The 144,179-nt window shown below is 34.2% G+C and overlaps 1 long non-coding RNA gene across 1 annotated transcript; it reads right to left on the reverse strand.

Annotated features, from left to right (window-relative positions):
• Window positions 1-38,313: 38,313 nt before the first annotated feature.
• On the reverse strand, window positions 38,314-108,595 carry LOC146998074 (uncharacterized). The gene is made up of 2 exons (XR_015040250.1): window positions 108,371-108,595; window positions 38,314-38,788 (listed from the first exon to the last, which is right to left on the reverse strand). It is a non-coding gene; the product is annotated as an uncharacterized LOC146998074 (long non-coding RNA).
• Window positions 108,596-144,179: the final 35,584 nt, after the last annotated feature.

The raw sequence follows: 144,179 nt of genomic DNA on the forward strand, positions 1-144,179 counted from the left end.
TAAATATATTTTAAAATGCGGGGCGCCCCTAAAAGTTATATCGGATAATGGTCCTCAATTTGTAAGTAATGTATTTGAAGACATGTGCCAAAAACTGGGCATACGTCATTTAAAAATGGTCCCGTATCGGCCGCAATCAAATATAGCGGAACGGGTCAATAGAAATATAGTGAAAATTATCCGTAGTTATGTTAAAAATTTTCATAAAAGCTGGGATAACTATGTCAATGAATTTGCTTTCGCCCTTAGGACCGCAAAACATGATACAACGGGCAAAACTCCTGCTGAGTTATTTTTAGGCAGAAAGATTATAACGCCGTTAGATAAATTATTTTATGTGCAACAAAGAGCATCAGAATTTAAAATGGGTGATATAGAAAAACTAATTAAAGAAGCAAAAAAGAATACTGAAGTAGCACAGAGAAAACAAAAACTATATTATGACTTGAAACGACGGGGAGTAACTTATAATTAGGGGATGAAGTATTAAAAATTAAGCATTCACTTTCTTCACCACCAGAAGATAAAACTGCCAAATTTTTTCCACGATTTGAAGGACCATATGTCATAGAAAAAATAACTCACGCTGTAGTAGTGTTAAAAGATAGAAATGGTGAACCTGCTCCGCAAACATTGATCAAATCAAACCCTACTATAATCGTAATAAAATGCAAATATTTACAGATCTTTTGCAGGATCCGGCACGGCAGACACCGCAGGCACAAGCTCCAGAGGTGGAACAACGACAAATACAAGGGCAAGCCATTAAGAGGCAGGAGCAAGCGAAAAGAAAGTTTCCCCGCGGGAAAATTGAAGGTAGCAAGAAAAAGAAGCCGTTCCACCGTCCAGAAAAGAGAGCTTACGAACACCCCCAGAATGAAGAAGGGAGAAGGACGACGTATGCAAAGAGAGCCAGGAGAAATGACGGCAACTATAACCCGGCTCTAAAACGGAAGATCTACTCATCCGACAGGACTCTCCGCAGCAAATATCGCCGAACTGCGGAAAGGCCACCAGCGGCGGAGGAAAGGTTACAAGGAAAATTTCAACGGCCAGCAACGAGGTCCAAGCAGGAACACGAAAGAAGTTTCCCGGTTCCGCCAAGACCAGCTGCTATCAAACAGCCAAGACCACAGGCAGAGGCGACCGGACTGGAAAAAAAAGAAAGCTTCTAGAGGAAGGGCGAGCCCGCACACGAAGGAGGATAAATCAAACAAGAATCAACGCTACTTTCCAGGACTGGGCTCAGAAAAGAATGTCCGAATATCACAAAGATAAGTAAAATTTTATGTTACTTTGCAAACTTAAGTTAATCTTTCATTTTTACTGCAAGTGGCAGATTTCAAGAAGTTTTACCTCATGCGAGGTCTACCTTTATCGCCAAAAGGGCGAGAAATGAGTTGTTACCGATTTTGGTATTATGTTTTTCAATTACTCGCGTGTAAAACTAAAGTTGATGTATAATAGCGATGTGTAAAGACTAAAATATTGTAAAAGTTATTGTATAAATTTTATTGAAAACTTTCTGGCAAGAAAGAAGTTTTAGTCTGAAAGCCTTTTTGAAATGTAGTATTTCAATGTAGAAAGAATTGGCACTTGCTTTGAAAAGAATAGAAGTTAACAATGTACTACTAATGTATGTTGTCAAATGCGTAAAATTAACGGCATGTTAATATGTTCTTATATACAATGTGAACTGTTATTTCAAATGTTAAGAAATACCGTGATATGGTAAAAGTGAAAGTAATGTTAAAAATTTGTTATTCGTGTGACTGTAAAAAGACCAAATCATGGTGAATATGTGTTAAAGGTTGAATGAATGTAGTTAGGCTCTCTGACGCTACACTTCAGAGTTAGCCACTTTCACAATAGTACCTCAGGGTTTAGAGTTGAAGTTAGGGTGTGTTACGAGGTCTTGGTATGTTGAATTTTTAACACGTTAGTGCTTTGATTGTAGGAGGAAGTGTTGAACACGTATACATAAACACATTCGTGTTTGGTGTTCTTTTACAACACATGTCAGAGAGCACGGGGAGAGATAATTAAAATAATCATGAATGAAATAAGAATGTTAAGAGAAATATAATTATACATGTTACTTGCCATTTCATTGTGTAACATTTCATTAAACTAGTTTTCCTTCCAGATCTCTGGAAGGAACCAGATTTGAATAAAAGCTCCTGTTTAGATGCAGTACAGATGAAAAAATTGCGTGTCCTGGGAGCTGCTATTGTAAAAACAAATTTCTTTTTTTTAATTTTTAGTTTCTAGTAAGGAATGTTTGTAAAAGATTGGCCTCGCGTTAGATTCTAGAGCTAAAAGTTTTCAACAAGGTCGTTTTAGACCTCAGTTTCAAACTAATTAACTCTGGCTGGAAGTATGTAAGGATCTTAAGTTTTACTAACGTTTATTTTATTTTAAATCTTTACTATCACTTCTTATTTTCTACTTCCGGCCAGAATTATAAGCGTTAACGTATTTATGCAAAGTTTGTCTGGCGAACGCCAAGTACTTAAGTTGTGGCTTTTTGCCAAGCGAGAGAGAGAGGAAGCAGTTAGTCGAAGCAGGCCGCTTACCTTAGGAGTTTTACTTAGTTGCTGGTTGCCTTCCAGGCCAGAGGTTTAATCCTCTTGATAACTTTAAACGTATTGTAGTGTTCACAGTTCTCTGTACTACATACGGCTTCCTGTTAATATAAGGCCAATCTTCCACGTTTATTATTTTAAAGTTAAATTAGAGTTTAGTTTTATTTTTATATTTTTACGTTTAGACCACATGTAGTGGGTCTTTGTATTCCGAAGTACGGAAGTTATTGTAAATAGAGAAAAATAAAGGGTTTTGTATAACCTTCTTGTGTATCCTGTCTACTTCCCACAGTTATTGAACATAGCTTTAGTAAGCTCTCTGTTCCGAGTCAGGTCCTTGCATGTTCCCGAAGAAAGTAAGACGGAACATTGAACCTGATAAGCATACGCACAAGATATTTTTTCATTTGCGGAATTAAGGCATTAAATTTATTTAAATTAATTTATACTTTTAATACACCCAACGATCTTTATATATATGAATATTTTGTTATATAAATAAGTAATTTCAAGGTTTTTCAGATTATTTCACACATAAAATTTGCTTTCTACAAAATAATTTTTTTCCGAGACAGGATAAGCTATCAAAAATGAAAGCATCAGTAAATTATAAGGAATTTTAAAAAGTACATTGTAAGTAAATTTTTGACATTCTAAGAAGAAAGCTGTAAATGTATTGCATATTAATGTTGAAAATGTTTGCAAAGGGGTTTAAAATGTTCCCAAAGAGAATAACTGAATCTGTAAGCTTACGATTATTTACACTGCTGGCCACCGTAAATGCAACACCCTGAAGGAAGCATGCAAATAACATGAAATTTACAACATGCATTAGCGGAGGTGAGATATGCAAATGATTAGAATTTCAGCGCAGACGCACATCACGAGCGCCTGTGGCCATACTTCAAAGCGCTATTTAAGGCTTGAAGTTTTCGACGATTTCAAGTTCGGCAATTGTGTTTTTCTTGTTTTTTCAAACAAAACAAAACAAAACAAAAAAAAAACGATCAATTATGCCTCGTAGTAAACAGCGATCATCGTTTGATCAAGTATCCGAGTTCGACAAAGGAAGGATAGTGGCCTACCGAGAATGTGAATTATCTTTCAAGGCAATCGGTAGTTGTGTTGGACGAAACCAAACAACTGTAATGCGGATATGTGACCGCTGGGTGCAGGAGGGTACGACGGGCCGACGTGTTCGATCGCATCCACCTCAGTGCACTACTTCACGTGATGACAGCAACATTGTGCGCATGGCAGTAATGGATCTCTCAGTCACATCACGAACCATAGCACAGCACATTCAGTCTGTAACGCATCATCCATGGTCTGCGCGTAACATTCGACGCCGTTTACAGCAGAGTGGTCTGTCCGCAAGACGTCCATTGCTTACCCTTGGCACAGAACCACAGACGTCTCCGCCGCCAATGGTGCGGTGAAAGAAAGATGTGGATGGCAGAATGGAATGAAATTGTCTTTACTGACGAGTCACGCTTCTGTCTACAACACCACGATGGTTGGATTCGAGTCTGGAGACACCGTGGAGAGAGGATGCTGAACAGCTGCGTTATGCACCGCCACACTGGTCCTGCACAGGGTATTATAGTACGGGGCGGTACTAGATATCACTCTAGCACTATTCTAGTATGCATTGCCGGTATTTAAACAAGCAGCACTACATCTACGAGGTGTTGGAGCCAGTTGTCCTTCTTTACCTTCAGGACTTGCCCACAGCCATATTTCAACAGGATAATGGACGACCACACGTGGCACGCATTGTCCAAGGGTTCCTTGTCAATCGCCAGATTGAATTGCTTCCCTGGCCGGCTCGCTCTCCGGATCTTTCGCCAATAGAAAACATGTGGTCCATGGTTACTGAACGGTTGACCCAGATTACATCCCAAGCTGCCAGACCAGATCAACTTCGGCAACGTGTGGAAGCTGCTTGGTCTGCTGTTGTACCCCAAGAACACATCCAAAGTCTCGTTGAATCAATGCCGAGGCGTGTGGCAGCAATGATCTCCAACAATGGCGGCTTCTCTGGCTACTGATTCTGGAAGGAACCACACTTCACAGAAGTCTATAAATTTAATCATTTGATACTTGGTCAACATGTTATCTACTAAATAAGTTTTGTTGTGATATCTCTTGTCTTTTTTGGTGTTGTAATTTGGGTGGCCAGCAGTGTACCTTTTGTTATGAAATTTCAGAATTATTTTCGAAAACTCATCTGTTCGAGTTCTTTTGTTATTAATTTTTATGATGCGTGTCTCAACTTTATCAATTTAATGGTTAAAAACTTTTTAAATGTAAATTATGTAAATGATAAAAAATTACGTTTATTATTATTTTTGTTAATAGTAGCATTTAAAATGCATATTTTTAAAACTTATTACTTGTTCTGCCCTTAGACACTATACGGAAAAGGAGGGATGCCCTGAGAAGGTTATTTTTAAGGAAAACTTGTTCGTATCCACGTTACATTTGGGGAAAACTACGAAAACGCCCATGAAACCAACCCGTTCGCCGGGAACCTCGGGCTGAACTACCAGTATTCAGCGGCTTCTACCGCTCGGCCGCTAGTGGGCTTAAAGTGCATATTACGTGAGTTATTAGGTACAGAAAAATTTTAAAAGGAACTTTTTATTTTTTGCAAACCGCGTTAAAAATATGAATAATGTTGATAATGATGAATAAAAATATTTCAGTCATTTATCTTTTTTTTTTCAACCAATTTTTTTAAACGGATCTGATCAGATATTTTCTAGGCATTCTGGATCAGGTACTTTTCTCATGTTATCCTAAACGGATTTCCCCAAGTTTATTTTGGTAAATAAGGCTTTATGTCATTTATAAATTATACCAACTATATTTGTATAATAACAAAGAACGCGAAAGGCTTATACCTGCGTACTACGCGATCAGTTTTAAAGCATCGTAGTAGGAAAAGAGAACTGTTATGAAATTCCACGGTTTCAAAAAAAAAAATAAATAAATAAAAAAAAAAAAAAATAAAATAAAATAAAATAAAATAAAATAAAATAAATAAATAAATAAATAAAATAAATGCCGTAATATATATAATATTTAAAGCAGTTAAGTCGAGTGATAAAAACATCGAAGATATGTACATACACAAATTATATGGCAAATAACATGAATAAAAGCGAATTTGATACCTTTTCATAGTCTGTAAAGTACAGACCTGTTGCAGATTTACTCAAATAGTTGAGAAATGCATTTAACATATATGTTCAACATGTTATCCTCCTCATTACTGGTGAAATTGCACTTTTTCTTTAAAGAAAAAAAGTCAGTAGTTAGTATGCTATTTTTCTATAAATGCAGCCAATTAAAATTGTAATTTTAGAAATTTAAAATAAAAACTGCGAAATTTTTATCGCAGCAATCAGCACTTCCGCAAATTAATCTCCTCGTAAGAAGATTTCTAAAACATTAAGTAATTAACTCGCCTCAATTGGGAAAATAATGAAGTGTGCATTAATCCCAATGAAAGATTTAAAAAAGACATTTTGGTCTATAGAAAATTTTTTCTTTTGGTAGTAAAATATATGACTGATAATTTATTGCCATTCCAAATATTAAAGTATTAATTCAGATTTGTTACTATGTTTATACTTTATTGTTGAATTTGTGTCGGATAAATTTTCTTACATTTCTTTTTTAAGTGTTTGATGGCTCGCGTTGAAAATTTATGTAAGAGGTTTAAATAGGATTGTCCATAATTGTTCATAATCGAAAAATAACATACCAAAGAATTAAATGCTAAAGTAATGATAAAAAACATAAATAATCATAATGCAAATTAATTTACTGTACTATAGTTTCAGAGTTATATATATCCTGCTTTTCGTGTTGCGGAAGTAAAAATGATGAAAATGAAATATGCTCTACATCTGAACAACAAAGACAAAATGTGAGTGCTCAAACTAAAATCTGTTATTTTAGAGTAGGCACTTCAAGGCCATTTTCTCGCTTCTAGCTTATAACGTTGCGCGCCTCCAACTTGCACGCAACCAAGAGGTGACTGTGAAAACTTGTATAAAAGATAGAGCCTTGTGAAGGGTTTAAGTCCCTTTTTATTCAACGTAATAAAATTACAATTGCGTGCTCTTGACGCTCACAGACTGTGCCAACTTGGCAGTCAAAATAAAAATAATAACCTGAAAAGAAAGTAAAGACAAGATTCTAACTACGAGGTTCTCTAAAATAACTAACTCACCGCGTTTTACAATACCGCTGCTAATTCAGCAGACTTGAAGCTCACTGGAACGATTACCACTACTTCCCGCCAAGCACATAGGCCGCAACGCGGGGTTCTTCAATTCTCGCTAACTACCTCCGCGCTCGCTAAGTAAGAATATCACACACCGAACTTGTTTCCTCTCTATTTAAATCATACTACTTCCGCTGATAATTTGAATCCTTGCGCGTTCTACTAAAATTTACATATTCTGGCATTGGCAGTTCCAGGGGAAAGTAAGGCTTGACAGGAAAGATAGTTTAAACTTAAAATAAATGTTAGTTAAAATAAATATAAACCCTACATTTGCCGCTGCCAGAATTTGGAAAACTTGGAAGCAGGTCCTACAAACGACCTGTTGTAAGTTTCTCTAATTCTGAACTAACTGGCGAAAACCTCGTTTACACACACACACAAAAAAAAAAAAAAAAAAAAAAAAAAAAAAAATCTTATGTAACAATTATATACTAAAATTCTGTTGCTCGTTATAACTTTCTTCTTACAGCAACTTTTCCTGGACTTCATCAATCAATCTTGGTCTTTCCTTCCAGCATCTGGAAGGAAAAAGGTATCAGTATCTTTCTAAATACATTATAATTTACACTTTCTTGACACAATAAATTTTTGTTTTTAAACGATTCGTTTTTCTTAGTTATTGCTTACTTCACATTCATTCAATTTTTCAAGCATTAATTTAACTTTACCCTGGCTCTCCACCGTGTGTGGTGTCAAACGGGAATATTCGTGTTTTAGTCTTACAACACTTCCCCTAACCACCATGATTTGTTAGAATTCAAGGACCAAATAGACACACCTTACTCGACATTCTACAACTCAATGAGCTACTTTAATATTCTTAAAAATTTAAATGTAGGTGGAGAATCCTACAAAACACATTCATTCTAACTTCCCCCTCATTCATCTTTAAACATGCAGGCTTTCGCTCTAAAGCATGACTTTATCTACAATTTAATACTTAAATTTTGGCTTCATTGCTTTTAAGCATTCACTTTTAGCATCTACAATTTTATGCTTCTAGACTAAATTCTACTTTTACATAACCTTCAAGGATTTACGTACATTTACAAAATTTTAATACATATACTTTTTACAATTTGCCATAAAATGAATAAGAGAAAATAAATTTTTACTTTACTCACTCTTCGCCAAGCTGGTGGCACTGAAACTAAAATTCTTATTGATACAAGAATACGAAGTTATTTTTATCTTCGGCCAAATTTTGGCTTTAACATAACAGAATTAGTCTTTCGACCAACAGAAAATGCTTGTTTTCAGCTTTTACACTTAAAGAAAATAATACTTTTGCCTTAGCTAAATAAAGTAAAACAAAACTAAGTCTCAACCGAGACATATTGACTTTCGTCAAAACATAGAACTTCGTACTTATGCATAACATTTCGGAACAAAAGAGAGAAAAAAAAATTATAGAAGGTTTTAACTTATCTTTGAGTTTTCGATGCTTGAATCTCCGTCATCCGTTTTTGGCAAAATTGATCCCAAGTTAGAGGTTTCATGGATGTCAATCTTCTCCTTATTGATCTCCGAGTGTCGTCCACGTTGCTTTTTCTTTTGCGTCCTCTACATGCTGGCCTCTTGACGGAGTAATCGTCTGGTTGTTGGCCTTTCCGTTTCTGCCTGGGACGGCTGGTCTTGACGTCCTCCGGTCTGGAGTCCTTCTTGAATTTCTTCTGTTCCTCGTATTTTTGTGCCTCCTGCTGGCGTTTCAGTTTCCGGAACGGCGGCCTTGCTGGCACCTGACTCTGTGGCCGTCTCCGCGTTCTCCTTGATGTGTAATTTCTCCTGCTATCCTTTGTAGGTGGTGTTTTTCTCTTTACCACGGTTTCTTTACCCTGTGCATCTGTATTTTTGTTTTTCTTAAACGCTGGAGTTTGAAAATTATTTTTTCTTTTTGATACCAACGTCCGGGTTGTAGAAGTGCTAGGTCTCTCTTCAGATCTCTGTTTCTTGGGTGGTGGAATAGTTGTTGTAGTCTCTGATTCTTCTACTTCGTTTAGACTTGAGTCCTGCAAGAAACTTTTAAGGATTTCAAAATCATTTGGATTATAGTATTTTTTCACCTGGTCGGGACTTGCTTTACAGATTTCCCCTCTCTCGTTCTTTAAGATATAAGACTACTCCTTTGATTTCCTGAATTACATAGGGGCCTTCAAACTTTGGAGCTAGCTTTGCCATAAAATTGTCTGGGGCACTTAATAAAGAGAATTTCCGCTTCAATACTTTATCCCCAACTTTAAAATCTGCTTCACGGTGTTTTCTATCGTAATATAGTTTCTGCCTATTTCTTGCCGTCTCCGAGGTTTTAAGCGCCTGATCAATCAACTTTTGCACATCTTTTTGTTTAAACTCCTGCTCTCTTTGTTGCACAAAGAATAATTTATCTAAAGGCGTAATTAACTTTCTGCCTAAAAATAATTCTCCTGGAGTTTTTCCCGTAGTATCATGATGTGCCGTTCTTAAAGCATAAGCTAATTCATTTATGTAGCCATCCCAGCGCTTGTGATGTGTGCTTACGTAACTGCGAATTATTTTTACTATGTTTTTATTAACTCTTTCTGCTATGTTAGCCTGTGGTCTATACGGAACCATTTTGATATGGCGTATGCCAAGTCCATTGCATATGTTTTCAAATATTTGACTAATGAATTGTTTTCCGTTATCGCTAATAACTTTTATCGGTGCACCGTATTTTAAAATGTATCTGTGTAAGAATGCATCTGCGACTGTTTTGGCTGACGCGCGTTTAAGTGGAACAATTTCTATCCATTTTGAAAAATGATCTACTATTACTAAAAGAAAACGATTTTTATTTAACTCGCTCTGGGGGAAGGGACCAAGGAGATCTATGCCTAAAATTTCATTCGGAAAGGTAGCGCGAATGCTATTTAAGTACCCGTCCGGGCTGTAATTAATATCATTTATTAACTGACATTGATTGCAGGACCTGACATACGCCGTTACTATTTTGTATAATTGCGGGAAATATACCGCCTCGCGTAAAAGTCTTTCTGACCCCTAGATGGCCCGCTGTTTTTGCTTCGTGTAATTCCTTCAAAATACTTAATTGAAGCGAGGCTGGGATGACTGGTTTATACTCAAGATTTTCGTTTGTTGTTTTCGTATAAAATAATAAATTATCTATTATTTCATAGTTTTTTGCTCTATTTCTTATCGCATCGATATCTGTGTGCTCGAAGCTTTCGGGGTCTTTCAAATAAGCATAGATATTTCCAAATTCAGGATCAGCTTTCAGTTCAGTAATAACCGTATCTCTAGAATCTAAAATTTTTGAAGTCAACACAGCGCATTTAAGTTCATTTCCTTCATCGTCCAGCTTTATACGAGAAAGTGCGTCAGCTACATTGTTTTCCTTACCCGGTTTATATTTTATTGTGATATTATATTCTTGGAGTTTTAAAGCCCATCTTATTAACCTGGGCGTTAGGTTTTTTCCCGAGTAAAGTCTACCAACAGCCGCATGATCCGAAAAGACTGTTACTGGCGATTTGCCGAAATAAACTCGAAATTTGTGTACAGCCATTAATACGGCTAATGTTTCTCTTTCTGTAGCTGTATAATTCCTTTGTGTCTGATTCAATGTTTTACTAAAAAATGCCAGCGGATGGTTATTTTGCATAAGAACCGAACCCACCGCATGGTCTGACGCATCTGCTGCAATTTCCAGGTTTTCGTCCCCCTCAGGGAATTTTAAAACAGGGGCATTAATAAGCGCTTTTTTTAATCTTTCAAAAGCTGTGTTAGCTTCCGCTGTCCACGTAAACTTACTCTTTTTTTTTTTTTTTTTTTTGATTACTAAGAGTGGTTCAGCAATATTAGCGAAATCTTTTATGAAAGATCGATAGTAAGAACATAATCCAAGGAAAGAAGAAAGTTTCTTGGCGGTGTTGGGCGGTGGGAAATTCTTAATAGCTTTTATTTTTGAATCTTGCGTTTCTATACCCTTTTGCGAAATTTTATTACCGAGATATTTCAGTTCTTTAGTTGCGAACTTGCATTTTGAGGCGTTAATTGTAAGACCGGCCTCTTTTAATAATTTAAAAACTTGTTCGAGGTCATTAATGTGTTGTTCCAACGTACTACTCGTTATAATTATATCATCTAGATAAATTAAAGTTGACTTTCCTAGGACAGGCTTTAGAACAATGTCCATAGCTCTCTGGAATGTTGATGGGGCCCCACACAACCCAAAGGGCATGCGTAAAAATGCATAAGTGCCCGATTTTGTTATAAACGCGGTTTTATGTATATCTTCGGGTCTCATAGCTATTTGATAGTAGCCAGACGTTAAGTCCAAAGTAGACTTATATCTTGTCGATTTGATCTGTCTAATGATCTCGTCTATAACCGGCAAAGGGTAAACTGGAAATTTAGTAATACTATTTAGTTTTCTGTAATCGATAGCAAACCTCCAAGCCCTTTTATCCGAAGGAGGAAACTCGTTCTTTTTCCTACATAGTACGACTGGACTCGCGTACTCACTATTTATGGGCGTTATTATTTTATTCTTTAACATCTCCTGAATATGTTCTTCGATGATTGCCGTCTTCGATGATTAGGTCTTTTTGTTTATCATAACGATACGGTTTAGTCCTACAAGGTTTTTTGGCATTTAATTGAATCTTGTGAGTTACTATCTGGCAGTTTCCTGGTTTTTCTGAAAACAAATGAGAAAAATTACTTACCACTTGCTGTATTGCTTTACTTTCATGGTCATTCAGATGGCTAAGGTCCACTTCAGGTGTCTCCACAGGTTCCACCACCCTCTGGTCCATCTCCAACACCACGGAACTATCTTGAAAATTTAATTTGGCCCTCGCGGCCCTTAAAAAGTCCATACCTAAAATAAGAGAGTGTTGTAGGTCTTTCCCCACAAAAATTAATACTTTGAGATTTTCCTCTTTTACCTGTAAGTTTAATGATAGTTTCCCGATGCAGTGACATGTTTTTCCTTGCGCCGCTATAATTTCCGTATTTTTGGTTTTAAATAGTCGTATCCTATAAAAATTCTTTTTGAAGAACTTTTCACTCATAAAATTTCCTTCTGCTCCTGTATCGATGAGGGCTTCTACTGGTACATCGCCAACCAGGACATGTATAATTGGTAGCTGTGAGTTTTTTACGATGACCGTGTTTAAATGTCTATTTGAGGGTTTTTTTAAAACTTCCGGGGTCTGGACCCTCCCTTTCACAGGCCCCTCTAGTCGTTTAAAGCTTTCCTTTCAATCTGTGTCTTCTGGGTACGCGGATGCTTATTTTCAAATTTTCTTTTTGGGCCTTGACCTTCGAGTTTCGATGCGTTAGCTTGATAGTTCTTTCCCCCATATGAGCGATTTCCATTTTTGGTTTCCTCATTTGAAGATTTCCTTCGGGTACTTTGAGAATATGTTTCCCCTCTCGCTTTTTCCGCTATTCTGCGATTTTGAAACTTCACCGCCAATTCGAAAAGTTTCTGCAATGTGCTTGGGTTTCTAATTTCAAAGTAGTCTTGGACAGCGGGTAACAATCTTGGTAATATTATTTCAATTATCTCCGCATCGGGTTTTTTTCCATACAGCATATCCGTTATCTTGATTTTTCGTAAAATAAAGCCCGTCAGTTGTGCTGTATCCCGTTGATAGAAACTATATAGTTCGGCTTCCAGCCGTGCGCGATCTTTCACTATGGGGAAGGCCTTTACTAACGATTTTTTTAAATTTTCAAATGTATACGTCGGGCTTCCAAATTCACCTAGAAGAAATTTGCCTATATTTTCCACCATAGCGCGGCCTGTCCTCTTAGTGCTGATGTGGCGATGGCAACTTTTTGTCTTTCAGGCACAGGGTAGAGCTGAAAGTGGTTTTCTAGACCTTCTAAAAATACCGACACCGAATTTTTTCCGTCGAAATAGACGTTTGGCTTGATTGACGCTCTCAAAGTCTGGACCAGGTATCCAAATCCTTCTAACTGACTTGTCATTTCTTGGTGTTGTCCAGCGGCTTCCATCCAGTTTTCGGCCATTTCAGTTCGATAATTGTTCGGGCGCCAATATAACGTTGCGCGCCTCCAACTTGCACGCAACCAAGAGGTGACTGTGAAAACTTGTATAAAAGATAGAGCCTTGTGAAGGGTTTAAGTCCCTTTTTATTCAACGTAATAAAATTACAATTGCGTGCTCTTGACGCTCACAGACTGTGCCAACTTGGCAGTCAAAATAAAAATAATAACCTGAAAAGAAAGTAGACAAGATTCTAACTACGAGGTTCTCTAAAATAACTAACTCACCGCGTTTTACAATACCGCTGCTAATTCAGCAGACTTGAAGCTCACTGGAACGATTACCACTACTTCCCGCCAAGCACATAGGCCGCAACGCGGGGTTCTTCAATTCTCGCTAACTACCTCCGCGCTCGCTAAGTAAGAATATCACACACCGAACTTGTTTCCTCTCTATTTAAATCATACTACTTCCGCTGATAATTTGAATCCTTGCGCGTTCTACTAAAATTTACATATTCTGGCATTGGCAGTTCCAGGGGAAAGTAAGGCTTGACAGGAAAGATAGTTTAAACTTAAAATAAATGTTAGTTAAAATAAATATAAACCCTACAAGCTTGCCTCTTAACGATGGAAACGATGGATGCGGATGGAAATTATGTCCTGTAATTTGTTAACATTCCTTAACCTTACTTGTGCGGTGATGACGACGCATGTTAGAATCCACATGCGAAGAGAGATTGTTGAGACTTGAACTGCTTATTTTTAAGTAACAAACTATAAATACAGAAAATTAATTGAGCCCTTTTAGTGACTATTGCACTGAATTCTTTTCAGAAGTCTGTCCATTGTGTCTTTATATAATATAAATTTTAGCGATTATATTTCAGTAACAAATTACTTATGAATTACGTTTTTCTTATTAAAAGGTCACCAATATGATCTTTATTCGAGATCTCTGAAACTGAAGTTTTGTATTCATGTGAACTTTTTCAAATCCAAGCAGATGATTACCGTTTTGCTTCAGGATCATAAGCAAAGCGCTAAATTTCACCTTCAATCATGATTTGTTCGAAACAAAATCAGAAATTATATCTACTACTTAAATTCCATCACTACTGGGATAAGATCGATTTGCTTTCTGTTCTGCAGCCAATGCGTGAGGACAAAATGAGGAGAAATATTCTTTCAAGATCTTCCACAGCAGTTTTGTGAGCACTGATCTTACTGCCATTAAGCTCGTCAGATCTCATTCGAAGAAACAGGTGACGTCTTTTCAGCAATGATTGAATGAATACTTTCAATATTTTCCTCCATTCGAACTATGAAAAGCGACTATTCCTCACTTTGCCATCAACATCTTCTTGTACATCACAAAATTGTTCGCACAAATAAAAGGTATTGGATTGGGTTAATGCCTCATTTCTGTATGATTTACAAAACACATCAAATGCTTCTGTTCTTCCTTTTCCCGTTTAACAGCAAAACTCTGTTGCTATTCTTTGCTGAGCTTTCGAATCCTTAGCAGCAGACGTTTCCGGTATAAACCAAACAATTAATTACATAGAAAATTCTGTCAGTACGCAGACGATATTTTACGGAATACAACTGAGCTGCAGTAGCAATATAATCAAATCCCACTATAACGAACTTCAGGAAATCGTAAATTTGTCTCTATATATCCGATTTCATAAAAAGAGCAGATTATTTTACAAAAATATAAAAAGAGTGTTTTTAAACAGTATACAGAAGACTAAAAGCTGTTATGGCTCCATAACGTAATTAGGTTTCTCTAGTTAACATTCCTTGATATCCCTAGTTCCTTTACAAATAACAAACAAATGCTATACAATTATTATTTTTAATAAGTTAAAGCTGTTTATACTTGTGTTTCTTTCTGATGGTTTTGTCTTTTCTAACCAGACAACACATAGTCAATCTATAGATGCCAAATTATGTTGAATACTTGTCTAAGCTTCTAATCTTGCTATGGCAATATAACTCTTTAAATCTTGACGTTACCGAACCTTATCTGGGATCCTATACAAAATCTTACTGAATGCTCTGGCAGAAAGTATGTCATTCACTGTATACAGAATACTTCCGCTTAATTATAGAACATATTTTCTATAGTTCTATTGTAGTGCATAAAGTAGTCCATCCATGATCCGTGAACGACCTACCAACGCTAAGTTGGATTATTTTTTTTGTTTTTTATTATTTCAGGCCATATTTATTTCTTCGAATCCATTTTATCATCACATCGATTGTCACATTAAATGTGTATGATTAAATATGTTTTGATTTAATATGATGGCAAATAAGACATCTTTCTGCGATAAGAGGATTTTGAGTGTTTTCTGAACCCTGACTGCATTTGTAAGGATAAACCTTGCTTTATTTGTATTTAGCCTTTTACTAACGCATTAAATTAGCAAATATTGATACAATACGTACTCTGATTCAACGTTTTAAAGTATGAGCATATATTGATACAAAATAAGTATTCTGAAATCCATAGCAATACGCATCTTGAATAAAATTCATAACGAATAGATAAATGGAAATTAAGACTGTGTTTACATGTTAATTTATCATTTAACATTTTATTTCCGAGATTCTGTTAATTGCAGGTCCAATAAGAAGTATTTTAGAATTTTGGAAAAAAGCAAGATAGCATTTCGTTGCCAAATATAACTTACATTTCATACTTTTAACTCCTGTCTACAACGGTTCAACATCTAACTGTTTTGTCATCACGGCTTCTCGACAAGAAAAATGGTTCTTTAATAAATTTTCAAAAATATTGAATGTTTAAGGTGTAAAGACCTTCCTGTGAGCGCCCACCAGTGGCGGAGCGGTAAAGTCGCTGAATACTGGTAGTTCGGTCCGAGGTTCAAATCCCGCGAACGGGCTGGCTGCATGGACGTTTTCGTGGTTTTTCCCATGTGTAACGTGTATACGAGCCAGTTTCTCTTAGAAAGTCCTCCACGAAGGCATCCCTCCCTTTAGGCAGATAGCCCTAGTGTGCTTTGCCATAATTAAATACACCACTCCACCTTTCTGTGAGCTGTTTGAACTTTCAAAATCGTAAAAACAACCTTGTATTTAGCGTAAGTATAATGAAACACTCAATCGATTTCGAGGGCAGCTAAAGGTCCCTCCTCATCAGGAGAAAGAAATACCTAGAAAGAAGAAAATAAAGGAGAAGGAGTCTCAGAAACACGTGGTCCTTATCAGCACTGTACGTGGGTATAACTGTATTTTTAATCAGATAGTGATAGTGATAGTGACGGAGGACGTGGCCACCACCCCTTTACTATTAAGTTAATTAGCATATAGGGCGACGTCCGCCCTTATACAGAGTAAAGCCAGAGAGGCCACATGGGAGGCTTGCATAAGGCGCCCAAACCCAACGCCTGGACCATCCGGTTGGCAGTTTCGCGAACCAAATGCCACCGGGTAGACACCCGTCCAAAGTGCCAGGGTCCAGTGATTATTGAATCTTCAAGAATAGCATTGTACATGACTAAACAAGGGCAGATATACATTAGTAGTTATTTACATGCTTCTGTGAATACATATTTGCTGACATGCAATCCAGCAATGTTACATACATATACTTTCTAAATACCTACATGACATTACCTTAATTTGCTTTGGAATAATAAGACAGAGCTAGTATATACACTTAGCACAATAAAAATAATAATAATAATAATAATAATAACATACATTAGGACACGCTTGCCCACACTATATACACACATCGCAGACATATCTAGATTACTTATGCTTCATGGCATAAGTCTGGACCCATGTCCATTAGCTTATCAACTATATGAGTAATTTTGTTCGTCTGGTGTCGCTGCTTGACCATAAATCTGTTGAATGCCTCCCTGTTCGTCTGCGGGAACGGAATGTGCATTCCTTCCGTGAGAGGACATTCATGAAAGTAGTGTTCTGTTGTGCCCAGATCGCCGCAGCAGCACTGATCCGAATTGGAGATTCCAAATCTCTCAAAATATACTGGAAAGGGCACATGCCCTGTGATGTAGTACACCATTTGTGGCCGTCCAACCAGTACTTCCCTATCTACTTTAGGCAGAAATGTATGCGCTCGGCGGCCTGTGTCTTCGTTGTCCCACGCAGCTTGCCAGAGTGCTAGAGCTGTGGCGCGCAGGTTCCGTTTTAAATGGGAAACCGGCCATGGGATTTGTACTGGGACTGCTTCGACGTTATGGGCTGCTTCTTTTGCAAGCCGATCTGCAGTCTCATTACCATGATTCCCGATATGGGCTTTCGTCCATTCTAGATTAATTTTAAATTCTTTATGAGCACGGAGGTATTCCTGAATAGCTGCTATTATTGGAGAACTGTGGGTGGGGTTAAGGATGGCGTATAACGTAGACAGGCTGTCTGTTATTATGTAACTATTGTATAGCCTCTCTTGAATTATCGCTTGCAGTGCATAGCTTATAGCTGTGGCCTCGCTTTGGAAGACACTATTGTGCGCTTCCAAATGCCCCTTCCATTGGCTTACTATTCTACCCTCTTTAAGTGCTGCATATGCACAGCCCACACTGTCGTCTATTTTAGATCCATCCGTATAATAGGTAACATCTATGTTCGTGGATCTTGTGGTCTGCTTTAGGTTGACATTAACACCCCGTCCTTGCAAAGACGGGTGCCTGTCAAGGCTGATAACTGCTCTTTCGAGGTTATCTGCAGTAAACACCTCTTCCCCAAATTGCGTTGTTTGGCCGAGTTGCTTGACTATCTGGTACGTAGCTTCCTTCTCGACACTAATGGACAAGGGTAGTATGCCAGCCAGGACTGCCAGAGCATTGGTCGGGGAAGTTCTAAATGCTCTCGTGATATTTAATAAAAACGGTCGTTGGATGCTTTGAAAATGCTTTACTTTTCTGCCCTGCATCGGTAAGGCCCAGACAGCTGCTCCATATGTCACGATCTTCTCAGTGACGGTGTTATAGAGGATCTTGAGGATATGGGGGTTGAGACCCCAGCGATATCCTTTCATCATCTTGAGCTGCTGAGCGATGCTTGCTGTGCGCTGTTTTAGGGAGAGCACATGGGCTATCCAATTCAGTTTATCATCAAATATTATTCCCAAGTATTTGAGTTCTCGCTTGATTTCCCATTGAGCGTGATGCGTTGTTGTCGTGTTAGGGAGCCTCCCTTCTTTGGAATCAATAAAACTTGGGATTTTTCTTCGGCAATCTTCAACTTCAGCGTTGCACATCGCTCCTGAAAGAGGTCGCAGGATTCTTGGCAGTTTCTCTGCAATTGCTCTCTAGTGGCGCCTTGTACTATTAGTGCCGTGTCATCGGCATATGCAACTATTTTCGTGTGACTTGGCCACGACTGTGTAAGTATACTATTGTACGTTAAGTTCCATAGGAAGGGTCCCGCGCAGGAACCCTGCGGACATCCCCTTGTTTGATTATTTTGTAGTATGCCACTATTATGCTGCAGAATTAGTTTTCGTTCTGAGAGATACTTCTCCAGTGTCCGATAGATATTCCGTGGACAGTGTGAGTTCCTTAGTAACCGTAGGATTGCCGGCCACCACAACGTGTCAAAGGCACTTTTGAGATCGACTGAGATGAACGCTGTGTGATGACCGGACAATCTGTTTTGTAGGAGACATTCTTTAACCTTCATGAGAGCATGGACGGTGGATCTGCCTGTGCGGAACCCATATTGATCCTCGCTCAGGTAATTACTAGAGTGCAAGTGATGTCGGAGCCTGTTCACTAGCAACTTTTCAAATGTCTTACCAAGCGCTGATAGTAAGCATATTGGTCTGTAGGCATCCGCTCTTCTCGGATCTTTGTTCTTTTTAAGGAATAGAATTACTTGGCCGATCTTGAAGCACCTGGGGAACGTGCCGGTACTTAGTAGCTTGTTGAATAGCTGTCGAAATAGATTGATATTCGAACGCACGATGAGTTTAATTATACGATAGTCTACTCCGTCCGGCCCAGGTGCTTTCTTTTGCGGTAGGCACTTTAAGACGTGCAATATTTCTTGTTTTGTGAAACAAGCATCTTCTGCAGTATCAATGTCAGAGGTATCATATCGGATTATTCTATGTGCTTGCGTGTCTTCGGAGGGGTCGTCTGTGGCGAAGACCGCCTTCCCGATTTCTGCAAGCATGGTCTTTGTGAGTTTATTGGAGATCTCTGGGACATGTAGCAGATGGAAGGAGGCGGGTTTGAAAAGCTTACACGTGGCAATCTTGTGGTGTATGCCATATATTTCGGTATTTTCCGTGCAAAATTTTCTCCAGCTTTCCAGTTTGGCCTGTAGGATCATTTTCTTATATTTTGCTCTTTCCTGTTGAAAGGTTATGAGCGTGTTAGAAGAAATATTGTGACGCCGCTCCTGCTTAAGACGGCGTCTAAGGGCGCGAAATTTCTGCTGTTGTTCTCTGAGATGACTGCTCCACCAGTTTAGATTAGAGATCTTTTTGGTTGTTCTGGTTGACAACAATTTATTACAAACTGTTCTTATGGTGGACATTATGTCACTCGTGATAACTTGTAAGGCTTCGGTGGTAGTTGCTTGTTCGATCAACTCTGCGAAGTGGGCAAGTTGGGATTTAATGGCTGCAGCAAATGTGCTTACTTTATTACCTGGCAAGTTATACCTCTTGATTATCGTGGTGGCTGTCTCACTGGCGATAGAAAATCTAATATAATTGTGGTCTGAAAGGCTTAAGCCTTCCACGACCGTCCAATCCTGAATCTTTTGCGCAATTTGCAATGTTGCTACTGTAAGGTCGGGCCATTCCTGTGAGTGGACGCAATCGAAGGTGGGTGCAGCATCATGATGATTAAGTACGCTCATATTTTGACTAGAAAAGAAATCTTCTAGCATCCGGCCTTTAGGATCAGTGCTGGCATATCCCCATGTGGAACTGTGGGCGTTGAAATCCCCAGCACATAAGATGTTATGGGACCTGTACCGCTGAAGTAGTTGCTGCATTCGCTGGATAGTTGTATCTATATTAGCTGTCGGAGGGGAGTATAGTGAGACCAAGAGAACCTTATGTTGTGCATCTCAAGAAGAATAGCCACGAAGTCTCTTTCTGTGGTGATGATAACCGGTGTCCACGCTGGGTTGCAAATGATCAGTATTTCACGGGGTGAATCGTTAACATCTTCTTTTTGGTACACTGTCCATTGTAGAGGATAGCCTACCGCTTTTCCCTTCAAGCAGTATGGTTCTTGGGCAAATATTAGATCAACTCCTTCGGTTGCGGCATATGCGGCAGCTTGTGCCGTGGCTGCTTTGGCATGTTGCAGATTGATCTGAAGGCACCTTATTGGTGTTTGAACTGGGATCGTGTCCATATTGATGTCCGTTGTCAGTGCTGTGTCCAGTTGCTGAGGTGGCTGGGTTAGACTATTACTGGTATGAGGTGCAGAAGTAACTGAAGGCTGTGACGTACTTGCTTCTGTATGGGTGTTCACAAACACTTTCTCTTCAGTATTCCGTTGCGCAACGGACGTTGTCAACTGCCCGTTGATAAATTGCGCATTCTGCTGCGTAGGCAGGGTGGTGGAAATTGTATCTGGTACCCAACCTGTAATTTGCGTCTCCGTAATTAATGCATGATGGTTGGTCTCCAGTGCAGTCTCTGGTTGCGTGAGCGCCGGAGCAGAAACCGCAGAAGATCTTGGAGGACCTGCACATGTCCTGGCTGTGTCTAAACTGTTGGCAGCGATAGCATCTTCGTACTCCAAGGAACTCGGAGATGTCATGCGCCTGCCATGCCGTGAATATGCGCTTTTTCTTGATTGCTGCAGCAAATCCTTCTGTGGAGCACTCGATGATCCATTTGACCCTCTGTGGACGTCGCTCACGCAGACGGAAGAGAATCTTGAAATGCAGGGCGGAGATTCCTGCTGTCGTGCTGAGCTCAGAGATGAGCCCTCTGGATTGGTATGCTCTCCGACATTATGTACTGCTATTCTTGGTCGACGTCGCTGTTTCCTCTGTATATCTATATCGATGTCTGCTTTTTGAAGATGGTCCTTTAACTTGTCAACTTCTTCGGAGGTATCACAATAGACTTCCAGACCTCCTTGCGAAGCGGGCTGTATTCTCCGTACTGCTACGGGGACTTTGTCCAAAGGGACCTTGTCTTGTAGAGCTCTCCTCAAATCGTCTGTTGGCCTTTTGGTCTTTGATTTAATCACGAGACTGGGCTTACTGTTCTTCCGCACGGCCTCTGCAAAGCTTTGCGTTGTACTGTTTACTGTTTGCCTGCTTACAGGCGGGCTGTTGCGCAGATGGAGAGGGAGTATGCACCGTACCACAGCAAACAAAAGTAGAGGTATTGGTACCTGCCTCGATTGCTGGCGGTTTGGGGCGATACTCTGGACCCTCTAAGGCAAGGCCTTGGAGCACAGATAATGCGTCCTTCAGACTATTCCTTAAATCTTGAGGGAGAAGGTATCTACCTCCTCGGCTTGTATCGGTGTTATTCCGGATCTCGTTGGCTAGTGCAGCGATCTTTTCTGGTGTTGTCCGATCGGACTCTAGCAATTCTGCTGAATTAAGCTGTGTTGAATTACTGGCTTCCTCTGGGAGCTTGGACTGGCGTGTCATGTCACAAGTAGAAGCGTGATCCTTTAAATTGACACTATGGAGGCGCTGGGTAACACGTATAATGCACTATTGAAATCACTCTTGACACTGATTTGTACACTAAAATACGCTTATTTCAGCGTTGTATGCACTTAAAAATATTGTGCGATACTATTCACACTAGCTATGACACTAGTGTCGCACTTTAAATCACTGAAGAGGAAACTAACTTCACTGAAACAAAGCCTAGCGTTGCTTGGTCACTGCAACAAACACTATATTTCTAGCTGAGCGCTTTAACTAGTGGCCATGCACTATTCATTCACTTAAAGACACTGAAATTGATATTGGAACAGTTTACACGTATTTACACTTGTTATGCACTGTATCGCACTGAAATGTATAATAACTTTCACTGAGATGCACTAACGTTGCTTGAACACTGAACTAAATCACGCACTGTACTTTACCGACGCTTTGACTAGGGGCTGGGCACGATTAATTCACTTATTAGCACTGTTGTTGACACAATTTGCACATATAAGCACTAACGAAGCTTGTATCTTTGAGCTATAGCACACACTTATCGTGAACTGAAGACTGGTGGTTATGCACTATCAGCTCACGTTGTAACACTGGATGTGACTCTAAATAACGCTTGTAAATTGACGTTTAATCACTGAATTAGTACACACAGTACATTAAACACTTTCACTGTAAAGAACACTGTTTCACTCAGCACTGTAATAACTTTGTAAAAAGAATGGCACTTAAATACCTTGTGTAATTACACGTATTATCTTATTTATGCCAACGTGGAGACTCTAATTGTACACTATGTGATAGTTTGTCTGGTTCACAGGAAATTACAATCTGGTATACTTAAATATTTACTCATAACACAAAGTAAACATGTAAATAGCACTAAGAGTTAGAAAATTACTACAGTTTAACTGAGGATTGCTAATTGAATAGGACCAATTAATACTAATTAAATTAAAGTACCGAATATCTGGTAAACAGTCACTTAAATACTGTAAAATCTGAGTGAATACAAGATGCAAAAATCAGAGTTATATAGGTGTGAAGTACAATAATCAAAATCAGCACTGTTAATTAGCTTAATTAGAGGCGGTTAATCAACGGTGAAACACTTTTAAATCTGTAGCCTTAAAACACATAAATACATGGTAACAGATACTTGATAAATTCGGCCAGAGTACCAGAACTGTTATAATGATACTGTTATTTGGTCAGTTAATTAACAGTAATTAATTAGAATAGAGAACTGAACGACAAAAATTAAGAGTCTAAAAGTACCTATGTCAAACTTGGGTCTGTAACAGTATTATTAAAGTACTAGTTAAGAATTATTACCAGAAGTTAAGATTAGGTAGGTTGTAATTAAAATTAATTAGTTACTTAATCAGCGCTTAAAGCCTACCTTGGCCGATATCGCTTCTCTATTGTCTTGGTCTGCTTCTATATACACGTAATCCAAACAAATAGCACACGCACATAATATTCACCACACCTTTGCATATAAACAATAACGCGCAATTATCAATTTCAAAGTCCGGAATTAGCACAAAATTGTTATCTCGGGTTATATACGTCCGATAATTAAGAAAGATATGTCTCTGTGATCCTTGACACTTCAGAAATCCGAATCCGTTAGTTCCAATTAGCTGCTTTAATTAGTTGATTAATTAGCAAAATTAGGCAAGGAGTCCCAGTCCTTTCTCCTTCCTTTGTTAGATGAAGAATGAAAGACTTCGAGGGGGGTCAATGGAATGCGGATGACCGTTGTAGGGTGTTGAAACGTTGGAAAGGTCAGGGGTCATGGGAACCCCGTGGCTATAAATTCGCATAATTTAAGAATTAATTACTCCCGTTCTAATTGTCCATCGGGCTTGTAATTAACATCAAAATTCTCCTTGGGAAATCCTCTTTCCAATGATATCCAATTTAATAAGCGTCGGCTTCCAATGGCTGCTCGGCGATCGCTTGAAGACTGCTAGCTGGAATCACCACGCTGAACGTATTGCTAAAAATATTTACTTCGTAATTAATTAACTGTTTGACGTATATCCAAAAATTCGGTATCCGCGTATTCATCGAGCTGTTATCTATCCGATGCAGTTTGTTTCAGAACCTGAAAATAAAAATTTCCGCTACTACGGAGAAAAAACACGCAACTGCAGAAACACGACCTGCTCATGAGGGTTAAACTCACGCTCTTCAACCTAAAGTATAACAGGACTTGATTTTTAATCAGAGTTGCACTGGCCGCCTACTTTTACTGAGCCAGGCTATCTGATCAAGCATAAAGGACAAGAAAAATTAGCGAAGTTAAATAGCCTGGCTCAGTAAAAGTAGGCGGCCAGTGCAACTCTGATTAAAAATCCAGTTATACCCAAGTACAGTGCTGATAATGACTACGTGTTTCTGAGACTCCTTCTCTTTTATTTTCTTCTTTCTAGGTATTTCTTTCTCCTGATGAGGAGGGACTTTTAGCTGCCCTCGAAATCGATTGAGTGTTTCATTATACTTACGCTAAATACAAAATTGTTTTTACGATTTTGATTGTCACATTAGCGTGTTTCTCTTCGAGCCTGTTTGAACTTTATTAGTTGATTGGAGATAGCAGGATGACTGTGATCATAGCCTTATTGGATATGACAGAGAAATACATGGGATCATGTACAAACATTTCATTATTGTTTTAATGTTAATATCATTAAAAATTGAAACTTTTATTTCTGCCTGCCCCCCCCCCCCAATGTCAAAATCTGCTAAAGATTGGGAAAAAGAGCTTAAATCAAAATATAGCTGTCTGCTAACCTTACCTATTTTTCTGTCATATGTTCCTCAGGCACTGAGTCTAACTTGGAAGTACATCCTAAAGATATATGTATACTTTCAAAGCGCAACTTCCCTGCCATTGTTGAGCAAAATAATTGCCGAATATGATTCCTCAACTTTCTTTATAATGGAAAAATCTTCGTTAAATTTCTATCGAGTTGTAAAAATAGATACTAATGTAGTTAATACTTTCATAGTTAACTGAGGTAAAATGGACTTTAATAAAGGGAATTATCTGCTGAATTATAATTTATGAAACTAGATGCAAGTTGTTTTTCATAAATTCAGCAAATTTAGGACATTCTGCAATGGTACGGCCATCGATGCTTACTCTGCAGATTTTGGATGGGAAACAACAGGTTTATGAAAAATTAAAAATGCCCTAAGACCAGCCTTTTAAGCCCAAGATAGAATAAGGCTCTGGATATGACCACTTCCATACCGCAAAAGTAATGAAAGAGAAGAATTGACTTCCTTATGTACAGTTAAAAATATGCATTTTTAGCCTGCACTCAGCTTTTTTACTACTATGCAATCAAAATAATTTCAGTTGGAAATGATATTTTTATTAATAGTTCATATATTTGAAGTTATGATAATAATAGCATTTTGTTTGATTAGTTGCATACTTCTTAATTCAAAGCTCTAAACTTTAATTAAAAAATAATTGCTAATTGACAAATACTATTTCAGTATTTTTATTATAGTATTCCTTCGCTGTTTCTATTTTAAGAAATCTAAAATCAATTATTTCATATATACTATATTATTAATATTAACGATGTTCAATTAATTTTATTTAGGCAATAAGTGTCTTTAAATAATTATAGTTGCATAATGAACAACTTTCTAAACTTTTTATGAGTAATATTATGCGTAATGGCATGTATTGCATAGTCTAGTATTAAATATATGATGTAACAATTCTTAAAACCAAACCTGAACTTAATTTCAATTTAATAAATTTTAACCAAATGTTTTGGTAGAATAAAACATTTTATAAGATTATTTTCTCCCTCCTTACTACGTGCCGTTAAGTTGGAAGCACGTCCTAAATAGGTGTCGTGAGTTCTAGAGTTCGTATGCCAGTGAGTTTGTTGCATATTTTTCCTATTTTCTGCTTCGATAAATGTAATGACTTTACCACTCCAAATTTTCTTTCTATTCGAATTATAGTCCATCTTTCTGAAAAAAATACTCTAAATGAGAAATAATTCTTAAGAAATGAAACAATATATTTCATCTATAGATGAAAGCACATTCATTTGTGAATGAAGCAATTTTAATTTTAATTTGAGTTTAATTTTAATTTGAGTTTACACAAGAAAGCTTCTAAATATACCATTCTGCAAGTTAACGGAGAGAAATTTGTCAGAGAACTAATGATCTAGATTAAAACTCTTATTATTTGTTTCCCTCAGTGGATTTGAAAGCTTAAATACCGAAGATCAGTTAGGAGAATTTCTTCCCGGGAGAATCAAACCTAACACATCAGTGAAGAAATACAAATCAGTTTGCCTGAGTGTTAAACAAAATGGAATAAAATAATCTTAAATGGTGATTATTTTATTGTCTTTCTGAGAGCCTTTCAGAAGCACTGAAGGAAGAAAAGTCATTTTCTATGTTTGGATCCTGTCTTCTCGTCATACGTTTTGAATGAGATGATACTATGAATACCGAACAAAAATTTAGATAGATAAGTATGTTGATCATCTGCGGTTATAACTGGAATTTAATTAAAATACTTATGTATTAGGTAAATATATGTATTCTTTCATTCTTTGAAGCTTAAAACTTTGAAGTTGAAATTTGGGGAAATACTTCAAAGGTTACACGTGAATTATTGGCAACAATGTATCGAGCTTTTAACTTATCAGTCAGGTGAAGCGTTAAAGAAGTGCGGAACTTAAGGATTATTTGAAAGCACAGTTCTACGTACGTATGAAGATTTGCTTTTAGATCACTTATAAATAAATAGATTTCCAATTTACGCGTATGCAATACAATGAGTAAAATTAGCATTAAAAAAATTTAGAATTTAATGAAAAACAAAATGAGAAAGAAGAGGAAAACTCATACTTTTAAAATCAAGAGACACTAAAAATTATGAATGCGTTGAGACAATGGTTCAAAATTCGCATCCATATTTCTAAAGATTAATTTTACAAATATATATATATTAAGCATATACATGTAAAATATGTAAATCAAAATTATAACTTAAATTTGCAATAACTTTTTAACTCTTCATTTTAATATAGGTATACCTTATTTATAAGTAAAAACAGTAATTTCTTATAACAAAATTTCTCTGTAATGTGTCATTTCTAGATAAATTCATCTATGACTCTTACATAATGCTTTGACGAAAATAACTTACATAAGCCAATAACTTCAACCAATAATAATTTTAGAGCTTTAGTAATTACATAATAAAAGTGCACTGAGAGCAAAACTTAACCACTTTAAATTAAGATTTCGTCTTGCACTCAACACACGTTTCTTCAGCTCCTCTGTCAAGCTAGATTACTGCTTTTTGTCTGTCTTCTGACTTCAAAGTTATCAAAAAAGTAAAGTTATATTCTGAGACAGACTCGGTGAGTGTGTCAAGTTGTTTTTCACTGCAAAGGTTTAACTAAAGTAAAAGGAATATGATTTAAATCTATGTAAACTTCAACACATATCTGAGTAGTAACTGCACGTACTCAGACGACGGAAGTGACGTCACAAAAAAGGGGCATGGCCAGTATACAGAGGGGCCTGGAACCGGAAGTGACGACACCATCGCCATTTTGTATCACATGATGGAATGACATCATCAAACTTTCGTTTTTATTCTGTGGCAACGATTTTATATTTTCAAAGTTTTTATTTTTTGTGGCAACGAGCTCTGGAGCCACGTGTTTGGCATGACATCACTTTTAATTTATTTATTTTTAATTATTTAACACGTGATTAATTATTTAATACGTCATTAATTTTTAATTATTTACTCCTTTTTATTAAGTATTTTGATTATTTAGTACGTCATTATTTTAATTATTACCTTTAATTAATTTTTATGGAATTTAATATTATTTTCCCTGAATTTTAAAAATAACTCCACGAGCGGGATTCGAAACCGCCATCTCTGAGATGAACGACTTGAACGTTACCACATGGCTACCGGCTCGTCTTATCAGACTTGTTATTGGAAACCCTCTTTGTACCTTTGAATTTTTTGCACCATTGATGTCATAAGGCTGAAAGTCTGCGCATGCGCTTTGACATGAAAACCGCGTCACACATTTGTTTTTACACGGCGGCTAGGATTTCTTTTGGCTTCTTAACCATTACTTTATTCATTGTAAGATTTTCCCACAGTTTCATTTTTTATTATTAAGATATTTTTAATTGTTTTCATTTTTCATCTCATTCTTACTATTTTTTAAGTTATTAGTTAATTTATTAATTTTTATTTCATTTTTTTCCCTTTCCCAAACATAAATTTTAGTTTTAACTTTCGCAAATTGACGTTTACTTCCACAAAAGTGAATTTAAATTTTCTTTTTATCTTGGAAAGTTTTTTTTAATTTATTCCTTTTTGTATTTTTACTTTAAATTTTTTTATATTTAACTTTCTTTTTTTTGGTTTTACAAAAGTAATATTTTATTTTTACGAATTTATTTCTTTCCTTTTCACTTTTTTATTTTGCAATTTTTTTTTCCAAATTTATTCCTTTTTTGTATTTTTATTTTATTTTTTTATTTACATTTAACTTTTTTACTTTAAAAAGGTTTTTTTTTTTTTTGTTCAAACTTTTTTTTAACAAAAGAAATATTTATTTTAAAAAAAGGTGTTACTACATTTTTAACTTTATTTTTTTACAAAAGTAATATTTAGTTTCATAAGTTTAATTTTTTTGAGTTTTTTGTTTACACAAATGCAGTTTTTTGTTTTTCCCTTATGCATTTTACTTCCAAAAGTAAATTTTATTTTTCCCCCTTTCCTTTAAATTTTTTTGTTACGTTTTTATTTTACCCTTAACTTTTTCGCCTTGTTTTAAATACAACATCCTGTTACACTTTCATTTCTCCAAAAGTAAACTTACCTACATTTCTCCGTCTTTGAAATTTTAAGCTAGAATTTACATGCATATAACTTCACTAGATAATATTTTCTGTAACTTTAAACCAATATACACAATGTTCATTCTATATAGTTTAACTATATATAGTTTAACTGGAATACTACATTTCTTACTTTTTTACTTCTAAGTTGGAGATACTCAGAACTTTTCCTTCGAATGTATTGTACTAACTATTAATGACTGTATTAACTTTGTGGCCAACTATACAAAACTTCGCTGATTTTCTTTTACACGTCTTGCTTTTATTCAAAGGATTCACCAAACTATGTCTGACAAATGTAATTTTTACACTTTCTATTTACACATTTACCCTTATATTTAACTTCTAAAACAAATCATGCTGTATTTCTGATTCCTTTTCGCCAAAAAAATTAAATGTAGTCTTATACAAATTTCGTTATTTCAAGACGTACTGACTTTATACAAATCTTATAAGGAGCAATAAATTTTCATGGTATGAAGTCCACACAAACCAATGCATAGGGCATTTTTACACAGTTAAGTTTAGATACATACCAATAGTACTTCATTTCTTCTTATTTTACTCTACAGACATTTATACATATATATATATATATATATTTATACATACGTATATTTACATACATATATGTATATATGTATATATATATATATATATATATATATATATATATATGTATATATGTATATATATATATATATATATATATATATATATTCAGAACACTCCCTTTTATTCAGTAAGATTCATTTATACTACTGACACAAATTTTGCTAACTCTTTGAAATATTTTACAAAAATATCTTGTATTTTCTTGCACACATCCTACTTAAATCACCAAACATACACTGAACCTTGATTTTTCCTTCACATGAAAACGTCACTCGGATTCGTAATATGATTCCACCATTTACCGCAGAACTTTATAAACACTACTATATTTGAACTTATCACAGCCTTACTCTCTTAACAACGTACAGAAGATTGAATTATATTTTAACTACAGAGAAGAATATCCGCATTGTAACGTATTATTTTAAATTTGAATTATAGTCACATTTGTGAAGGCGAACTTAAAGTATAATACACAGATGAATTAATATTCAGCCATGGAAATGAAACTTTATCGCCTTTTTCCCAACTTGGAATATAAAAATTTGTTAACTCGGAATATTTTTAACGTATTCATTGTAACTTAACTGAACGATACCCATATTTTACATTGTCATAAATTTATTCAGCAAACTTACTGAACTCTTACAGCCTTTTGAGAACGAAATTTAATTTATCATACCTGACAAATAACGCCTACATAGTTATGATACATTACACGAAATATTGAGTAGAGTTGCAAACAATGATCCAACATAGTAATATACGTAAAAGATCTAACACAGTCATTTTAAGATAGACATTTCATATTGACATTACTTAACTCTTACAGCTTTATTTGTCATTTAACTTCTCATAGATAGTAAATAAAACTACACACAAATAATTATACATAATAGGTAATAATGACAGAAACTCTATAGTCACCAACTTTAAAAATTTTAAAGCATTTTAATATGTCATAAGAAAGACCACACTTTCAAAAAAGCATTATTTTAATTATACATTGGAGCCATACAATCCTGCGCACATGTTTTTATTTATCATGAGCATGACACAAAATAAGTAAAAATTTTCACAAAGTATGAAACGCATTTCTCTTTAACGGGCTGTATTCTTAAGAAAAGATGCAGTATGGAATGCTTAGAACCACTCGATGCCACAGTTCCTCATTTCCCCACGCATTGATCAAAATACACATGTACTTTAAAATCAGTTAAACAAATTCAAATGTTAGTATCAAACAGGAATACTTCACAAATTAGATAAAAGAGAGGTACACAATGAACTTGAGTGATAAATACAGAAAAGCATGTAAGGACCGAGAAAAAGATGTATTCGTGGAGAACTTTTTAAGATAAACTTGCTCTATTTTTGCACATGGGTTACATTTTGCATTTCAGATTAAGGAAATATTTAATATAATTTCTGTATAATTAGGGATTTTATTTACACTTGTTAGTAATGTAATTTATTAGAACAGTCGCAGACATATAGGACAACTATGCCATTTCCACGGAAAACAATTTTCCCAAGCCGGACGTTAACAAGGAAATATAAAATGGAATAAGAAAATGCCATAGTTCCAACAAAATTAGTATTTGATTATGCAGAATGAGATTAATAGTATGAACAAGGAACGAAAATGTTTTCTGAAAATGTTCCGAATGGAATAAGTCAGGACTAGTTTCATGAACAGAGCATGAAAAACATGCCAGCAATCTCCTGAAACTCTAAGTGGGCATTTGATCTTCGCTCTTACGTAGAATTTACAATTCTACTTAGCTTTTGTAAGAGCAAAGATCAGGTGCTCACTTAAAGTTTTAGGAGACTGCTGGTGTGTTTCCTCCGCTGAAACCACTTTTTATGAAAAACTTACTTATAACTAATTTTGTATAACTACCGTCCTGATTTTGCAAAGTACTTAATCCTCATTATATCTCTTTTTTATTAAAATTTACATTTTATATGCTATATAATTCCAAATATATGCTTCGAATAGGATGAATATTTGCACATTCTACTGAATTGTCTAGATCTGAAGAATTTTTACTTTCAGATTTTTTCCTTATGTCTGCATAACCTGCATTTATTCCATTCGTCTTCCTATTACTGACAGAAAAAATTACGTTCACATGAGAGATTTGGAATATTGAAGTTCATATGAATGTTGAATAAAGAGAACAAATCCTGCATTGTGTCATAATTGATTAATACTCTGAATAATAAAATTTTAAGAAAACATCAGCTTCATTCACGTGAATAAAATAAATACATTTTCCAAAAACGTCCAAAAAAATCTATCACAAGTGTCAACATAAAAGATCTACAAATATATTTTTAAGTATTTAAATAACTCATAAGCTGAAGATAAACCAAGAGAAAAAAGTATTGAGAACTCATTGGCATATACCAACAGCAAAGATTAAATAGTTTCCAATAGCAAAGAGAAAATAGTTTCGAAATGTCTAAACGACTACTCTCAAAACTTTTGCGAAAAGACAATGTCATCACCAAGACATACATTTTATGGAATATGACATTATTTAAAAAATTTTGTTCGAAATTTTAGTTCTGATATAGGAAAATACACATTAAGTAATTAAATGTGGGTATTCGTGTACATGTTTGTAAAAAGCAAATATATAAAATTTTAGGAAAATTTTGAATATTTTTCTATTTTGGTAATAATACTTTTAAGTTAGGAAAACATTCTATACTGAACATATGTGTCTACGAAATTCTTTGGAAAAAGCGGAAAGTAAATAATCATTTCGATACTTCGCTAGAAATCAAGTGTTGAAAAACGATTTAAAAATTAACCAAGAGCACAACGAAGTACATGTATAAATTATTTTGCTAATCGGTTATGAACTTTTAAATAGGATATATCCAGAATCTTCAAAATTTGTAATGAAACGTTCAATTTAACCCTTGAAATTTTACTAAAGAAGTCTCTGTAATAGTAAAAATGCTGGTTAAAATTGTGCTAACAGGAGAAAAAAATATGCCTTTTTAAAATATTCGCTTGATATGTAATAAAAATGAAAGCATGGCCCCGGTTCAGCAATGCAATACAAGGTGTTAAGTAAAAAAGTTTCTAAACTGAGTTTTTGTGACGTACGAAATGTATTGAAAGAGCGAAAATTAGTAACATATTAGCAGTGGACTAGGAAACAAATTTTCAAAGATAATACTGTGGTATGAAAATTAATCAAAAAGTATAATATGTAAATTTTTCTTCGCAATAAGTTATGAATGTTTTCGTTTCAGTAGTATGAAGTTAGAAAGTACAAGTTTTGTAATTAAACACTCATTTAAGCCTTTAAGATTTTATTAAAAGATGCAATAAAACACATTCACTTGAAATGTAGTAAGTTAAAATATAACTCTGGTTCATCAATACAATATATTAGTTATGTACAGTTAATTGTTCATTTCGAATAGGATAAAGAAGAAACTTTTGAGTCAAAGAGAAATATATTTACAAAACAATGATTCTTATTTTATTATTAATTTAAATCAAAGCGATGATGTTTCTTATGAAGATAAGGTTATTTTCTTAGACATGTTTCTAATGAAATTAGTATATAAACTTTTAAGAAAGAAATAGATTTCACAAGAAAAAGGTCTATGACAATGCAAGTCAGTGATCTTGGTGACTTAGAGAAAATATTCCAAGTCTGTATGAGCTGGGTTAAAAGTCTACATACGAATACGTCAATGTCAGAGAAAATTAATCTATCCCCATATAATACTAAGATAAAAATTACATTTCTTTTCTTAACTTCTGGTTTAGCGTGATAGTGTTGTTGAAGTTAAATCTTCCAAACGTGTAACACAATGATTAAATCAAATAATATAACTATTTAGTAAAAATTTGTTCTCAAGACTTTACGAGGCATTGTTAACGATAAAAGAAAAATATTTGAAAATTCTATGATTTGCAATGGCAGTAATATAAAAAATGGTAATATTCAAAGTGTTCTAAAGGTTACCAATAAGGTGCTTCTCAAAAACGGTTTATGAAAACACGAACACATCACAGCCACCCACAAATAACCTCCGTGAAAACTGAAAATTCTATACTCAAAATTTACTTTGAATGCAGGAAAAGAAACATTAGGGGTTTCGAAATGAAGGTACTCATGTAAACTTTCCAGAATGAAATGTACAGTATTTCAGGAAATATTCATTTAACTTCTAACCTGTTTGTAATTTTGTTAAATCATATGTAATATGTAATGAGCGTATGTGAGACACGAATACATTCGTATGCAAAAAATAACAAAAATTTAACTATCTGACAATGAATCAAATTTCATTGGAAATGTAATGGCATGACAAGTAGTACAATATATCTGTATGGAAAATCTTGATGATAATTTCTGAGTGTGTTTTTTTCGAATAAAATAAAGTTAAAGGCTCCTAGGTTAGTAACGAACTACTCAATTCGGTCAATTTTCATCAAAAACGCCGTAAGAAGTTCTCCGTACTGGTAAAATATTACTTAAATTCTCTAGCTTTGTGACTTCTCTCAGACATTGGCAAGACCAACGGCTGTCTGGTCAATACGAGATAACTATGTGTTTAATAGGTTACTTCAAAGCTATGAAAGAAATAACAGTTGGGTAAAAATATGGACATTTTCATGAAACAAATGTTCTCTTATATTCTTTTGGTATTTTAATTATAAACAAAATGAAAAATTTAGTAAATACGTAGATAAATCTCAGGAAAAATGGTAAATTAACATGAAATGTTTACTTAAAGTCTATGTAAAGTTGGAAAACAGTGATCGTAATACATTTGAAAAATAGTTCATACACAGTGCATTAAAATTTTGCACCCGATCTATGAATTCATGAAAATCAGCCCAAAAAAAGTCATTTATCACGTTCGCTTACTTGCAATATATTCTCTTGTCGTTTTAATCTTTTTGCTTTTGAGTTGTATTATTTCTGAAGTTGTAATATTTCTGAATCTGAAGCTTTAAAACACAAAATCACTCTTATTTACCAACTTTCGTCTAAATGTAAATTACAATCAACCAAATGAAAGATTTTTAGCATAAGTAAATGTACTACAGACAAAATAAAATTAAAAATTCATCATTATTTTTCATGCTCTGTTCATGAAACTAGTCCTGACTTATTCCATTCGGAACATTTTCAGAAAACATTTTCGTTCCTTGTTCATACTATTAATCTCATTCTGCATAATCAAATACTAATTTTGTTGGAACTATGGCATTTTCTTATTTCATTTTATATTTCCTTGTTAACGTCCGGCTTGGGAAAATTGTTTTCCGTGGAAATGGCATAGTTGTCCTATATGTCTGCGACTGTCCTAATAAATTACATTACTAACAAGTGTGAATAAAATCCCTAGTTATATACAGGAATTATATTGAATGTTTCCTTAATCTGAAATGCAAAATGTAACCCATGTGCAAAAATAGAGCAAGTTTATCTTAAAAAGTTCTCCACGAATACATCTTTTTCTCGGTCCTTACATGCTTTTCTGTATTTATCACTCAAGTTCATTGTGTACCTCTCTTTTATCTGATTTGTGAAGTATTCCTGTTTGAATACTAACATTTGTATTTGTTTAACTGATTTTAAAGAATATGTATATTTTGATCAATGAGTGGGGAAATGAGGAACTGTGGTATCGAGTGGTTCTAAGCATTCCATACTGCATCTTTTCTTAAGAATACAGCCCGCTAAAGAGAAATGCGTTTCGTACTTTGTGAAAATGTTTACTTATTATGTGTCATGCTCACGATAAATAAAAACATGTGCGCAGGATTATATGGCTCCAATTAAAATATGCTTTTTTGAAAGTGTGGTCTTTCTTATGACATATTAAAATGCGTTAAAAAATTTAAAGTTGGTGACTATAGTAGATTATATGGAGTTTCTGTCATTATTACCTATTATGTATAATTATTTGTGTGTAGTTTTATTTACTATCTATGAGAAGTTAAATGTCAAATAAAGCTGTAAGAGTTAAGCAATGTCAGTTTGAAATGTCTATCTTAAAATGACATTTCAAACTGTCCCTAGGGTAAATGTGTAAATGGAAAGTGTAAAAATTACATTTGTCAGACATAGTTTGGTGAATCCTTTGAATAAAAGTAAGACGTGTAAAAGAAAATAAGCGAAGTTTTGTATAGTTGGTCAAAAAGTTAATGCAGAGATTAATAGTTAGTACAATACATTCGAAGGAAAAGTTCTGAGTATCTCCAACTTAGAAGTAAAAAAGTAAGAAATGTAATATTCCAGTTAAACTACATATAGTTAAACTATATAGAATGAACATTGTGTATATTGGTTTAAAGTTACAGAAAATATTATCTACTGAAGTTATATGCATGTAAATTCCAGCTTAAAATTTCAAAGACGGAGAAATATAGGTAAGTTTACTTTGGGAGAAATGGAAGTGTAACAGGATGTTGTATTTAAAACAAGGGGAAAAAGTTAAGGGTAAAATAAAAATGTAACAAAAAAAAGTTTAAAGGAAATGGGAAAAAATAAAATTGACTTTTGGAAGTAAAATGCATAAGGGAAAAAACAAAAAACTCAAAAAAAAATTAAACTTATGAAACTAAATATTACGTTTGTAAAAAAATAAAGTTAAAAATGTAGTAACAAATTTTAAAAATAAAAAGCGGAAAGGAAAAATTAAATTTGTCAAAATAGATATTACATTTGTTAAAAAAAGTTTAAAAAAAAAAAAAAAAAAAAAAAAAAAAAAACCTTTTTAAAGTAAAAAAGTTAAATGTAAATAAAACAATAAAATAAAAATACAAAAAAGGAATAAATTTGGAAAAAAAAATTGCAAAATAAAAAAGTGAAAAGGAAAAAATAAATTCGTAAAAATAAAATATTACTTTTGTAAAACCAAAAAAAGAAAGTTAAATATAAAAGAAATTAAAGTAAAAATACAAAAAGGAATAAATTAAAAAAAAAAAACTTTCCAAGATAAAAAGTAAAAAGAAAATTTAAATTCACTTTTGTGGAAGTAAACGTCAATTTGCGAAAGTTAAAAATTAAATTTATGTTTGGGAAAGGGAAAAAAATGAAATAAAAATTAATAAATTAACTAATAACTTAAAAAATAGTAAGAATGAGATGAAAAATGAAAACAATTAAAAATATCTTAATAATAAAAAATGAAACTGTGGGAAAATCTTACATTTAAAACAGCAATGAATAAAGTAATGGTTAAGAAGCCAAAAGAAATCCTAGCCGCCGTGTAAAAACAAATGTGTGACGCGGTTTTCATGTCAAAGCGCATGCGCAGACTTTCAGCCTTATGACATCAATGGTGCAAAAAATTCAAAGGAACAAAGAGGGTTTCCAATAACAAGTCTGATAAGACGAGCCGGTAGCCATGTGGTAACGTTCAGGTCTTTCATCTCGGAGATGGCGGGTTTGAATCCCGCTCGTGGAGTTGTTTTTAAAATTCAGGGAAAATAATATTAAATTCCATAAAAATTAGTTAAAGGTAATAATTAAAATAATGACGTACTAAATAATTAAAGTGCTTATTAAAAAAGAGTAAATAATTAAAAATTAATGACGTATTAAATAATTATTCACGTGTTAAATCATTAATAATAAATTAAAAGTGATGTCATGTCAAACACGTGGCTCAAGAGCTCGTTGCCACAAAAATAAAAACTTTGAAAACATAAAATCGTTGCCACAGAATAAAAACGAAAGTTTGATGATGCCATTCCATCATGTAATATAAGATGGCACTGGTGTCGTCACTTCCGGTTCCAGGCCCCTCTGGATACTGGCCACGCCCCTTTTCTGTGACGTCACTTCCGTCGGCTGAGTACCTGCCGTTACTACTTATCTGCGTCATTTTCTTCATGTGATTGACTCTCATATACATATATATATAATATTAAAAAACTCACATAATCATTCAGACACTCAAATTTTTTGTTAAAATATTTTGGGAGACGTTGCTTTTATAGATTTTTGTTTTTAGTGGCAATACATTACAAGAATTATCGTCTGCATTTAGAAATCAGAATTTATTTAGCAAAAGAAGTTAACATTTCCATATGTAAAGTGAACATTACAAGACGCTACGAATTAATAACAAGTTCTATTGGAAATTTAACTTTTTACCAATTTAAAGACGGTAAAAATATTCTAAATATTCAAGCAATCTGTGACGTAAAGTATTCCATTAACCTTGGGGCTATCAAACTATGGAAACTGCTTGGATCTGCTGAATCTGCACTGAAGTCTAAACCACATTCCATGCTATCGTCAAGGAGTCGGAGATTAATCATGAGAAAAATAAACAAAACCAAAAATTCTTTGTTCTAAGACATGCAGTGGATTTAGCAGAACGGTTTGCAATAAAAGTTAATTTTGAAACTTTTTAGAAGATTAATTAAGGAACATGGATACATTGGCCCATTAGAAGGAATTTCTTCGTCAACGAGAAAACAAGGGAATTGCACCTAGCTTTCGAAATGGTAAGCAAGGATTTATAATATCGAAATAATGTTATATATTTGCACACAAAATCAAACTTTAATATATTTGGATACTATGGAAGAATTATTGTGCAGTGGAAGAGGAAAGAAGAATTAAATCCGTAAACCCTGTATCCTATTGTTAAGCAAAGGGTAGAAGGCATAAGGGTTTGAGAACGTTTTGCTGATTCTGGGATGGGAAATGCAGTTTTTATAAAAAAATAGTATGGGTTAGTATAAATAATATTTAAATATTCATAGTGAAAACATAAAATCATCTGCAAGAAAACTTGAAATGCAAAATAGGTTTAACTTCTGTTAGGATAACGATCATAAACATACGGTTCTAAATATTTTATTGTGGCTATTATACAACTGTACTAAAGTTATCAAAACTCCTCACTTTCTACGGTCTTAAATCATATCGAATATGCATAGAGATAGGAATAAGGAATCCATGGCAAATGTATAAAAAAAGTAATTTTATCTAAAGGATATCCAAGGAAATATTGCATGTTCCATTTTTTTCATGTTTTTATTAAATATAAACTGTTTATTCGAAGTGTCTGAATACTTATAAGAGTTCATTTTCGCAGCTTTTGGAATAAATTACTTTATCTACTAAGGTTTTGAATATCTTTTTTCAAAATAAACAGACAACACTATGATCGATAATATATGTAGGGTTCTCTTTTAAAACTGAGACAGAGCACGAGCATGGCATTGTACATGCTTTTATTTTACTAATAAGAAATAAAAAGTAATAAAGATAAAACTTAAGTAATTAAATGTTGCCGGATTCAATTAACAGTCCACCGGATTCATATAATGATGCACAGACAGTCCTTTCACACAAACATTCATGGGTAGCTTTAAATAATATAATCAGCTAAAGGCATAACAGCTAAAGGCGAAACATCAAAAGAAGAATCAAAACTCCAAGGAAGACCAAGAAGACCGTCTGTTTTCTTCAACTCTTAAAGAGGAGCGAGCCGTCTGCTCACATGCCCACTCTCGACCACGTCTGGACGCTATCTAACGCTGTCTGGAATGATTCGCACTGAGCTAGGCTGCGATGACGTCATGATGCTGGTATTCTAATTCAGCATTGGTCGTGGATTTCCACAGCTTCGGCCAGCCTGAAGAGCCATCGTCCTCGATGCCTGTTGAGTGGACATCACCATCATTTACCTGCAAAGAGAATAAAAAAAACATTAAAAAAAAAAAAAAAATGAAAAAAGAAAAAAGAGTATCAGGTCCTTAGGTTTTGAGCTGATACAAACATCAAATCATTTTGACCATAGCTTCATATGGTCAGCCGCAGTAGATGTCAAATTCGGTCCTTCATGGCATCCTACGTTTTCGACTTCATATCTGTCATTTGATCTTACAGCTATGATTTTATATGGTCCATGAAACTTAGGTCGTAGTTTCAAACCAGTCCCATATTGAGTTCTCTGAATGGCTACCAAGTCGCCAATCTTGTACAGTTTCGGTTTCTTTCGTCTTTTGTTAAATTGCTTTCGATTTTCTTCTTGTATCTTCAAAATGTTGTTTTTCGCATCTTCTCTCATTTCATCACGTTCTTGCATCAACTGCTTTAGATATTCTTCATTCAATATCTCACTAATTTTCAGATCTTCTTTGTTCTTCATTTTTGTCCCTATAAGAAGCTCAAACGGTGAATATTTCGTACTCCTCGTAGTTGTACTGTTGATTATCCTCTGTACATCTGAAACATACTTAAACCATTTCGTTGAATTTTCATGTGATAATTTTGACAAAACAGGAATCAAAATTCTATGAATTCGCTCATTCTGTCCGTTACCTCTTGGAATACCGGTAGTAATTTTGACATGTTCTATGCCTTCTTCTGTACAATACGCTGAAAATTCTTTCGATGTAAAGGCACTACCTCGATCTGAAATGATTCTGGCTGGATTTCCAAATACAGTCTGTTGTTGCTTCAATTTTGAAATAACTTCTTGCGTAGTTGGTCATTTCACTGGATAGAACCAAGTAAATTTCGTAAAAGCATCGACCACAGTTAGAATGTGTTGGTATCTCTTGTTCGTCGATGGAAGAGTTCCAATAAAGTCGATATGGTACGTACTCAAGGGAACGTTTTCTTTCGGTACAGGATGAAGAAATCCTTCTGCTTTTCCTTGCTTCTTGTTGTACAGTATACATTCTATACAGTTAGCAATTACTTTTTCAACTTTGCATTTCAGTCTGGGAATATAGAATTCTTGCTCTACAGCATTCACAGTTTTATCTACAGCAAAGTGACCTTTTATATGTAAACTTCTGTATGATTTCATTCTGTAAGGATTCTGGCACTACTAGAAGATCTTTACCATTTTCAAATTTGTACAAAATATCATTTCTCACGAAGAATCCATTTTCTTCTCCCTTTTCAACTAAATTCTTTATCAGTTTCTTATGTTCATCTTCATTCTGTTGTTGTGCTAACCGAATCTTCTCAGTTACATCGGATGTGTATGATGTTAAAATTAGAGCATTTCTACTTAGAGCATCAGCGTGTTTCATTTGGCTTCCTGAACGATGTACAATTTCGTAATCGAATTCTTCAATAAACATTGCCCACCTCGCAATTTTGGGAGTTAAATCTTTCTTATCTAAAGTTTCCTGAAAAGCACTACAATCAGTTACAATTTTGAATTTAGACCCTAACAAATAGTTTCGAAATTTCTTCAGAGCTTCTACAACTGCAAGGGCTTCTAATTCGTAACTACAGAGTTTCTCTTGCTGCGGTGAAGTCTTCTTACTCATGCACTGGATTTGGGTGATAATTACCATCGTCAGATAATTGGAGTAGTATCGCACCAAAGCCTTGACTACTAGCATCAGTATGAAGTTCTAATGGATATCCTTGCCTAAATATGTGTAGAACAGGTGCTTGAGAGAGAATTTCTTTTAATCTGCAAAACGCTTCCTGTTGTTCGGAATCGAACTTAAAACCAATACCTTTTCTAAGCAAGTCACTAAGAGGCTTAGCTATTTTAGCATACTGAGGAATGAATTTACGAAAATAACCCGTTAGTCCTAAAAAGCTTTGTAGTTGTTTACAGTTACGCGGTTGTGGAAAGTTTTGAACAGCAACAGTTTTGGAAGGTGATGGTCGAATAGTTCCGTCTTCAATTACATGTCCCAAAAATTCAATTTTGCGTTTTAAGAATTAGCACTTTTTGAAATTTATTTGCAATCCATATTTCGAAGCAGTTTTGAATACTCTTTCTAATTTGCCTAAACATTCAACTTCATCATTAGCCGATATGACTATATCATCCATATAAATAATTAGTACACCTTCATTTAGCAACTCACGAAATACTGAATAAATATACCTTTGAAAAACATTTGGACTAATACATAAAGCAAAAGGAGCTTTAAGAAATTCATAAACACCATTATGCGTTACAAACGCGGTATATTTAGTGCAATTTCCATCTATGTCTACATGGAAAAAGCCATTTTTTAAATCTAGTGTCGTGAAGTCTTTTGACTGTTCTAAACGATCAATATTTCCGGAATTAAAGGCAGTGGAAATTTGTCTTTAATAATCTTCTTATTTAATTTCCGATAGTCAATGCATGATCTTTTAGAATTATCCCGCTTGTTACACAAAACAATAGGTGCCGCATAGCTAGAGTTTCTAGGCTTTATTATTTTTTCTTTTAGCCATTCCTTAATTTGATCGTCAGCAATCTTTTGTTCCGCGAAAGACATGTATCTTCTATTTTGACAGACACGAATTTCATCGCATAAATTTATTTGCATCTTGAAGTCGGATTGTCTATTTCTCCGAGGCTGGTACGAATTAATTAAATTACACGGTCTTTCTTTATGTTCCGCACTCGAAATATGCGTTAAATCAATCTCGTTGACAGAAATAGCATTCACCAGACGTGAAAGGTAATTAAACGTCAAGCCACTTCCGCTTTCGGGGTTTTTGTTTACATTAACGGAGACGCCAGACGATTGAGAAAGATCATAAACATTCTTCAGTGACACAGCAATATTCAAATTTCCCATAAGGCAACGAACGTTAGCGGTTCGATATGACTCGGCAGTTATCAAGTTTACATTGCTTTTATTTCGATGAGAAATTATTTGAAGGCCATTCTCGGTAAAAGAGAAGTTAAACTGATTCATTACATCCAAACCTAATACAATTTGATTACATAACGACTTAACAACATAAATTTTCGTACGAAGTGAAAAACTATCAATTGAAATATCAGACATGAAAAAGCCGATGGCGTACGTTTGCTTTGATTCAATTCCGTTTAATGTGATATCGCTACAATTTAAATTAGGAGAACCAATCTGCTTGTGTAACTCCACGTTGCTTATCTTCACATCCGAACCAGTGTCAACAAGACTATCAATTAAATGATTATTTATTTCTACAGTCTTCATAATTCTATCCTCATCAGAAATTCGTTGTATTAAAGCTTGTTTCTCGGGGGTCTGCTCTGGACAGTCAGTTGATTTATGCCCAAAAATTTTACATTTAAAACATTTTATACCCTTCGATTTGTTTGCACAGTGCTTTGACTGATGCCCAAATTCCTGGTAATTAAAACATTTGACCTTATCAACGTTAGATTGATTTCGGTTTGATGACGCAAGCTTACTCCTATCTTTAACTTGAGTGTCTACTTTCGGTTTCGGATTTTTAAACTTATCATTGTCCGATCTCATTTTATCATAAATTTTAAGCCTTTGTTTAAATTCAGATATCGTTTCGCAACCATATAGTATAGTTTTCCTAACCACCGAATCGGGAATACCATCAATAACATATTTAATTAATGAAGCATCTTGAATGTTACCTCGCGAACACATTTCTTTCATTTTCAAAAAATACTCATCTAAAGATTCATTAGGCATTAATTTACGCTTACATAACATTTCATGCAATTCAGCAGAATTAAAAGCTTTACCATATTCAGATTTCAAAAGCTTTTTTAACTTACACCAGTCATTAACTTTAGGTTCACTCTGAATAAATAGTTTCGCTTTACCATTTAATGATCTTTTAGCAAAAATTAATTTATGCAAATCAGTTAATTTCAAAGAGTTTATAACGTCTTCAAATTCATCAATCCATTTATCAACATTTTCATATGCATTACCAGAAAAAGGATTAACAATACTTTCAATATCAGAAAAACTAAGATGAGGTTTAAAATGATCTTGAATTGGAAGCTGCATACTGTTATTTACTTGAGATTCGTTAAAACCAGGATTGTCTCTTTGATTATCATCAAGCATTACTTCAGAAATTTTATTAATAGTTTCATCTTCAATATCACTATTTTCTTCATGCAAAATATTTTCAAATGATACAGATACATCACATAGGAAAGAGACAATTCGGGTTACTAATTCTGATTTTAAACCTTCTGAATTTATGCACAATACATTGCAAACTTTAACTCATTCAAAGTAAAACTATTTTGCACTGTATCTATTTTCTTATTAAATTCTTCAGAATCTGGTTTAAATATAAAGCCAGAAAATTCACGTAATCTTTTCCGGTTATTTCGATCTCCATCAGTATTAAAAATAAACTTATGCAAACTTTTGATTTCAGAACTTTTACTGTTCTTTAAAGCTGCTTCCAATTCTGGAATTTCTACTAACTTCATATTGGATAGAAAGTTTTGTACTCACCCGACAGATGATCGTTTTCAATAGGGTAATCCACACACTTTATACGAGTAATCCAATAAACCGAATAACTTGTAAGAATAGTTCACTAATTTCACAGTTCTTAATGTCACTCGCACACTTTCGCGTTCGAGGCCGCACGGGTGGTCGCCATAAATTGTAGAGTTCTCTTTTAAAACTGAGACAGAGCACGAGCATGGCATTGTACATGCTTTTATTTTACTAATAATAAATAAAAAGTAATAAGGATAAATTAAGTAAAGATTAAACGTTGCAGGATTCAATTAACAGTCCACCGGATTCATATAATGATGCACAGACAGTCCTTTCACACAAATATTCATGGGTAGCTTTAAATAATATAATCAGCTAAAGGCATAACAGCTAAAGGCGAAACATCAAAAGAAGAATCAAAACTCCAAGGAAGACCAAGAAGACCGTCTGTCTTCTTCAACTCTTGAAGAGGAGCGAGCCGTCTGCTCACATGTCCACTCTCGACCACGTCTGGACGCTATCTGACGCTGTCTGAAATCATTCGCACTGAGCTATGCTGCGATGACGTCATGATGCTGGTATTCTAATTCAGCATTGGTCGTGGATTTCCACATATATGTAAAAGAAAAATAAAATCGCTACAGTAATATTTAGTAACTTACTATATTTACAAATAAAATTGAAAATCCACAACTGTCCCAAAACAAATTTGAGCGACTGTACTTACTCATCTTTTGTGTTTATTTTTGTGCATTTCCTGTACCTTGCTTCTTCTCTTTTGCTTCGTTTGTTTGTTTGTTTCGGTTACATGATATGTTGGCTGAAATGCAGAGAAGCAATATTTTCGAAAATTAGTATTAATTGTTTGAGTATGTAATTTCTTCATTCTTTGTTAATAATCATTCTTATATTCAAATACATACGGTTTATTGCTAACATGAGTGTCATTAGAATTAGCTATATTAACATCTGCTAGCAATACCGTTAGACACCTAAAATGATGGAATGAAGGTATTTCTAAGCGAAACTCTCCCTACTAACATTACATGCAAGATATTTTCCGACTAATGTCATATTCTATTTTCTATTAAATATTATTTTAACGTATACGAACTTCCCCGAATTAATTTTTAAATAGCTGAAGTCAGAAGGATGTTATGCTTCCTTTTCAGGAAGTTTTGTAAAGGGGAAAATAATAAAAAATTATCTAGAGTAAAAGTACTGTTAGTTTAAAAAGCTTTATTTTAAAAGCTTACCTTATGATTTTTTAATACTTTTAGGGTTAGCTTTAACAGAACGTTTCAAGCATTTCAGTTTTCGCAATATGCAAACAAAACGACTCTTAAATTGTTCCTGTTCTAAGCCAGGCTTATATTCCTTAGTTTTGAAGAAAAAAACCTCAAATAAAGTCAAAGAGAAAAGTTAAACTTTAACAAACATAAAATAAGTCCGCAACATTCTATTAAGGTAATATAGTATCTGGACTCCTTAATCGAATGAATCCTTTTCACAAACGAAATCGTATCTTAGCAAATAATATGAAGTTTTCTTTACCTTAACAGACGATTCTTATTTGTTACCATACGATGAGACGAAATACTAAATCTTGGTTTGTACTTGTCTTATGTTTGTAGAGAACAGTAGAGAATGGATTTACCCATACTTACGAAGATCCTACAAAACTGCAGCAGCAGTGTTGACTTTGAATACCTATACGTTGAGAAAATAGCCTGAGGGCCAAAAACTTCACTAAAGACAGTAAATCCAATTTCTTTCCTCGTAACAAGGTCCATGAACCGAGATTAGAAATAGAGTGCTTGGAAGAAGGTACGTTGTAAAAGCATGGGAAATTGTCTTCTTCGATTCATTGCCTTTATTGGGTGGAACACATAGTGATTCGTTATCGAGAAAGCAGATTACCTCATAATTCAGTGGATAATTTATTTATGGTGTCCACTTACTTAAGTGCTTCTTATTGGAATTATTGAAAGAGTGTACTTAGTTTCGCTTCAGTGAAAGATTATAGCTGAAGAATTTAGAATAAATGTATTTTTTATATTCATTACCGTTTTAATATTTGAAACAGAAAATTAATTTAACATGCATTGCGTCTATAAAATATTGATACTAAATTCGTACAAAGTTTAAATTGGAAGAAAGCAAGATTCTTATTTCTTAAATTTCAATACACAATCATATACCTTCACTAAATAATCCTTTGTTATATGTCTGGATAACACTTGGTATGTTCATATAGGTGCTTGATTCCACCGTAAAACTAAATCATCTTCGGGAAGACTCTTTAAAGATTAGGTATATTTAAATTGACCAAAAATATATTGACTCTTTTTACGGTTTTAAATTAAAATTCGATTTCTTATAAGCAGTTTAAAACTAACGTCGCGTAAAGATTCGTTTTAGAACCAAAATTAAGGTAAGACATTTTTTAAGCTTTTGCTGTTTGTAGAATTATACGGTTAATTTACATTTGCATTTCAGATAACTCCTTCCATTAGACTATATATAAAAATTTCTGTTCACAATTTGGTATAAATATATAGCTACGCATGATTAAATGTGTAAACTATAATAAACTTATCTATGTAAATCCATTGATTTCAAGAAAATTATATTCTTACGGGATTTTAAGTTTACTTCACTTCAAATTAGGATTTCATAAAAATGCATTTTCCTGCTTGCGTACTTGATTTCTCTTAAATGTATGATTAGAATTTCAACAAATTACGATTAATTGTATAAAACACTGTAGCTATATAAAAAGGCAAATAATTATGTTTTTCTGAGACAAGAACTTTCAGAACTCTAATTAAATTAAAAATTATATGAAAACATCTACTCGTCTGGTTTCATTGTCTCGATTAAAGGTATGATACTTATGTATGCAATAGTGTTTAAATACTATAAAATTATCCTTACTGACAAACTTATAAATACATTTTACATTCCTTTATTAATATTAAGAAAATAATGTGCATTAATGTGCATAAACCAATTAGTTATAAAGTTACTGAACTTTGAATGTTCTTATATTTTTGGCGTAACATTTTGAAGGTATCTGCTGCTTTTAATAACTTACAGTTTACGGTTTTTTGAATCTCTTCAGCGTTACTAAAACAATTTCATCTGGGCTAAGACTTACCTTTAGCGTCAATAAAATAATCTGCAATAGCCAAATCTGATGAATAAGATGTTTAGTTAGAATTGTGACATTTTTCTCTGTTAGAATCTGTTTGGGGAGAATGGAATTATGTGATGGCATATTGTCATGCAACAGACGCCACTTACTATACTGAATTTTTCAGGCCTAACCGGTGATTTATCTTTAGAAGTAGATACATTAGCTCTTAATAAAATATGGAGTACATCACCTGTCTATCAGAACCAAATTCCACACGATTTCATTTTTAGTCAAAAAGGGCAGCATCATAGCCTTTATTTGACATTTCTGAAAACAATTTTTTTTTTCCGTGATTAATCTTCGCCATCGAAACACATGACTGTCATTTTGCCTTTTTAGAATCCTAAGCGAAACACCAAGTTTTATTTACAGTTAAAATTTGTTCGAAACTTTGTGTTGCTTTGCTCGCATTATGGCAAAATTTTATTGCTGTACTTTTCCCAGCTTTTAAACTCATGACAATAGATGTTCACTGCATCAAAACAAATACTTTACACAAAATTCAGTCTATATGCAGATAATGTTGTTGCGAGTTACGAGATTGCTGACGTTCCTTTGAATAATAAGTCCAGATAAGCAGGAAGAAATAAACATTTTATTAGGAAAATAGGCACACTACATCGTACATACAGCACAATAAGGAATTCAAAGAAATAGTAACTGAAGGAGAACGCGGCTATTTAACAATTCCTCCTTAACACACGAAATAAGTAGTTAAGTTCTTTAAATCACTCTCAATAAAGCCTTACTCGCATTTCAGATAACCTCTCACAGCTTATTGACAAATAGATAGTTTCACAGCTGACTGATAACTAAACTGCCTTTCAAGCTCAGGTTTTAGGTTCCAGGAATTTTTAAATACAATTATCGTGCGAATAAACACGACATATTCCAGCTCTCTCAAGCAAAGTCTCTACGGACGCAAAAGGATAATAATTTTTTAACTGTAGTCTCGTAATAGGTAAAGATGTGAAGGGAGTGACAACTTTCCCTTGTGCGACTACAAGTGTTTAGACTGATCCGTAAAGTACTGAAATGATACGCATCACATACGAAGCAACTACAAAGAAAATAAAATAACAATATATGCCAGAATGGCAAAATAGTAGAATTTTGAATTATCTACAACATGCATAGTCCAAAATTTTATAATTTCATGTGGGAAGGGGTATAAATTTCAAATGAGGATATAAGTGTTCAGAACCTTCGAACTCAGTGTTCATGCGGAACGTTCACTCAGAAACTCGATGAGCCATGAAGTCCGTCCTATTTCGCTCCGAAATAGCAATCTTTACTGAGTTAGTAGGCTACTATTACATGGTAGAGCAATTACATATGTTTACAGTATAATTACATAACAGTGAGTATTCCAATAAGGAAAATTGACGGAATGATGAATTTCGAACTCACTAATACGTAAGTACGTATCGTACATATTTACAAGACCGGTGATTGTTTAGATAGGAAAGTTGTCGTCGAGCATATATGCTACAAGCGGTCTCAATAGGCTACCTTCACTGAAGATCTCTTAGTGAAGTACAGTGGAATCTTGAGATACGAGCACCTCTATATACAATAAATTCGAAATACGAGGAAAGTATGAGCGAAATATTTGTCTCTAAATACGAGCAATGAGTCAGGCTGTTGGTATGCGTGGCACCATTCCAAGATCCGGCTCAACTCGGGGAATCCCCTCGTCAGATCATTCAATGTGTAAACAAAATATATGTAAGTCTCTAATAATCAGACTGGATCGAATGTAAAGTGATAAACAGAGGAGCGTTATTCCACAGAACGTTTAATGACGAACACCAAAGACGAACTAATACATATACATACATGGACCTTATAAGAGATAGACTAACCCAGCGGGCGGGGCGCGCGTTACGGACATGTCGGCAAGAAAGAATAGGGACGATTTGGTTTACTTTAACACTGAAACCTATGGCGTTTGTATCACATAACTCTTTTTAATTATTAAATGTGATACGTTGTATAGTGATGAGATTATTAAGACATAGTTTTTTCCAAATAGGATTTAATATATCTCATTAAAGCACTTTTTACTGCATTTCGCGCATTTTTTTCACGCGTAATTCATGTACAAATATCTTTACTTTGGTAAAACGGTAAAAACTCTAAGCACAAAATTTTGCATAAAAATAAAGTAACTTAATTTGAGTACTTTAGTACTTTAGTAATAAAATGAACTTAATTTTGCATAAAAATAAAGTAAAATTAAATAACATCGACAGTACGTGATGCTTTGAAATAAATTAAACAAGATCTGATAATTTTTTTAATATAATGAACATGTTCAGGCAGTGATTTTCAAAACTATAATAACATTACAGAGCGATCATTTATTTGATTATATCATCACTAAATAACATTAAAAACATTAAAGTGGATTATTTATTTTAGTAATTTATCAAATTCGGAGTATAAAATTTTCTGAGCGTAATGAAGGGGAAAATAATATAAAATGAAATCTAGAAGCATTTAGATTTTATATTACGCCCAAAGGGAACCTGTTTTTAAAGTTTTGTGTGTTACCTATGTGGGAGTCATCAACGTCCAATGCTGAATTAGAATACCAGGATTATGACGTCATAAGCATAGCATCACCCAGCGCAGTAAGAATCATCCCAGACAGCGCTGAGACCTGGTCGAGAGTGGAGGGCAGACGTGAGCAGACGGCTCACACGTCTTCAAGAGTTTATGAACTTAGATTGAGCTTTTGATGTTATGCCTTTAGGTGTAAAAAAACTGTTGGTGCATCATTATGTTAATCCTGCATACCGTTAACTTCATCTTTATTTACTTTTCTTATTTACATTTTTTTCTTTCTATTAAATAAACCATTTAACTATTACTTCGTGCTCTCATGCTGTGAATAAAGTCAAATTCTACAAAAAAATATGGCGACCAACCGTGCGGCCTCGAATTCCAAAATGTGCGAGTAGTAGAACTGTCCTTTGAACTACTGAGTGAAAGTTATTCGATTTATTGGATTACTCGTATAAAGTGTGGATTACCCAATTGACGACGATCATCTGTCGGGTGAGTACAAAACTTTCTTTCCAATATGAAGTTAGTAGAAATTCCAGAATTGGAAGCAGCTTTAAAGAACAGTAAAAGTTCTGAAATCAAAAGTTTGCATAAGCTTATTTTTAATACTGATGGAGATCGAAATAACCGGAAAAGATTACGTGAATTTTCTGGCTTTATATTTAAACCAGATTCTGAAGAATTTAATAAGAAAATAGATGCAGTGCAGAATAGTTTTACTTTGAATGAGTTAATTAAAATTTGCAATGTACTGTGCATAAATTCAGAAGGTTTAAAAACGGAAGTCGTAACCCGAATTGTCTCTTACCTATGTGATTTATCTGTATTATTTGAAAATATTTTGCATGAAGGAAATAGTGATATTGAAGATGAAACTATTAATAAAATTTCTGAAGTAATGCTTGATGATAATCAAAGAGACAATCCTGGTTTTAACGAATCTCAAGTAAATAACAGTATGCAGCTTCCAATTCAAGATCATTTTAAACCTCATCTTAGTTTTTCTGATATTGAAAGTATTGTTAATCCTTTTTCTGGTAATGCATATGAAAATGTTGATAAATGGATTGATGAATTTGAAGACGTTATAAACTCTTTGAAATTAACTGATTTGCATAAATTAATTTTTGCTAAAAGATCATTAAATGGTAAAGCGAAACTATTTATTCAGAGTGAACCTAAAGTTAATGACTGGTGTAAGTTAAAAAAGCTTTTGAAATCTGAATATGGTAAAGCTTTTAATTCTGCTGAATTGCATGAAATGTTATGTAAGCGTAAATTAATGCCTAATGAATCTTTAGATGAGTATTTTTTGAAAATGAAAGAAATGTGTTCGCGAGGTAACATTCAAGATGCTTCATTAATTAAATATGTTATTGATGGTATTCCCGATTCGGTGGTTAGGAAAACTATACTATATGGTTGCGAAACGATATCTGAATTTAAACAAAGGCTTAAAATTTATGATAAAATGAGATCGGACAATGATAAGTTTAAAAATCCGAAACCGAAAGTAGACACTCAAGTTAAAGATAGAAGTAAGCTTTCGTCATCAAACCGAAATCAATCTAACGTTAATAAGGTCAAATGTTTTAATTGCCAGGAATTTGGGCATTATTCTAAGCATTGTGTAAACAAATAAAAGGGTGTAAAATGTATAAAATGTAAGAAGTTCGGGCATTATTCAACGAACTGTCCAGAGCAGACCCCCGAGACACAACAAGCAGCTTTATTACAACGAATTTCCGACAAGCATAGAATTAGGAAGACTGTAGGAATAAATAATCATTTAGTTGATAGTTTGGTTGACACTGGTTCAGATGTAACGATATGCAGCGTAGAGTTACACAAGCAGATTGGTTTTCCTAATTTAAATTGTAGCGATATCACATTAAACGGAATTGAATCAAAGCAAACGTACCCCATCGGCTTTTTCATTTCTGATATTTTAATTGATAGTTTTTCACTTCGTACGAAAATTTATGTTGTTAAGTCGTTATGTAATCAAATTGTATTAGGTTTAGATGTATTGAATCAGTTTAACTTCTCTTTTACCGAGAATGGCCTTCAAATAATTTCTCATCGGAATAAAAGTAAACTTGATAACTGCTGAGTCATATCGAAATTCTAACGTTCGTTGCGTCATGGGAAATTTGAATATTGCTATCTCATTGAAGAATGTTTATGATCCTTCGCAATCGTCTGGCGTCTCTGTTAATGTGAACAAAAGTCCCGAAAGCGGAAGTAGCGCGACGTTTAATTACCTTTCACATCTGGTGAATGCTATTTCTGTCAACGAGATTGATTTATCGCATATTTCAAATGCAGAACATAAAGAAAGACTGTGTAATTTAATTAATTCGTACCAGCCTCGGAAAAATAGACAATCTGACTTCAAGATGCAAATCAATTTATGTGATGATATTCCTGTCTGTCAAAATAGAAGATACATGTCTTTTGCGGAACAAAAAGTTGTTGACGATCAAATTAAGGAATGGTTAAAAGAGGGCATAATAAAGCCTAGCAATTCTAATTATTCGGCGCCTATTGTTTTGTGTAACAAGCGTGATAATTCGAAACGTTTATGCGTTGACTATCGGAAATTGAATAAGAAGATTATTAAAGACAAATTTCCACTGCCTTTAATTCCGGAAGTACTTGATCGCTTAGAACAGTCAAAAGTCTTCACGACACTAGATTTGAAAAATGGCTTTTTCCATGTAGACATAGATGAAAATTGCACCAAATATACCGCTTTTCTAACACATAATGGTATCTACGAATTTCTTAAAGCTCCTTTTGGTTTATGTATTAGTTCAAATGTTTTTCAAAGGTATATTTATTCAGTATTTCGTGACTTGCTAAATGAAGGTGTACTAATTATTTATATGGATGATATAGTCATACCGGCTAATGATGAAGCTGAATGTTTAGACAAATTAGAAAGAGTATTCAAAACTGCTTCGGAATACGGATTACAAATAAATTTCAAAAAGTGCCAATTCTGAAAACGTAAAATTGAATTTTTGGGACATGTAATTGAAAACGGAACTATTCGACCATCACCTTCCAAAACTGTTGCTGTTCGAAACTTTCCACAACCGCGTAACTGTAAACAACTACAAAGCTTTTTAGGACTAACGGGATATTTTCGTAAATTCATTCCTCAGTATACTAAAATAGCTAAACCTCTTAGTGACTTACTTAGAAAAGGTATTGGTTTTAAGTTCGATTCCGAAGAACAGGAAGCTTTTTGTAGATTAAAAGAAATTCTCTCTCAGGCACCTGTTCTACATATATTTAGGCAAGGATATCCATTAGAACTTCATACTGATGCTAGTAGTCAAGGCTTTGGTGCGATACTACTCCAATTATCTGACGATGGTAATTATCACCCAAATCCAGTGCATGAGTAAGAAGACTTCACCGCAGCAAGAGAAACTCTGTAGTTACGAATTAGAAGCCCTTGCAGTTGTAGAAGCTCTGAAGAAATTTCGAAACTATTTGTTAGGGTCTAAATTCAAAATTGTAACTGATTGTAGTGCTTTTCAGGAAACTTTAGATAAGAAAGATTTAACTCCCAAAATTGCGAGGTGGGCAATGTTTATTGAAGAATTCGATTACGAAATTGTACATCGTTCAGGAAGCCAAATGAAACACGCTGATGCTCTAAGTAGAAACGCTCTAATTTTAACATCATACACATCCGATGTAACTGAGAAGATTCGGTTAGCACAACAACAGAATGAAGATGAACATGTGAAATTAAGAAAATGGATTCTTCGTGAGAAATGATATTTTGTACAAATTTGAAAATGGTAAAGATCTCCTAGTAGTGCCAGAATCCTTACAGAATGAAATCATACAGAAGTTTACATATAAAAGGTCACTTTGCTATAGATAAAACTGTGAATGCCGTAGAGCAAGAATTCTATATTCCCAGACTGAAATGTAAAGTTGAAAAAGTAATTGCTAACTGTATAGAATGTATACTGTACAACAAGAAGCAAGGAAAAGCAGAAGAATTTCTTCATCCTGTACCGAAAGAAAACTTTCCTTTGAGTACGTATCATATCGACTTTATTGGACCTCTTCCATCAACGAACAAGAGATACCAACACATTCTAACTGTTGTCGATGCTTTTACGAAATTTACTTGGTTCTATCCAGTGAAATCACCAACTACGCAAGAAGTTATTTCAAAATTGAAGCAACAACAGACTGTATTTGGAAATCCAACCAGAATCATTTCAGATCGAGGTAGTGCCTTTACATCGAAAGAATTTTCAGCTTATTGTACTGAAGAAGGAATAGAACATATCAAAATTACTACCGGTATTCCAAGAGGTAACGGACAAATTGAGCGAATTCATAGAATTTTGATTCCTGTTTTGTCAAAATTATCACATAAAGATTCAACGAAATGGTTTAAGTATGTTCCAGATGTTCAGAGAATCATCAACAGTACGACTACGAGAAGTACGAAATATTCACCGTTTGAACTTCTCATAGGCACGAAAATGAAGAACAAAGAAGATTTGAGAATTAGTGAGATATTGAATGAAGAATATCTAAAACAATTGATGCAAGAACGTGATGAAATGAGAGAAGATGCGAAAAACAACATTTTGAGGATTCAAGAAGAGAATCGTAAACAATTCAACAAGAAACGTAAGAAACCGAAACTATACAAGATTGGCGACTTGGTAGCCATTCAAAGAACTCAATATGGGACTGGTTTGAAACTACGACCTAAATTTCATGGACCGTATAAAATCATAGCTGTTCGACCAAATGACAGATATGAAGTCAAGAAAGTAGGATGCCATGAAGGACCAAATTTGACATCTACTGCGGCTGACCATATGAAATTGATTTGATGTTTGTATCAGCTCAAGTCTATTCAACAGACATCGAGGACGATGCCTCTTCAGGCTGGCCGAAGCTGTGGGAGTCATCAACGTCCAATGCTGAATTAGAATACCAGGATTATGACGTCATAAGTATAGCATCACCCAGCGCAGTAAGAATCATCCCAGACAGCGCTGAGACCTGGTCGAGAGTGGAGGGCAGACGTGAGCAGACGGCTCACACGTCTTCAAGAGTTTATGAACTTAGATTGAGCTTTTGATGTTATGCCTTTAGGTGTAAAAAAACTGTTGGTGCATCATTATGTTAATCCTGCATACCGTTAACTTCATCTTTATTTACTTTTCTTATTTACTTTTATTTCTTTCTATTAAATAAACCATTTAACTATTACTTCGTGCTCTCATGCTGTGAATTAAGTCAAATTCTACACCTATATTTATTGAATATCATGTTCTTCGCCCGTAAACCACATACATTTGAAAACAGCATATCTTTAGAATTTCCACTGGAGATGAAAATGTTATTTTCCGTACAGTGTTACCATTGCTCGCTTTGAACTCATTGAGTTTGTTATCGAAAATTCGTTAAAGTTTTACAAAATATGAAATAGATTAAAACTAATTCAAATTTCGGCCGTCCAGATGCCCATGTTCGGGGGGAGGATTACATTATTCAAAATTTGATAGCTCTAGATAGCATCGTTTTTGTCTCAGTGTGAGAAATATACATGTATTCATGCAGATTCTTCATTATTTAATTTCTTTAAATATAATACTGTGCGATAATATTTGGTAACAACAATTTGCAAGGAGACACGGACATTTATAGTGAAACAGCGCAAAATGCCGCTTCGAAACTAACAGCCTTTCTAGGCTACCGCCGCTTTGGGCTAATAAATTAAATTAACAGTAAATAAAAAAAAATCTTACGCAGAACTAAAAATAAATTTTAAAAAATAAACACTATAAAATACAGACAAAATTAATTATTACGTTTAAATACAATTTTAATATGAGAATTAAATGCATAAAAATTTTTAAGGTGTTGTTAGAACTTTTCATAGTATAGAGGGCGCTGTTGCGCTGAAAGAATTCTGTGTTTTTACATTATGTAACTGTCGTTCGCCGTTGCGATGTGTCTGTATTACTGTGATATATTTGGTGTTTTCATTAAATATAAATGAAAGATATCGTGGCTAAATCGCAGAATAGGCTGCATCAGTCGATGCTGTGTTTACTTCTCTTATGCTTGGACACGCTTTTTTATGAAGTAATATTGGTTACGCCTCTTCTTAAAAACAAGTTATAAGTATGCTATAGGTTTGTATTTAAAGAAAACTTAAATTATATTTTAACTGAGTTGAAATGGTAGGTTTATAAAGTTCTGCGCGAGATTTTTTTAATTATAAATCTACTTTTGTGTGTTGTGTGGTAGTGTTAGCATTTAATGCAACGAATTATCTCTCACAAATGTATTATTAAGATACCAAACGATCCTTAGCAAACGATTAAAAATATTGAATGCATGAATTAAAAATTATAACCGTAACATCTGAAAATACAGAAAAGCATTCTTTTGCTTAAAGAATGCTTTTCTGTATTTTCAGATGTTCTTTTGCTTAAAGAATGTTTTGATTATTGATGAGTTTGTCTAAATCGGTGCTTACTGCAGAATGGACGAGTATCTGAATCTGGATTTTTTTAATCAGTTAGAGCGAAGAGGCAAAAAGAGCGCTATTGAGTGGTGTATGGAGAAAAGTTTGATTGCAATATCGTATAAGTGCCCAATTTGTGAAACAAATATGAAACTAGTAGAGAGACGGTTTTGAGACGTATAGACGATTTTGAGTGGTGCGCGATCCCGAGTTTGTGCAATTCTGGGATTTATTTTAAGTGAAAATAGATCGATGTGCACATGGGCAAAGCCAATGTGGTGCGCAATGCCGAGTTTGTGCAATTCTGGGATTTTTTAAGTGAAAATAGATCGATGTGTAGATGGGCAAAGCCAATCTGTGCGCAATGCCAAGTTTGTGCAATTCTGGGATGTTTTTTGAAGTGAAAATAGATCGATGTGCACATGGGCAAAGCCAATGTGGTGCGCAATACCGAGGTTGTGCGCGATGCCTAGTTTGTGCAATTCTGGGATGTTTTTTGAAGTGAAAATAGATCGATGTGCACATGGGCAAGCCAATGTGGTGCGCAATGCCGAGTTTGTGCTATTCTGGGATGTTTTTTATGTGAAAATAGATCGATGTGCACATGGGCAAAGCCAATGTGTTGCCCAATTCTGAGTTTGAGCAATTCTCTGATTTTTCTTTAAGTGAAAATAGATGGATGAGCACATGGACACCGAGTTTGTGGAATTCTTTGATGTTTTTCGAGCAAATACTGATCGTTGTGTAGTAGAGAAAACGAGGTTGTGTGTGATGCCGAGCAGTAATGTAACTTTATTTATGTGCAATGCTTAACATATCGTTAGTGTATTTTAAATTTGTATTGTTGTTTTAGTTGTGAATTATATTTAAGACGTCATTTTCCATTTAAATTGTATTTTTAATTTTTTGGCTTTGATATGTTTATAACGCTTTCCGACTTACGACATATATCGATAGCCCGACGATCTACTCAACAGTAGCAAAATTGCTAACTTTAACTCTTGAAGTAACGTTTACCTCATATTTTAATACGTAGTGTTTGGTATCGTAATTGCACTTGATAATATGAGTTCATTGATAATATGAGTGTGCGTGCGTATGTGAAGCATTGCTTAGTGTTCCAAGTTTGTAGTATTTATTTTATTATATTATTTTCTTTCATTCTGAGAAATTAGATTTTTTTATTTATTAATGTGTAGAATTCTAGCATGCCTACACAGAATATGGCGTGATTTAGGAATTTTAGAAACTGCTATGAAATCTGTGTAATGATGTTCATATGCAATAAAAAATATTCTTCTTTTTTTATTAATGTAAAGTTTAAAAATTTTTAGAAATAATGAAAATTGTCTAATTATTGGTATGTAAGGAATTATGTCGTTACGTAGCAAGAAGGTAATTTGTAAAAATGATAAAATTGAAACGTTCCACAATATAAATTTAAATTAAAAAAAAATATTTTATCTGTATAAATAAAAAAAAATTAATAATAATAATAATAATAATAATTTAATAAAAATCTTTGAAAATATTGAAGCTCCAGAAGTATTAGAGACTGCGACGTTGTTTATCGTTTTAATAATTGGTAGAAGTCGCTCACTGTATCATGGTAATTTTAAATATAAACCATTTATTATACTTATTATCAGTAACGCCTAAGGTTAAATGTTATAAATATAAATTAAACGTAAAGAATTTGATATTATATTACAATAATAAACAATTTATTATTGTTATTTTTAAGAGAACATAGAAAGTACACGTAGTGTAAATGCGAGACTGCATTGTGACGTCATAAGCTTAGTCCCACCCATTTATGTACGTCACACAGCTCCTCCTACTGAACTTTGTTGATGCAGCCTATTCTGCGCTTTTACCGATATCGTCATGTATTTTTGTATACCAAATCAAGATCAAATTTACCACTGATGCAAACTCGTCGAAACAAAAATAGCGTTCGAACAAGAATTGCCAAGGGTTATTACTCGCCTCACGAACTTCGCATTCGTATCGTTAATCGCTTCGTAACATGTGGTGCTGTCGCCGGGAATTATCTTAATGGTGGGGTGAGTAAATAGTTTTGTTGAAAATTTGTTTGAATAGAATATTTTGTAATTGTTGAAGTAGTAAAGTTGTTTGATGTCGTTGATCTTGTTTGGTAAAAATTTACAACTTTAGGTTTCGCATTAACTGAATGTTTGCATTGATATTTGGAAATTCGAATGTATTTGCAAGTAAGAAAATGTTGTGTTTTTTTAGAATTAGAATTTGTTGTTAATGCTTTGAAGTGTGATTTGTTGTTGAAAATTACAGTTTGTTTTCTTAGAATTCTAGAATTAGAATTTATTGTTAAAGTATTTGAGGGGTAAAATTTGTTGCAAGAAATTGTGAAAATGGCTAAATTGTTAAAACTTCGAACTAAGCGTGACACACATCGGGAACAAACTTTAAAGTTAGTAGAAAAGATAATCAGATATTGTCATATATGTATGTGATTCATATTTAGAACAGTTGAATAGTAAAATTGAAATTATTAACATACTAAATAGTGACATTGATGAATTGTTGAAAGAAGAACAAGAAATTAAGGATGAAATTAACACAGTAGATGAATATAGCGAAAAAATAATACCAGTTAAAGTAAAGTTGCAAAACAAAATTAAATCAATTAGAAAGGTTCCATATCAGTCAGGTGAACAAACAGGAAATCCAGAAAATGTTCACGTAGAAAATAAAACTTTGCATTTAGAAAGCAGAACTAAACTTCCTAAACTTTCGCTTCCTCGATTCTATGGTGAGCCTTCAGAATATTTAGATTTTTGGAATCAGTTTGAGAATTCTATGCATAATAATTCTAATTTAACTGAGGTTGATAAATTTTGCTATTTAAAGTCGTTATTAGGTGGTAATGCCTTAGCTAGCATTAAAAGATTCTCAATTACTCCAGAGAATTATAAACAGGCTGTTAAATTAATTTCGGAAACATTTGGACAAAGAGACGTTTTAATAAATGCTCACTTGTCAAATTTATTAAATCTGGCAAATGTAAAAAATGCTTCCAACATCCAGGCTCTTCGTAACCTTTATTTTGAAGCCCAAATTCAAATTAGATGTTTAGAAGAATTAAATGTCAAATCGGAAACATACACAACAATACTGACCAACATAATACTAAAAAATCTGCCAGTAGAATTGACTCTTGAATTTTCGAAGCAAAATGTAAATAATTGTCATGATTTACAGAAATTGACGAAGTTTTTACATATTGCTATTAGTGCAAGAGAAGATAATTGAGTGCAAGAGAAAAAGCATGCGCCAGTAACAGAATTTATGGCGAAAACTTCGGAAGTTTGTTTATTCTGCGGTCAAGGTCACTGTAAGACTGAATGTGAAAACATGATTGTGCAACAAAAAAGGGGATAAACTAATTAAGGAAAGGAGATGTCTGTTATGTTGTAACACAAACTGTTTTGTGAAAAAATGTAATGCTAAACAGTGCTCATTCTGCTTTGGTAGACATGCCAAAGTTATTTGTTTTAAATTTGAAAATTCTAACAAGTGTAAATCTAATTCAAAACCGGAAGAAGAAAAACCAAAGGAAATGGAAATTCAGCCTACTATTTCGAATTCAGTTGTAAATGATAGGAATGTGATTTTATTGCAGTGTGTTAGGACAGAAATTGTTGGTCGTAAATCGTCAGGTATAGTTATTGCAATGTTTGATAACGGTAGTGAGAAGAGTTTTATTAAAAGAAATGTTTCAATGAAGTTGGGATTAAAATGTCTAGGGCCAGAAACATTAAAGATTTATTCATAATGAAATTTCCTTGTTAACAGGTACAGATTTTTATTGGAATTTGACAAAAGGTTTCGAAAGGTTAAATACGTCTTTGGTAGCTGTAAACACAGAACTTGGTTGGTCGTTGCAAGGAAATTGTGGTGATATGAGTAAAACGGCTGCTGTAAACTTAGTTTTGGGTGATCAAAGCACTGTGTCAGCTACACTCGGGCGTTTCTGGGAACTGGAAAGTTTAGGTATTGAAAACAAGGGAGCGGAATGTTTGACTTTAGTGGAACATGAGATAATTGATGAATTTAATAATTCTGTTGGGTTCGTAGATGGAAGGTATTGTGTAAAGTTGCCGTGGAAACCAGGTATGCAGGAGAAATTAGCAAATAATAGAGAAATGACTAGGAAACGTTTCGATGGTCTGGTTAGGAGATTTAGAAATGATACAGCTTTTTATGAGGATTATAAAAGGGTAATTGATGATTATCGTCAGGAAGGTATCATTGAGAATTCGTCGTCAGATACTGAAGTGTCATATTCTGAGCAGTCATTCTACTTACCCCACCATGCGGTCATTCGCGAGGACAAATCTACTAGTCAACTTCGAATCGTGTTTGATGGTTCTTCTCATGAAGGAGGACAACTTTCAATTACTGACTGTTTATTTAAAGGACTAAACTTGTATCCAAATCTATTTGAAATGATTTTAAAGTTTCGACAAAATACAATCGCCATCACAGCGGATATAAAGCAAGCGTATCTACAAATTTTGATCGATCCTAGTGATAGAAAATTTACTAGATTCTTCTGGACTGATGATATCGGTTCTAATTCATATCAAGAAATGAACTTTAGTAGAGTTTTATTTGGATTAAAACCAAGTCCATATTTATTAGCTGCAACTCTGAAATATCATTTTGATAAATGTAAACAAGAATTTCCTGATACTTGCAAATTACTATCAGAATGGTTTTGTGTCGACGATTGAATTGGAGGCGAAGAAGACTTGCAAGCGGCTTTGAAAATTACGACTGAAAGTGTAGAAATTCTCAAAAGATGTGGCATGATATTACGAAAGTGGAAAACCAATTCCACGGAAATGCGTAAGCTGTGGAAAAATGCTGAGTTCGACATCGATGAGGAAAAGAGCTCAAGTACGGGACTTGACTCACCATCCAAGGTGTTGGGTCTAGTTTGGGATCCAGATACGGACAGTATATCTTTCAACGTGAAAGAATTATCAAAGTTTGTCAAAAACGGAACTGCTTCGAAAAGGTTTATTATTCGAGTAGTGGGTCGTATTTATGATCCTATCGGATTTCTTGGACCTTTCATTATAAAGTTGAAGTGCATTCTACAAGAACTGTGGAGTCCTGACATAGACTGGGATTACAAACTTCTATCGTCATTGGATCACAAGTGGCAGTTGTGGTCAGTGAAGTCAAACACTTAGAAGATCTCCAGATTCCTAGATGTTATTTTTCAAATTTGAACTGTAAATTTATTTCATTTGAAATTCAGACTTTTTCATATTCATCTCTTTTAGCCTATAGAACGGTGTTGTATTTAAGAGCTATTTCTGAAGATGGGAGGATAAGTATCAGTTTTATTTGTTCTAAAAGTTGTAGGGTTTATATTTATTTTAACTAACATTTATTTTAAGTTTAAACTATCTTTCCTGTCAAGCCTTACTTTCCCCTGGAACTGCCAATGCCAGAATATGTAAATTTTAGTAGAACGCGCAAGGATTCAAATTATCAGCGGAAGTGTTATGATTTAAATAGAAAGGAAACAAGTTCGGGGTGTGATATTCTTACTTCACGAGCGCGGAGGTAGTTAGCGAGAAATTGAAGAACCCCGCGTTTCGGCCTATGTGCTTGGCGGGAAGTAGTGTTAATCGTTCAAGTGAGCTTCAAGTCTGCTGAATTAGCAGCGGTATTGTAAAACGCGGTGAGTTAGTTATTTTAGAGAGCCTCGTAGTTAGAGTCTTGTTTTTAGTTTCTTTTCAGGTTATTACTTTTATTTGACCGCCGAGTTGGCGCAGTCTGTGAGCGTCAAGAGCACGCAATTGTAAAGTTTTACGATGAATAAAAAGGGACTTAAACCCTTCTCAAGACTCTGTGTTTTATCCAGTTTCCACAGTCACCTCTTGGTTGCGTGCAAGTTGGAGGCGCGCAACGTTACATTGGCGCCCGAACAATTATCGAACTGAAATGGCCGAAAATTGGATGGAAGCCGCTGGACAACACCAAGAAATGACAAGCCAGTTAGAAGGATTTCGATACCTGGTCCAGACTTTGAGAGCGTCAATCAAGCCAAACGTCCATTTCGACGGAAAAAATTCGGTGGCGGTATTTCTAGAAGGTCTAGAAAACCACTTTCAGCTCTACCCTGTTCCTGAAAGACAAAAAGTTGCCATCGCCTCATCAGCACTAAGAGGACAGGCCGCGCTATGGTGGAAAAATATAGGCAAATTTTTATTAGGGGAATTTGGAAGCCAGACATATACATTTGAAAATTTCAAAAAATCGTTAGTAAAGGCCTTCCCCATAGTGAAAGATCGCGCACGGCTGGAAGCCGAACTATATAGTTTCTATCAACGGGATATAGCAGAATTGACGGACTTTATTCTACGAAAAATCAAGCTAACGGATATGCTGTATGGAAAGAAACCCGATGCGGAGATTATTGAAATAATATTACCAAGATTGTTACCCGCTGTTCAAGACTACTTTGAAATTAGAAACCCAAGCACATTGCAGGAACTCTTCGAATTGGCGGTGAAGTTTCAAAATCGCAGAATAGCGGAAAAAGCGAGAGGGGAAACATATTCTCAAAGTACCCGAAGGAAATCTTCAAATGAGGAAACCAGAAATTGAAATCGCTCTTATGGGGGAAAGAGCTATCAAGCTAACGCATCGAAACTCGAAGGTCAAGGCCCAAAAAGAAAATTTGAAAATAAACATCCGCGTACCCAGAAGACACAGATTGAAAGGAAAGCTTTAAACGAGTAGAGGGGCCTGTGAAAGGGAGGGTCCAGACCCCGGAAGTTTTAAAAAACCCTCAAATAGACATTTAAATACGGTCATCGTAAAAAACTCACAGCTACCAATTATACATGTTCTGGTTGGCGATGTACCAGTAGAAGCCCTCATCGATACAGGAGCAGAAGGAAATTTTATGAGTGAAAAGTTCTTCAAAAAGAATTTTTATAGGATACGACTATTTAAAACCAAAAATACGGAAATTATAGCGGCGCAAGGAAAAACATGTCACTGCATCGGGAAATTATCATTAAACTTACAGGTAAAAGAGGAAAGTCTTAAAGTATTAATTTTTGTGGTGAAAGATCTGCAACATTCTCTTATTTTAGGTATGGAGTTTTTAAGGGCTGCGAGGGCCAAATTAAATTTTCAAGATAGTTCGGTGGTGTTGGAGATGGACCAGAGGGTGGTGGAACCTGTGGAGACACCGCAATTGGACCTTAGCCATTTGAATGACCATGAAAGTAAAGCAATACAGCAAGTGGTGAGTAATTTTTCTCATTTGTTTTCAGAAAAACCAGGAAACTGCCAAATAGTTACGCACAAGATTCAATTAAATGCCGAAAAACCTTGTAGGACTAAACCTTATCGGTATGACAAACAAAAAGACGTAATCATCGAAGAACATATTCAGGAGATGTTAAAGAATAAAATAATAACGCCCATAAATAGTGAGTACGCGAGTCCTGTCGTACTATGTAGGAAAAAGAACGAGTTTCCTCCTTCGGATAAAAGGGCTTGGAGGTTTGCTATTGATTACAGAAAACTAAATAGTATTACCAAATTTCCAGTTTACCCTTTGCCGGTTATAGACGAGATCATTAGACAGATCAAATCGACAAGATATAAGTCTACTTTGGACTTAACGTCTGGCTACTATCAAATAGCTATGAGACCCGAAGATATACATAAAACCGCGTTTATAACAAAATCGGGCACTTATGCATTTTTACGCATGCCCTTTGGGTTGTGTGGGGCCCCATCAACATTCCAGAGAGCTATGGACATTGTTCTAAAGCCTGTCCTAGGAAAGTCAACTTTAATTTATCTAGATGATATAATTATAACGAGTAGTACGTTGGAACAACACATTAATGACCTCGAACAAGTTTTTAAATTATTAAAAGAGGCCGGTCTTACAATTAACGCCTCAAAATGCAAGTTCGCAACTAAAGAACTGAAATATCTCGGTAATAAAATTTCGCAAAAGGGTATAGAAACGCAAGATTCAAAAATAAAAGCTATTAAGAATTTCCCACCGCCCAACACCGCCAAGAAACTTTCTTCTTTCCTTGGATTATGTTCTTACTATCGATCTTTCATAAAAGATTTCGCTAATATTGCTGAACCACTCTTAGTAATCAAAAAAAAAAAAAAAAAAGAGTAAGTTTACGTGGACAGCGGAAGCTAACACAGCTTTTGAAAGATTAAAAAAAGCGCTTATTAATGCCCCTGTTTTAAAATTCCCTGAGGGGGACGAAAACCTGGAAATTGCAGCAGATGCGTCAGACCATGCGGTGGGTTCGGTTCTTATGCAAAATAACCATCCGCTGGCATTTTTTAGTAAAACATTGAATCAGACACAAAGGAATTATACAGCTACAGAAAGAGAAACATTAGCCGTATTAATGGCTGTACACAAATTTCGAGTTTATTTCGGCAAAGCGCCAGTAACACACTTTTCGGATCATGCGGCTGTTGGTAGACTTTACTCGGGAAAAAACCTAATGCCCAGGTTAATAAGATGGGCTTTAAAACTCCAAGAATATAATATCACAATAAAATATAAACCGGGTAAGAAAAACAATGTAGCTGACGCACTTTCTCGTATAAAACTGGACGATGAAGGAAATGAACTTAAATGCGCTGTGTTGACTTCAAAAATTTTAGATTCTAGAGATACGGTTATTACTGAACTGAAAGCTGATCCTGAATTTGGAAATATCTATGCTTATTTGAAAGACCCCGAAAGCTTCGAGCACACAGATATCGATGCGATAAGAAATAGAGCAAAAAACTATGAAATAATAGATAATTTATTATTTTATACGAAAACAACAAACGAAAATCTTGAGTATAAACCAGTCATCCCAGCCTCGCTTCAATTAAGCATTTTGAAGGCATTACACGAAGCAAAAACAGCGGGCCATCTAGGGGTCAGAAAAACTTTATTAAAGGGTACGCGAGGCGGTATATTTCCCGCAATTATACAAAATAGTAACGGCGTATGTCAGGTCCTGCAATCAATGTCAGTTAATAAATGATATTAATTACAGCCCGGACGGGTACTTAAATAGCATTCGCGATACATTTCCGAATGAAATTTTAGGCATAGATCTTCTTCGTCCCTTCCCCCAGAGCGAGTTAAATAAAAATCGTTTTCTTTTAGTAATAGTACATCATTTTTCAAAATGGACAGAAATTGTTCCACTTAAACGCGCGTCAGCCAAAACAGTCGCAGATGCATTCTTACACAGATACATTTTAAAATACGGTGCACCGATAAAAGTCATTAGCGATAACGGAAAACAATTCATTAGTCAAATATTTGAAAACATATGCAATGGACTTGGCATACGCCATATCAAAATGGTTCCGTATAGACCACAAGCTAACATAGCAGAAAGAGTTAATAAAAATATAGTAAAAATAATTCGCAGTTACGTGAGCACACATCACAAGCGCTGGGATGGCTACATAAATGAATTAGCTTATGCTTTAAGAACGGCAAATCATGATACCACGGGAAAAACTCCAGCAGAATTATTCTTAGGCCGAAAATTAATTACGCCTTTAGATAAATTATTCTTTGTGCAACAAAGAGAGCAGGAGTTTAAACAAAAAGATGTGCAAAAGCTGATTGATCAGGCGCTTAAAACCTCGGATACGGCAAGAAATAGGCAGAAAATATATTATGATAGAAAACGCCGTGAAGCAGATTTTAAAGTTGGGGATAAAGTATTGAAGCGGAAATTTTCTTTATCAAGTGCCCCAGACAATTTTACGGCAAAGCTAGCTCCAAAGTTTGAAGGCCCCTATGTAATTCAGGAAATCAAAGGAGTAGTATTATATCTTAAGAACGAGAGAGGGGAAATCTGTAAAGCAAGTCCCGACCAGGTGAAAAAATACTATAATCCAAATGATTTTGAAATCCTTAAAAGTTTCTTGCAGGACTCAAGTCTAAACGAAGTAGAAGAATCAGAGACTACAACAACTATTCCACCACCCAAGAAACAGAGATCTGAAGAGAGACCTAGCACTTCTACAACCCGGACGTTGGTATCAAAAAGAAAAAATAATTTTCAAACTCCAGCGTTTAAGAAAAACAAAAATACAGATGCACAGGGTAAAGAAACCGTGGTAAAGAGAAAAACACCACCTACAAAGGATAGCAGGAGAAATTACACATCAAGGAGAACGCGGAGACGGCCACAGAGTCAGGTGCCAGCAAGGCCGCCGTTCCGGAAACTGAAACGCCAGCAGGAGGCACAAAAATACGAGGAACAGAAGAAATTCAAGAAGGACTCCAGACCGGAGGACGTCAAGACCAGCCGTCCCAGGCAGAAACGGAAAGGCCAACAACCAGACGATTACTCCGTCAAGAGGCCAGCATGTAGAGGACGCAAAAGAAAAAGCAACGTGGACGACACTCGGAGATCAATAAGGAGAAGATTGACATCCATGAAACCTCTAACTTGGGATCAATTTTGCCAAAAACGGATGACGGAGATTCAAGCATCGAAAACTCAAAGATAAGTTAAAACCTTCTATAATTTTTTTTTTCTCTCTTTTGTTCCGAAATGTTATGCATAAGTACGAAGTTCTATGTTTTGACGAAAGTCAATATGTCTCGGTTGAGACTTACTTTTGTTTTACTTTATTTAGCTAAGGCAAAAGTATTATTTTCTTTAAGTGTAAAAGCTAAAAACAAGCATTTTCTGTTGGTCGAAAGACTAATTCTGTTATGTTAAAGCCAAAATTTGGCCGAAGATAAAAATAACTTCGTATTCTTGTATTAATAAGAATTTTTGTTTCCGTGCCGCCAGCTTGGCGAAGAATGAGTAAAGTAAAAAATATTTTCTCTTATTCATTTTATGGTAAATTGTAAAAATCATATGTATTAAAATTTTGTAAATGTACGTAAATACTTGAATGTTATGTAAAAGTAGAATTTAGTCTAGAAGCATAAAATTGTAGATGCTAAAAGTGAATGCTTAAAAGCAATGAAGTCAAAATTTAAGTATTAAACTGTAAAGTCATGCTTTAGAGCGAAAGCCTGCATGTTTAAAGATGAATGAGGGGGAAGTTAGAATGAATGTGTTTTGTAGGGTTCTCCACCTACATTTGAACTTTTAAGAATATTAAAGTAGCTCATTGAGTTGTAGAATGACGAGTAAGGTGTGTCTATTTGGTCGTTGAATTCTAACAAATCATGGTGGTTAGGGGAAGTTTTGTAAGACTAAAACACGAATATTCCCGTTTGATACCACACACGGTGGAGAGCTAGGGTAAAGTTAAATTAATGCTTGAAAAATTGAATGAATGTGAAGTAAGCAATAACTAAGAAAAACGAATTGTTAAAAACAAAAATTTATTGTGTCAAGAAAGTGTAAATTATAATGTATGTAGAAAGATACTGATACTTATTCCTTCCAGATGCTGGAAGGAAAGACCAAGATTGATTGATGAAGTCCAGGAAAAGTTGCTGTAAGAAGAGAGCTTTATAAAGAGCAACAGAATTTTAGTATACAATTTGTTACATAAGATTTTTTTTTTTTTGTGTGTAAACGAGGTTCTCGCCAGTTAGTTCAGAATTAGAGAAACTTACAACAGGTCGTTTGTAGGACCTGCTTCCAAGTTTTCCAAATTCTGGCAGCGGCAAATGTAGGGTTTATATTTATTTTAACTAACATTTATTTTAAGTTTAAACTATCTTTCCTGTCAAGCCTTACTTTCCCCTGGAACTGCCAATGCCAGAATATGTAAATTTGAGTAGAACGCGCAAGGATTCAAATTATCAGCGGAAGTGTTATGATTTAAATAGAAAGGAAACAAGTTCGAAGTGTGATATTCTTACTTCACGAGCGCGGAGGTAGTTAGCGAGAAATTGAAGAACCCCGCGTTTCGGCCTATGTGCTTGGCGGGAAGTAGTGTTAATCGTTCAAGTGAGCTTCAAGTCTGCTGAATTAGCAGCGGTATTGTAAAACGCGGTGAGTTAGTTATTTTAGAGAGCCTCGTAGTTAGAGTCTTGTTTTTAGTTTCTTTTCAGGTTATTACTTTTATTTGACCGCCGAGTTGGCGCAGTCTGTGAGCGTCAAGAGCACGCAATTGTAAAGTTTTACGTTGAATAGAAAGGGACTTAAACCCTTCACAAGACTCTGTGTTTTATCCAGTTTCCACAGTCACCTCTTGGTTGCGTGCAAGTTGGAGGCGCGCAACGTTACAAAGTCGTGTAGCTCCTCTGAAAGGTCTTACATTACTAAGACTGGAATTAATAGGAGCTTTATTGTCCACAAGATTAGTCCATCAAGTAAGTAAATGTCTTAAATTTAATACTTCTAGTTATTTTTGGACCGACTCGATGATTATGTTGGATTAAGGGACAAGCTAGTAAATACAAAAATTTCGTAAAAAATAGAATAGAAGAAATTCAATCTTTATCAGATACCAATAATTGGGCTCATTGCCCTGGTAAGGATAACCCTGCAGATATCTTGTCCAGAGGAATTTCTGCAGCAAATTTTTTCTACGAAGGAATTTCTGCAGCAAATTTAGCTACAAACCAGCATTGGTGGCACGGTCCACCATGGCTAAGCCAATCACCTGAATACTGGCCTACTGAAAGAGAGAACTTAAAATCTACAGACTTAGACTTAGAGCTAAAAAAAGAATTTGACAGTACAGTGCAAAATAACTGTTTGGTAGAAAATTCGAAATTTATTTTAGATTTAAGGAAATATAGTTGTTTGTTAAAAGTACTAAGAGTAACTGCACTAGTTAAAAGGTTTGTTAATAAACTTCAAAAACGACAAACGATTGCAGGTTCTTTCACAGCAGAAGAACTTCAAAATGCTGAAATAGACTGGATAAAGCATGAGCAAAACATAGAGTTCAACTTAGAATTACAAAACCTTAAAAATGGGAAGTTATTTCCTAAAAACTCTCCACTTTCAAATTTAGCCCCATTTCTCGACAGTTGAGGTGTATTGCACATAAAAGGAAGATTAGAAAAAGGAGCATTTACAAAGGATGAAGCTCACCCTATACTTCTTCCTAAGCAGTCTAAATTTACAGAGTTAATTATTATTCGATAACATAATAAAATTTTTCCTGGTGGAGTTACATTTACGCTAGCCAAAATTAGGTCTAGATTTTGGATTCCTCGAGGTAGACAAATTATAAAAAGAGTATTAAGTAACTGCCTAATTTGTCAAAAGTATAAGTTGAAACCAGCTAAACAAATAACTAGTCAACTACCTAAAAGTAGAATTACTGAAAACCCTTCTTTTACTGTAACTGGCGTAGATTTCACTAGCCCAGTTTTAATAAAATCAGGAAAGGATACGCCTCAAAAGGCTTATATAACATTATTTACATGCGGTGTTACTAGAGCTGTGCACATAGAATTAATCACAAATATGTGAACAAAAAATTTTATTTTGTCATTAAGAAGATTCTTAGCTAGGAGAGGAAATTGTAAAGTTATCATTTCCGACAATGCTAAGACCTTTAGAGCCACTAATGAAATTCTTAAAGAATTAGCAACAATTATAATAGATGCAAAATTGAAAGATTTCATATCAATAAACGGCATAACTTGGCAGTATATTGCGCCTCACGCGCCTTGGTGGGTTGGTTTTTATGAAAGGCTTATGAAAAGTATAAAAGATCCTTTGAGAAAGATTTTCGGAAGGGCTCTTCTTAACTTTGAGGAAATGATGACTATTCTATCAGAAATTGAGTTAGTTCTAAATCATAGACCTCTTACTTATGTCCACAATGAAATAAAAGAGCCAGAAGCTCTCACACCTGCCCATTTCTTGTTTCCAGGGAAAAAAATATTTCTTATCATGTACATTTCGCCGACCTTTTCAGGAATGAACCATTGAACAGGCAGACTTTGACTAGAAGAAAACTGTATCAAACTAATCTTTTGAAACAAATTTGGAAAAAGTGGAAGGAGAATTATCTCCTCGAATTACGGTCTGCGCATACATTTCTAAATCCATCTCCTGAAAGGAATCTTAAAAAGGGTGAGGTTGTATTGCTGGAGGGGTCGACGAAATCAAACTTTTTATGGCCTATTGGAATTATAGAAGAAGTTTATAAAGGTAGGGATGGGTATGTGCGTTCATGTTTGATTCGTACTTCTCAAGGACTTTACAGAAGACCCGTCCAATTGATCTATCCTTTTGAAGTTTAAAGTTTTATATATATATATATATATATATGTTTGAGTCATGTATTGTATTAATTTACAATGTAGTTTCAGAATTGATTTGTGATTCGTCCATATTGATTTGTGATTATATCTACATATATTATTGCTGTGTAAATTTAGTGTGCTCTTAACAGAGCACAGGTGGGGTGTGTTAGAACTTTTCATAGTATAGAGGGCGCTGTTGCGCTGAAAGAATTCTGTGTTTTTACATTATGTAACTGTCGTTCGCCGTTGCGATGTGTCTGTATTACTGTGATATATTTGGTGTTTTCATTAAATATAAATGAAAGATATCGTTATGTATTTTTGTATACCAAATCAAGATCAAATTACCACTGATGCAAACTCGTCAAAACAAAAATAGCGTTCGAACAAGAATTGCCAAGGGTTATTTTACTCGCCTCACGAACTTCGCATTCGTATCGTTAATCGCTTCGTAATAGGAGTCAAAAGTGTTTATCACTATGATGTATTATGAAATATAATTGAAATAAAATTCCTTTATAGAAATTGTGCTATGATACTCATCTATAATTTTAAAAAAGCAGCCGAATTTGGAATTTTAAACAAAACTTTCAAATATTCGTTTTTAAATTAACTTTAGTAAGTTAATTCAAAATTTTCAAACTTTCAAAAATTCGTTTTTAAATATTTTAGTATTTTTTACTAATTTACACCAATAAAAAGCATAAAAATTCCAAGAGAAAATTACTTGTTTGAAATTTTCTCTTAGTTCAGATTTAAAATATTTTCTAAAAGAAGCAGTTACAAATTTCTTTACGGCATAGGAAAAGCTAAAAAAATATCCAGCCCTGAAAGCATGCAATAGCTTCATAATTATTTTGAACGTTAATTACGTTTGATAAATATGCTAAATTTTTAAAAACCAATCTTAATTTCAGAAATAAAAATATGTAGAAATTCTAATTTGTGAAGTGAGGCGCTACAACCAGCTTTTTCTTGACAATTATACACGCTGCAATAGGCAACCACTGTTAAATTTCTGCAAGTCGTCCCTACTCCTCCGGATGTGATCAAGGTGACAGCCGGCAACGCCTCAGACGAGGGAGAAAACCCGTTTGGGTTAGTCTATTTCTTATAAGGTCCATGTATACATAATTATGACATCACAGTTTCTTTTCACAAACAAACACTACCGCCATCTATTGGCAATCTAAGAATACATAAGCCTAAACTTAACACTTCCCCTCCCATGCATCCATAAACGGATGCATAAACGGATGCATCAATTTTACTGTAAACGGATGCATAAACGGATGCATCAATTTTACTGAACTTCAAGATTATAAAGTCTTAACTTAGTTTTAACTCTTCCTTAACTTAGTCTTAACTCATCCTTAGTCTTAACTCCTCGAGTCTTCTAACAACACCCTTATCCAACTGAATCTCACAAGATCTAATTCCATCATTTCTTCCATGAAATAATTCCTTAATCCTACCTATCTCAGTTACAGCGTTTCACATTATATTCTCGTACAACATCATTAATTTTAAACACGGGATAATTCTTTGGAGTTTTTGAAAAATATGACTGATCCTAATTCTAACAAATATTCTTTATAAAACCTTTACCAAAAATGCTCTAATAATAATTGCCTATGCTTCCATCTTTTAATCAACTGAGATCTTGTAGATTCTAGTATAGATTCAGGTGAAGGTAAAACAGTCAATCTAGATCCAGTTATAAAATGAGATGGTGAAAGAGGATCAGGTTCATTTGGTTCATTGTATACATAAGTTATAGGTCTAGATAACAGCTTCAACTGAAACTGAAACTGTATACAATTCTTTATAATATAAAGAAGCTTTACTTATGATACGTTTTAAACAAGTTTTTACAGATCTTACCAAACGTTCCCAGAATCCGCCCCACCAAGGAGCAACTTCTACAATAAATTTCCATTCAAACCGGTTTTTCCCAAGGAAATTTAGAACCTTTTCATCTTTACACAATTTATACAAATATTTTAATTCACGATCAGCAGTTTTAGAGGTTTTAGCATTATCAGAACAAATAACTCTACAAATACGCCTACGTGCAAAACCTCTACGTAAGGCTTGAATGAAACACTCTGTACTTAAATTCGATAACAATTCTAAATGGACTCCTCGAGTCAATGCACAGGTAAACAATGAAACATACACTTTTGTTCCATCCTTTAAATACAAAGGGCCAGCGAAATCTATGCCACTTAGCTTAAATAGTTGAGCTTTCTCCAGTCGGTCAGCAGGAAGAGAAGCCGATATCTCGTGACCAGCTTTAGCATTATATTTTTTACAAAATCTACAATCGTGTAACACAGATTTTACAAAACGTCTAGCTTTTAGAATAAAAAATTTCCCTCTTGCTTGCGCTAAAGTTTCATTTACACCACTATGAAGTACCTTTTCATGACAATTCAAAATAATTAAATGAGACAAATAATTATTTGGTAATATTACAGGCTGAATTTCATAGACATCTAATGATGATTTTACTAATCTATTTCCAACTCTTAAACAACCTTTTTCATCCATTACTGGATTTAACCCAAACAATTTGGGGTAAAATCCTAGTATACGGTGCGGCCTTCGCGCGATTTTTAAAATTGTCGCCAACACCAAAAAATGGCTAATCTTTGGAATATGGTAAAAGGCAGTTTGGCGACATTTTGATAGGCGATAAAGGTAACTAGCTAGGACTTTAGCAATAACCTGAGAAGTACACAGTTCCAATTACAGATTATTTTGTCTAAGAGAAATCAGAGATCATGAGATATGTCATGTGATATTTATGGACAAATCACAGTTCTTTAATCCAAAAAGGGGGGAAATTTGCAAAAATATCTACAGTACTTTATACAATTTTGTATGTTTAGCTTAATTCCATCTTGTGTGAAACAAGTGTTGCTTAATATTTGGATCCAATGGCCTTATCTAAAGTAAATTCCAAATTTTTATTGCATTTATCTGATCATCCAAAAGAGTTGCTTGAATGGTGTATGAGTGTAGGATTAATTGCAGATAAGTATGAATGTCCAACATGTGAGAATGAAATGAGATTGCGTGAAAGGAAAGATATTAAGTTCGAATGGCGGTGCAAGAAATCTGGTGAAAATGGACATTTTGTGAAAGGGAGTGTAAGGAAGCGTACCTGGTTTGCTGAAAGTCGTTTGAGTATGGGTGAAATTTTATTAATTTCTTACTACTGGGTGAATCGAGTTCCAGTTGACTACTGGATTTCCGATTTAGAAATTAGCAGTAGTACTGTAGCCGATTGGAACTGTTTCTGTAGAGAGGTGTGCGTGGAATTTTGCGAGAATGATATGGGTATGCTTGGGGGTATGGATGTTATTGTTGAAATTGATGAAAGTAAGTTTATGAAACGCAAGTATCAGAGAGGTAGGAGAGTGGAAGGAAAATGGGTATTTGGTGGGATTGAAAGGGGAAGTAATAAGTGTTTTTTTTTTTTAAGGCTGTGCGAGATAGAAGTAAAGATCGCTTATTAAGTTTCATTAAGCAGTATGTTCTACCTGGTACAATAATAATATCTGATTGCTGGAAGTCATATGTCTGTTTGGAGGATGAAGGTTTTCAACATCTTGCTGTGAACCATAAGTATGATTTTAAAAATCCTGAAACAGGCGAACATACGAATACGATTGAGGGAACATGGGGTGCTATAAAAAGTGCTATTCCTAAGCATTATGATAAACAGAATTTTGCTTTTTATTTAGCAGAGGATGTATGGCGGAAAAATTCACAGAAAAAATCATTCAATGATTTTAATGTGTGTGTGTGTGTGTGATTATGGCAAAGCCTCGAGGACTATCTGCCTAAGATGAGGGATGCCTTCGTGGAGGACTTTCTAAGGGAAACTGGCCCGTATACACGTTACACATGGGGAAAACCACGAAAACGCCCATGCAGCCAGCCCGTTCGCGGGATTCGAACCTCGGACCGAACTACCAGTGTTCAGCGACTTTACCGCTCGGCCGCTGGTGGGCCCAATGATTTTGTTGAATCCATAAAAAAAGTTTATCCGCCATGCACTCAAGATTCTGAAGAAGATATGGTAAGTTAGTATTTTTAATCATTTGAAGAGATTATTTTTATGCATTGTTCTAAATATAAGCAATAAATAAATTAATATGCTATTATTAGAAAATTTTTATTAGCAATAAATTAGTTTAAAGTAACTAAGATTTTAAGGTAATTTTTATTAAGTTAATGTATATGTTTATTCATATTTTAACTAGTGTTTTTCTATTTAACTATATTTTAATTAAACGATAGTGGGTTTAATCCTAGTATCCGGTGCACACGGGATTTGGCTACTTTTGAGACTATATGATGAGCAGTAAAAACGGGATATATACGATGAGTAGTTAACGGGTCATTCAAAGAAAATATGTAGTTAAACATAATATATACTATGTATATAGTATATATACTATGTGTGTATATACATATACTATGTGTGTATAGTATATATATAGACATTCTTTGGATAATTTTTGGTGTTGGCGATAATTTTCAAAGTCGCGGCAAGGTTGCACCGTATACTAGGATTTTACCCGATAGTGATTTTGTGGATTATGTGTTTGTAGCATTTTGGAATACATTTCAGTAGAAGTAAACCTGCATGGAAATAAGTTAAATATTTGACACTAAGTATTTGCAACCATTTTTAATGTTTGCCTTATAAATTCGCTGGTGACCTTTATAATGGGTAATTTAGAGGGAAAAGTTCTTGGATATTTTATTTATTTTATAACGTGAAAATGTTCATCCTTGGAAAAGATATATACTTTTTCGCGATCAGGTAATTTCATATATGTCCTTTTTACCGACTTTAAAGATTCACAAAATTTTCCTGCATTTTCGTGCAAATTTTTCTAATTTATGAGAAAAATTATTTACATGTTTCATATATAAATTTGCTCTGTAAAAATAAATTTCTGTGCAAGTTTGTTCCACTACTTTCCGGAAAATTCCGGTCGTGATTTTAGCTAATAAGAACTTAGAAACTATTTCGCACCTAATCTTCGTCATGATTAAGCACTTTTGTTCCACAAAAGTTCTAGCATAAGTGTAATTCGGCTAGCTGATTGTTCGAAAAAATGTTAAGTTAAAAAAAAAAAAAAAAAAAAAAGAAACATGCATCTACTTCGTGAAAACAAAATGGCGTCGGAAAAAAAAATAGCAGGTTGCTGTAGCAGGGTTGGTCGTCAAATGTTCGCCAAAAATCGCCAAGTTACCATGATCCAAGGATTAACCAAAATTTACGTTTGTCGCCAAATTTTTGGCAACCTCAAAGTAAAGCGTCGCCACAAGTTTGAGTAGGCAAGAAAAGTAAATAAAATGATAATCATAAGATAATTAATCCTAAGCATACGGTGAGACACAAGAAAACAAGCAAGCATTTAGAAATTGAAAATAATTTTTAACAGACTTTATAACAAATAAAAATATAGTTTTCAACATGCATCGCATACCAAATATAATAAATTAAATGCCATGGCTCAGTGTCACATATGTTTTAGGGTCTATATCATAACTCAAATGCCATGGCCCTCAAACTCGGATGGCGGATATGTTGCTCTTATTGCAAATATGAAGTCTTTCATTTTTTCGGATGACGATTTATTATTGTTCAGGCGCACCACATATATTCCGCCAAGTCAAACTTTTCATTTTTTCGGATGACAATTTATTATTGTTCAGGCGCCGCCACATATATTCCGCCAAATAAGAGTCAAACTCTTCGCTTACCTTTTTCGTCCCCTTCATTCCACGCTTAACAGCACTCCACGTTCCTTCAGTTTAATTCGTATGGGCGCCGGCAACGTGGTCACGGAAGGTAACGCTGTGATTAACTACGAAACGCTGAAAGCCTTCGTCTTTTAGGCAATTATAAGCTCTCCAGCAGTCGGAAAGGATTATACTACCGGGCAGAACACACTTTTTTAAAACTGCCAACAGCGTATCCTTCGTGCGGTCCTGCACGGCGGCCATGAAGCATTTATTACTGCCGCTTTCTATGCCGCCGAAAACCCATTGTCATTCAACTCGCTTTCCACGATTAAATTTACGTTTGCCAAATTTGCATTCATCAATTTCAACGATAAGTGCAGAATTTACAATTAACCAATGCACACACACTTCCCGGCAAAACATCATCCAGTCAGTCACTGTCTGTTTAGCAAGACGCAAATCTTCCGTAATATAGGAGTGGCTAGCTCCATATATCCACTGAACGGTCAACTGCATAATAGTTGAAATGTCTAAATTTGATTCGTCGAACCACGTGCCTTTTCGCAGAGATCGCATGATGTGATGGGAACCTTCTCCAGTTTTCCAACAAATCCAGTTAAACCCATCTGATACATCCGAACGTGAGACAAGTTGCATTTCTTTCCCATATTTGGGACAACGGAAAGCCTTCGGCAGCAATCCGGCATCTACTGCCCATTGAATTACAGCAAGCTTTCCTTCCAGTTCTAACTTCCAAAAACATTTCGTGTTTAAATATTCACAATTCATAGCACTGCTCATCATAATCGAAAAATAACGTTATTAAATTCAACTGTAGAACAAATTTAGCAACTCGAACTGTAGAACAAAAGACGTTATCAAACTAAAATCATATTCAGTATCTGACCAAAAACCAATAACTGATTAATTAAAAAATATTAACCAATCAGAAACTCGACGGAACCACTACTGTTATTTTAAAAAATACAAAAAATAAAAGATAAATAAATTTTACTCGTAAATACGGTATCCTTTCTCATTCAGTTCAGCCGAAGACCGAAGATTAACGAACTTCAAAGAATTTCTTTGCTTCAAACGATGGTTTGAAATAATGGTTTAATCCTAGTATCCGGTGCACACGGGATTTGGCTACTTTTGGCCACTTTATGATGAGCAGTAAAAACGGGACATATACGATGAGCAGTAAACGGGTCATTCAATGAATATATACTATATATAGCTATATATATTCATAGTATATAGTGTATAGTATATAGACATTCTTTGGATCATTTTTGGTGTTGGCGATAATTTTCAAAATCGCGCCAAGGCTGCACCGTATACTATTCTCTTCCATCTGCACCAATCAAAACTTCTCAATTTAAAATATACGAGTATATTGAGCATGCACGAAAATGCTCCCAAATGCACTCTCCTCCAGAGCGACCAAAATCGGCTTGGTTACCACAATTAGCGCGCTTATTAATCTCTTAAACCCGCATTTCGCCACCTCTCATGTGCACCGTTTACTAGTATTAAGCCCAATTTGGAATTATGAGACAATGGTTTTTTACATTTAACATCATTCAATTCTACAAACAAAATACTCACCTTGTGATAAGATAATTCAATAACACATAGCATCACATATTTTAGTTTTGGTCACAGGACCAATCACTCTATTCTGTGAATTTAAATTATTAATGAATCTAAATACATATGAAGTTACTCTTAAAAGTTTACCTAAATCACTAAAGTTCTCTATTTTTAACACAGGTTGTAAAGGTTGAACACTACTAGTAACTTGAGTCACAACTCTTTCTTCAACACTATCTACTATGTTACAATGCTCGTTCACTTTAGGCTAATTTATTTCATCTTGATGAAGCCATGGAGATCCATGCCACCACACTTGATCTACTACAAGATCACTCACTTTAACACCAGGTGTAATTTTATCGGCCGGATTATCTGAGCCTGGACAATGATGCCACATATTCGGGTATGTTTTGTCTTAAATTTCAGACACTCGATTTTGTACGAATGTTTTCCATCGCAGTAGTGAGTGAAGAACTTTATCCAGTGAAGAACAATAAGAGAATCTGTCCATAAATGAATCTTAGCTTGAGGAAAATGCACACGGACTGTAGTTACAAGTCTTGCACCTAACACTGCTGCCATGAGCTCGAGTTTTGGTAAAGATAATTTTTTCAGAGGAGACACTGTGCTCTTGGCTATCACTAAACGTGCTCCAGAATATTTTAAGCTACAGGATTTCACGTACACTGCTGCTCCGTAAGCACTCTGAGACGAATCACAAAAACAATGTAATTCCAGTGTTTCAGGCGTTTCATCAACATTACGAAAATACCACCGAGGTATCTGGATATTAGGTAGATCACATAGTTGCCTATACCATTTGTTCCACTTGTCTTGCAATTTTGGTAGGATAATTTCATCCCAATCAACACCTTTCAGCCATAAATCTTGAAACAGAACTTTTGCTTGAATAACATATGGAGCAAGAAACCCAACAGGATCAAAGATTTTTGAAGCGGTTTTCGGAACACAACGTTTTGTTTGGTCATTTGATTGGATGAAATCAATAACGTCTTGAGCATTAAAACAAAAGATATCCTTAATTGTATCCCAATGAAGTCCAAGAATCTTTGAGGGGGAATCATAGTCAAGCAATTTAAAGCTAACGAAGTTGTCACTTGATTTATACTGGTTTTTTACAGTATCCGAGTTAGAATTCCATTTGGTCAAAGTCATTGATACTTTTTTCATTATATCATTGGCTTCATGATATATTTGTGCAGCTTCCTCCTCCTTATCTGATCCTTTTCGTGTAATCGAGTTGTTAAATATTTATAAGGCCATTTCATTTTGTTCTTCGTCAGAAATATTTTTAACTCCTATAGATTCAATATCCCAAAACTATTCGACGCTTTTTAGAAGTTTCTCTTCCACACTTACGTTTAAACACGCATCATGTATTTGAAAGTATGATGAAGAAAATTTGACTTGTATACTCCACCCAAACAAATTTTTCATCGCTACGGCATTTCTGTTTATCCTTTTTATTTCTCCGCTTGCTATTTTCCACATACTGTCCGCGTCGATTAAAACGGAAATATGACTCATTATATCGGCGCCGCAGCAGTCTGCCAAAGTGATGCCGAATGCTTGGAGGTTGGATTTTATTTCTACATCTGGTACTCGTATATCGGCATTTGTTATGACTGGTACTTCAACTACTTCGAGATTTATGGATTTTTCAGGGTCATTAATATTTCGGTGCGTAAGTTCAACATTCTTTCGACGCGTTCTTCTCACCAAAAGTATGCAGATTTAAAACAGTTTCTCCTTTCACTGGTAATTGTAATTTTCTTGATAAATCTTCTCAAATTGCAGAGATTTATTTACCGCCGTCAAGAAGACATCTCACAATACAATTCTTCTTTCTGCCCTCAACCACAGCATACACCGTTTGAAGCATAATATTAGATCCAGTTTTGGCAGAAGAATTTTGAACAATTTCCAATCGGTTTCCTTATTTTTTACACTGGAGACAGCTGCTGATGCGGAATTCACACAAACACTTTCATGATGTTTACGCGACAACTTTTGCAGTAAAACTGTCTGTTCTTACACTTGATCACTAAATGTTTACATGAAAAACACAGGAAACACTTTTCTGTACGTTTCAAAATATTGCGTTTCTCTTCAGAGTTCACCTCAGTACATTTATATTTCGTATGGTCTTCTTTATCACAAAATATACATTTGTACCCAATTGTTGACAAAGCTGAAGCAGTCGGAACTTTCGGTTTATAATTCGGATAAGCTTTCGAGCGTTGCTCATTTTGACGAATGTAAGGTTTCTGATTCGTTTTCGCAGAGTTCATTTAACTTGCAGCTTCTCGACAGTTAACTTCCTTTTTTAAGAATCCTATAAGTTCCTTTATATCAAAACCTGCTTCCATTTTTCGACTTCGATTAAATTCCAAATTTAATTCCTCTGGAAATTTCTGCAAAATGATAGGACAGAGAATATTTCCATAACTTCCAGAAGTAACGTTTAACGATTCTAAACTTCGAATGTTGACTTCGCAATCACCGTACAGCTTACGCAGTGTTTTAACATTTGCAATGTTTCCCACTGGTTCAAGGGATAATAATTTATTCATATGCGAAGTGATGACAACATCTTGTCTTCCGCATTTTTCATAATGCAAGGTGGTGAAACTTGTAAATAACTGTACTGTAGGGTTTATATTTATTTTAACTAATATTTATTTAAAGTTTAAACTATCTTTCCTGTCAAGCCTTACTTTCCCCTGGAACTGCCAATGCCAGAGTATGTAAATTTTAGTAGAACGCGCAATTATTCAAATTATCAGCGGAAGTATTCTGAGTTAAATAGAAAGGAAACGAGTTCGAAGTGTGCTTTTCTTGCTTCACGAGTGTGGAGGTGGCTAGTTAGAAATTGAAGAACCACGCGTTTCGGCCTGTGTGCTTGCCTCGGCAAATTGTTAATCTTTCAACGTAATATTCAGAGTTTGCTGAATTATCAGCGGTACTTTAGAACGCGGTGAGGTTAGTTACGTTTAGAGAGCCTCGTAGTTAGTCTCTTGTTATTAGTCTCTTGTTAGAACTCTTGTTATTATAGTTTCTTATTTTTATTTTACCGCCGGGTCGGCGTAGTTTGTGAGCGTCAAGAGCACGCATTTGTAATTCCTAAAGTTGAATAAAAAGGGACTTAAACCCTTCTCAAGACTCTGTCTAATTTCCAGTTTCAGCAGTCACCACTTTGTTGCGTGCAGGTTGGAGGCGCGCAACTTTACATTGGCGCCCGAACACTTGTCGAACTGAAATGGCCGAAAATCGGATGGAAGCCGCGGGACAACAACAAGAAATGGCAAGCCAATTGGAAGGATTTGGATACATGGTCCAGACGTTGAGAGCGTCAATTAAGCCAAACGTCAATTTCGACGGAAAAAATTCGGTGGCGATATTTCTAGAAAGCTTCGACGATCACTTTCAGCTCTACCCTGTGCCTGAAAGACAAAAAGTTGCCATCGCCACATCTGCACAAAGAGGACAGGCCGGCTATGGTGAAAGAATATAGGCAAATTTTTATTAGGGGTGTCACATTCTTGCCACTAGGTGGCGGGCATCTCTTCCCTTACTTTTGCTGTGATTAAGTCCGGAGAAGCAGTCGAGATTGGAACCGCTCTGAGGAGCGTAAAGACTCAGAACTAAAAATGTACTGTTTTAAAATAATTATCACTTACCTTGTAAATAGTGTATATTAGCGTTTTCTTTGAATAAATAATTAAAAGACAAGATGGCCTGCTAATTGTAATAGAAACTCTTACTGGAAAACGTGATTATTAGAAGCCTGGCGTCGAGAACACTGAAGATGCAGCAGGTAAGGAATTTTACATTAATTTTATTGTAAATAGAAGATCCTGATGCAACATTTTTATGGCGCCCGAACAGGGACGCCAGGTTTTTTGAAAAGTTCTAATAAAGTGAATTCAAAAGCTGAATATTAAAATTGAAGATTTTAATACTTGTTCTTGAAGTATTCAGCAAAAGAATAATTTTGTTTTCTAAGTAAGAGTTAAATATTTGTTTTTCATGAGACGTATATTTTTTGTGTAAGTGTTTGAATCTAAGAAAGATAATGGCTGAAGTAGATAAATTAAAAAAGAAAAGAAGTATCTTAAGAACTGCCGTTACAAAACTATTTAAGAAAATCGAAAGTGAATTAAATAAATCTGAAGGTAGTATTAATGAGCTCGAAGAATTGTTAGAACAGCTTAATGCTAAAACCGAAACGCTATCTAATGCCGATGTGGAAGTTGAACCAATTCTGAGTGTAGATGAATTCGAAAATGAATTCGAAATTACAGAACAATATCGCGAGAAGATAACGTTATGGAAATTCAGGCTTAAGAAACGGATTAAGGAACTTAATCATGACTTAAATGCACCGAACACACAGCAAAATATAAAAGATACACCTAATGTTAAATTACCAAAACTTTCGATTCCCGTATTTTATGGGAACAGTAGTCAATGGCTTACTTTTTGGAATAGTTTTGAGTCCTCAATACATAATAACGAATCATTGAACAAAGTAGACAAATTTAATTACCTGAAAGCATATTTAGGAGGAACAGCTGCTAGCTGCGTTCAAGGATTTCCGTTATCGCCAAAACATTATGATTCAGCAATTCAAATCTTACACGACCGTTTTGGAAGGAGAGACACTCTTATTAATGCGCACATGAATAATTTGCTGAATATTGAATCATTAAAAAATGCGAATGACATAAAAACATTTCGTAACCTGTATGATAAAGTACAAACACAGATTAGATGTCTCGAAGCGTTAGATGTTGTATCGGAATCTTACAGCGCTTTGCTGTGTCCGATGATTTTGAAGTTATTGCCTTCAGAATTAACGCTTGAATTTCATAGAACACAAAATGTTGGCACAGATTATAACATAAAAGATTTACTGTCATTTTTACACGCAGAACTTTCATCCCGTGAACGCACAAGGTCAACGGTTTCGCAACAGCAAAAAGTATCCGATCGGCGACAGTCTTCTTCCCCCCCTGCAACGAAAAGCGCATATGCTCTCTCAAATAGACATAATAAACCAAAGATTCCGACCGCTACAGATTTGTTTACAAAATCCGAATGCAGAGAGGAAAATATGAACTGCGTCTTCTGTAATCAATTCCACAAGATTCATGACTGTAGTTTCGTTTCCGGCTTATCATTACAAGAAAAAAGGGACATTTTAAAAAGAAAATGTGCTTGCTATAAATGCCTAAAATTACACCATTTGGCTCAAAACTGCAGAACAAAAATAACTTGTTCTATTTGTAAAAAACAACATGCAACTATTATGTGTAATAAACAAAATCCTTCTGTCGAGGTTTCGGAAATTAAAAAAGACGAACAGATAGAAAATAAAGTACTTTCAAATCAAGCAGGATGTTCAGAAGTATATTTGCAAACTTTAATTGTTCGCATATATGGAAGAGGGAATAACCAATTTGTTCGAGCGATAATTGACACCGGAAGTCAAAACTCATACATAAGCAGGTATGCAGCAGAAAGGTTACAATTAAGAAGCTTAGGTGAACAAAGTGTAACCCACGGACTTTTCGGTGGCATAGAAGTTTCGGAAAAACATAAACGTTATAGAATAAAATTGGGTAGCGTAGATAAACGGTATAATTGCGAAATCAATGTATTGGATGAAAGAAAAATATGTTCTTCGGTCCCTAAAATCAAAAATATACACTGGATTGGGGAACTTAGAAGAAGAGGAATTTACGTCAGTGATGTTTTTGAAAATGGAAATTGCAGATTATTTCAGGAGAACCCTCAAGAGATTCATTTGTTGTTAGGGGCAGATGTTGCTGCAAATTTATTTACAGGTAAAATCGAAGTTCTTCCTTGGGGAAGATTAGTTGCTGTAAGTACAAGACTTGGGTGGACAGTCATGGGGAAAGCGAACACTGACAATTATGAAATAGAAAATTCCTTTTCCACGCTTTCGTTATCTTTACATATTTCTGATGCCACGCTGTCAGAACTGTGGAGGCTTGATGTTATCGGAATAACAGATCCAGTTACAAAGAAGGCTAGAGAGGAAAGGGATTTGCAAGCAAAATTGCAGTTCGAAAATTCTGTATCTCTAAACGAAAGGGGCGTTATGAAGTCGCACTTCCGTGGGCGGAGAATCATGTACCACTCTCCCCCCACAAGGATTTAGCGTTGAAACGTCTACAATCTACCACCCAGAAACTTTTATCTCAAAATTTATTTTCTTCATACAATGCAGTTTTTAATGACTGGTGTAACTTAGGAGTGATCGAAGAAGTTAAAGAAAATATTGCGGTTGACTATGGACATTATTTACCGCATAGACCGGTGATCAAAGAAAATGGCTCAACACCAATTCGACCGGTGTTTGATGCGTCTGCGAGGAAACAATCGTCTCCTTCTCTAAATCAGTGTTTGGAGTGTGGACCAAATTTGATAGAACTAATTCCATCTCTTTTGTTGAGATTTCGGGAAGGCAAGTTTGCTGCTATAGCAGACATTGAAAAGGCTTTCTTACAGATCAGTGTAAGGCCTCAAGATAGAGACTGGCTTCGGTTTTTCTGGTGGAATGATGTGGAAGAAAGGAAAACGAAAATATTTCGTCATACTAGGGTAGTATTTGGGGTTAAGAGTAGTCCTTTCCTTTTGGCAGCTGTTATAGAATTCCATCTACAAAAGTACATGAAAAATTCTTCATATGATACGGAGATGATAGCTAAATTCTTGCGTAGCTTCTACGTAGATAACGTTGTTGCCAGTTTTGACAAAGAATCCGAGATGATCCAGTTCATCGAAAAATCTCGAGAAATAATGTATGAAGGAAAGTTTAATCTTCGAGGTTGGTTACATAACGGAGATAACTTGAAACATGAAACTATTTCACCCGTATTGGGTCTGTTATGGAACTGTCAGAAAGATAATTTAACTTTAAATCTGAATTGGCTAGAAGATTTTGAAATGGGTATAATAACGAAGAGAACAATTCTCGCTGTAACACACAAAATATTTGATCCTATTGGTATTGTGAGTCCTGTTCTCTTGTATCCTAAAATATTGTTGCAGAACCTATGGAAAACAGGAATTTCTTGGGATACTGAAGTTGACGAGAGTACAAAACAAAATTTTGTGAATTGGTATAAAAGCCTTTTTCTCTTAAAAGAAATATCCCTCCTACGTTGGATACATTCCAGCAAGGACAATAGGAAGTTCTGCAGCATTCACACATTCTGTGATGCCAGTAGTAATGCGTATGCTGCTGCAGTTTTCTTGAGAACTGTGACGAATTCTGGAGTTGAAGTTCATCTCTTGGCATCGAAGTCTAGAGTAGCTCCCGTAAAATCTATTACGATCCCTCGTCTGGAATTGATAGCTGCCACGATAGGTGCCAGACTATGCTCTTCTGTTTTAAATGGTTTGCAATGGCAAAATATGGAAACGCATTTTTGGACGGATTCTACAACAGTTTTGACATGGATTCAAAGGGAAGAGATTGTCTGGGCTGTCTTTGTGGAAAACAGAGTCAGGGAGATTAGGAAACTGACGGATCCAAAAACGTGGAAACATATTGCTGGAACAAAAAATCCAGCTGACCTCCCATCAAGAGGTTGCACCGCTAAACAACTTTTAGTAGTTAGATGGTGGGAGGGCCCCGACTGGCTGAAGAAAAATCAGGAAGAATGGCCTAGACAAAGGGAAATACCGGATATGGAAATAGTAAATTCAGAAAAAAGGAAATCAGTCATTTCTGCACTAAATACGCAAAGGGTAGAACATTTTTTTGAGAAATATTCATCTTACCATAAAATGTTAAGAATAACTGCTTGGATATGCAGATTTATCAACAACTGCAGAAGACCAGATTCTAAACAATCAGGAGAACTCACGGTCCCTGAAATAGAAACTGTAGAAAAGAAAATATGCAAGATAATACAAATAGAAGCATTTGGCAAAGAACTTAAAGTTAGCAACCTTTGTACCTTTTTTGACTCAGATGGCCTTATTCGGTTAAAGACCAAGATTACTAGAAGAGAGGAAGAAGAAAATTTTCTCTGTCCAATTGTATTGCCCTCAAATCATGACTTAGTTCATAGGTTAATTTTAGATTACCATTTGCGACTATCCCACGCTGGTGTGCAGTTCGTACTAGCCAATATTCGACAGAAATTCTGGGTCCTGAGAGGAAGAAAAACAGTACGTAAAGTTCTTATGAAGTGTGTTCGCTGTAGAAGATATAGCGCAAAGAATATAGAGACTGTTCCAGCACCTCTTCCTGAAGATCGAGTTCGAGATGCTCTGGTGTTTGAAGTGACCGGAGTCGATGTAGCCGGTCCTCTTTATTTAAGAAAAGGAAAAAAAGGCATGGATCTTGCTCTTTACTTGCGCGGTCTATCGCGCGATACATCTTAAACTGATAGAAAGTTTATCAACAAATGCGTTCATCTTGGGATTAAGGAGATTTATTGCCAGAAGAGGTCGTCCAAGTATTATTTACAGCGACAATGGCACTAATTTCGTTGGAACTGAAAATCTGTTAAGATCGATAGATTGGAAAGAAATAGAATGTCGTTCAACTAGTATGAGAATACAGTGGAAGTTTAATCCCCCAACTGCTTCATGGTGGGGCGGTTGGTGGGAGAGGTTGGTACAAACAGTGAAGAAGATGTTGAGAAATGTTCTCGGCAAGTCCTGTGTCTCTTACGAGGAAATGTTGACTATACTTTGTGATATCGAATCAGTAATTAACTCAAGACCCCTTACGTACCTTTCAGAAGATCCAAATGATTTTACGGCACTAACTCCTTCAATGTTTCTACAAGATGTGCACGACGTCGGAGTGCCTGACTTAGACTACCTGGATACCATTAATCTGACAAAAAGATACAAGTTCTTGCAGAACTTAAGAGAACATTTTCGCAAAAGATTTCGTGATGAATATTTAGCTATCCTAGTGCAAAAACCATCTAAACGATCTACTCGGACTATCAACAAAAACGACTTGGTGTTTGTCGGCAGCGACAACAAGAAAAGAATATATTGGCCAATAGGTCGTGTTGTAGAACTATATCCTGGGAAAGACAACGAAGTACGTGTTGTCAAAGTGAAAACTGCAACGGGTGAACTCCTAAGACCTGTGAAACGTATTTATCCTCTCGAACTTGATAGACCTAACTTGTTTAGTGACTTCACCATGAACAGAAAAAACTCTGCCGATAAGTGTGACAGTGATATGAACTATCAAACTAGATATGGACTTAAAACTGTAAAACCTGTTACATATTTTTAAATTGCTATACTAATTTTTGTTTCTTTTCAGTATTTTAGAAATTTAATTGTCCTAACAGTAGTCAATTGGAACATGTTATCTGGATATGGTATGAATGTAATGCAGAAAATGTTTAGATGTCTAATCCTTCTTTGTAAGTATTAATTTTAGAGCATTAGTTACTTTTCATATTTGTGAAAGTTGTACTTGAATTTTTGTTTGATTATTGATAAATTTTGTTTTGATTTTCCCATCTTATCGAGGTAAAATCAAAAGGTGGGAGGATGTCACATTCTTGCCACTAGGTGGCGGGCATCTCTTCCCTTACTTTTGCTGTGATTAAGTCCGGAGAAGCAGTCGAGATTGGAACCGCTCTGAGGAGCGTAAAGACTCAGAACTAAAAATGTACTGTTTTAAAATAATTATCACTTACCTTGTAAATAGTGTATATTAGCGTTTTCTTTGAATAAATAATTAAAAGACAAGATGGCCTGCTAATTGTAATAGAAACTCTTACTGGAAAACGTGATTATTAGAAGCCTGGCGTCGAGAACACTGAAGATGCAGCAGGTAAGAAATTTTACATTAATTTTACTGTAAATAGAAGAACCTGATGCAACAAGGGGAATTCGGAAGCCAGACATATACATTTGAAAATTTCAAAAAATCGTTATTAAAGGCCTTCCCCATAGTGAAAGATCGAGCAAGGCTAGAAGCCGAACTATATAGTTTCTATCAACGGGATATAGAAGAGTTAACGGACTTTATTCTGCGAAAAATTAAACTGACGGATATGCTGTATGGGAAGAAACCCGAAACGGAGATTATTGAAATAATCTTACCAAGATTGTTACCTGCTGTTCAAGACTAGTTCGAAATTAGAAGCCCAAGCACATTACAGGAGCTCTTCGAATTGGCGGTGAAGTTTCAAAATCGCAGAATAGCGGAAAAAGCTAGAGGGGCATCTTATTCTCAAAGTAACCGAAGGCAATCTTTAAATGAGCAGACCAGAAATGCAAACCGCTCTTATGGGGGAAAGAGCTATCAAGCTAACTCACCGAAACTCGAAGGTCAAGGCCAAAAAAGGAAATTCGAAAACAAACGTCCGCGTACCCAGAAGGCAGAAGTTGAAAGGAAAGCTTTAAACGAGTAGAGGGGCCTGTGAAAGCGAGGGTCCAGACCCCGGAAGTTTTAAAAAAACCCTCAAAAAGACACTTAAATACGGTCATCGTAAAGAACTCACATCTACCAATTATACAAGTCCTCGTTGGCGATGTACCAGTAGAAGCCCTCATCGATACAGGAGCAGAAGGTAATTTTATGAGCGATGCATTCTTCAAAAGGAATTTTTATAGGTTACGATTATTTAAAAACAAAAACACAGAAATTATAGCGGCGCAAGGAAAAACCTGTCACTGCATCGGGAAATTATCATTAAACATACATGTAAAAGAGGAAAGCCTCAAAGTATTAATTTTTGTAGTAAAACATTTGCAAAATCCTCTTATTTTAGGTATGAAGTTTTTAAGGGCCGCGAGGGCCAAATTGAATTTTCAGGACAGTTCTATTGTGCTGGAGATGGACCAGAGGGTGGTGGAACCTGTGGAACAACCGCAAGTTGACCTTAGCCATTTGAATGACCATGAAAGTCAAGCCATCCAGCAAGTGGTGAGTAATTTTTCTAACTTGTTTTCAGAAAAGCCTGGTAGCTGTCAAATAGTGACGCATCAGATACTGCCAAAAAACCTTGTAGGAATAAACCGTATCGTTATGATAAACAAAAAGACCTAATCATCGAAGAACATATTCAGGAAATGTTAAAGAACAAAATAATAACGCCCATAAATAGTGAGTACGCGAGTCCAGTCGTACTATATAGGAAAAAGAGCGAGTTTCCTCCTTCGGATAAAAGGGCTTGGAGGTTTGCTATCGATTACAGAAAACTGAATAGTATTACTAAATTCCCAGTTTACCCTTTGCCGGTTATAGAGGAAATTACTAGAAACATTCAATCTACTAGATACATGACTACTTTGGACTTAACGTCTGGCTACTATCAAATAGCTATGAAACCCGAAGACATACGTAAAACCGCGTTTATAACAACATCGGGCACTTATGCATTTTTACGCATGCCCTTTGGGTTGTGTGGGGCCCCATCAACATTCCAGAGAGCTATGGACATTGTTCTAAAGCCTGTCCTAGGAAAATCGACTTTAATCTATCTAGATGATATAATTATAACGAGTAGTACGTTGGAACAACATATTAAAGATCTAGAAGAAGTGTTTAAATTATTAAAAGAGGCCGGTCTTACAATTATCGCCTCAAAATGCAAGTTCGCAACTAAAGAACTTAAATATTTGGGTTATAAAATTTTGCAAAAGGGTATAGAAACTCAAGATTCAAAAATAAAAGCAATCAAGAATTTCCCACCTCCCAACACCGCCAAGAAACTTTCTTCTTTCCTTGGGTTATGTTCTTACTATCGGTCATTCATAAAAGATTTCGCTAATATTGTTGAACCCTTGTTAGTAATTAAAAGAAAGAAAAGTAAATTCACGTGGACAGCGGAAGCAAATACCGCATTTGAAAGATTAAAAGAAGCGCTCATTTATGCCCCTGTTTTGAAATTCCCGGAGGGGGACGAAAACCTGGAAATTGCAGCGGATACGTCGGACTATGCGGTGGGTGCGGTTCTTATGCAAAATAGCCATCCTTTTTCATTTTTTAGTAAAACGTTGAATCATACACAAAGGAATTATATAGCTACAGAGAGAGAAATATTAGCCGTATTAATGGCTGTAGACAAATTTCGAGTTTATTTCGGCAAACCGCCAGTAAGTCTTTTCGGATCATGCGGCTGTTGGTAGACTTTACTCGGGCAAAAACCTAACGCCCAGGTTAATAAGATGGACTTTAAAACTCCAAGAATATAATCTAATAATAAAATATAAACCGGGTAAGGAAAACAATGTAGCTGACGCACTTCTTATAAAACTGGACGATGAAGGTAATGAACTTAAATGCGATGTGTTGACTTAAAAAAAATCTATTGTATCTCTAGAATCTAAAAAGATTCTAGAGATACAATTATCGCTGAACTGAAAGCTGATCCTGAATTTGGAAGTATCTATGCATATTTGAAAGACCCCGAAATCTTTGAACATACAGATATCGATGCGATAAGAAATAGAGTAGAAAACTTTGAAATAATAGATAATTTATTATTTTATACAAAAACAACAAACGAAAATCTCGAGTACAAACCAGTCATCCCAGCCTCGTTTCGATTAAGCATTTTGAAGGAATTACACGACGCGAAAACAGCGGGTTATTTAGGGGTCAGAAAGACTTTAAAAAGGGTACGCGAGGCGGTATATTTCCCGCAATTATACAAAATAGTAACTGCGTATGTCAGGTCCTGTAATCAATGTCAGTTAATAAATGATATTAATTACAGCCCGGACGGGTACTTAAATAGCATTTGCGCTACATTTCCGAATGAAATTTTAGGCATAGATCTTCTTGGCCCTTTCCCCCAGAGTGAGTTAAATAAAAATCGTTTTCTTTTAATAATAGTACATCATTTTTCAAAATGGACAGAAATTGTTTCACTTAAACGCGCGTCAGCCAAAACAGTCGCAGATGCATTCTTACACAGATACATTTTAAAATACGGTGCACCGATAAAAGTCATTAGCGATAACGGTAAACAATTCATTAGTCAAATATTTGAAAACATATGCACTGGACTTGGCATACGCCATATCAAAATGGTTCCGTATAGACCACAGGCAAACATAGCAGAAAGAGTTAATAAAAACATTGTAAAAATAATTCGCAGTTACGTTAGCACACATCACAAGCGCTGGGATGGCTACATAAATGAGTTAGCTTATGCTTTAAGAACGGCAAATCACGATACTACGGGAAAAACACCAGCAGAATTATTTTTAGGCCGAAAGTTAATTGCGCCTTTAGATAAATTATTCTTTGTGCAACAAAGAGAGCAAGAATTTAAACAGAAAGATGTGCAAAAACTTATTGATCTGGCGATTAAAAGCTCGGACACGGCAAGAAATAGGCAAAAAGTACATTATGATAGAAAACGCCGTGAAGCAGATTTTAAAGTTGGGGATAAAGTGTTGAAGCGGAAATTTTCTTTATCAAGTGCCCCAGATAATTTTACTGCAAAGTTAGCTCCAAAATTTGAAAGCCCCTATGTAATTCAGGAAATCAAAGGAGTCGTATTGTACCTGAAGAACGAGAGAGGGGAAATCTGTAAAGCAAGTCCCGACCAGGTGAAAAAATACTATAATCAAAATGATTTTGAAATCCTTAAAAGTTTCTTGCAGGACTCAAGCGTAAAAGAAGTAGAAGGTCCAGAAATAACGTCACCCGTTGCACCACCCAAGAAGCATAGAACTGAAGAGAGACCTAGCCCTTTTACAATCCAGGCGACGGTACCGAAAAGAAAAAACGAAAACTCTCAGACTCCAGCTTTTAAGAAAAACAAGAATGCAAAGCCACCGCGTATAGGAAACTTGGTAAAGAGGAAAACACCACCTACAACGTATCGCAGTAGAAATTAACCATCAAGGAGAACGCTCCCAGGGCCAGAGAGTCAGGTGCAAACAAGGCCGCCGTTCCCGAAAATAAAAAGACAGCAGGAAGAACGAAAAGACCAGCAACAACAGAAGAAATTCAAGAATGACTCCAGACCGGAGGACGCCAAGACCAGCCGTCCAGGGGAAAAACGAAAAAGACAGCAACCCGACGACTACTACTCCAAGAGGCCAGCATGCAGAGGACGATACAGAAAAATTAAAGTGGACGACACTCGGAGGTCATTAAGGAGAAGACTGACGTCCATGAAACCTATAACGTGGGAACAGTTCTGCCAGAAAAGAATGACGGAGTTCAAATCATCGAAAACTCAAAGATAAGTTAAAATCTTCTATAAAATTTGTTCTTTTGTTTCGAAATGTTATGCGTAAATACGAAGTTCTATGTTTTTACGAAAGTCAATGTGTCTCGGTTGAGACTTAGTTTTGTTTTACTTTATTTAGCTAAGGCAAAAGTATTATTTTCTTTCAGTATATAATCTAAGAACAAGCAGTTTCTGTTCGTCGAAAGACTAATTCTGTTATGTTAAAGCCAAAATTTAGCCGAAGATAAAAATAACTTCGTATTCTTGTATTAATAAGAACTTTAGTTTCAGTGCCGCCAGTTTGGCGAAGAATGAGTAAAGTAAAAATTTATTTTTCTCTTATTCATTTTATGGTAAATTGTAAAAAATCATATGTATTAGAATTTTGTAAATATACGTAAATACTTGAAAGTTATGTAAAAGTAGAATTTAGTCTAGAAGCATAAAATTGTAGATGCTAAAAGTGAATGCTTAAAAGCAATGAAGTCAAAATTTAAGTATTAAACTGTAAAGTCATGCTTTAGAGCGAAAGCCTGCATGTTTAAAGATGAATGAGGGGGAAGTTAGAATGAATGTGTTTTGTAGGGTTCTCCACCTACATTTGAATCTTTAAGAATATTAAAGTAGCTCATTGAGTTGTAGAATGTCGAGTAAGGTGTGTCTATTTGGTCGTTGAATTCTAACAAATCATGGTGGTTAGGGGAAGTGTTGTAAGACTAAAACACGAATATTCCCGTTTGACACCACACACGGTGGAGAGCCAGGGTAAAGTTAAATTAATGCTTGAAAAATTGAATGAATGTGAAGTAACCAATAACTAAGAAAAACGAATCGTTTAAAAACAAAAATTTATTGTGTCAAGAAAGTGTAAATTATAATGTATTTAGAAAGATACTGATACTTATTCCTTCCAGATGCTGGAAGGAAAAGAACAAGATTGATTGCTGAAGTCCAGGAAAAGTTGCTGTAAGAAGAGAGATTTAATTAAGTATACTCAGAAATTTTATTATCCTTTTGTGAGATAAGACTTTTTTTATGTAAACGAGGCTCTTAAAAGTTAGTTCAGAATTGTAGAAACCTTCCAACAGGTCGTTTGTAGGACCTGCTTCCAAGTTTTCCAAATTCTGGCAGCGGCAAATGTAGGGTTTATATTCATTTTAACTAACATTTATTTAAAGTTTAAACTATATTTCCTGTCAAGCCTTACTTTCCCCTGGAACTGCCAATGCCAGAGTATGTAAATTTTAGTAGAACGCGCAAGGATTCAAATTATCAGCGGAAGTATTCTGAGTTAAATAGAAAGGAAACGAGTTCGAAGTATGCTTTTCTTGCTTCACGAGTGTTGAGGTGGCTAGTTAAAAATTGAAGAACCACGCGTTTCGGCCTGTGTGCTTGCCTCGGCAAATTGTTAATCTTTCAACGTAATATTCAGAGTTTGCTGAATTGTCAGCGGTACTTTAGAACGCGGTGAGGTTAGTTACGTTTAGAGAGCCTCGTAGTTAGTCTCTTGTTATTATCTCTTTTTAGTTTCTTATTTTTATTTTACCGCCGGGTCGGCGTAGTTTGTGAGCGTCAAGAGCACGCATTTGTAATTTCTAAAGTTGAATAGAAAGGGACTTAAACCCTTCTCAAGACTCTGTCTAATTTCCAGTTTCAGCAGTCACCACTTTGTTGGGTGCAGGTTGGAGGCGCGCAACTTTACAGTACATACTGTAAATATTTCCCCACTAGAGACTTTTGTGTTTTTTTCAACTTATTTAGGACTTAAAAAAGCTCAGTGGATTGCTACTTTATATCATTTTCAAGAATTTTATATTTTATTAGTGTTCCTATAAAGAGACTTTGTTAGAACTATTGAACTTTGGACTTATAAACTCTTTCAGGACACACAAACTGAATTAATTATGTGTGTTTCACCATCCTGCCTTCTGAACTGTGACTTATGCTGAAATATTGTCTTTTAAAATTACAAGTGTTTCTTAAAAAGTGTGTTTATTTCAGAACTTTGTACAGTGTGAACTGTTTGTGAATACTGTTAATTTATGTGACTGTAACATTTCTCATACGAGAACTCTTGAAATTCACCTGTTGACTTATTCCTCATTTGAGCCACTCCCACCAGTATAATTACTATCCATTTCATTCTGAACTTGTTTCAAAACCGTACTTAATTTAAATTACTTAATGTTTATTTTTTCAAATGCTTTATTATGCAAACTTTTCAGTTAGTTATATCTTTTGTCACAGCTCGAACAGCTCCCAGATGCTTTTTTACTCTACATACCTTTGTATTTGCTTCAGCTTCGCCTAGTAGGCGCGGCGTTACACGCCCGTTTTTTCAATTATATATACCAACGCCTAAGGGCATTTTTTTCAAAAGCGGTGGTTAAAGCAGCAGAGGCTGCTAATTGCCTCCTAACCATTCAAAAGACAAAGAAAAAGATCTTGTCTTTCAATATTTCTATTGCTTAATCATAATTCTGGTCGCTTAAAGCGAAACAGGAAATGGTAGCTAAAACATTACCGCCAAGTAAGGATTTTAGGTGCGCAAATTTTTCAGTTTTTCTCAATCTACTATGATTGTGAATTGTATTTTCGAACTGGTTCCAAATGTCCAACCATTTACACGAATCACCGTAATAAGTTCAGATTTGCAGACGTGGTAACTTCACTGCTTTCGTTTCATCTGAAAGTGTAACATTAGCCGTTTCGTTCTGATGAACTGTTCTAGAAGATTCCGAATTCCTTTTCAAAAATCGTTGCATTCTTCCTCTCCACATAACAGTTTTATCCTGGTATTCTTGACTCAGCTTAACTTCATTCTCAATCTCCTCCGAAGTTACTTTCGTTTCTATTTCTGAATCTAAACTTTTCAGTTCGTTGATTTTTTTCAATTAACTGTTCATACAAATCCGCGATTATTTCAATTTTCTGATTTAGAGGAATATTATTTGCTAAATTCGATTCGACTTCTGTTATCAGTTTCGTAGTTAATTGTCTTACAACCGATCGTTTCTTTTTCAAATTTTCAAGAACACCCTCCATTTTCGAGCTATTTAGTCTCTCGATTTTCTGGTTCGTAATAATCCCGGTTTGCAGGCACCAATATATGTAAGTTTAAGTTGCAAAATATATGTAAGTCTCTAATAAATCAGACTGGATCAAATGTAAAGTGATAAACAGAGGAGCGTTATTCTACAGACCGTTTATTGACGAACACCAAAGACGAACTAATACATATACATAATTATGACATCACAGTTTCTTTTCATAAACAAACACTACCGCCATCTATTGGCAAACGTGCTTGTGCGCTTGTTAACTGTTTATTTAACATGAAATAATTATTTCACGATGCCTCCACAAATATGATAGTTGCCTCAGATAGTGCTGCAAAAATAAGAAAGCCATGACCGTTGCAATTAAAAAACAAATCATAAACATAAGCGTGGTGTAAGAGCAACAAGACTTACGGCCTTTCGACATCGACGATCTGTACTATTTTGAAAACGCAGGAAGAAATTAAGAAACTTGATGTAGTCAAAGGAGTTACCGTTACTTCCATGCACCGTCCAAAACTCCTAGAACATGTTGACAAACTGTTGTGTTTGTCAACTGTTTTGTTGGTGTGGATTAACGAAAAGCAGTTAAAAGGTCGTTGTCGGAAGCTGTCATAAAGGTAAACTACGATTATATTATTTACCAGTGTTATTTATTACAAAAATTGATTTTTGTGTTGCTATTTTTGGGGGGTGCGGAACGGATTAATTGGATTTCCATTATTTTCAATGGGAAAGTTTGATTCTAGATACGAGAAATTCGCTATACGAGCTCAGTGCTGGAACCATGGACCTTATAAGAGATAGATTAACCCAGTGGGCGGGGCGCGCGTCACCGACATGTCGGCAAGAAAGAGTAGGGACGATCTGGTTTACCTTAATACTGAAACCTATGGCGTTTGTATCACATAACTCTATTTAATTATTGAATGTGATACGTTGTATAGTGATGAGATTATGAAAGCCACAGTTTTGTTTCCAAATAGGATTTAATATATCTCATTAAAGCACTTTTTACTCGCGCACTTTTTTCATGCATAATTCTTGTACAAACATCTTTACTTCGGTAAAACGGTAAAAACTCTAAGCACAAAATTTATTAAATTAATTTTGCGTAAAAATAAAGTAAAATTAAATAAGATTGATAGTACGCGATGCTTGGAAATAAATAAGGTAAAATTAAACAAGATCTGATAATTTGTTTTTAATTTAATGAACATTTTCAGGCAGTGTTTTTCCAAACTATAATAACATTACAAAACGATCATATTTATTTGATTACATGATCATTAAATTATTAACATTAAAGTGGATTAGTTATTTTAATAATTCATACAATTCGGAGCATAAAATTTTCTGAGCGTAATGAAGGGGGAAAAAAAAAAGATAAAATAAAATCTAGAAGCACTCAGATTTTATATTACGCCCAAAAGGAACTTTTTTTAAAGTTTTGTGTGTTACCTATATTTATTGAATATCATGTTCTTTGCCAGTAAATCACATACATTTGAAAACAGCATATGTTTAGAATTTCCGCACTGGAGATAAAACTGTTATTTTCCGTACAGTGCTCGCTCTGAACTCTTGAGTTTGTTAATCAAAAATTCGTTAAAGTTTTACAAAATATGAAGTAGATTAAAAAAAATTCAAATTCGGCCGTCCAGATGCCCATGTTCGGGTGGAGGATTACATTATTCAAAATTTGATGGCTCTAGATACTGTCGTTTTTGTCACAGTGCAAGAAACATCCATGTATTCATGCAGATTCTTCATTATTTAATTTCTTTACATATAATACAGGGCGATAATATTTGGTAACAACAATTTGCAAGGAGACATGGATATTTATAGTTAAACAGCGCAAAATGCCGCTTCGAACCTAACAGCCTTTCTAGGCTACCGCCCCTTTGGGCTAATAAATTAAATTAACAGTAAATAAAAAAAACCTTATGCAGATCTAAAAATAAATTTAAAAAATAATCACTATAAAATACAAGCAAAATTAATTATTACGATTAAATACAATTTTAATATTAGAATTAAATGTATAAAAATTTTTAAGGAGTCAAAAGTGTTTATCACTATGATGTATTATAAAATATAATTGAAATAAAATTCCTTTATAGAAATTGTGCTATAACACTCATCTATAATTTTAAAAAAGCAGCACAATTTAGAATTTTAAACAAAACTTTCAAAAATGCGTTTTTAAATATTTTAGTATTTTTTAGTTATTTACAACAATAAAAAGCATAAAAATTGCAAGAGAAAATTGCTTGTTTGAAATTTTCTATTAGTTCAGATTTAAAATATTATTTTCTAAAAGAAGTAGTTACAAATTTCCTTACAACATAGGAAAATCTAAAAAAATATCCAATCCTGAAAGCATGCAACAGCTTTATAATTATTTGGAACGTTAATTATGCTTGATAAATATGTTAAATTTTTAAAAATCAATCTCAATTTCAAAAATAAAAATACGTAGAAATTCTAATTTGTAAAATGAGGCGCTAAAACCAGCTTTTTTTTTTGACAATTACACACTCTGCAATAGGCAACCAATGTTAAATTTCTGCAAGTAGTCCCTACTCCTCCGGATGTGATCAAGGTGACAGCCGGCAACGCCTCAGACGAGGGAGAAAACCCGTTTGGGTTAGTCTATTTCTTATATAAGGTCCATGGCTGGAACGAATTAAACCCGTATCTCGAGGTTTCACTGAAATGGTTAAGAATGGCTGAACTCCCTAGCTCTCCGACCAGCATTTAAACTGTGTAACAAACATGGGATCTGGAAAATTCTGGAAGAATCGGTCGTAGGGTTTCGAAAATGTGGTTACTCAAAACTTGACGACAGAAGTTGTCGGCAAGGCTTCTTATGAACGAAATTGCTTATACCGCCCTTCTGAGTGAGCTATTTTTACAATTCCAAAAGCGTTACAAGCAGAAGTAAAAGATCTACAATTCCATACAACAAATAAAATCTGAAATAAGAGACATATGGCAATAAATGAGATTAAACACAAAATAAACGATAAAATTTCCATTCTAAAAATAACAAATAAAAGTAAATAAAACAGTACAAAATATTGCAACAATACAAAAAATAAAAAATGCAGACACCAAGAATTAACATATTTAAAAATATTTGCATCAATATATCCAGAAAAGTAATTTCAGATGTCACGATAATAAAGCTGTCAATTATCGTGTTGTACATGTGTTACAACTTGTTAGAAAATATTAATTCTAATACTTTGTCGACTCACAGCATAACTGGAAAACTGAATAATAAAATTACGAGAACTTTGTTTACAGTAAATTTACTTTCCAATATATAACATTAGAATTTTTCACTCATTTTATTTGCTACATGGTAGAGAGAAATGGTAGAAAGACCAAATAAAATGCTCATTAAAGATCTGCAAATAATCAGAGTATCATAAATTTGAATCATTTTTTTAATTTCAAATAACACGAAATATAGGTTGGGTCATATTTTTTCCAGTTTCTTAAAAACACAATAGCATTTCTCCTCAAAATACTTTCTGCTATTTTACATGGATTTAAAGAAGGGATTTGGATATGTGAATTGTACATAAACATATATTTAATGTACAAATCTGCAATAAGAACATATGTTTGCTCACATACTCATTGGCACAACTCCAAAAACATAAATCTGCGCTAAGTGAAAGAAAAATGCAACACTATATGGCAGTGCTCCGCAACCGGTGTGCCATGAGTAGGATATAGGTGTGCCGCAATCAAATACATGTATTTGACATTTTGAAATTTTTTATCATGTATTTAATACACAATGACAATTTTTTTCCTTAATAATGTCTATTTTAAATGTTTTTATATATTTCACTGTTGTGTGGTTGTGTGTGTGATTGTAAGTGTGTCAGCATTTGAATTTTTTCAGCACTTCCTTGATAACTCGGAACTCTTTGGTGTGCCACGAAATTCCAGAAAGATTTTTTGTGCGTCGCAGGTGAGAAAAGGTTGCGGAGCACTGCTATATGGTATTCACTTGTATTTTATCAGAAGCGCTTTCAGGGATTGAATAATGTCGCCTTCCTCAGTTGCGTCTAAAGCAAAGACAAGTAGTACAGACATAAACAAAGGAAAGAAAATTCAAGAACTTACTTTATAGCTAATAATGATTATGTCTATAATAAAGAAGAAAAGTAAACTAACGAAAAGAAATAAAACAAGTAGTGCCATCTAGGGAAGCAAATGAAGTCAGATCAAAAACTGACCCATTCCATACTCAATCACAAATTCAGTTTTGCTTCTGTAAATTTAAATAGTTTAAGCTACAACTAAATATATTTAAATACACAATTATTTATCACAAAATTTACAGTACTTCATATAATGTACAGCAGAATTTTTAAATAAATTAAATCCAAAATATTTAATATCTAAAGTAATGTTTAACACACTTTTTTGAATTTAAATCTCTAAATCTGACAGCATATTTCTAAACACAAAATTTTGTCACTCTTTTAACTAGCTATTATATACGAGTTTACCCGCCCTCAGATATATGGCCTTGATATGTCAATGGCCATGGTATGTCAGTGATAATCAAAAAAAAAAAATATTTTAAGAGATTTTAATAGCCTAACCTGGAATAAAGATTCAGAGATGATTCATAAATTATTCAATATATATTTTTAACTAGCCGTTTGTGTGGCCATCTTTCGATCTGACAAAGCAAAATTAGGTTAATAAACTGAACATTAAATGCAAAACATAGCGTGAAAAAAAGAGAAAGAAAAATAAATAGCACATCTAAAATTACGGAAGACGTCTATATGAAACTTAATTTCTTTGTAAATAATTCATTTCATCAAAAAATGACATCAGTTACTAAATAAATAAAATCAACATTAAAAGCAGAAAAATTAACACAACAGAAATTCGCTAGGTAAAAATATAATGTGAAGTATAATGACGGCATCTATAGTAATGCTAACATTTGTGAACTAAAACCTTCAGCAACTAATCAAAATGAAATCGAACCAAAACTGAATGAATCAAGCTTCTAATTTTTTAAGCTACGCATTCTTCTCTAGCTCACTGTATAAGGTATTTCTCCCGCCTTCGTGGTGTAGTGGTCTGCACGCTGGGAGCGTATTCCAGATGTCCGTGGTTCGATTCCTGGCGAGGGCATTGCTCATTTTGACACATTTCCTGCTTCGAAATAACCTAATAGCTCTACAATTATTCTGCTAATATGTCCGCCGTTTATCTTTCGTAGTCGGTTTTGAAGTTTATTGTTTCAGAGATATAAAAAACGAAAGCCTTTTGCACCAATTTAGCTGCGTTTGCATTAAAAATATTCATTTAGAATAAAAGAAATTTTAAAGGGGCCACGATTGTGTCTAAAAATATTTCTTTATGAATTGGCTTTTATCCTTAACATCTACGTCATCAAAAACGATTTCGTTGCATATGCGTGTATGTATATGTATATGTATGCATATTATACATGCGTAATTTTTATATCTTATCAACTCGAGAACTTATGATAGCTTCCTTAAATTAAATATGAAGTTAAATATTTCCCGATTTCTGAGCTGCATTTCCTTCAAGACATATTGAGAAAACGGAAAAAATGCACATATATTGTTTCTAAACACACACAGTTATTTATCAGACTGACTAAAGAATATTTGTTCCATTCTGGCAGTCTCTGTTTATGCAAGTATAAATGTGCCAAAAAAAAAAAAAAAAAAAAAAAACATAGGGAAAAGGAAAATGTAAGAAACTGGAAGACCAAAAGTAGGTCATGAAAAGGAGACACTTTTAAATTTTAAGCTTTGTGTCAGCGGTTATAAATTCCCAAACATTTTAATAGTTAAACACAAAAATGCCATTTAAAAATTTTTGGGGAAGCACATTACCCGCCGATTACAAGATTATGATAGGGAAGTCCGCCGGTACATTCTGGAATGTAATTATGTAACCGCTGTCATCATAGCGTGGAAGCCTTGTCATTCATCTTATTGACCACCAATCAAAAGCGACAGCGATAATACCCGCCTCGACTGTAATACTCGGAGACGCGAAATCTGTCACCCCAGTTTCCAATATAGAGTCTTGTTTCATTTTAATATGTGTTCAGAAATCATAAAGAATGTTGATTTTGGGTTCTTCCCGTTAGGTGCATTGAATCACTCGGATGGGGAGGAGGTTTGACGCAACTGGAGATATTTTATCGAAACTTTGCCTCGGGCCTTAAGATTTATAAACTGCGGTAGGAAGTCGGCAAGTTGTCAAATAAGTTCGCTCAGTCGACAAGACTAGCTTCCTGTAGGCTAATACTAAATGAAGCATATATAGGAAAGTGTCAGTTCCGAGAAAAATATCTCTATCGTCTGGGACATTTCCTGAGAATTTTCTAGAAGTTGAAATGTAGCCATTTATTCATTCAAAGTACTAAAAGCTGTAGAAAAGAACAGAGCATGTCTACAAAAATTGCGACTGAATGCTGTAATACCGAAATAGAAAATGAAATACTTAAGAAAAATGCAATAATCGAATGCTGAATATAACCTTACATAAAATCCTATTGATTATCGCAGGATAAATTTATCAAATGTTTATGTTATCAATTCTCATTTCATATGAAAAAACTTCAGCAGGGTGCACGTTTTATTATTATTATTATATATTTTCTGTCGTAAAATTAATTTAACTGCACGTTAAATTTTCTTAGAATGCTCATTACAAATGGTACATCTTGAAAGGTAGGTAGCTCTATGTGCTTTACTATAACACTGATAAATAATGGCTTATTGTAGAAAAACATTTCCCTGATTTCTTACATGTTTTAAATTGATAATTCGATAATTAATTAAATAACAATTTCTCTATCGCCCTGTACAATTTTTATAATAAAACTTTGCGATGATGCTATTGTTTTGCACAAATTTTACTTAAGCTACTTTTCCCAGCCCCAACGTACATTATCTTTAATGTCTTTTCCAGGAGATCTTGATCTCAAAAGTAAAGCTGAGATGCTGGACTCGCCATTAAAAGAAATATTAAAGAATTACAAAGCTATGTATAATTTTTGTCATAAGCAGAAGAATTCATTTTGAAGCATCTACTTTATGAAAAAAGTTTCACGATATAAGTGGAAATCACATATAAATATTACTTGACTTTCTGTAATATCAAGACTGCCTTGAAAAATGGAGACTATTCATAAATCCTTCCAAAAAATTGAGAAGCAACCCTAATTCACACGTAAGTGAATATTCGACTTGTTTATGAAAGAATAATATGAAAATTTGATTACCTCTTCAATTAAAACTACGAGAAACATTAATTGCAAGTTTGAAGAAGTCAAATTATAGCTTTATTTTTTGGAAAATTATTTTTCTGTGCGAGTGCAATAAAAGTAATAAAAAGAAGAAATATATTAAATCTTTTCTGTTCTAAAAGAGAATTATTACTCTGGGAATTAAAAATATAGTTTCTGAATTCGCAGCACGCGTCCTTAGAAAGAACACTTACAACATTTTCACATTAAACTTTACTTGATGATGAACTTTGGGAAAGCAAAAGATGAAAAATGTGGGATTGTTGTTTGTTAAACAAATTCTCCAAACCTGATAATTAAGGAGAGGGAGTTTCTTTTCCGTCTTTAGTTTAAAGAATCAATGAATGGTTCTGAACAACAATAATAACATTTAAAGGAGCAAATAATAATGCTGAGTCTGGGGTACTTAAGTCCTCTACACAGATGACTAAAAGGCAAAAATTAGAAAGCTAATTAAAGAGCTTTTGTGAAACGCTAAACATTGCACTGTAATACGTCGTTCAGGATTCATTTGCTTTAATCTAAACTTGATTTTTTCCCCTAAACTTAAAAGCGGAAAGCGAGGGAAACTTAATTTTTCCCATAAGAATAAGTATACAGTAGAAATTCATTATAAACAGAACTTTGAAATTGTAATTTATTTCTGTTGGACTCAAGAAAAGTATATAATAGAGGCATATCGAAGACATTCAAGATGTTATTACTTCTAATGACTTTGAATGTGAATATGAAAAGACGGTGAATTAACGGGGGGCGCAGCCCTCAGCCCACCTAACCAAGAACACTTGGTCATATGACGTATCACAAGGGCCGGCCCATCTTACAACAAACGAGGGGCCAGAGACCCGGCCGTGCTCAAAAAACTAACAAAGAAAAACAAACAAATAAAATATTAAACTATGAATCCCGGGAAACCAAAAGCCCCAGGAACCGGGTAACAAAAAATTTAGGAAAAAAGAGAACTAAACAAAATCATAAATACGACCAGTGAATTTCATGTCATCACTGGACCTTAAACATTCACACAAACGAACATAATAAAATAATAAAGAACTGTTAGAAAATAAAAATAAGACAACACATAACCAAGCAAATACAATACAAAAACACCATTCACACATAGATTCCTATGGCTTCTCTTGAGCTATTCACAATCTTCATAATTTGTCTAGAATATTCCACAAAGTTCTTATAATTTTTCTTGAAATCACTTCTATAATATTTTTTATATCTATCCCTTGCACTCCCAGTAATAATACAGTTCTCAAAGAAATGCATAGAGTCTCCAGTGACATTACAAATATTACATATATCATTGTCCTGCAATCCAAAACGTTTCAAATATGCAGGGAAGCGTCCATGTCCCGTAAGCATTTGATTGGCATCTATATCTTTATATAACTTCATTTTCTTTCCAATATTTATATTTTTCAGTAAACCACAATTTCTATTAGATTGTTCCCAATTATTTTTCCATTCGTTCAATACATAATTATATAGAGTAGAGGTGGCCCTTCTTCTAGAGTCTGGGATATTTTTAATAATCACATTTTCATCCACAGCTGCAGACTTAGCTAATTCGTCCGCCCTCTCATTCCCTTCATATCCTGCATGTGCTTTTATCCAGTGAAGCTTAATATTATGTATATCTTTCAATTGTGCATATGTCTTTTTTATTTCAAATACAAGAGAGTTTTTACTTTCAGGACCCGAGAGGGTCTGTAGCACCGACAATGCATCAGAATAAATATTTATATTATATCTAATTTTCAATGTGCCTTTAATCCAATTGAGAGCTTCAAAAATAGCATACATTTCTGCTTGATAGACAGAATTCATAGAATTTAAACGAAATTTCCAATTTTGTATTTCAATTCCATAGAAGAATACCACGATCGCACCTCCAATACCCCCTCGAGTCCTGAACCATCTGTGAAAATATTCATTTCCTGACATTCGAGAAATGCACAGTCATAAGGAATCAAAATCTTATTACTAGGATGAATACAGTCATCATCAAAATTTTGAAACGCTTCACTTTTAATAACACATTCATTTATATCTATATGATCAACCAAATTATTCGAAAGTAAAAATTTTTTATAATAAAAATTATACTGGAATGAGAGGGGCGGGACACCAGCAAGGAGGCAGACCACCTCTGTAGAAACTGTCCTGAAGACTCTCGTAACTGCCAGCATCCAGCTTCTCTGTAAAGTATTCAATTTATCTCGCAAGCGGATCAACTCCCCTGCCCTAGCACCCCAAGCACCTATTCCATAGAAAATCTTAGGTAAGATAACACTGTTAAAAATTCTCTTCAGTATCGGTGCTTTTTTATGCAAAGTTTCTGTATTAAAAGTACTACGATAAAAATGTAAAATTCTATCAGTTTCTCTATGTATAGATTTAAAATGTTCAATAAAATTTAGCTTTTCATCTATAATAACACCCAAATATTTTATATTTCTCTGAAAACGGATATTCTTACCCTCAAATTTCAATTTTGGTGCTCTAGTTCTAGCACCCCCTCTAGGAAAAAAAAGTACAAAAGTCTTTTCCACATTAAAATAAATATTTTCAGATTTACTCCACTTCAACATCTGCTCTTCAACTTTTATAAAGGTATGTTGTATTTTTTCCAGAGAGGAGCCCTTAATAATAAGCAGAATATCATCTGCATAACAAATTATTTCTGCATTAGAAACATCAAAATCCACAAGGAGAGTATTAACTATTAGGGCCCAGAACAAGGGAGCACTACACGATCCCTGCGGACAGCCCTTAAACATATCCAAATTTATATCTAAATCTTCTGAAAATCCTTTAAAAACAATTCTTCTATTCCTAAAATAATCCCTGATAAGTAAATAAAGATCTTTTGTAATCTTCAGCTCAAATAATTTATTTAATACGGAGGACCATCGAACAGAGTCAAAAGCAGCCTTGACATCGAAAGAAACAACCGCGACATGTTCACTACTTTTTACTCTACGTATTTTATCAACTACCCTAAAGAGTGCCAGATTAGCAGATCTTCTTTTCCTAAATCCATATTGATTTTCCGCAAGATGTTGTTTATCATTTATGACATATAAAAGTCTATTTACAATTAGCTTATCCAATACCTTAGCAAAAACCTTTAATAGACAAATTGGGCGATATTTATCTTCATTTTTAGGCAACAAAATTAATCTTCCAATCTTCCAGGCAATAGGAAAAACATGCAAAGACAAACATTTATTAAACAAAATAATAAAAAACGAAGGATAGTTCACAAACAATCTTTTTAAAACTCTTGCCCGAATTCCATCCAATCCTGGAGCGGCTCTGTCTCTAAGACTTAAAATGACTTCCCTAATTTCTTCGTAGGTAAAGTCCAATTCACCATCTAAATCGTCATTACCAAAGTTATCATCATTATTATCAGGATCATCAATTTCATCAGTTTCAATATTCAGTGTCTTTTTAACAATTTTCAAATATTCCTCCTTTACATCCGTAGCCGCTCTATTATCACTATCTCGTAATATAATCTGTTTCTTAATTTTATTCGTAGCAACCTTAAAAATTCCTTCGTAATATTCCTTGTCTTGAATAAAAGCCCTATTTCTGAAATCACCCTTCACCTTTTTAATTTTCTTTTTATAAAAAGCCAAACATTTTTTATATTCTATTTTTCTTCGTATTCTAGTTTCATCATCCAAGTCTTTCACCTGGCAACTCTTGCGGATAGCCCTGACTCTCCTTCTAAGAGTATTCATAATTCCACCAAGCAGTACCACTACGTTGTCGTATCTCACATTTTAAATCTCTTCTCATTCTTTCTTCAATTCGCTTCTCCATATACAAAATTAAATCATTAAATTCCCCAGCATCCTTCGTATTGACAATACGGTCTTCAATCTCAAAAATAAACCTTCTCATCTTAACGCAACATCTATCAATTCTTTTAACATTATTTGACAGAATAATATCCCTCTTATCTTTAATACTAACATCCTTTATACTTATCAAAATATAGTTATGATCGCTAAGGGAATTTTCCTCCAATATTTGCATGTCAAAGTTCTCAATAAGAGAATTTGGAGAACACAACACCAAATCCGTATATCCATCTCCACATGCAGAAGAGAAGGTGGGTCTAGAATTTTCTTTGTTCAATAAAATCAAATCATTTAAAATGATAAAATCTGAAGTTAAAACCCCTCTTTCATCAAGACTCTTAGCCCCCCAAATAAAATTCTTTGAGTTAAAATCTCCAATAATAATAAAACTGTCTTTAAAAACAGATATAACTTCTTCTAATTTTAAAAGATACGTATTCAAACATTCCACAGGGGAGAAATAAACTGAAATCACACCATTGTTTAACTATGAATTCAATCCCAGGGTTTACGACAACAATAGCAGCTCTTCCTATATCTGCATGGATGGTCCTCCAACTGTTTTTAATATAAGCCATTTTCTTTCCAATATAATAAGGTTCTTGAACTGTAACAATATCAGGGATATCCTCAAAAATATTATCTATTGCAGAGAGCCGGCATGCTGCAGCATTACAATGATTAAGATTACAATTTAAAATGTGCATAGCTAAAAGGATCCAAAATAAAACCATTCAATATAATAAATATAATTTAAAATCCAATATATACAGTTTAAAAACAATATATACAGTTAAAATCAGCAATAATTATCCTGATCTTACCTGGGAGGCAAGGGTATAGTTTCTTCCAAGATTTTCAATTATATCCTTTCCTAAAAGTCTTCTTTTAGAAATAAATTACACAATGGTTCAAAAGTCTCTATTTCACACAGTGTAAAAGCCGTAAATTATTAGTTCGTAGCCACAGGAATAAATAAAAAGTTTAAAATTAAAATCAAAATCAAAATCTCCCCACCGCAGAAGCTAAATCACCTCAAGTTTCTAGATCTAAATGTTCCCGAATAAATTTTTTCTCTCTTACGATCGAGGGACACTCTCTCCAAAAGGTATCGTGGTCATATTCCACATTAATACCATATCTATCTAAAGCTTCTTTACAGTTGATACATTCTTTCTTTTCACTATGACAATTTTTCCTCTCATGTCTACCATTACATGCAGAGCAAACCCTTTCAAACTTACAATTCTTCTTGGTATGCCCAAATCTAAGACAGTTCATGCAGCGCTTAGGTTGAATGAATAATTTTACAGGGTATGCTTTCCAACCAATCATAACTCTATTCCCTTCAAGGATATCTTGCTGACACCTAGCAGAAATCTCAAAAATCCTATGTGAAACTCCATGTTCTTGAGTTTTAATACGAAATAAGGATCTCGAACATTTCCCATCACAAACACAAAATTCATTAAATATTTTCAAAACCAAGTCTTCTTCAACGGAGTCACTAATATTATACAGAATAACCTTCGGCTTAATAAACTTATTCCTTCGAGTCCTAATAAGTGTGTTTAATTTCGGATTCTCCGTAATAGCTTTTTCAACAGCAAGTATATCTGACCTATCTTTTAAATTGATAATCATATCACCATTTTTCTTTCTAAAAGTATTAAAACTTTTAACACCTATATCCTGTGGTTGGAGTTCAGCATTAAGTTCATCATAGACATCAACATCTTTATCAACTGGTCTTATAATCAAATCGTTAGCCCTAGATCTCTTTTCACTGTTTTTCTTTTTATCATTATTTCTTTGATCATCAACTTCTCTATCTCTCCTACTATCCAGTCTTTCATCAATCATTTGTTTTATCTCCTCTTTGAATTCTAAAAGAGTCTCCTCACTACTCTTACGCATATCTAATTCCATAATCTTAAGCGTAGACGTATGTGCCCATTTCACAACTGCCTCAACCTGAGTATTTAACTCAGAGATCAAATCCTTGGGTACTCGCTTCGTTTTTAATTCATCAATAATCCTATAGAATTCTTTAATTATATCCGACATTTCAATATCTCTTTCACCCATGTTTATAAAATAGACAATAAGAGTAATATAATAAAATTCTAAATAACTGCGGTAAGGGAGACACTAAAAACACTAAAACATTTATAAAAACATTTAGCTCAATCAATATCTTCTTAAAATTCTCAATAAAATTCAAAAAATCTAATTCTGAAGAATAAAATAGTCTCAAAACACTTCAAAATAATTTTTAAGGTAAAAACTAAAGTTCTGGCATCAAAATTGAACAAATTGACCAACGGGCGGAAGACTAGGAAGTCCGGTGCACCAAAAAATTCTCGGAACTTCCTCCTACTGGGCAGAAAACTTTATTTAATGGTGCACCGAAAGATTTTTCCTATACTTGACGAACATCTACATGCAATGTAAACAATGTCCTCCACGTTAGGCCTCGTACACTCAAAATTTTCAGAGTTCAATATCTCAATAAATATACAAGATAAGATTGTGCATTTAATATTATAGTAAGATACAAGTAGACCGAACAGAATTCTTCAATCAGATAATATTTACACACAATATTTAACGAATAATGAATATAAACTTACCCGACCATGCCAGGTGGGCGTTTCAGCAAGGTCGATTTCGAAAAACACTCATAAAAACTTAAATATGCACTTTCTTGCACGAAACTTGATATATCTTGATAGCGGAGAACATAACCAATGCAAAGAACACACTCAAAAATCAACACAAGCAATTTAGACAGATTTAAAAGTCTTTAAAATACGAGCCACACACTTTCCACGCAACAAGCACTTCGGCGTTGCCAGAACTCCCAAAGACGGTACTTTTCAGGAAGAAATGAAAAAAAGAATATTGCTAACCATATTTGAAATAGCTCCGAACTTAATTAAAATGTTGAGTTCCGGAGTCGGAAGCAAAAGGTATGCAGATTCGATATTCCAATGCAAATCTATGTGTTATTAATCTATATATTATTTGCAAAATTCTGCTAAAATGTATCAAAGAGTTTAGGGAGTTTCATTTTTCAGTTTAATCTTTTTCAGTTCTCAACGCAAGTTTTTTGTCAGCTTCTTCAAGGATACAATGCAAAAGAAATTTGCAAACATCATTTCCAACATGGCAGATCCCTGTCTCTTACTAACTCGAAGTATTTCATTAACTTTTAAGTGAGCTAATTAATTATAGTTCCAAAGTTTAAAGTGAGGCTTCATTCAGCTAAAATTTTTAATAAACAAAATTGCTTGATTTTCGCTTTTGACACAAGTGACTGATTGTATGGCTCGTTTCGAAGGAAACACTTTCATTGCCAAGTTTAGTAAAAACTGTGATTGTGAAAAATTATTCTTTTACACTGACAGTTAGATTTCAGTTAAACCCTTTCTAATTCTTGGCTGTTATCACAGTACTCACTCAGATCATAAAGTTATGCAGGTTTTCGTACTTTAAAGAAAACGGTTAATCTTAACCGTAAGGATATTGGAATGCTCGCCACTTTGCCTGATTAAGAATTAATTTCTGCTGTGTAACTGAAAAGCTAAATTCGGTGATTCGCGGGGTCGCTGATAAGGGTTTTATAAGTTTAGGAACTGTACAACAGAAAAAGTGTTTAATATGGAACTTAGAACAGAGTTTTGTGAATAATTGTTAGCTTAGTTCCAAAGGCAAGTAGATTCATCTTGAAATATTATTCATACAATTGGAACTTAAAACTGCGTATTGTAAATAATTGTTATCTTAGATACCAAGGTAAGTATATTCATCTTGACATGATATTTATACGATAAAGTCATCGATTTAATTTGTTTTGAAATTTGGGTTTTGTCCACCAGTGGCTAAATAAAATTTAATAAATTTTAATTTGGTTTGTAATTTGCGTTAAATAGTTGATAAGGACAATAACTGGCTAACAAATTAAGATAACTCTGTATGTGTAGCTGTTAAACAGAACATTCAGTGTAAGTTATTTCATACCTCACATGTAGTTTTGTATAATTTTTATATATGCTTAAAATAATGGTCATATCTTAACCAGTCATAACCTGTAAATAGGTTCGTGACGGTAGTCCAGGGAATATACCCTTTCAAGAACAGCTGTTCTAAATCAACTAGAAAAGAAATACAGTAGGCAACTCTTGCCTTCTAGAGGTACTGGATCTGTTTCTCACTGCACTGCCTTTTATTCTGTACGTTTTTCTAATTATAGCTTAAGAATTCTTCACTATTTTCTCGTCGTTTAACGGTGATAAACTGCGAATGACAAAGAAGCGAAAAACCGCATTTATCCAATAAGCATTTTAAAAAAAAAAGAAAGGAAGGAGAACTATTTCCTCCCCCTTCCCCCATATTCGTCAAACAAGATAAATATGATGTGTGGAAAGTATACCATAGTCACCATAGTAATTCCTCATTCGCATGTACTTCTTCCAATCAGATTTTGTTAATGGAATGTGACAAGCCATACGAAACTATTCGTCTAAAACGGAGAATGTGTTTAGCAAGTAACTTTCCAATGGTAACCGACTCGTATTACATTACAAATGGGGAATACACAAAAACAGTCACACATCAACTCCTTCTTCCAGATTTAAACTCATTAAAGTAGCGAGGTTCGGAGTCTTGTACATCGAGCCACTGGCTTTTTGAAATATAGTCAACCTAACTTTATATTTCTAAATTTATGCAAATACTTTTTGTTTATGTCATTGTATTTCGCTATTTATGTTTTTTCTAGTGTTGTGTGTAGTTTTTGTTTATTTATAATGCTCATTTCATGTAAAAAATTTAGCAAGTAACTTTGTTTGATCGACTTTGTGGTCATATATCCTTTTCCCGGGGGCTGGGACATATATGTCTCGCACTTTCACTACTTTAAATGTGTCTCAAGAAATTTCAATAAATTATGGAGATTTAAAATTTACCCCTTAATATGGATTAGGAAGAGTAAGATCCAGTCGATTTGTTTTTCTGTTCCTTTCATTTAAAATAAGTGACTAAATGGCCATAATACGTTCAAAATTGGCCTCTATAGCCCACGGGAAAAGGATATTGCGTTTCTAAATGTGCGTTTTGTGCACATCTTCTTGATTCAATCGACGTTTAAATTGTAAAGACAGCTCAAGTATAACCTCACATGTAGGAAGAAACTCTCCTGATTGGCTTTGTGCACTGGTGTGCAAAAATTAAGAACGAGAGAGTTTTTTCAATATAACAATGTGCAAAAGCTTTTCAAGTCAACACAAATAATACTATAAGATCCCCAAGACGTAAGAAATAAGTAATGTAGGCAAACCTTCCCCAAAAAGAAATCAAAAAGATAAAAAGGAACTTTATTGAAAAAGTAGCATGAAGTACAATACGACAGAAGGACGAAACATCTATGTGACAGGTGTCCAGCAAGAAACATTCAGCCTTAAGTAAGGAATATGATCTCCCGGACTGCTCTGCAGGTTTCACATCGTCTATACATGCTGAGTATAAAATTGTCAACGAGTTGTTGAGGCACTACTACCCATTGTTCTTGTAGCGCCAATCGCAGCTCCGGGTACATTACTGGCGATACGTTACGTGCTGCCACGCATCTCGTAGAAAGCTCCATACATGCTCGATGGGATTTAGACCCGGAGACCTTGCTGTACAACCTATGTGTTCAGTATATGCACTCTCCAACAGCAACTGTACTATGAGGTGGACCGTTGTCATGATAAAGAGGAAATAAAGACCCATAGCACCTCTGAAAAGACTCATATAAGCAAGCAGAACCTCGTTGCAATAGCGAGACCCAGTGATTAAATCTCCTTGGAAGATATGAAGGTCGGTCTGGCTACCAAGCGTTATGCCTCCTCAAATGAGAACTCCGTGACTTCCAAACCGGTCCCTTTCAATGAGGTTGGAGGAGTTATTGCATGATCCCCCCCCTCTCTCTCCAGATGTGTATGCGTCTAGAATCGCTACTCAGACCAAATCCGTTCTCATTCTTAAAGCGTACTCGATCCCGTTGATTATCTATCCAATTCTGGTGGTCACTGCCCCAGAGATAACGCCTTCTCCGATAAGCAGGCGTTAACACCGTACACGTCGTCGTGCAAATAGACCACACAGCGCAGCCTCCTATTCACGGCAAAGCGCGATATCGGTCGTCCAATTACCTGTTCCAAGTATCTTGAGATTTTCCCCGCCATCTGCAGCCTGTTTCTTATAGCCTATAGGGCAATATATTGGTTGTCCTTTGCCTGGTTGCTTGTGGACGACCACTTCTGAACCATCAGACAGCAGTTCTTGTAGTTTGAAATGCTCTCCAAAGTCGTGAAATCATGCTGTGAGCAATCCCAAACTCCGCAACCACATTTGTCACACTTCGACCTTCCTCAGTTTTTCCAATCATTCGACCTCGGGTAAAATCATCAAGATGTCGTCAAGCAGATTGATTGTTCGACATTTCACATTGAGGAAGCAACTCGACGTCGTCTAAACTGATATACGCCATGCAAAAGCTTCCCAGAAATGCTAAGCTCACACCGCCAGTGATTTCTACACCCTTCCGACACTCCCCCCATTATGTCTAGCTGCATATATGAGCGTATGCTACCGTACCTGACCCTAATCGATCTCCTGATTGGTCTTTCAGTCTACTCCGCCTCTTCCTTCCGCTGATATGATATCTTTTCAACTACTTGTTGCCATTATGGCATGATTTTGTGAGTTTTTGTCCTTTAAGCGCTTGGAGTGATTTGTACTATGTCTTATTTCCACAATTTCATTAAAAGATCAGGATTTTCGAGACATACAGAAATTCGATCTTATCACATGACATGTTCGAATTCGACCGTCCTTTTGTTCTGAACTCAATACTTGAGTTGGATAAAATGAGAACAATTTTTTTTCCATGATCTTTCACGACAGTTTTGTAAGCATTTTATATATTAATGTTAAACTCACCAACTGCTTTACGAAGAAACAGTTAACGGTTTTTACTCGCCAAGTGTCGAAATATTTTCATGTTGTCATTCGTTTGAGACTCCGAAGGGTAACCATCTGGCTGTTTTAAGACTGAATTCATCATCAAAATTTCCAAGCCCATAATGATATTATCCATACGAACGAAAGTTTCGTATTGTGTTAGCGTTTGATTCACGTATACTTGATACATTTCAAGTGTCTTCGTTGCTGTGTTCCCAGATTTACAGCAAAACCTTAGTAATAACAGTAGTGAAGATTTTGAACACTAAATATTTTGCTCCTGAAAGAGCGACATCTGCGTATGATCGCCCTCGAAACAGATAAAATTTTATTCAAAATCTACGCCAGACCAAGGTTGCTTTTTAGCATAAATCTAAATTTTCAATCGGCGTGCTTCTCTTCCAATTTCCGGTTTATTGCTATTCCGCTTTCCATTTTTATTTGTAACATCAAAGAGTATTGAACGCTTTGCATAAGGATTTTTTGGACATATGATGAATTATTAAATTTCTAATACAACTTTTCGTTAATTTGTAGTCTTTTGTCATGTTCATTTAAGACATTTAATTGTTAATATACTCGTAGTATTATATTACTACAATGTTTAATTGCTAATACAATATTATATTTGCATACTATGCTAAATAAGCAGTAATTTCCAAATGCAGACACTAATCCATGTAATGTATTTTCATTTAAAAATCACAAAATTCCAAAATATTTGAATAAAAATTTCGAATGTCCGATTTCTTAAGTGAGTTATTGGTTAACATACTTGGAATAAACTATTTTATTGCAAGAAATATTTTAATGATATTTAGATTGCAACAAGAAAGATATAAAATATAGAAAAAAAGTAATATTTTAGAAAGAAATTTTAAATGTATACTATTTAACACCCTAACAACGAAAAAACCTTTTTCAAAAATACAACTGTCCAGAAACAAAGTGAGCAACTGTATATTTATTTGGAAATAAATTGAGGCATGTAAAGTTAAGCTTGGTGTGCTTTGATTTGTGTTATAAACTGAAAATTTGTATAAAAGTATTATTTATAGATTCGATATTATTTGCAAATCTGTCTGCAATGCTACCCCTTTTTTTAACTAACGGAAATGAAAAATACTGTTTACATGAAAAAGAAAAACTCTTGCCGAAGCAAACGATAAATATTCTTTTGGGGACAATTCTCACTGCTGATTCGTTTTTACTGTTCTTTTGGATGGAATAAAAAGAGAAAATAAACTAATAAAAAAACTTAATGGTAAATATTTTCCTCGAAATCTTTAACATAGCATTCTCTAATCGAAGAAAGCGATAGAAAGGTGCCACCCGCTGAGAATTTGCGATGGCTTAAAGGAAACGTTCTTAATGGAAGGTTCTTTCATTTATGTATATAAAGCAATAAAAATAAGCTTACTTTATATCATATATTTTTACTTCCTCATGTGAAAAAACTGATTGAAAGGAAAAGAAAACTAATAAATAAACTGTGTCCTTCAACCAATACGCAACAGGCAATGAATGATATAGTGTGAAAATTAGATGCCTAGTATATACATGCTTTGTTCAAACGTCTATGTACTTTACATATTTTTTCACAGTCACATTGAGCCATAACATGATTATTTTAATTTAATGTTTCTCTTATTTAAAAAGAAAAGTTATTTTTGAAAATTCCGTTCTAACATATTGTCGAAATATGTATACTATATTATCATTTGTTGCTCGTATATAAAAAGTTAACCGTTTCTGGTTTGAAAGGAATTTAGATTCGTAATGCCGATTATGAGCAAAAAAAGAAAAAAAGAAAAAAACTTTTAAAGTACTTATAATTTCAATAGTATAAGTTCTCATCATTTGTTTCCTGGTTCTTCTTTTCTTTGACTATCATCATTAGAAAAATGCCGTTGCTTTGATTTTTAAGTAATATATGTTTCATTTCTTTCCATGTTTGGGTACCCAATATATGTTATATTTTTTCTCTACTTGGGTACCCAATATATATTAAAATTATTTCTCTGTTTGGGTACTCAATATGTGTTTTATTTCTTTCTCTGTTTGGGTACCCAAGCTGCAAGGTGTTTTGTTCGATTCGTTATCATCATAGAATTGGACTTAAAAACAAAGCTGAATTAAACTGAACTGACTTAAAAACAAAACACACAGGAGGGGAGGGGGAAGGTAAGAGGTCTAGAAGCAGTTTTTTTTCTTTCTTTCCCCCTTTTCCCTTCTCGTTATATTGAGGTCAAGCTGTGCAACCTTAATAGAAAGCCCACATATAAATTGGATTGCCAGATGCCAACTTCTTTTTTAAGTCTAAATAAACTGTTTTTTTCTAATGCAAATTATTTTTAATTGATACTTTAGTTTAACAGTTAAGCATTTTACGATATATTAAAAAAATCTTTGAAGTCGCAAAAAGTAAAAAAAGACTACAAAGCGTTAAAACCCCGATATTCATTTAGAAACACCCTGTATATTCAGAATTACGCACTTTCAAATTACGTATCGTTGTCAGCAAAAACAGTTCTTAAATGCTATGCTATCATCCGCTATCGATGCTGTTATCTCATGCATTTTCGTCTTGTTTTTTCCTTAGACAGTTTTGTTTCACGCTGACAGTTCCTGATAACTCGAGTGATTTTTCTATCTTTCAGCGATGAAGAAACTTAACTTTTTTAGAAAGAGCCTGCTAATCGGGAGTTAATTGTATTATCATCTTTGATTCATTAAACTTTTATGTGCTGCTATTTTTAAATGCGCATGCGTATCCCCAAAAGCATACAAAAACTCATTATTGTTGTTTCCCTGTATTTTTTTTTTTTTTGTCAATGTATGTAATTTAAAGAATTAATTTTTGAAATTAGCCAAATTTTCTCAATATTTATGGAAATGAAACTGTAGAGCTGATTTCTCTACCACTCCTCTTTAACATCTTATATTGTACCATCTTTGTTTCTAATTTTAAGTGAATGCCCATACTTTTGCTGTTATAGATTATTATAATGCAAAAGAGTGTAAATCTTAATATTTTAGAAATATTTGTACTTTATTCTAACATGGAAAGTCTCATCAGTGTCCCATGAATACAGCTTGTTTGACTCGGCTTCGAATCCAGGCGAAGGGGTTGATTTTATGGTTGATGGTGTTTTGAGGTTTTTCCCATATGATGTGGTGTGTGGTGTGGTGTATTTAATTATGACAAAGCACACTAGGGCTATCTGCCTAAGGGAATTGATGCCTTCGTGGGGGACTTTCTAAGGGAAACTGTCTCGTATACACGGGGAGTTTCGCTTAGAAACTCGTATACACGGGGGAGTTCCCTTACTCGTTACACATGGGGAAAACAACGAAAACGCCCATGCAGCCAGCCCGTTCGCGGGATTCGAACCTCGGACCGAACTACCAGTGTTCAGCGACTTTACCGCTCGGCCGCTGGTGGGCTTTTTCCCATTATGAACATGAATAGTAGCTAGTTTCTTTTAGTACTAGTTCTCTCTTCGGGGAGTACCCATTACAGTACTCCCCGAAGGCATCCCTTCCCTTAGGTAGGTAGCTTTCGCTTGGTTTACCATATTCATATAACCTAATCTAATATTAAAAATTATGAATTTATGAAAAATTATGATAAGTTAACATTAACAAATAAAAATTCACTGATCGGAGAGTAATTAAATATTTCAGTTCCATCTGTTTAGTTAGGAATTAATTGAAGACATTAATAAAACTTACCACAAGTAAAAATAATATGAAATCATTCGTTATAAATACTTAAATCGCAGGTAAGATTTTAAATTTTAATAAGGTGCGAACAGTATTATGAACACTTTTCCAAAGGATTTAATCTTCATAATGCCGTATTTCGAGTAATTGTTCCGGAAGCTTAAGTAAATATTCGTGCCTTCTAATTAGTTAACATTTGTTTCCTTTCTTTAACTATTTCTTGCATATCTCGGAAATACATTTTAGCATAACAAAATGAAATATTAAATTAATTATTTTCAAATCCAACGTACGTAGGAAGCGAGCTACGTTAATTCTAAGAATTATCCTCTCGCATCTCGATCACCAAAATTTGCGTCATCATTACAATAGCAGGAAACGATTGTTCACGTCAGGCACTGCCCTCAAGTTGTTTCCACCAATTAGAAGCTCAACCAAAAACAGATTTATATCTTTAATTATTGAACTTCTAATCCCCCAGGATTAAGTGACAACATGCTGTTAATTGTTATTGTGATTTGAATTCTGTGATAATCCCCTTCAATTAAAATGCAGATTAGCTGATGTTCTTTCCCTCGGATGCTAATTGCCCTAAGACAAAGCATTATGGCGCCTTTTAAAGAGCACAACTAGGAAATGTAAACTGAAAGAATAATTTATTTATATTTAGTTATGTTTTCCCATTAGATTAATTCCCATTTAAATATCGAGAATTAGAAGCTAAATGAGTCAAAAGTAATTCCGAAGATATTCAAGTTTAAATACAATAGATGCTTTAAAAAATAGTTAAAAATAATTTGGACAAAAAGTAACTTTTAGCTATCATTATATTTTTTGTCACACGTCTAAAGCATGGAATTTTTAATAATGATGATTTTAAAATCAAAAGTTTTAAAGAGAGATTTAAATGACTTCATTTTGTAAGGAATTGTCGCATTCCTTTATTCGTGTTCTTATGGTGTAAACGGTTAGCATATCCAGCTAGCATCTAGCATCGTAAGATCCTTGGTTTCTGTCCAGGCAGAGTACGATTACTGTTGGCTCGGCTGTGTTAGTAATGATATCTTTAAGAAAAATATTTGAAGCAATAAAATGTATTGACACCTGGAACAAGGATCCAATTACGAACTCTACAGGGAACAATGATAATGTTATATAATACCGGTCGCGGACACTTAGCCGACCGGACACTTAACCGACAGGCCCTTTAGCCCACAAGGACACTTAGCCGACAGGACATTTAGCCGACAAGGACACTTAGCCGACAGGACATTTAGCCGACAAGACATTTAGCGGACAAGGGCACTTAGCCGAGAGGACATTTAGCCGACACGGACAGTTAGCCGAGAGGACATTTAGCCGACACGGACAGCTAGTCGACAGGACATTTAGCCGACAATGAGTCTTGCTGTTCCCAATACTTTCAGGTTTCTAATACTTTCACATTTCATTCCTACTTTACTCAAAAGATCATGCTACATTCATTCCCGTATAAAGTCGTTTCGCTTCTCCCACTAATGAAATGTCCTTTTCCTGTCAGGAAATAGCGTGATTCGCCCTAATCCTCACCGCACTGGAACTGCTTTTTTTTTTTTTTTTTAATTATTATTAAGTGCTATTTACACCCCCAGAATGCTGTTTGCACGTTGGGCATCGTATATTTATTAATCTGAGATAGGGCTCCGCCTCAGGAATTCGTGCCTCATGGCCTGCAACCACCTAACAGAACTCGGTGGTGTTTTGTTTGGTTTATGTAATTACGGCAAAGCCAGAGGGCTATCTGCCTAAGAGAAAGGATATATTCGTGGAAAGGATATATATATATATATAACTTTCTAAAGAAAACTGGCTCATATACACGTTACACATGGGGAAAACCACGAAAACACCCAAGCATCCAGTCCGTTATCTCGATTCGAAATTCGGGCCGAACTACCAGTGCTCGGCGACTTTACCGCCCGGCCGCTTCTGGGCCTAACAGAAAGAGAGTGACCGTTTTACTTAATCTATAGGCAGTCTCTTTCAATGAAAATTGCTTTTTAGGCTAGCCCTTTGTAAATGCGTTGCTAGGAAATAAGAAGAATGTACCAAATTTGAATACCGAAGTATTGTTCAGAATTGTTCAGCTGTTTCAGAATGGCGAAAAGTGTTAAGAAAAATGTTTACAAAGATGGGTCCAGTACCGATTATAACTGATGTATCGCACTAGCGTAACGTTATCATTTTTGTTGAAATACAGCCGTAACCGTCATATGATTATATGGCACATCGGTAAAAACTGGTTTCCGAAAGACGGAAGCGTTACAGAGGCGACGAAGAAACATTCCTTTCCCAATATCGTTTGCTTTGAGAAATGGTAGAAGACACACAACTGGCTGTTTACTGGAGTACATGAAAAATAAAAATTTAATGCTAACACTTACCGTATCACATGGATGATAACATATTTACTGGACAGTTTCCGCGCAACGTATTTCCGGCCTAAGGTTTTTAGCATATGATTTAGAATATTTTAGCAATTATATAAATTTATACAATTTTTAAAAAATTATTTATTACAAATAAAATAAATATATTTTATAAGTATATAAATATGTAAAATAAATAATACCTTTTTGACTAATTCTAGATCATCGTCTGTCTGATTTTTACGCAGACACAGATATATTTCCGAATCCAATGCTAATCTTGATTTATTTTACTAGATTTTTTTCTGTCTCAAACCTTACCTTGAGCCCGCTATCCCGAAAAACTCTATAGCATTTCGTAAAAGTGTAGTTAGGTTTTCGAGGAAATACTATTCTTAATATATTTTAGAGGATTTTAAGGCAGGTTCAGCATTTTATTATTATTTGCATTATTTCCTTCTTACGAGTATATTCTATACATTATATTACTGTAAGTGTTTTTTAGGGGGGGGGGCTTCAAAAAGGTGTTCTTCACCGGACACCAGTTATGCTCGCTACGCCATTGTTCTGTCACATAAATTCTCTTATAACCTCTTATAACCTCTTATTATGAAATTTGTGTGAATGTCACACCATCTTGTTCCATCCAGCAATGACATTCCTCCTTTTTACTTCCTTATAAGAAGTAAAAAGGAAGTATTGTAATCGCGAAACGTTTCAGGCAGCATATTTCAACGAAAAATATCCATTTTGACTGCTATCGAATGCAATTTAACGATGTATTTGCATGATATCTGTACGTAAGGACAGAATAAAACACTCTTTTCCTCCAAAACAATTATAAAACTGCTTTAAAACAAATTCTGAAGAGAATTTTTCGTGGCGTCTGTACGAACGTATGTACGTACGTACGTACGTATCTCGCGTAACTCAAAAACGAGTAGCCTCAGAGCGTTGAAATTTTGTTCATAAAACTGCTATAACATGTAGATGTTCACCTCGTATTTTGGTTGCAATCGGCCGCACCAAACGTATGTAAATATATTTATATATATATCCACTCTGTTACCCGGCTCAGTGATCTCAGTTTCTTTACTCTTACATGTTTTCAAATTGCACATATTTTGCTTTAAAAATTATTGAATTATGTTGTTCTTATCTTAAGGGTTTTTTGCCTTTAGTAAATCTGTATGCAGTATTTTTAGAATTATCAACAATATTAAAGTTGTTTAAGTGCCGCTAAGCCTAATAATTTTTTTGATGGCGGCCATTGCTTGTTTACATTTGAAACAGCAGGATAGTGGATTTCTTGCCAATCTAGAGAAACTTAGCTTCGCATCAACAAAGATAACGTCTTCATTTATTATTGCGAATTAAATCATGCTTAATCCTTTCTGGAATTTTTTCGAGGAAATACGTGCTTAAGATTTACTTCGTAATTTTTAATATAGATATTTTGAGTTTTTATGTATTTTTGCCTTGTCGCAAAGTGAGAACTGAGTTAATTCAATGAGAAATACTCAATCGTCTGTGATAAACGGTTTCTTTTTTGTTTTGTTTGCTTAATTTCTTTTATACATCGTTCTAGCTTTATTATAGTATTTGAATAGAACCTGTGGCAACGATTAGATAATTCTTTAAATGATATAAATTTTGTACATTCTGAGTTATAATATGAAAGAAATATAATACTGTTAAGTGAACTTAGCGCCAGAGTGTCGCTATGGTAAACAAATAGAGTGAATTTTAAAAAATGCATTTATTCTATTGTGGCTTATGCGCTGTCGGCGAAGTAGATTTAATTCAATCCAATAAGTTTAAATGAAATGCAAGAAAAAAATGCGTATAATTTAATATTCCGTACAAGGAAGTCATGTGGTGTACACATCAGATTTTTTCAATAAGGAAAATGAACTGCTAGGTACGTTTTGTGGCGCACTCCAAAGTCTGCTCACTTACTAGTGTTGCTGTTGTCTTGTAACCCCATCTATTAGCAAGGACAAGAAGTACGGACCCATGAGGGTCCGCTCTACTTGAGAATGATGCAGGCAACCCTCCATTTCGCACAGTTCTCTATTTCGCATATTTTTAAAATTCAATTTTTTAAATAATTTCGTCGATAATGAAAAGCCTTGCTTGCACGTCAACCCTTTTCGATTCACTCGTTCCAGTTGCTTTTTTTTACCTTTGTCTCGTCAGCAGGAGATGTGCCTGACCGTCACGAGGGTAGAGATGGGGCAACATTATAAATTGATACGATTGAGAAACTCAGTGTTGGTACAAACACAAAGAAATTAAGGATTCATAAACTTCATACGATCGAGACAAAGATGGAAATAATTAAACGTTCTAAAAACGGTAATTCTTTTGGTTCAGTTGGGCGTTTGTACGATGTAAACAGATCTACAATAGGTTCAGTTTTGAAAGCTAAGGGAAAAAATTAAGGAATACGTTCAAAATTGTGAAAATATGTTTCCAAAGACTGTTACTTAAAGACAGGGCATAGTGATGGATGATATGGAAAAACCTTTTTCATTATGTATCGATGATTAAGATCAGAATAATGCCCGTCTGAGTTTTTCAATTATTCATACTCTTAGTTTGCATGAAGATTTCAAAACTAGATTAAATGCAGATTCACGGTACTTCAAGCAAGTAACGGCTGGTTTCTTTAATTAATTTAAAATGAGATATTATTTACATAATATTAAATTCAGCAGAGAATCGGCTGATGCAGATACAGATGCTGAGAAAGTATTTATTTCCTCATTGTCCAAAATTATCGTAGATGGAGAATATTCTCCTAATCAAATATTCAGTGTAAATGAACCGATCTTTAAATCTTACTATGGTAAAAATTTCCTAATCGTAATACATTTGGCTTAACTTAAACAAGTAATATTGAACTTGAAATAAAATGTAATAATTAAACTTGCCTAACGGCTCACAGGAAAATTTAACCACGCGGGAAGGCTCCGACTCATAGAAGCCGGCGGAACAAGCTTTAAGTCTAGAAGCACTCAACGTTACAGAATCAAATCGCCATTAAGTCAGAGTAATAACGTGGCCTTCAAGCAGACATAACACTCATTAAAATAAACTTCCGAAACCTTTGCTTAAATACTACTCCTCCCTTAATTTGAACAAACGCGCCCTAGCTGATTAACATTCTGGCAGGAAAGCGTGGGTAAAAAGGAGAGTGTAGAGAAAAGTTGCCTTAACTAAAAATTAAACTATTAGTCAAAATAAATAACTAAACCTCACAAATTGAAGATAATAATTGTACCAATATTGCTTGCATATTTACTAAAGGCATAAAAACCTTAGCCGGAAAATAAGAACGACAAAATTCAATCATTTTTAAAGCAAAAAATACACAATTTACAAACATATAAGAGTAAAGAAACTGAGATCACTGAGCCGGGTAACAGAGTGGATATATATATAAATATATTTGTATGCGTTTGGTGCGGCCGATTGCAACCAAAATACGAAGTGTACATGTCATAGCAGTCCTTTATATACACAAATTTCAAACTGTCTGAGGCTACTCGTTTTTGAGTTATGCGAAATACGTACGTACACTGCTCAAAAAAAAAAAAAAAAAAAAAAAAAAAAAAATGGGACAGTGCCATATCTCCCGTTCTACTGGGCCGATTGACAAAATTCAAACTGCGTTTTCCGTGTCTCGAAAGTGCGACTTAGGATATATATTAGATTTATATATAGCACTATTCTAACATAGGTATTTTGACACAAAATCGGACTTTTTATGAAATAACATATCAATATTTTTCCATATTTCGATTCTACGACTCAAATTATTCCAGAATACCAAGTTTTGTAAAAATCGTACGAGTAGTTTTTAAAATATTAGCTCTCAAAATTTTAGCTCCTCAATGTTAATTGAATTTGGTAAATATTAATTAATATCTCTTTTTTGATTAAACTTTTATTATTTTTCTTTTCACATTTAGAAATTTAGGTTCATTCCAAATAAAATTTACCCATTTTTTGTGTTTTATTTTTTAAAAACTTTTGAATTATAACCTATAAAATTTTTACCATCATCTTAAAGTAGGTGTATTTTTAAGCATATCTGCAAAAAATTAGACTTTTTTATTCAAAATTTTCTGAGATATACACGAATTTACATATTTTCGCGTTTTGAAATTTGGCATCTTTTTTTTGAGCGATAATAACGCCAAATATGGTCTATGGCTTTTTGTTACAGTGAATTGCCACAGCTATTTTTAACCTTAAATTTCAAGTAAAATTTTACGGAGAATTAATTATATGAAATTTTTTCTCAATGATGCGTAATAAATATTCATTAATACTATATGAAAAGCTATTTTTTTTAAATTTTAGATTATATTATTCAAACTTTTAACTATTTTTTTAATTTCTCTTTTTCTTCCTTTTTTAAAAAAAAATAAGAGTAAATTTTTACCTTCGGCATTTTAGCGTCTTCTACTTTACTTCTTTTAAATAGAATTGTCTAAAACTGAGAATTTTCGTTTGATGTTTATTTGAATGAAAATATTTTATGACATTAACTGCATAATTTATTTCTAAACAAATTGTTGCTTATGAAGTGGCTGAAAGAGTGGCTGATACTATCATCCATATTTTTAAAGCACAGTATATTTTTATAGAAACATAAAATTTAGAATAATCATTTTTATCAAAGTCAAATTATGATATAAACATACAAACCTCTAGAGATTGAATTAATGGAAGTTCATCTGGTTATGTAGAAATGATCTGCAGCTACGTAATGGCTGGATAAGTCAGCAGGTTCTGTGGACAAGTAAGAATAATTATATAAACGACACCCAACATTCTGGATTCAATTAACAACGAGGATACGATGTTTATTAAATAAATTTAAGAAGTTTTAAAACATAAAAGATCAACTCATTTTTTTTATCCTAAAATGTATTTTTGTGCGTAGCGTATTTTCATTTTATCCTTAAAATTCTAATTTAGAATGTAATTGTCAAGAACCGAATCCTAATCATCAGTAATATAATAAGTAATTATTACGGTTATTAATAAATCCTACTTATAAAGTAATTGCAAATATTTCAAAAAACTTTTTGTCTGAAAGCAAATATTTTTCTATGCAAATATTTTTAATTTTATATTAATCAAGATTTCCCACGATATTATTTATTTGCACTTCAATTCTTACAGTCAGCTCTAGTAGAAGTTACAAATCAATTATATTTAATTAAGGATTGGATTGGATTGGATTATTTAATTATGACAAAGCACACGAGGACTATCTGCCTAAAGGAAGGGATGCCTTCGGGGATGACTTTCTAAGGGAAACTGGCTCGCATACACGTTACACATGGGAAAAACCACGAAAACGCCTTGCAGCCAGCCCGTTCGCGGGATTCGATTCTCAGACCGAACTACAAGTGTTCAGCGACTTTACCGCTCGGCCGCTGGTGGACTATTTAATTAAGGAATGACCATATATGTTTAGAAATAGCGTACTGTAACAGCAATTCAATTATTGGCGCCGTATCTTTCATGTTACTTCCGATTGGCAAGCTACATGATTTTTAATGAGGATTAGGGTTTTGCTAGTAACTTGGAAATACCGCTTAAACTAAGTTAGTTGGTTATTTGAACATAGAAAGAACATGGGAGCTATTTGATTAAGATGCTTTTATAGAGAACCTTTGCAAAGAGAACCTAGAAAACTACGAAAACCAACCATGCAGTTTGTGTTAGACTTCGCAACAAACAATTAGTATTTAACAATCTTCAAATGCTAGGCAGCTAGTGAGGCTCCAATTAAATCTCCAATTTAATATTTTATTTGTAAATATTTAAAATACTGTTGTATTCTTAGACACAAAAAGCAGAATTTAAGTTTTGTTAGCTCGTTAGTAAATTACCAAGCCGTAGTGCAAATGAATATTCAATTTCTTTTGCAATAATTGTATTCACTTAATATTCTTGGAATATGATTAAAGAAGGAACGTTCTCGGAAGATTAAAGAAGTGTTTAAATCCAGTGATATTAGGTTTGTCTTACATAGTGATGGGCAACTTCGGTACTTTCTTCTACCCGGTACGAGAGTAACGGGTACAGACAAGTACCCGGTACAAAATACCCGTTACTCAAGTAACCGTTACTTTGAAAAGTACCGAAAACCGATTTCAAGTACCGAGTACCCAAGTAACGATTTAGAGTACCGACGTAACGAAATACCGGAGTAACGGTTTGCTGTACCGGAGTACCCTAGTAACGATTTGGAGTACCGAAGTGCCCTAGTAACGATTTGGAGTACCGAAATACGCAGCTAACGATTTTGCGCACTAAAGGAACTCTGCCACGTCACCACGTGTTTGATTTTATCTGTACAGAGTAAGATTTTGAATATCAGAAAACATGTCAACTACGGAAGTGTCTGATGAGCAGACCATTCATGGACACAAGGAGCGCATATCACCATTTCGCAAATACAACCAGATACTACTGTCCTCGTACCAAAACCGAAGCGAGCTGAACCCTCATCGATCCTCCAGTAACGAATACCGAAATACCGAGAAGAGACGCATATTTTCGTTACAAAGTAGCGAATACCGAAAAGCACCCGTTTCGGTACAGAAGTAACGAATATCGAAAAGTACCCGTTTCGGTACAGAAGTAACGAATACCGAAAAGTACCCGTTTCGGTACAGAAGTAACGAATACCGAAAAGTACCGATTTCGGTATGGAAGTAACGGGTACTTGGATGTACCGATTTTCAGTACCCGTTACAACTAAGTACCCGTTACAAAATACCCGGTTCGGTAGTACCGACTCATCACTAGTCTTACAAGCTCAGGATCAAAACGATTCTGCAATTGCCCGAGTTGTTGACTTGTAAATGGCTGTGAATTAAGCAGATGACTTTTAATCTTACATCTAATCTTCATTTGGAATCAAATGTTTTGATTGCATGACAATGCATCTTTTCATTATTCAATAACCAGTCCGAGAACCGCTTGTGTTCCGAAAATAAGTATGTGTACTCAGTCGTCCTGCATGTACTTCAAATTTGTCTTCTTGTGATTTTTTTTTCTTTCCCCAAAACTAAAGTTGCCTCTCAAAGGAAAGTTTTTTTGACATTGAAGAGACAAAAGGAGTGTGACATCTCCTTTTAGAGGCATGTCAAAAACAGATCTCTACAAGCCTTCTCTTCCATTACATGTTGTGCAGTCAGACAAAAAATTGCATCAGCATAAATTCTATAATCTATTTTTATTACACTCTGATTACTTTATTAACATACAGTGAATATATACTAAATCTTTTACTTCAGCTTAAGTAATTCGGAATTTTTGACGGAAATTTTGTCGGAACTAGGACTTAGAAGATACGTCAAATTAAATATTTCGATAACCCAATAAAGGTGGAAGTTTCAATATTTTATTTTCGGAGGGAGGGGAAATGTTTTCAATTTTGGTCCATTATACTAAGTATATTTGCTTCGATTCTTTATTTTTTCATAAAAGCGAAAAATTTACGCACGGTATACATATAACGCATAGCTTCAAATTAAAATTTAATAATATACAGAGTGGTTATAATTAAAGTTCCACATTGAAACGGTCATAAAAGGAAAACTACTGGGTCAAATGTTATCAAACTTGGTAATCGTGTAAAGGAGGTCATGAGAATTTATTTTCCGCGAAAAAAAGAAAGTTCGAAACCTCACCACCAGGGGGGAAATGGCGCTGTATGTAATATTGCTAAACGAAATATGTGTCGGAATCTAACTTAATCTCTTGTTACAAGGGTTTAATATGTTGTATACCCTTAAGAAACTTTGAAGTATACCATTTAAAGGCAATATACCATTTAAAGGCGTTAAATTCGATAAACGTCGAGTGCGCCATCCGTGTAAGAGAGAAATTCGTCCGTGAAAACCACGAATTAGCGATTAGAAAATGTGAGATCGCAAATCACTCGCACAAGTGCGTACAATCTGGAAATCGTTTTCTTACAGATCGCTAATTTGTAATTTTTGAAGCCTGAATTCGGCCCTAAAACATGAAGATACTGATTCAAAACGCTTTTAATCTATTTGGGCCAGAGAAATTCCTCGTGTTATCTATCTAGTTCCATTGCATTCTCCTACTGCATTCGATTGCATAAAAGTCATTCCACACCGTTTAGTGTTGAATGACAGCTAGTTTTATAACTGAACCATTTTCCTCTGAAGAGCAGTCGACAGCTGGACCACTGTGATTGCAGCTCACTTAGAGTCAATGTTAAAGTGTTTCGTGATACATGAACTGCAGTAACGTGGCATTTTAGATACTACGATTTTTGTGCAGGGTAGGGCCCCACCTCACGTGTGTCGTACAGTTCCTTAGGCTACGTTTCACGAATGAACGTCTTATAGGCCAAAACTTCCCCTCTTCCCAGAGCTCAACCTCTGTGACTTTGGGCTATGTGGTTATCTCAAAAGCACTGTTTATGGTGATAATCTAAACAATTTGGCAGAAATGAAAAATGTGATACACTGACATGTCCGTAACATTCCTCCTGATATGCTAAGAGCTGCTGTTGAGAATCCAGTAACAGGATTTAACTTGCTTTCGGAAAATGCTGGACGCTACATTGAACATGCTTTGTAACATGTTTCGAAAACTATTAAACACATTTTAAAGCGATATTTTCATGTCTTATTTCATTTAACAATATTGTATACAGCGCTATTTTCCCCCTGGTGGTGAGTTTTTGAACTCTTTTTTTTCCCGCGGAAAATAAATTTCCATAACCTCCTTTACACGATTCCCAAGTGTGATAACATTTGGTCCGGTAGTTTTCCTTTTATGACCATTTCAAATTGGAACTTTAATTATAACCACCATGTAAATTAAACTTTAAAAGTTTGACAGTTTGGTTCAAGTCCCAGCTTTAAATATATATATATATATAAACATAATCTTTAAATTTAAACAAATTAAATTTAAATTTTAACAAATACGTATAAAAGTAATAAAAGCAAATTTAAAGCCAAAAAAATTTTAAAAGTTTAAAAAATGTGTAAACATATAAAAGATTTAAAAGATTTAATTCTCGAACTAATCTACAATATCATTTAAATTCAGAAGCATAAGCAAATCAAGTGCAAAAGCATTCCATGAAAATAAACTCACTAATTCACCTTTCTAAGTCTGTCTCCTGCTTGCTCAACAGTCATTCACTTATGCATTTTTAAAAAATTGTTTAGATTAATTTTAATTTGCTAAATTAGGGAATTTATTTTCATGGAATGGTTTTGCGCTTGATTTGCTTATGCTTCTGAATTTAAATGATATTGTAGATTAGTTAGATAATTAAATCTTTTAAATCTTTTATATGTTTACACATTTTTAAAATTAAAAAAAAAATTTTTCTCTTTAAATTTGCTTTTATTACTTTTATACGTGTTTTTTGAAATTTAAATTTAATTTCTTTAAATTTAAATTTCATTCCTTGCAGCAATGGCGCAAAGAATTATTTAATTAAATTTAATTTTTTCTTATGAAATAAATATAATCTTTTATATTAATCCTCTTAGAAAGAATGTTTTAAGAAGCTAATTTTTCTCACGCGTTATAAATTGTATAAAAAACAATGATCTTTAATATGATTTAGATTGTTTCAGCCGATATAAGAATCGGGTTACTCGGTGGTACAGAATAAACCCTGCTGGACTGTTTTATTTCTTTGTCATTTAGCAAAAATCTTTTAATTAAAATATTTATCCTTTGGACTTCGCTTTAAACTTTATTTATAGTTAAAATGACTAGAAAATGAAAAGCCGTCTTCAGCTGAAACGCAGTTCATGTAATTGATATTTTAAAAAATTGACAAGAATGCAAAATTTATGAAAATCTAGCAATCGAAAAATCTTAATTTTCTTGTGTGAGCACTGAAAATAACTGTAGAAGGAAAGAAGAAAATTAGGGAGAAAAGTAAGCAAAAATGTGCAGGGAAATTTGGCTGTCAGACATACGAAGATGTTTCAAAAAGTTGGACGCTTTTGAGTATACTTTCAGGATACTTCAAAGAATTTAGGTGTTCAAAGAGAAAACACTTGGACGTGTACACTAGCAAATACCATCAATTGAGCTTGTGTGTTAACGGAAAAGACAAAACGATATCATTGCAGATTAAAGTGAAGAGCGACAGGTTTTAAACTATATGGTTGTGTAAATTACGTTATAGAACATCATATCGTATCATAAATGGTGAATCCCATGATTTTTTCAGTCGAATTATTTGAAGATTTAGGAGTTTATCCATTGATGTATGTGGATGTCACCTAAAGATGTTTCTTTTCCCTTCCTGATGAAACAGCGGCCGAGCGGTAAATTCGCTGAACACTGGTACTTCTGTCCGAGGTTTGAATCCCGCGAAAGGGCTGGCTGCATGGGTGTTTTCGTGGTTTTCCCCATGTGTTACGTATATGCGAGCCAGTTTACCTTAGAAAGTCCTCCACGAAGGCATTCCTTCCCTTAGGCAGATAGCCCTAGTGTGCTTTGTCATAATTAAATAAACCAAAACCTCTTGATGAAACCAGTCTTTCCTTTCATCTCATACCTTCAAAATGTTTAGCCTCTAAAGACTGATAAAGGCTCTGACCAAATACTTCGTGAAGAACTTCCTAAGGGAAACCAGCTGGCATACACATTACACATGAGAAAATCCACGAAAACGCCCATGCAACCAGCCCGTTTACCGGGATTCGAACCCCGGAGTGAACTACCAGTGTTCAGCGACTTTACCTCGCGGCCGTTTGTGGGCCTTTATGAAATGGAAAGCGATAACTTTATTTTAAATGATTGTCCGAAATATCAAGATATTTCGAAAAGTTGGATGCTTTTTAATATACTTGCAGAATGCCTAAAGAAAAAGAGCAAGAAAAAATAAATTTTTGCGTAAAATTTAGTATTTGTATTTTTTTTTTTTTAATTAAAAACCTTTTAATCTTATGATTTGATTCTTGCGATTTCAAAAATAAAATATTTGACTAAAATAGGAGTAACATTTTAAGAAAACAAATGTAGGATAAAATTGTGTAAAGCAATGGGCAGAATGATAAAACTGTTTAAAGCAGTGTATGCAAGTCATCCTAAGTTAAAATGTCGGTTATACATCTTTCTTATTTATATATATCTTTTCTGAACGGAACATTGAAAGGCGTGTTAACTGTGCTTTACTGTATTTTCTCTTTTAATATATGCAGTTTTCAAACGCAACGTAGTCTGGGTTACAAAGTATTCTTCCGAAAGAAACGCAATTCAAATAAATAAAATCAAATTCTGAAAAATTTATATTAATAAATATATTTAAAATGCTCAGTTCGAAGGAATAAATAGAAAATTTTAAAACAATTATCTGAAGAGATAATGCAACACAAACAATTAAAATAAAAGTATAAAAATTTAAAAATTACCTAAAATAATAACTATGACAAAATATATATATAAAGATAACTATTTGAAAAAAAAAATAAACGCTGCACCTTTATTTACGCAGTTCGAATAGAAATTTTTAAACCAGTTATTCGAAAGAAAAACATGCAACTTAAACAATTCAAATGAAATTCGAAAAAGAAAAAAATTGCTTAAAATAATAACATTTATAATTAAAAATGTAATATAATGAATATTATTTTGAAAAAAGGAACGATGGTGACTTTTTTTCCTCTTACTGGAAAGGAAACTAGGTTGCCATATATTACGAAGTTCGCCAAGTGAACATTCTTGGTGAAAACTGAAAAAAAAGTGCCAACATAAATTTGTGAATTTCTCTGTAAATTTCGTTCCAAATTTTACAAAATTTCATATTTAGGCGTAATTTGAGTCGTAGAATCGAAATATGTAAAAAAAATTGGTATGTTATTTCAGAAAAAGTCCGATTTTGTGTCAAAATACCTATGTTAGAATAGTGCTATATATAAATCTAATATATATTCTATGTCGCGCTTTCGAGACATGAAGAACGCAATTTGAATTTTGTCAATCGGCCTAGTAGAACGGGAGATATAGAACCGTCCCCCTTTTTTTTTTCTTTCTTTTTTTTTAGCAGTGTACATACAGATGCCACGAAAAATTTGCTATAGAATTCATTTTAAAGCAGTTTTTTAATTTTTTTGGAGGAAAAGAGTCTTTTATTCTGTCCTTATGCGCAGATGTCACGCGAAAACATCGTTAAATTGCATTCGATAGCGGTCAAAATGGATATTTTAGTTGAAATATGCTGCCTGAAACTTTTCCTTTTCACGATTACAATACTCCCTTTTTACTTCGTACAAGGAAGCAGAAAAGATGATATTCTATAACTCTTGAAGCGTTTATGAAGAAAATACCCGAAAGAACTTAAAGATACCTTGTTAACTTTATTATGCATACATATTGTTAAATGAATATTTTAAACGCGAGTTTCTTACATATATTTTTTACACATTTCTACTCTCTAACAGTTCAACATTCGCAGACACTTTCAGGAACCAAATATATGTGAAAGTCAAGGGCCACCTATAAATAAATGATTTTAGGTAGTAAAATTGAGATCCGTCAACTAGAAGCCGAACATTGCACGGCCAGATCGAAAGCGCCTTGTCGATATTCCAGTTTCCTTGTTTGCCTGCCTGATTGGTGATCAGCAACCTGCACAAGCCTGGTGGTGAGATGATCATAATCTTGATCATAATATTTCCACTTAAATGAAATTATGCCTCATCCGTGAAAATCGTTTGATAAGAAATGAAAATGTTACCAAGGACAAAATTCTTAAACTATTCGCAAGACTGCGCATGTTTACCACAATACAATATCAAACAATACTATGCATCTAATATTACCATGTTCATCGTTTGTTGCTCGCAAATGACGCATCAAAAGATGGTCATTATCATTCCAGGTGAGAAATCGTTTTAGAGAATAGAAAGCAGTTTGAAGGTGCGAAATATAGGAAACAACGAAAATGTGCTTGGAGTTCAATCCATGATAAGCAGAGATTTATCATATTGAAATAACGTTATATTTGCAGGCGAGTCAAAATGTAAAGCATCTGAATCCGACAGACAAAGGCTGTGAGGCGAAAATCAAATGAAAAATTGGATTAATAGGAAAAGAATTGAATTAAAAATTAATTAATTGGAAATTAATAGGAAACAACGAAAATGTGCTTGGCGTTCAATCCATGATAAGCAGAGATTTATCATATTGAAATAACGTTATATTCGCAGGCGAGTCATAATGTAAAGCATCCGAATCCGACAGACAAAGGCTGTGAGGCGAAAACTAAATGAAGAATTGGATTAATAGGAAAAGAATTGGATTAAAAATTAATTAATTGGAAATTAATAGGAAACAACGAAAATGTGCTTGGCGTTCAATCCATGATAAGCAGAGATTTATCATATTGAAATAACGTTATATTTGCAGGCGAGTCAAAATGTAAAGCATCTGAATCCGACAGACAAAGGCTGTGAGATGAAAACCAAATGAAGAATTGAGTTGCGAAAACCTGTTGCTTACTGTTAAGCACGGATTGAAGGCATAATGATTTGAGATATTTTACTCCCTCTAAAATGAGGCATTTTGTTTTTATAGATAGTATGTATCAGTATGAATGCATAAATAGTCTTAATGTAAACTTGAAAGCATCTGCAAGAAAACTTGACGGGCTAAATACATTCAAGTTCTACTAGGATAACGATCCTAAACTTGCACCCCTAAATATTCGCATATGGCTATTATACAACTATCTTGAAGTAACCAAAACTCCTCCATATTCTTCGGATTTAAATCCTATCGAACGTGCATGGAGTGAGTTGGCGAAAAGAATTAATAATAAAGAAAGAGTTTATTAAATCATAGAATTTATTTAAATAAATATAAAATTTCTTCGTAAGCTCTATCAAAAGCAATTTTTACGAAGGAAAACTTGAAAAAATAACTTATTTTATATGCCAAAGGGCAGGAAAATTTAAATTTTAGCTAAAGTATATCTAATGAGGTATGAAGTAGCAAATGTCCCTTTATTTTCATGTTCTTATTAAATATAAAGTGTTTGTTCAAAATGTCCGAGTATTTATGCGAATTAATTTTCTGAACTTTTTGAATAACTAATTTTTGTACTAAAACTTTTCAAATATCTTATTCAAAAACAAGCAGGTTTAAAAAAAACAATAATTAATAGTATCAGTGAAAGAAAAAGAAAGTTATTTAGATAATATTTATTAACTAATATTTGCACAAATATAACTGAAACGCACAAGTGCCCGAAACAAATGTGAGCCATTTTCTAGGTGTTAAGAAATTAGTGGTTGTACATGTCTCCGTTTTTCCATAATGAGAAGAACATACATGTATACATACAGATTCTTTATTATTTAATAATACAGGTAAAGAAAACTGTTATCTCGTAGAAAACTGACACATGTTAAAAACAAAATTAAATATCATAATGTATAGAAAAAACAAAATACGAATATTTTTAGGTTTGATCGTTTTGCTTCTGAGCCTCTTATATGTTAATAGCCGTTGACAGAACTTCATTATCAACAATATGGAGCTCACTTCAAAATGCTTCCTATTTTTAAAGATTAAATTTCCTTTGATTTCGTGTCGTACCTATTTATGTTTAATACTTCTAAAACCCCATTTATTAGATTTCAAATAATTCCCTCTGCTCTTTGTTGGGAGAGTTATCGCCAGAAAATCCTCAAGAACAAATATATAATCTGCTTATATTAATAATAGAAAATTGCTCGATCATCTTCAACTCGGTTTTGTAAAAAGCTCAATAAACTTTGAAAGAATAATATAATTTTGAAACATTTATGTGCACTTATAAGTTTAATATAGCTCATCATAAATAGCAAAAAATAGCGTTTAAGTGGTAGATAAATTAATTATCGTGTATCTTGGAAGAGATTTAGCAATAAAATTAAATTTGTTTGCTTTTTTGCAGTCAGCGATAAAATATTTTTTTTTCTCAAAGTGCATTTTGAACATTTCGAAACAACGAGTATTAAATTGATATGGCTCTAAAACAATTAGGTAATTACTGAAAATTGCTTAAAATGCATTTTATTCAATAGACAAAGACAACATGTCAAAATAATTTTTTTACATGCCTGAATATTTAGATATTACTTTTTACTAGTCACAGCGTTAAACGATTTATAAAGAATATTTAATTAGTTCAGTAACAAAGTGGCCTTAGTAAGCTTTATTACTTATTATTATATGGTAGAAATTAAACTGTCACAGAGTAAACTCTGAAATATATGAAATTCAATTATATGAATAGAATATATAATAATAGTAGTATTAAAATATGCGTTCGGAGATACGGTTTGGTTCTACATTCTTCTATTCATTTTGCGTAAAAATGTATCCATCCACTTCTCTGCATAGTCCCTGTAAACAAATACATATTTTCCAAAATATTGCCATGATTGCATTCTTTTAGCAAATAATTCTTAAGACTTTGTTTTGATGAAATGATTGAATGATTAAAATGATGCCAAATTACTAATATAATTGAAATGATGCCAGATTAGAGGACGTAAAACTTTGTGAGCTCGTTAACTTTTTTAAAGCTTGAAAAATTCAAAATTCCCTAGATGAGTGGTCAAGGAAATACTGATTATTTCAAATTTGTATTCACTAAGAAACTTGACTTCCAATGAATAAGAATGTTACGTTGGAAAAGTATAACTGCTTTTAGGCCCTTTGGGAGGGGGCTGTAATATTGGATGAAACTTTGTTTTTAAAGCATCTTTCATGAGTTGAAACCATTACTGTAATGACTACGGTTAACATTGTCTTCCTTAATTCATTACGCATTGCGTTCAACCAGCTGGTGAATGAGTGAGCATTCACAGGTTTACAACGTCCGGTCATTTTTAACACATCAAGGAAAATATAACATATGTAGTGCCATCGCTACATATCTTACTCAGCCAAATTTCGATCAGAACCCGATTTATAGAAGTTGATGCCGGGGCAAAACCTCTTACAGAGTCTCCTTAACTCGTTTCAAGGTAGCAAATGTAAATTGTGTGAATTATGTAAGGTATATTTCGTGAAATAATCTAACTAACAATTTATTATTTTTGCTTTTAAAGCTGTTTAAACAAACAAAAAATCACCTTTCTATAAATTTTGTTTCATGTCGTCAGTTTATTATGTGTTGTGTAAAATATAAATTTATACATTTCAAAACAAGATCTTGATGGGTTTATTTCCTTCATGGAAAAAAATGGCAGAAAAGAACAGAATCTGAAAATTTCTTCCTGATTTTAATACAAACTTCAGTTAACTACGTTACAAGAATTAGATTAAATCATGCAACTGAACTGCTTAGCAGTTTCATAATTAAACATGTAACCACGTTCACGGTAATCAAAAGATCTTCAAATTAACGTTATATGTGGTTCAAATGGGGTATTTGCTCAGTAGCAGACGCTGGTGTAAAATTTACCGTTAGTTCAACAAATAGAAGCTTCGCGAAATATCAGTCGTCAGTAAGAGTGCAAGATAGCGATCCAGCGTCTGAATTTTGAAGAAAGACGTGAGAAACTAAGGTAAGAAATTTAAATATTTATCCCTGCCTCTAATTTTATATTTTTGAAAAATACGTAAGTTACTCTGAAAGTGGAGGCCTTGGAAACTTGCCTATTTACCTTTCTATAAATCAGATCCTTATTTCGATGAGTTTAATTCCACGAAAGAAACCAAAACGGATAATAATGCATTGTTCTTCAAATATAAATATCGCAGTTTTAATAAAAAGTCTTCCATTCCGAAGCATTTTTTTACTTCCTTGTACGAAGTAAAAAGGAAGTATTGTAATCGCGAAAAGTTTCAGGCAGCATATTTCAACAAAAATATCCATTTTAACTGCTATCGAATGCAATTTAACGAGGCTTTTGCGTGACATCTGTGCATAAGGACAAAATAAAAGACTCGTTTCCTCCAAAAACATTTTAAAAAACTGCTTTAAAATGAATTCTAAAGAGAATTTTTCGTGGCGTCTGTATGTACTTAGTACGTAAACGAGTAGCTTCAGAACGTTGAAATTTTGTATATAGGACTGCTATGACATGTGAATTTCGTATTTTGGTTGCAATCGGCCGCACCAAACGTATATATATATACTCGGTTACCCGGCTACCCGGCTCAGTGATCTCAGTTTCGTTACTCTTATATGTTTGTAAATTCTGCAATTTTTGCTTTAAAAATGATTGAATTTTGTTTTTCTTATCTTCCGGCTAAGGTTTTATGCCTTTAGTAAATCTGCAAGCAATATTTGTACAATTATTAACAATTTAAAAGCTGTTTAAATGCGGTTAAGCCTAATTTTTAAATATTCATTAACATTCATCCACTACGAAAGTCATGTATGGAAAGTTATGATACACAGAGAAAACAACATTACATGCTACGAAAAACAGACGGCCGCTGGGAGGAAATTTTCGCGGACAGGAGAAGACGGCGAAAGGGTTAAAGAAATATCGCTTTATCTTTCAGAAGTCGTGTTTGCTTCTGCCGACAAGGTGAACATGGCTTTCCTTCTTTTCAATCTTAATAGTGGCTCTACTGTATGATCAACATCTTTGATGTCCTATAGTCAGATCACAATCCCAAAAATGTGGCCAACGCTTTTACTGTATTAATAGCTGCTGGCTAATTTTTTACTGCTACGATTTTAGAATCTTGCGTTTCGATTTCCCTTTGAGATGTATTACATCCAAGTTAGGGAAGTTTTTTGGACGCAAATTTGCATTTGATCACATTTACCTTTAAATCTGCTTCTTTGAAAAACAAAAACACTTAGTGTATCCCGAATATGTTCATCAATTATCTCCCAAGTAATTATTATATCGTCTTAGTAAATAAATATTGATTTTCATAAAATAGGTTCTAGAATAATATCCATAGCTCTCTAAAACGGGGCAGTTTTTTTACATAAGCCGAACGGTATTCTAAAGAAGGCAGACTAATACAAGATTCGTAATTTGTTCAGTCGCAACTTGTGGGGTTGTACTAGTGGTACTTAATATAGTTACGTACGGAAAGTGAATATCAATCCATTCGAAAAATAGCCAGATACAACTGTTTGATCGCTTTACTGACGCAAATAAAACGTTGCATTGCAACATTTTATTTACATCAGTAAAGTAGTGGTAAATCCCTACATCAGTAAAGTAGTGGTAAAGTAGTAGTAAAGTAGTGGTCATCAGTAAAAGCGGACGGTATTGACAGAACGTGAGAATATTATCTATTAGGCGGAAGATGGCAATGTTAGTATTGAAATAAATAGGGGGACCGGAAAGTAATGTCGTCTATACAACATGTCGACTACAACATGCTAAGGGCAGAAGTGGAAGCAAATGGATGTCAAACACTCTTAACTATCCTTAGTCGACCATTCAAGAACATTTAAAGCAGAATGGAAAAATAAGCAAAGCAGGTGTTTGAGTCCCCCATAATCTGTCCGGAAAGAACAAAGCCAACCTATCCATCACATGCAACGTATTGCTTCAACGGCACCATACAGAACCGTTTTTTAATCGTTTGATTAGTGGTGACAAAAAAATAAGTCCTATATGATAATCCAAAACTCGAAAGGCAGATTTAATAGGGGTTACAAAGGGTTTACATCCCGAAAAGGCGCTTCTGGGTGTTTGATGGAGTGAGTATTCGCGGAATTATTCATTTTGAATTGCTGAAACCTGAACAAACTGTTAATGCAGACCTTTATTGTGAGCAGTTGGATGGAGTGAACCAATTTTTAATCGAAAAATATCAATTGTCAACAGAAAAGACGTCATTCTGCAACACAACAATGCAAGACCGCACTGTGCAAGACGAACACTGGGAAAAGTTAATGAATTGGGGTGGGAGGTACAACCATACTCACCCACCATACTCGGCCGATATCGCAGCATTGGATTTTCATTTATTGGGATCCCTACAACATTTTCTTAGTGGCAAAAAGTTTGAAAATTTGGATGATGTCCAAAATTTCCTCTCGAGATATTTTACTGAAAAACCAATTGATTTTTATCGGTGCGGGATTGCAAATCTGCACATTAGATGGTAAAAGGTTGTTGATAACGAGGGTGATTATAAGATTTTCCGGCAGCAGAGAGAAACTTCTCGGGAATAACTCGAAAATTCTGATTCGTACAGTGATAATGAGAAATTTGGATTCTGTGTATTAGAATTAAATAAAATAAAAAGGTTTTAATTTCAGGTATTAATGTTTTTTCAAGTATTCCTTTTGACAATCGAATTATTTGTCAGATATTTTGAACTGGTGCGTACCCCGATTCCTAAACAATAGCAAAAATGTTGCTGAAATTTCCCGAATTACTCTCTGAAATATAAGATAGGTTAAGTAAAAAAGTTAACAAAATTTCTTGATAGAAGTAAAATATCCACTTTTAAAAAGAAATTGTAATATTATTAAGCAATTCAGTAATTTTTTTTAAACTTTATAAAATTTAGAAAGAAAATTTTTTAACCTCTTTAGAATAAAAATCAGTCCTAAATTATACTAAATAATACTTTTAATCATTTAAATACCTTAATTAATATTAAATTAATAATAATAATTATTATTATAGCATTTATTGTTCATAGCGATTATTTATTATACGGTATTATATTAAGAGAGATATTATAAGATATTATTATTAACAGAGATTATTCTAAGATATTATAAGAGATTATTATCAATAGAGTTTATTATTAATAGAGATTAATATTAAAAATTTATTATTAAGTGATGAATTATTTCACTTCGGTTTAATTTTTAACTAAGCAGAAGATTTTATGAGATTAAGTAAGATAATACTTTTTCACCTCTTTAGAATAAAAACTGGTCTTTAACGGGAAATTGTAGGCGAAAATAAATTAATGATCCTGGTGTTGATTAAAGAAACGAACTAGAACATGCGAGTATCAAAATCAATTTTTTGTTTTCTGTAGTCAAAGAAGAAGTACTTCAAAACTGTACTTATTCAGGTTACTGAAACTGCTCTTTTCTTAAGTTGAGTTGAATATTCTCATATCTAGACAAGAGAATATTTTCAGGTATTAATTCCAATTAAGAATAGAAAGAAAAGTAAGAAAATTCTTTGTTACTCCGGATTAAAATTAAGATCTGGACGAGAAAATTTTAATAAAATTTTAATAATTTAAAAATTTAATAATTAATAATAATTCAGATGGCCTGATATCTCCTTATAGAATAACCAAATATTCATTGTTTACAATTTTTTTCACCTGCTACCTGATGATAAAATAAAAATATTTCAGAAAAGGATTAAAAGCATCGACATTTCAGAATCTGTTAAAAAGTGATAAATAATTAGAAAAAAGTAACGTTTCAGAAAAACGTTCTTAGTAGAAAGAAATCATTAAAAAATAGAAGGATGTAAGCCAAAACATTTTTTTTTTTTTTTTGATTTGGCGGAATTATAAGTGTCAGGAAAAGTTAAAAATTGCAGATATTTTGTTTTGGAGAAAGTGCATGTTCCTTTTGTTTTCGGGGGGAGCGACAATTTTTATTAGGGAGTCTGCATACTTGTTCTTGGGTAAGAAAAACATCCTTTTTCTTTCTTATATAACATAAGAAATATTTTGTCATCCAGTGTAAAATATTGCAATAATTATTTCTTGCATAAATCTACGTTCGAGTTAAGATATATCTTATACGGTTAATTGAAATGAATATAATTATTAAAGGAATATTTTGAGAAGTTGTAATGTTTATCGTGAGTTTAGAACAGTTAATGTTTAGTTTGAGCCACTTCCCTGTCACTTCTTAATTTCAGGTTACAATTTCCTACCGGAACGTATTTTTAGGAAATACCCTCATATGCGGTCAGGTCGTAAATTTAGAACCCCTTTTTTCACAGGGGGGCCTGAAAAATAGGGGATAATCTTGCTCGTGGTCTTAAGAAAATGTGGGGGTCGTTTAAACATCTAACTTCTCTACATTCAGTTTCATACAGAGGAAAATACAAATGGAATTCTTCGAATGAATGCAATTTTGTACAATGAAAATGTATTACTTAACGTAATGTATTAACTAAACTGTAAGATAAATTACATCTTTTTTTAAAGCCATAAGTGTAGAAAGACAGATATTTGTTACACGAATGAATTTGTAGTAAATATTGAGTTTTTCATTTCGAATGCTATGTTCCATGTATGCGAAGTAGCTGAGTATGTGAGATAATAGTCATAACCGAATGGCTTTCAACCTTTTCACGGCTAAGGACTGTTTCTCAATTACATTGTGGTCGCTGCTTTTTGGTTAATTTTCTAATGACATATAAACAATGGTTGTTTTTATTTGAGACTTATAAATAAAATAACGCAAACTAGACTGCAGAAAATTCTTAAGAATGAAGTTAAATAATACTGAAAAATACATTATTGATGCACTTTTGTGTTTTATATGTAGTAGTATTAACTACTACTATAATCCTTAAATGGAATCCTTAAATTATATATATCTATGTATAGGTATATATAAATGGAACCAAATATAGAACAAGGTATAAAATATCTTTATTATACAATGTTCATTACCATACGTACATTTACGTAATATCAATATAAATAGTTAGTTAGGTTTCGTACATATATAATTTATTTTTATATTTTGTATTTTTTGTATTAGATTCAGGTATTGTATACGTATCTGAAGTTTAATTTGTTTTCCTTTTGGGTTACGACTTTAAGGGAGAAAGAATTGTTAGGGCCTTCGTAGGTATTACATTATATACAATCAGTTAGGATCCGACTTTTCCTTTCTTTTAATCATTATATATATTGAAATACTACTTGATAAGTATACATAAAATATAGCAGTTTTTTAAGCTACTCATTTAAATATTTATTGTTTGGTCTGGTTTGTTTGATTATAGCAAAGCATTCGACGGTTATTTGCCTAAGGGTAAGGGTGCCTCGTGGAGAACTTTCTAAGCAAAACTGACTCTTATGCACGTTACACGTGGGGAAAACCTCGAAAACGCCAATACAGCCATCCCCGTCGATCCGGATTCGAACCCCGGATCGACCTGCCAGAGTTCAACGACTTTACAACTCAGCCGCTAGTGAGCCACACACACACACACACACACACACACGAAAAAAAAAGGGTACAGATTAGTAGAAAATATAAAAGATTATTTTATAAATGCACCATTAATATAACTATTGATTTATTCAAAAATATTAAAGTTATATACATAATAATCAAAAGCTTATTTTAAATCATTATTTTTATTACTTTATTACCAGAATTTAATTTAATAGATTTCATTATTTTTTAAATTTATTTCAAGAATGTTTTACTGTCATTCAGAGCATTTTTTTAATCGAATAGGATTAGAAATTTTCACCCCAAGAACTTAATTTTCTTCGTCGTTGAGCGGAAACATTAAAGAAAATTACTTTACATCATTAATTAAAATTAAGTCTTTTTTTTTTAAAGAAGAGGAGAATATTTTTGTCTCTAGCGCATTCTTAAAAAAGTTCCTAATTGCTTCAAAATGACGTACAACGTTTTTTAAAAACATTTTTACGTGCCTTTTTTCTCTTTTTTTTTATTCAACATCCATATATTTGCCTGCAAAGAATTGTTTTGTTAATGATTCATGTTTAATGCAAAATAATTATGGATCATGCTTATTATAAAAGCTGATAATTTAACATGTTCATTATCAGTTAATAGAAAAGCACCCCAGTTGGAGAGATAAAAATAGTAAGCATTAACAGATTGTCGTTTGTTCTATTTAAGATGGCTTAACGGTCTATTTTTGAACTGTGCTCAGCGGAATACTGGGGCTCCATGCTGCAAATCTAGGCGTTCCGCAACTCAAAATTCAAAATTCGAGGCTTTTTTTTTTTTTTTTTTTTTTTTTTTAAGGAAATCAACTGTCAATCGAATGGATAAGTTTCCTGAACATTGGACGTTTCTACGTCGTTCAATTTATGACCGCTAAATGGCCAATATCGATGTTTTCAAATTCTGTTTCGAAAAGGCCTTTGAAACGTAATATTTCCTCCGCAGCTAAAATCTAAATTCGAAAGAATGTTCATGGAAATAACCGCTAATCGAATGGATAAGTCTAATAAATATTATCAGATTGTCTTTTGTTTCGTTCACAAAGTCCTGAATGATATGGATCAGTGATATTTAAAATTTTCAAGAGTCAAAATTTAAAAGGGTTTTCATAGCAACGTTAAATGGCCATGACTCATGAACATCAAAATCTGGACATTAGTTCTGTTTGTGATGATTGAATGGTCTGGATCAGTGACCTTCAAACTGTGTTCCCCAGAATCTTGGAATTTCGTAATTTGAAATAAAAATCCAAAAGAATGTTAACTGGACAGTTAAGCTTTTCTTACATTTTCGATAAATGAATAGTCATAAACTCCTCTACGGTTTCTAGAAGTCAAAATTAAAATTTTAAAGAAATTTTTATAAATTTTTGCGGCAAATGGAATGAAATGGATAACACTGTCGAATGTAAGCACCTCGTGATTTTCTTTATTTCAGACGGTTGTATGATGTAGATCAAGAGGCCGTGCAACTTCTCTTCGGGTTCAGATACTCAAATTAAAATTTTAGAAAAGTTATTGAATACTACTAGAATAACAAAAATTAAGCACCTCAAATAATGAAATATTTCTTATTTTTCATTATTTTTTAACTAAAACAATATTAAGTGAATTCAGCTTTTATAATACAAAGAAATAATGATTTTCTATACATTTTCTACATAAAATGTAATATATTTCCAATGCTTAAACTGTGCTTTAAAATTTGTTTATCGGAAGATGATAGGTGTTCCGCATTGAAACAAAAATAATTTTATGGGATCTTAAAATCGGCAAAATTTGAAAGTCTTCGGACTTGATACACGTGTTTCCATTGTTTTCTGGAAAATCGAAATTAATACGAACCAATTCCCTTAGAAAGTCCTTACTGTTACGCAGCCTTTCTATAAAGGGCGCTGAAACAAGCTATTTTAGTTTACTTCTAAGTATGTGTGTCTTGAAGCCAGGATTTTTTTCGGAATTTGAGTCTGAATTGAAATACAGTGGTACCGTGGTATACTTCATTAATCGGTTAAAGATACTTAGAGGTATCACAAACTGGGAGTAAACCAAATGAGCTCATGCAATAAGATATAAAGGGAAAATAATTAATCCGTTCTTATAAAAAATCTTATTGTTATTATTTTAATACTCTTTAATGCAAATATACAAATGCGGTGGATGAAATACAAACTGTACATAAATGAAGCAAGGCACATGATATTTTACATAAATGTTTATCTGCTATCCAGATCAAATGCAATTTTTCAACATGCTCTAACGTTTCTGATCTTTGCTTGGCAATCGGTTTCACCACCTCTGCAACGTTAGCCGATTAATTAGCATCTTCGTTTTTCTCTAGAATGTCATATTTTCTTTCTAGAACGTCATTTTTCGCATATAATCAAATTCTGGATGCGCATACTTTTCATACTTTTGAAAAATCTATTTTTATGTCTCTAAAGTTGTAGAGTCATTATTTTATTTCGGAAGCAGGAGATATGAAAAATGAGCAACGCCTTCGCCGAGACTGGAATCACGGGCCTCTCGAATACGCGCCGAGCGTGCTGACCATTACACTACGAAGGCATGCTAAGAAGGCGGGAGAAATACCTTATATACTCCTCTTTTTAAAGGGCGACTGGGGATTAGGGGACCCAATCGCCAAATCATGGTGATGGAGAATCATCATCCACCATCCTTTTAGTTCGGGCGCCACTGTAGAGCCATTAGGTTATTTCGGAAGCAGAAGAGATGACAAATGAGCAACGTCTTCGCCGGAACTCGAATCACGGGCCTCTTGAATACGCGCCGTGTGTGCTGAGCACTACACAACGAAGGTATGCTAACAAGTCGGGACAAATACTTTATAAGGTGATCCTAAACATTTTATCCTTTTGTTGGCTCCCCCCATTAAATTTCCTAAAACTCATTTTCAATGAATTTACGACAAAATATAGCGAAAAAACACACAATTACCTGAAAGTTTGGAGTTACACTTCGAGTTCTTTACTGAATAGTAACCACAGGCGTACTGGTGTTTATGAGAAGTCGTAGCATTACCTTGAAAGAGGTAAAGAAGGGTAAAGCGTGCAGTCGTGATTCTTAGACCTAGAGTCTTTTTCCACACATATATTGTATACCAATCGAA

The sequence above is a fragment of the Stegodyphus dumicola genome, chromosome 3 (assembly GCF_044657685.1).
Source record: "Stegodyphus dumicola isolate Sdum_Otavi_A_Nest chromosome 3, ASM4465768v1".
Classification (NCBI taxonomy): Eukaryota; Metazoa; Arthropoda; class Arachnida; order Araneae; family Eresidae; genus Stegodyphus; species Stegodyphus dumicola.